At 42.5% G+C, this 144,179-nt stretch overlaps 4 protein-coding genes across 14 annotated transcripts; all 4 read right to left on the bottom strand.

Annotated features, from left to right (window-relative positions):
• Positions 1-2,449: 2,449 nt before the first annotated feature.
• Positions 2,450-34,720, bottom strand: LOC106582065 (zinc finger MYM-type protein 2). 5 transcript variants are annotated; one of them, XM_014164770.2, is made up of 23 exons: positions 34,602-34,720; positions 20,348-21,139; positions 19,921-20,209; positions 19,671-19,833; positions 19,120-19,332; positions 18,358-18,514; positions 17,905-18,014; positions 17,565-17,690; positions 17,175-17,325; positions 16,747-16,919; positions 16,416-16,581; positions 16,300-16,334; positions 16,047-16,179; positions 15,807-15,928; positions 15,374-15,524; positions 14,962-15,093; positions 13,559-13,659; positions 10,581-10,725; positions 10,277-10,431; positions 5,076-5,190; positions 4,487-4,732; positions 4,224-4,362; positions 2,450-4,057 (listed from the first exon to the last, which is right to left on the bottom strand). In XM_014164770.2, the coding sequence occupies exons 2-23, from the start codon at positions 21,117-21,119 to the stop codon at positions 3,853-3,855; spliced, it is 3,999 nt and encodes a 1,332-aa protein (XP_014020245.2). In that variant the 5' UTR covers positions 21,120-21,139; positions 34,602-34,720; the 3' UTR covers positions 2,450-3,852. The 5 variants fall into 5 exon arrangements, 4 of the variants coding, with proteins under 4 accessions (XP_014020245.2, XP_014020247.2, XP_014020248.2 ...); XM_014164772.2 differs by lacking the exon at positions 34,602-34,720 and adding an exon at positions 33,760-33,895; XM_014164773.2 differs by lacking the exon at positions 34,602-34,720 and adding an exon at positions 32,819-33,069.
• Positions 34,721-35,904: 1,184 nt separating this feature from the next.
• On the bottom strand, positions 35,905-99,320 carry LOC106582063 (M-phase phosphoprotein 8). Of its 6 annotated transcripts, XR_001323236.2 has the most exons (15): positions 99,009-99,315; positions 88,764-88,925; positions 86,861-87,856; positions 86,624-86,711; positions 85,996-86,232; positions 83,480-83,602; positions 81,224-81,312; positions 67,728-67,868; positions 67,504-67,590; positions 67,148-67,302; positions 64,111-64,268; positions 63,865-63,989; positions 63,659-63,742; positions 63,365-63,492; positions 62,014-63,063 (listed from the first exon to the last, which is right to left on the bottom strand). XR_001323236.2 is itself a non-coding variant. In XM_014164767.2 (14 exons), the coding sequence occupies exons 1-14, from the start codon at positions 99,096-99,098 to the stop codon at positions 63,451-63,453; spliced, it is 2,577 nt and encodes an 858-aa protein (XP_014020242.1). In that variant the 5' UTR covers positions 99,099-99,315; the 3' UTR covers positions 62,014-63,450. The 6 variants fall into 6 exon arrangements, 5 of the variants coding, with proteins under 5 accessions (XP_045560625.1, XP_014020242.1, XP_014020241.2 ...); XM_014164767.2 differs by having other exon boundaries at positions 62,014-63,492; XM_045704669.1 differs by lacking the exons at positions 62,014-63,063; positions 63,365-63,492; positions 63,659-63,742; ... (3 more) ...; positions 67,504-67,590; positions 67,728-67,868 and adding exons at positions 35,905-36,710; positions 36,842-36,973.
• LOC106582064 (uncharacterized) lies at positions 38,766-55,820 on the bottom strand. Of its 2 annotated transcripts, none has more exons than XM_045704671.1 (3): positions 55,740-55,820; positions 43,023-45,090; positions 38,766-42,773 (listed from the first exon to the last, which is right to left on the bottom strand). In XM_045704671.1, exons 2-3 carry the CDS (start codon positions 45,073-45,075, stop codon positions 41,440-41,442), a joined length of 3,387 nt encoding a protein of 1,128 aa, XP_045560627.1. In that variant the 5' UTR covers positions 45,076-45,090; positions 55,740-55,820; the 3' UTR covers positions 38,766-41,439. The 2 variants fall into 2 exon arrangements, with proteins under 2 accessions (XP_045560627.1, XP_045560626.1); XM_045704670.1 differs by having other exon boundaries at positions 38,766-42,788.
• A 23,532-nt stretch (positions 99,321-122,852) lies between the features above and the next one.
• Positions 122,853-127,024, bottom strand: LOC100136409 (acyl-CoA-binding protein). The gene is made up of 4 exons (XM_014164764.2): positions 126,724-127,024; positions 123,776-123,893; positions 123,613-123,675; positions 122,853-123,391 (listed from the first exon to the last, which is right to left on the bottom strand). The coding sequence occupies exons 1-4, from the start codon at positions 126,730-126,732 to the stop codon at positions 123,318-123,320; spliced, it is 264 nt and encodes an 87-aa protein (XP_014020239.1). The 5' UTR covers positions 126,733-127,024; the 3' UTR covers positions 122,853-123,317.
• Between the last annotated feature and the right edge of the window lie 17,155 nt (positions 127,025-144,179).

Genomic DNA, 144,179 nt, shown 5'->3' on the forward strand with positions numbered 1-144,179 from the left:
CAAACTTTCCGTAACTAAACTTGATACTTTTCATTACTCCCCACTGGGCACACACTGGATAAATCAACAATGTTTCCACATTATTTCAAAGACATTACGTTGAGCCAACGTGAAATAGACATTGAATTGACATCTGTGCCCAGTGGGCTTACATCACTTCCTGTCATGAGATACCCCAGCCTCTTTTCCTGGGCGAGTTGTTGACATGCGTCACACCTTTATGCCCCCTCTGTCCGCCACCTAATAGATAAGGGCCTTCATCAGTGGGCTGTCTGCCGGTCACTTTGTAACGCAGGAAACAAGTTACCACAACTACATGCGAGGGCCCTAGGGTTACGCCACTGACGGAACCAGTGAGGCCACACTCACATGGACACATCCTCATCCCGTCAGTCGAGGATGCCTGGTCGTTCTTTAAAAGCAATTTCCTCACCATCTTAAATAAGAATGCCTCTTTCAAAAAAATGTAGAACTAAGAACAGATATATCCCCAGCTTCTCCTTCACCTAAATCCAGATAGCAGATGTTCTGAAAGAGCTGCAAAACCTGGACCCGTACAAATCAGCTGGGCGAGACAATCTGGACCCTCTCTTTCTAAAATTATCCGCCGCCATTGTTGCAACCCCTATTACCAGTCTGTTCAACCTCTCTTTTGTATCGTCCGAGATCCCTAAAGATTGGAAAGCTGCCGCAGTCATCCCCCTCTTCAAAGGGGGTGACACTCTAGACCCAAACTGTTATAGACCTGTATCCATCCTGCCCTGCCTTTTTAAAGTCTTCAAAAGCCAAGTTAATAAACAGATCACCGACCATTTCGAATCCCACCGTACCTTCTCCGCTGTGCAATCCGGTTTCCGAGCTAATCACAGGTGCACCTCAGCCACGCTCAAGGTACTAAACGATATCATAACCGCCATCGATAAAAGATTGTACTGTGCAGCTGTCTTCATCGACCTGGCCAAGGCTTTCGACTCTGTCAATCACCGTATTCTTATCGGCAGACAACAGCCTTGGTTTCTCAAATGACTGCCTCGTCTGGTTCACCAACTACCTCTCAGATAGAGTTTAGTGTGTCAAATCGGAGGGCCTGTTGTCCGGACCTCCGGCAGTCTCTATGGGGGTACCACAGGGTTCAATTCTCGGGCCGACTATTTTCTCTGTATATAACAACGATGTTGCTCTTGCTGTGGGTGATTCCCTGATCCACCTCTACGCAGACGACACCATTCTGTATACATCTGGCCCTTCTTTGGACACTGTTAACAACCCTCCAAACGAGCTTCAATGCCATACAACACTCCTTCCGATGCCTCCCAACAGCTCTTAAACGCTAGTAAAACTAAATGCATGCTTATCAACCGTTCGCGCCCGCACCCGCCCGCTTGCCTAGCATCACTACTCTGGACGGTTCGGAGTTAGAATATGTGGACAACTACAAATACCTAGGTGTCTGGCTAGACTGTAAACTCTCCTTCCAGACTCATATTAAACATCTCCAATCCAAAATTAAACCTAGAATCGTCTTTCTATTCCGCAACAAAGCCTCCTTCACTCACGCTGCCAACTTACCAATCCTCGACTTCGGCGATGTAATTTACAAAATAGCCTCCAACACTCTACTCAGCAAACTGGATGCAGTATATCACAGTGCCATCCGTTTTGTCACCAAAGCCCCATATACCACCCACCACTGCGACCTGTATGCTCTAATCAGCTGGCCCTCGCTACATATTCGTAGCCAGACCCACTGGCTCCAGGTCATCTATAAGTCTTTGCTAAGTAAAGCTCCGCCTTATCTCAGTTCACTGGTCATGATAACACCACCCACCCGTAGCACACGCTCCAGCAGGTTTATCTCACTGGTCATCCCGCCTTTCCTTCCAGTTCTCTACTGCCAATGACTGGAACAAATTGTAAAAATCGCTGAAGCTGGAGACTTATATTTCCCTCACTAACATTAAACATCAGCTATCCGAGCAGCTAACCGATCACTGCAGCTCTACATAGCCCATCCAATCTACCTACCTCATCCCCATATTGTTTTTATTTAGGTTTTTGCACACCAGTATTTCTACTTGCACATCATCATCTGCACATCTATCACTCGTGTTAATTTTTCTAAATTGTAATTACATGCTACTATGGCTTATTTATTGCCTTACCTCCTCACGTCATTTGAACACACTGTATATAGACTTTTTATATTGTGTTATTGACTGTACGCTTGTTTATTCCATGTGTAACTGTGTTGTTTGTGTCGCACTGCTTTACTTTACCTTGGCCAGGTTGCAGTTGTAAATGAGAACGTGTTCTCAACTGGCCTACCTGGTTAAATAAAAGGTGAGAAAAAACAAGAAAAAAAACAGCACAAATGTAAACACCATCTCCCATAGAGAACTTCAGAACTTTGTAAGCCATGTAAGAGAAATGTAAGCAATGTAAGAGGATAAACATTAAGAAATGAAATGATTTATTTTGTCATGTCAGCCCACACACGGCATCAACCTCTCGTGAAGTTACACACACACACTTTCAATACACACAGATAGGCACATTCACATTAGGCTTCAGAGCCAGCCGGTCATTCACAGAACCAACCGTGACTCTTTTCCTTAACAGGCTCGATCCAGACACCCTCCAGCTTCGAAGCGTGGTCTCCAGACATTACATGGAAGTCAATAGGCAAGGCAGGTGCCATTCAAAGAAAACACAAACAAAATCCTATTCAGAAGTCAACGTAAAAACGAGGTATTCGCTTGTGTAATTTATTGATAGAAAATAAAATAAAACTTAAAAGGGAAACTGTTAAAAAAAATAAAAAGATACATTCAGAGCTTTCTATTGTAACTTGGATGCCTGGAGATGGAGTGAATTTAGGAAACGTAACCAGGCAGGTCTATAATGTGCTAATCCTGAAAGAGATCTCACCACCCTAGTTGCAACAAACAGTTTCAGTTGTTGCCGTTTTAACAGATTATCACTCATTAGCTGGGAGTAATACATCACCCATTATCAAGTGCTACGTTTTCAACTAAATAATAAACATCAAATAGCTTAAATGAGACAAAACACAATGGAATTCAAACTGACAAAATATAGTCTTTCGGCAGGATACCATCTCCTTCATACTTGTACCTTCAACTACTCTGAAGCCCCAGACAGTACCCCTACAGCCCCCCTCAGGACAAAGAGAAGGGAAAGACAGGGACACGGGAGAGCTCCAGGCTGCAGCAGATTTAATTTATCAACTAATTCATGCTCTTAATGGAGGAGAGGAAAATGGCACACGGGGCACAATCGAACACACATCCCAACCCGGCGTAAAAATAACAAAACGTACAATAGAAGCAATCAATCAACCGCAATAAATAAATGTCTCATCTTTAAAAGGCTTCTGGGGGTCAAAGCGGAGATTCGGTGGGCATTTCTTGTGGATGTCTCTGTCTCTTCCCATCTACTACTTTTAACTTTCAGAAATATTTACACAGCATAGCAGCCCAATCTGGGCTTAGTAAGTAATGCTACATCACGTGAACGGAGTTCCCCTATGGAAGGAAGGAAGAGCAACAGTTCTTGGGGAATTGCTTGTCACACGACACACTCCAATATCACCCTAGCTACTCGCAGTCAGAGTCCCCTTCCTTGGCCCTTCAGAGAAACACCGTCCTCCGATCAGCTCTGGGCATGTGTAGTCCCTTCCAACCGGACATCCACTGTACGCTCACAGCTGGCCTGAGATCGGTGTGAAATGGTGGAATAACTAACAGAGAACGCAGCAACCTAGTTGTAATGTTGTTGCGGATGGAACATGGAGCATAAGAGGACTCTTCTCTGTGATGGCGGAAGAGTGGACTATTCCCCGCCTACCTCCTCCTCTTCTTCTTCTAGATGGCGCTCTCTGTAGATGTCTTTTACCAGAAGGAGAGGGGTGAGGATGCTCTCCAGGACACTGCGGTCCAGAGGAGTAGAGGAGAACCACAGGGAGCTGTCACTGCTGCTGCCCGATGACTCTGGCTGCATATAGAACACATCCATACGCTGACTCAACGACCCCGGGCTGAAGAGAGGAATGACCACAAATTATAGTTATGTAGCTACATTTGGTCCAATATATTTGTTGTGCAGTGGTCCCTGACAAAATAATAAATGAGTGCAATGTATTAAGTGAAGTTTCAATTAACCACTTGAGGAAAACGAGGTTAAAGAAGAGCAGAGTAACTCACCACTTGGAACGGTAGAGTTGGTAGAATCTGCCCTCGTGCTTTTTGACTGGACAGTGTGTGGAGCTTCCCGAGCTGTCGTCTGGCTCGTAGGCCACGTCACTGTCCTCTTTACGTTTCCTCTTCCTGGAGCCTGTTGGTACTGCTCACAGAGACAAAAATAGGATATTAACAACATGACAGGCACCCTGGCACAAAAAGGAAATGCTGATAAAAAGATGCACTCGACCACAAGAGTGTGTGTGTGTTTTAGTGGTCAGACTCACAGTGGTGGTCCTGTGGGGAGAAGGAGGGGATGCAGATACAGACAGTGGTTTCCTGTGTGGTTGGGTCAGTGTGGTCGGGGCCATAGACATTTCTGAAGGAGAGGCGCAGGTGCTGCTCCACGGTGCGCAGGCCAAAGTACTTGGTGTTGAGATATACCAGGGAGCGCAGCAATGTTGCAGGACTCTGCTCCCCCAGCAGCTTACAGCTCCACAGGCACTGCTCCTCCACACGGCCCCACCGAGAGCCTGGGGGCAGACAGACAGACACAGCTGTTAACACCGATCACAATACACTACCTCTGGACCTAACACAAACACAGGAACATGGTATGAACCCTGCTACAATTGAATGTGGTTTTAAAATGTATCATGTCTACAGTGTCCTCATATCGTAAATATTGTGCAATCACTGTTTCAGAATGTGAACAGCAAAAATGTTTCTAATCATTGGACACTGCAGGAAGGTCTTCTATTGAGGAGTTGTAGTTCAAAACATACACTTCCAGGTCTAAACCCATTACCATAATCAGTGTGTGCTGAAGATCATTCAGTTGATAGACAAGTGGTAAAGTGTGCGCTATTTGTTTACCATCAGGCATCAAGCTGGGCTGCCAGTCTTTGAGGACCTTGTTGAGCTCCTCTCCAAACGGCTCATAGCACAGGTCACTGAACAGGTCATCTTTCCTGCCTTTGGCCTGCAGATGCTACAGACAAACAAGTAATAAGTTACCAGTAGAGAATAACTGGACTAAAGGAAAATCTTGTGGGAATCCAAACCTAGGCCTGGTTATGAGATTGAAGAATATAGATGGTGTCCTCATATTTTAAATAGTCAACACCTTGTTTCAGGATGTGAACAGCAAAAGTTATAATCATTGGACAACACTTAAAAAAAAATGATGGGAGGGGCAATAGAGGAGGAAAGATGAAAGGAGAGCAGTGAGAAATATGGGCTCTGTCAAAATCAAAAGTAACAGTCAGTATCTGGTGGCCACCAGCTGCATTAAGAACTGCAGTGCATCTCCTCCTCATGGACTGCACCAGATTTGCCAGTTCTTGCTGTGTGATGTTACCCCACTCTTCCACCAAGGCACCTGCAAGTTCCCAGACATTTCTGGGGGGGGAAATGGCCCTAGCCCTTCGATACAACAGGTCACAGACATGCTCAATTGGGATTGAGATCCGGGCTCTTCGCTGGACATGGCAGAACACTGACATTCCTGTTTTGCAGGAAATCACGCACAGAGCGAGCAGTATGGCTGGTGGCATTGTCATGCTGGAGGGTCATGTCAGGATGAGCCTGCAGGAAGTGTACCACATGAGGGAGGAGGATGTCATCCCTGTAACGCACAGCGTTGAGATTGCCTGCAATGACAACAAGCTCAGTCCGATGATGCTGTGACACACCGCCCCAGACCATGACGGACCCTCCACCTCCAAATCGATCCCGTTCCAGAGTACAGGACTCGGTGTAACCCTCATTCTTTCGACAATAAACGCGAATCCGACCATCACTCCTGGTGAAACAAAATTGCGACTCGTCAGCGAAGGGCACTTTTTGCCAGTCCTGTCTGGTCCAGCGACGGTGGGTTTGTGCCCATGGGCGACGTTGTTGCCAGTGATGTCTGGTGAGGACCTACCTTAAAACACGCCTACAAGCCCTCAGTCCAGCCACTCTCAGCCTATTGCGGACAGTCTGAGCACTGATGGAGAGATTGTGCGTTCCTGGTGTAACTCGGGCAGTTATTGTTGCCATCCTGTACCTGTCCCGCAGGTGTGATGTTCAGATGTACCGATCCTGTGCAGGTGTTGTTACACGTGGTCTGCCACTGCGAGGACGATCAGCTGTCCATCCGGTCTCCCTGTAGCGCTGTCTTAGGCGTCTCACAGTACGGACATTGCAATTTATTGCCCTGACCAAGGCACGTACACGCAAATGAGCAGGGACCCTGGGCATCTTTCTTTTCGTGTTTTTCAGAGTCAGTAGAAAGGCCTCTTTAGTGTCCTAAGTTTTCATAACTGGGACCTTAATTGCCTACCATCTAAGCTGTTAGTGTCTTAACGACCATTCCACAGGTGCATGTTCAATTTATGTTTATTGAACAAGCATGGCAAAAAGTGTTTAAACACTTTACAATGAAGATCTGTGAAGTTATTTGGATTTTTACGAATTATCTTTGAAAGACAGGGTCCTGGAAAAAGGGACGTTTCTTTTTTTGCTGAGATTACACACACACACACACACAGTTGAAGTCGGAAGTTTACATACACCTTAGCCAAATAGATTTAAACTCAGTTTTTCACAATTCCTGACAGTTAATCCTAGTAAAAATTCAATTTCTTTAGGTCAGTTTGGATCACCACTTTATTTTAATAAATGTGAAATGTCAGAATAATAGTAGAGAGAATGATTTATTTCAGCTTTTATTTCTTTCATCACATTCCCAGTGGGTCAGAGGTTTACATGCACTCAAATAGTATTTGGTAGCATTGCCTTTAAAATTGTTTAACTTGGGTCAAATGTTTTGAGTAGCCTTCCACAAGCTTCCCACAATAATTTGGGTGAATTGTGGACAATTCCTCCTGACAGAGCTGGTGTAACCGAGTCAGGTTTGTAGGCCTCCTTGCTCGCACACGCTTTTTCAGTTCTGCCCACAAATCTTCTATGGGATTGAGGTCAGGGCTTTGTGATGGCCACTCCAATACCTTGACTTTGTTGTCCTTAAGCCATTTTGCAACAACTTTGGAAGTATGTTTGGGGTCATTGTCCATTTGGAAGACCCCTTTGCGACCAAGCTTTAACTTCCTGACTGATTATCTTGAGATGTTGCTTCAATATATCCACATAATTTCTCTCTCCTCATGATGCCATCCATTTTGTGAAGTGCACCAGTCCCTCCTGCAGTAAAGCACTCCCACAACATGATGCTGCCACCCCCATGCTTCACGGTTGGGACGGTGTTCTTCGGCTTGTAAGCCTCCCCCTTTTTCCTCCAAACATAACGATGGTCATTATGGCCAAACAGTTCTATTTTTGTTTCATTAGACCAGAGGACATTTCTCCAAAAGGTACGATCTTTGTCCCCATGTGCAGTTGCAAACTGTAGTCTGGCATTTTTATGGCGGTTTTGCAGCAGTGGCTTCTTCCTTGCTGAGCGGCCTTTCAGGTTATGTCAATATAGGACTTGTTTTACTGTGGATATAGATACTTTTGTACCCGTTTCCTCCAGCATCTTCACAAGGTCCATTGCTGTTGTTCTGGGATTGATTTGCACTTTTCGCACCAAAGTACGTTCATCTCTAGGAGACAGCACGTGTCTCCTTCCTGAGCGGTATGATGACTGCGGTGGTCCCATGGTGTTTATACTTGCGTACTATTGTTTGTACAGATGAACGTGGTACCTCCAGGCATTTGGAAATTGCTCCCAAGGATGAACCTGACTTGTTGAGGTCTACAATTTTTTTTCTGAGGACTTGGCTTATTTCTTTAGATTTTTCTATGATATCAAGCAAAGAGGCACTGAGTTTGAAGGTAGGCTTTGAAATACATCCACAGGTACACCTCCAATTGACTCAAATTATGTCAATTAGCCCATCAGAAGCTTCTAAAGCCATGACATCATTTTCGGGAATTTCCCATGCTGTTAAAAGGCACAGTCAACACAGTGCATGTAAACTTCTGACCCACTGGAATTGTGGTATAATGAATTATAAGTGAAATAATCTGGCTGTAAACAATTGTTGGAAAAATTACTTGTGTCATGCAAAGTAGATGACCTAACCGACTTGCCAAAACTACAGTTTGTCAACAAGAAATGTGTGGCGTGGTTGAAAATGACTCCAACCTAAGTGTATGTAAACTTACACAGTTTAAGCAAGCTACTTTTTTCTGACATTGCAAAAATGCAGCCTTTTTGATAAAATGTTACAGTTTGCGGCAACCAGAGTTTGACATGTGACTACATTTTGCATTGAATTGTGGGTCATAACAACACCGCAAGTGACCAACGTTCACTCACTCCCTTGAGCTAAATGGAGGGCCGAGGGGGCAACGTCAGTGAATTGGACCTCCACTTAAGATGGCAATCAAACTGCATTCCGGTTTCGAGGGAAAGTGGCTAGCACAAGGGCTGAGGGGGTAAAAATACTGTGTTTGGACTGCAGCCTTCATGTAGCCAGCCAACATATTCACGCTGTGCCTATTCCTGTCTGAGAAGATAACATTTCACAAACATGCTCATCCAGGCCTACACCGGCACTGGTACCAGTTCGCTAGCTGCGTTTGCTCTGACGCTTAGTACATTTAGCAAGCTAGCCAGCCAGCTAACTGCCGATTAACATTAGCGGTTAACACATTTTAGTAAATTTAGCAAACGCTCTTATCCAGAGCAACTTACAGTAGTGAGGGCATACAGTATGAAAATATACTGGTCGTCCGTGGGAATCGAACCCACAACCCTGGTGTTGCAAGGGTCCTGCTCTACCAACTGAGCCACACAGGACAAATTATTTTAGCAACAACTTGCTAAGAAAAGACAAAGTAGCAGATATTTTGTGCATCTTACTGTTTGCAAAACTACTAACAATGTGTAGAACGCTTGTGGAAAGCAGCATGTCACCAACATTGTTGCTTCCATCTGACCATGCAGAGTGAACGACAAGAAAGTGCTTGTGACTGTGGTCGAGCAACTGCTCTCTCCTTGAGTGACGGGGTAGGGCTTGGTGTGGTTAGCGGCATGCAGCAGCAGGAGGGGGAGAGATGACTCAAGTAGCAAACAGAGTAAACTATATAAACTGACATTATACTCGCCGGAGTTGCAAGATTCTCTGGTCTGATGAAATCAAGATTAAACTTTTTGGTCTGAATGCCAAGCGTCACGTCTGGAGAAAACCTGGCACCATCCCTACGGTGAAGCATGGTGGTGGCAGCATCATGCTGTGGGGACGTTTTTCAGCGGCAGGGACAGGGAGACTAGTCAGGATCGAGGGAAAGATGAACAGAGCAAAGTACAGAGAGATCCTTGATGAAAACCTGCCCCAGAGTGCTCAGGACCTCAGACTGGGGCGAAGACCTTCCAACAGGACAACGACCCTAAGCACACAGCCAAGACCACGCAGGAGTGACTTCGGGACAAGTCTCAATGTCCTTGAGTGGCCCAGCCAGAGGCCAGACTTGAACCTGATCTAACATCAATGGAGTGACCTAAAAATAGCTGTGCTGCGACGCCCCCCATCTAACCTGACAGAGCTTGAGAGGATCTGCAGAGAAGAATGGGAGAAACTCCCCAAATACAGTTGTGCCAAGCTTGTAGCGTCATACCCAAGAAGACTTGAGGCTGTAATCGCTGCCAAAGGTTCTTCAACAAAGTACTGAGTAAAGGGTCTGAATACTTATGTAAATATGATTCCCGTTTTTTACATTTTTTTTTTGTTGCAAAAATGTCTAAAAAACTGTTTTTGTTTTGTCATTATGGGGTATTGTGTGTAGAGTGATGAGGGGGAAAAAACTATGTAATCCATTTTAGAATAAGTGTGGAAAAAGTCAAGGGGTCTGAATACTTTCCAAATGTGGGCCTGGAGCCATTCTGGTCATTAGCACCTATTCAGCTGATGTATATAGTACTGGAACAGCCATAAGACAGAACCTCCAACATATTGCTTCCACCTATCCATGGCTTGTCAGATCTGTGAACGCTGTCTGAATGGGTAGGAGCAAAGGGCTACAAATTGAAATGGAACCAGGCCACAGAAGTCAAATGAGAAGGGGGAAACTAAACAGAGGTGACTGACCTGCTGGATGCCCAGGCAGAGGTAGAGGACGCTGTCGGGGGCGTAGCATTCCCCGTTGGGCCGCCGTACCTCATGGACAAATCGTGACAGGGCCAGGCTGAGTTCTGATGCTTTCAGAGAGAGCGGGTTACTCTTCGACCGGGCCGGTGGAGGTTCTGAGGACAAAGAATTATAATCTCTTAGCAACTTAATTATATAGCACCTTTCATACAGAAAGCCAATGGTTCCAATTATTGTACGATAATACTTGCTGTGGGCGGAGCTTACTCAGCCTGCTTGAGATAGTCTTTCCCTTTATGGTCACCTGATTGTTCCGTTGAGGACAGCACCCAACTTTTCCAGGCGTTGATCGCGTAGCGAGATCTCAGGGGTAGCGAGCGCCCCTCCACAGGGCCATCTGGTGTAGGGGGAGAGGAAGGGTCTCCCTCCACAGCACGCCTCTTGTGTCCCTAAAACAAACACACAGCTCCTACGAATGAGACTGGTAATGTCTCGGTAGAAGCCTTCGTCGTGTGGGAGACCTTAACGACTCTTTTCTTTGTAGGAATAACTTTATAAAAAACATTAGCCCACACACTTTCAATATTTAAATAATTTAATTTTTCTATTATGTTTATGATGCCGGATTGTTTTTAGTATATATTTTTTCAAGATGTTTAGATGTTAATCTTCATCATGGCTTATTATTTAATGTCCTCATATGAAAAATACCAATCAGTTTCAGGATGTGAACAGCAATGGAGTTCTAATCATCAGACACACTTCTGCTTCCAATTGGAGCTAGATGAAAGGGGTCAGGGTTAGAGTTGCACGAGATACCGGTACCATGGTAATATCACGGTACCAAAACGTCATGATACCAACATTTTAGAATATAGTAGTACCGTTTCACATGATACTATCACATTATCCAGCCCTACCGATATAAAGAACCAGCTGGCGCCTTTTATAAAATGTTGATAAAGTCAGTTGTTTATAAGTTTACTACATTTTTATTTCACCGGTCCAATAATATCCACTTCACTTTCATTTATATGTCACCATTATTTAACGAAGCACATGAGGTGTGGCAGCTGTAAATCAGCCAACCGTATCCCACACAAGCCCTCACTCACCTGCTTCTTTCCATCCGCTCTTCATAATAATACATGGGACTTACATAGCACTTTTCAAGGGCCCAAAGTCGCTTTACAATTATAGAAATGAACAAAAAAACAACAAAAAAACCAGACTAAACATGAATAAAGAGGGGTGAGGGAAAGAGTGTGATATCAATGTATGGGGACATATAGTTGGGATTTGGATATGAATCTGGTTTAGGGTAAGGGGTGGGATTCATGCACATCTATTCCTCCGTCAGATTAAAAAATATATAATTTAACAGTGATGGCGAGTAGAAATGGGGATGCAGATCCAGACGAGTCTTCTGTTAGATTTGTACATTGGTTACATTGGAGCAGCGCGCAAAGCGAGCAATGTTGATACATTGTATAATTTCATTGCCTGTTGTAACCAAGAGCACAGACCAGTCAGAGTAGACTTTGCAAGTTCACTGTCATGCATCCTCATTGTCAGAGTGAAAATGGAGCACCGCTTCGCGACAGGCATGCTTTCAGCTTTACAGCAAAGAAAACTGCTTTTCTCTAGCCTAAACAGTTAAAACAATATGACCCATATTACCACAGGTCTAGTCTGTAGCCTAAACAGTTAAAACAATATGACCCATATTACCACAGGTCTAGTCTGTAGCCTAAACAGTTAAAACAATATGACCCATATTACCACAGGTCTAGTCTGTAGCCTAAACAGTTAAAACAATATGACCCATATTACCAGAGGTCTAGTCTGTAGCCTAAACAGTTAAAACAATATGACCCATATTACCACAGGTCTAGTCTGTAGCCTAAACAGTTAAAACAATATGACCCATATTACCACAGGTCTAGTCTGTAGCCTAAACAGTTAAAACAATATGACCCATATTACCACAGGTCTAGTCTGTAGCCTAAACAGTTAAAACAATATGACCCATATTACCACAGGTCTAGTCTGTAGCCTAAACAGTTAAAACAATATGACCCATATTACCACAGGTCTAGTCTGTAGCCTAAACAGTTAAAACAATATGACCCATATTACCAGAGGTCTAGTCTGTAGCCTAAACAGTTAAAACAATATGACCCATATTACCACAGGTCTAGTCTGTAGCCTAAACAGTTAAAACAATATGACCCATATTACCACAGGTCTAGTCTGTAGCCTAAACAGTTAAAACAATATGACCCATATTACCACAGGTCTAGTCTGTAGCCTAAACAGTTAAAACAATATGACCCATATTACCAGAGGTCTAGTCTGTAGCCTAAACAGTTAAAACAATATGACCCATATTACCACAGGTCTAGTCTGTAGCCTAAACAGTTAAAACAATATGACCCATATTACCACAGGTCTAGTCTGTAGCCTAAACAGTTAAAACAATATTATCAGAGATACCTTTTTATTGGGATTTGCAAACGTTTTATATAATTTCACAAACCAAGTCACGGGCCATTTTAAACTAATCCCGGGTGGCTATTTATTGGTTTGATAACAAACAACGTTCAGTCATGTTACCTAGCTAGCTAACAACCTGGTAACTGGACAGTTGGTTTAGGCACATCTGATTGGCACAGGAAGAAAGGAAAAAAGTCTGCTACTCATGAGATGTGCTTCAAAAGGTTATTTTCAAATAGGCCTTTACTGGTGCTCCTTAAAATTCTGTTTGGTGCCTAACGTTTTAAAAAAGTTGGAGCAGTGTGTGTATGTGTGTTTGTGGGAGAGAGAGTGGTGTGTGTGTTTATGAGAATGAGGGAGACAGTGTGTGAGGGAGTGTGTCTCTGTAAATTGAAGATTAAAGGTTTCATGCAGTGTTTTCCCCTAACTGACACAATGACATGCAGATCATTATCTATGTACACTCCTTCCTCCCATTCCTCCAGCCAAATCACAGATTGGCTGATTTGCTCTTATTTGAAAAGGCCTTTCTATGCAGCATTCTATTATACAGCGAACAGTGTGCAGTTATATTGAATATGTGTTGTATTGAGTAGAACTGTGAATTTCAGTTACAAGTTTTTAGAGAACGTTTAGAAAACAGGAACAAGTGTCCGGGGGATGGGGCAAACAGGATGGTAGGCCACAGATATTTGCCCCACCATGGTATCGTGATACTTGGTCTAGTATATTACTGTTTGTAAAATGTTGCCATCACGACAACACTAGTCAGGGTGGGTAGTGTACCTGTCTCCTGGCTCTGGGCGCCACTTCCTTCTCCTCAGCCAGGAGAGGGGGCAGGGTGAACCCCATGTCCACGTCCAGGCCCTCCAGCGCAGGGACAGGGTCTGGGGCACCACAGGACAAACAGACACAGGTAAGGGATGAGCCAAGTCAAAGCCCACCAGACTGAGTTGGACAGAGGTAGGCAGAGCTAAAGTGAACCGGGCTGAACTGAACTGTGCCAAACTGAGCCAGACAGATGGAGGGAGAGATGTGAATGAGTGAATTAGCTACTGGCCCTTACCTGTGGGGGTGAATTAAATCAAACAGCTGTTTTCTAACTAGCTTCTCTCTACTGAACACATAGTCCAGTGCTGCTGGTCACGGGATCAGTTGGCTAGGTTCTTTAAGCTACCGTAATTTCCGGACTATAAGCCGCTACTTTTTTCCCACCCTTTGAACCTCGCGGCTTAAACAATGACGCGGCTAATATATGGATTTTTCCCACTTCCAAATGTAAAAAAAAAATAAAAATAAACATTCTGTGACGTGCTCAGTTTTTGGCGGCATGAAGCTTTCATTAGACCAATGAAATTGCCGAACGGGTTAAGGTCAAGCAACGTTTTTGTTTACTGTTTAGATTAAATCGAGCGTGCTCAAACTTCCCATCATTCTGATTACGGTAGTCATTTTGTCACCCTCATCATGGCAAAGACACGGAGAAATGCATATGATGCAGCTTTCAAGTTGAAGGCGATTGATCTGGCTGTAGGAAAAGGAAATAGAGCTGCTGCACGGGAGCTTGGTCTGGAGCAATGACTTTCTTGGTAGGCTACTGTTTACTGCTAATTTTAAATTTTTTTGTTACAAGCCGTGTTTCGTTAAAGCCAATTTATTTTTGTTGCAAGCCGTGTTTCGTTAAAGCATATTTATTTTTGTTACAAGCCGTGTTTCGTTAAAGCCTGTGTAAAGTTCATTTGTTTCAATGTACCGATAGGCACCTGCGGCTTATAGACATGTGCGGCTTATTTATGTTCAAAATAAATAAAAAAATTGAATTCAGTGGGTGCGGCTTATAGTCAGGTGCGCTCAATAGTCCGGAAATTACGGTACCATTATAATTATTATCTAGGTCCTTTACTGTTCCTTCTGAATCCACTTCCACTTAATAAAAAAAAATCCCTTTGTCCGATAGGAGTGACGAGTCAAACGAGCAGGCAGTCCAGAAATAACCCGAGAGATATTTATCTGAATTACTGTACTGTTCCATAATATAAAAAACACACACCCATGTGACCTGTGATATTGTGTAACACCTCCCCACTGTACAGAGAGCAGTCAAATAATATTATTTTCCACAATAGAGAAGGACAGCACTAGAAAGTGTCTCAGTGTCAGGGTGGTCAGATGTTGTTCAGTCGTCGTACCTTGAGGAAAGTCGTTCTCCAGGTCCAGGTCTGGTTCATACTTCTCATCCTCCCCATCCGATTCAGAGCTGCTGCTACTGGAGCTGCTGCTGCTGGACCTGGCCTCTCCTCCTCCTCGCTCCCTCTTCACATCTGAAACAGTTACACAAAAATAAACCTCACAACTGTGCTTCCCATTCAGGTGGACAAAGATGCATACTGGTAGTCATGGATAAAGCTTCCTGGCTTGTTTCATGTCCTCATATAACAATACACCAATCACAGAGTTTCAGGATGTGAACAGCAATAGAGTCCTAATCATTGGACACACAGTACTTGAGTAACGCTTTGAGTTTGCACTGTTGGAACATGCAAACTGTGGATGTGGTATCCAGATTTCTTTCTCTCTGTGTGTGTCTCTCTCGCTCTCTACCTGGCTTCTGGTCCTCTGCGATCATCTCAGCCATGGAGAGGAGGTCAGCCTCGTGGGGGTCAGTGGGGACTTTGGCCTTAAGCTCGGTGATGGTGTGGAGAATCTGATCTGCACCCTGCATCGTGGTTGGCAGGAATACCGGCACTGGAACCTGAGATACGAGAGAGGAACAGGGACAACTGGTTGGTTAGGGACTGTCCATGCGTTAAATACTAGTAAGAGTCGATTGAGAATCAATATCCGCTCCACCTTATTATTTTCATAACAAGAATGTGATTCATAGTTGTCCTCATATTTACAAAATACCAATCAGAGTTTCAGAATGTGAACAGCAATAGAGTTCTAATCATCGGACACACCTCCGCTTGAAATTACTGGATTTGCACCTTTGGGACTATTCTATTGGTTCCATGGAGCCCAGGGCGTTTCTTACCGGGACGGGTAGTGTGATGGGCATGGGTGTAATCTGGGCGTAGAGGTTCATGGGGACGGGTACGAACACAGGTACAGGGATGGGCACGGGAATGTACTCCCTCTTCACCCCGTCATCCTCATCTGGAGACAGACACACTGGTCAAAGGTCAACCCAAGGACAATGACACTACTGTGTGGAAGATAATGTGCTGAACAGTTTGAACCACAACTTCTCAGAGAGTAATACTGAGCTGTGTACCCGTCTGTAGGAGCTTGCTCTGCATGTGTGGTTTGCAGTAGGTGGCCTTGGTCATAGTGAGAGGCTTGCAGAGTACAGCTTTATTCTTCACATCCTTTAGGATCCCTCCACCGGTGTACGGCTGACTCAACATCTAGCAGATAGAAAGGTTAAGAGACGATACTTGTTAAAGAAGGAGAATGATATTCTTTACCTTACGGTCAGCCATACTGTAACGATTATAGGGTTTTAACATGGAGTGTTTTTTTCTCACCGCAATGTTGGTTGCCTCGGTTTGTATTCCAAATCCTGTCAATAGAAAACAGGGTTCCATAAGTCAACTACAATGAATCACTTGTATTAAAAGAATAAACACACACAAATTAGTACCAAGTCGGGTGTTCTCTGGGCCCTTTTGCGTTGCCAGGTTGGGTTCGTTCTGCTGGCAGTAGAAACGGAGGAGACACTGCTGGTCACAGAAGTGCTTCATCTCTGCTCTCCACTGTACCGACTCAGTCAGGTTCCCCTGCACCTTACAGCAGTCACAACGCGCCGCCTGGAGGACATACAGGAAAACACACACAAAAACACCCTTCATATAAGAGACTGATCAAATCAAAATCACCCTATGGAGACACAATTTTGAGAATAACAAAAATAAGTAATCATTGACTAACTCAGGATTTTTCACAGCTAAACTGATTTAGGTAGGTGCTCTGACCTTGTAGTACCACTCATGGAACTTCTTGGCGCAGGTTTCACTGCAGAAGTCCCTGGAAACACCGGCCAGCTGCCTGGTCACTCCTCTCTTACACAGCTGAGTGCAGTAGTTACAGGTGACACACTTCAGACCCAGCCGGTTGGCAAAGTCCTGCTTGAACAGCAGCTTACAACCTGAGGGGAAACAGGGACAACAACTATTAGGTGGTTACATGTCGTCAATGCTCACCTGACAGACAAACTGTGGCTCAACTCATGTTTGGTCTGGGTGAAGTGCCCCATCTAGTGGCAGAAAATGGTAAGGCCATGAATAAATATGGGATGAGGACAAGTATTATCCACCCCGAGAGTGTTTAATCAGGGTTCCTTCACAATCAAAACCGACTAGCTAACAAGTACACAGATGAAGGAGTGAGAGCCTTGGCGAACCTTCGCTGCAGAAGGGCCTCTTGACTCCAGAGAACTTGACCGTCTCGTGGAGCGTCTTCTCCTCCTGGCAGTACTCGCAGAACGTGACGATGCAGTGCAGCTTCTTGTAGTCCTCACAACATATTTTACTGCAGAACTGGTACACTTTATCCTGGGGGGGAATAGATACCGACACAATGTTGAATGCTCTTGCATATTTAATAGAGTTTTGACCACTTTATTTATCCTGCACACAGAGGGAGAAGTGGAGCATGTACACTCACAGACTTCCAACAGAAAGGTGTACAATTAACTTTGGTGCTCAATTTTGAGAACAAAAAAAGACTACAACTAAAAACGTAATATAATTGTGTTATATAAACCAAGTTCATGACCACAAAGTGAATTTACCTCCCACTCCAGGATTTCAGGCTTTAGGCTGAATGCTCCTCGACAGTAATTACATTTGAGCTGGATGTTGTGGTTCGTTGTAGACATGGGAGCCTGTCCATTGGTTACTGTATGAATGGTTGCATTCTGAAGAAATAGAGAAAAACATTTAATTGAGCTGCAGACAACCAGATAAGGGCCCCAGTCAGGGACTCATATTGTTTCATGGCACTGCACTAGACATGTTTTTTTCTAACATGAAACCTAACTATAAGTAGGCTTTTAGAATTCTTATTTAAATCTTTTGTCCTGGTTAAGGTGACATTTACAATAATAAAGACAGAAAGGAGTCCATACGTACCTGGAACTTGGTGACACACATTGAGCTGCAAAAGTTTACGACCTTCCCCTCAGGCAGTGATGCCTGGTACTGAGGTAACGATGTCTTCTTACAGAAGTGACACGTGGGCTCTGAGTCCACAGAAATAAAAACACAGAACATCCCTTACCACATAACCTTACTTCACAGGGTATGATGCAACTTAAGTAAGCACCAGCACCTTTATTATTGTACTTGCTGCACTGGACTCACACCCATGCATATGTACACAGAGAAATAAAACAACTAACCACCACACAGCAACCACACCAACAGTTAGTGTAAAGGACATAAGATGTGGGCTCACTGGAGAGTGAGAGTGGCAGTTCTATAATATGTGTGAGACGAGGTTTAATCCAGGAACTGAAATTCAAGTAATGAAGTGAAAATTGAGAACAGTGATGCTCTGATGGTGAGGGATAGACAAATACTGACGGAGGATAGTGATAGCGCTGCTGGCGATCTTGGTCTTGTTCATGCAGGCTGTGGAGCAGTATGGTTCCATTGTGCCGCTGGCCCCGATGCAGTGAGTTACTTCACTAGAACGGACCATGGCCCTACAGCCAGTACACATCGTCATCTTAGAGTTGGCCTGGAGGAATAAGGGAACACAAATATTTGTAGCCATAACATCAATCATGAATAGCACCTAAAGTGGATACTATTGTTACAATTTCCAGCTGATATGGACCAATAGAAACAAACAGAAAAAAATCTACAATCTCCCAGTGTCAGGGAGAGAGTGGATGAGACAGCCTGGATTTTTACCCGCTTGTAGTCCCCGATACAGATCTGAGTGGTTGTTACCCGCTTGTAGCCCCTGATACAGTTCTGAGTGGTTGTTACCCGCTTGTAGCCACTGATACAGTTCTGAGTGGTTGTTACCTGCTTGTAGCCCCTGATACAGTTCTGAGTGGTTGTTACCTGCTTGTAGCCCCTGATACAGTTCTGAGTGGTTGTTACCTGCTTGTAGCCCCTGATACAGTTCTGAGTGGTTGTTAGCTGCTTGTAGCCCCTGATACAGTTCTGAGTGGTTGTTACCTGCTTGTAGCCCCTGATACAGTTCTGAGTGGTTGTTACCTGCTTGTAGCCCCTGATACAGTTCTGAGTGGTTGTTAGCTGCTTGTAGCCCCTGATACAGTTCTGAGTGGTTGTTACCTGCTTGTAGCCCCTGATACAGTTCTGAGTGGTTGTTACCTGCTTGTAGTCACTGATACAGTTCTGGCAGCAGAAGCGTTTCTGCTTGCCATCGATGATGAGGAAGTGGTTGGCGGTGGCGCGGCTGGGCAGGTATTCACCACACTGCTCACAGCAGTTCACAATGAGCCCGTTGGCCATGCGGTAACGGTTGAAACAGGCATCGCTGCAGATCTTATGGGTGACCGTCTTGAAACTCACCTCATGGCGGATCTGTAATGAAGAAAGCCAATAGAAATAACTTTTTTGACCACATATTGTTATGAATCAATCATAGTGAATGAATACTCTGCAAGTGGTAAGATCTGTGAGAGATTCTAGCTGGTGTTTTTGGGGTTGTTTATAAATACTCTATTGTGAGATGGGAGCCACGCTTCATTTTGATGCCAACTGTTTCCCATGCAGTAACCATGGTCACCAGGCTCAAGGCTTGGACAGACAGAGCGGATGAGAAACTGTGCCGTCAGCAGCAATGTTGGAGGGAGAGTGATTGGAACGCATCTCATATATACTCAGTCCCTAATCGACCCCTACCCACAATTGTGACTAACCTCAGTGAGCTTGCTGCAGACAGTGCACTTAGTTTTAAGGGAGGACTTGGGTGGGTTCTGTTTATTCTCGTAGGCTCCCAGACAGCCTGTACTGCAGAACTCCTGGAACGACTCACTGGAGTCCACCTGGGCCACGATGGTTCCCTTCATGGTAGTGATGTCCCTGGAAGACAGGGTAATGCACACACACATTAGAAATAATGTAGCAAATTAGATATAGCGACACAAAAAAACAACACTTCCTTCTTACTTTTTGCACATGGTGCAGCTCTTCTTAGGGGTGGGTTTGTGTGAGAAGGAAGAGAGGCAGGTGGTGGAACAGAAAAGGTGCGTGGAACCTTTCCGCTGGTAAGCCGTCTGGCCTTTCTTCAGAGGCTTCTTACAATTGGCGCAGGTCACCTTGACAGTGCGAGGGGGGTTCTGGGAGCCGGAGGGGGAGGGGCCGGGTGGTTTGGGCAGGGATACGGCTGGTGATGTAGAGTCCACCCCCGTCCGTTTCTGGTTTCGCGGGAACGAGGCTGACTGGGAGATCCACGAATCTGTGGCAGGAAGAAAACAAGAACAAAACATTAGCACACCTGAAGAAATGACTTAACATGGCTGCAATGTGAAAAGAAGAAAAATAAGCCAGCACAGAATGATTCAGCACATTCGTGTGAAAATCATGTGTTTATTACCAGGCGTCTGGTGGGTCACCGTGTCTCCGTTCTGTACAGGCTGGCTAGTGGTGGAGGTGTTGCTAACCCGGCCAGGGTTGAAGGTGGTCGGGAGCCTGTTGCTGCTGATGGAGCTCTGGGCCTCAGGATTCAGACTGAATGTGCTGCTGATCTGCAAGCCATTCTCCACCCCGCCCTGCAGTGACGTCACACTGGTGATCACCAGGTTCATGTCCCCTTCCGCCATTGGCTCGGCTGCTGTAGCTGCCGTGGCAACAGAGGGCCCTAGCGTTGTGACACTGGCAATCTTGATCTCAGAATCGGGCTCTGTGCTGCTCAGTATGCCTTCGCTATCTGAAGAAGGGCCTCCGGCTGTGGCTTGTGAGGAAAAGCCTCTGTGCCCGGGATCCTCCTCATCGTCAATGACGATGGGCTCTGTGGGTGCTGCAGAATAGGTGGCGGGTGGACTGGGGATCTTGGCGGGGGCTGTGGGTGTTGTCGTGTTTATCATTGCTGTGGTTTCTGTTTCAGAGGGGTGGGGCTCAGTGCAGTCTGTGGGGGTGGAAGCAGCTTGGAAAGAGGGAGACAGGGCCTCTTCCACCAGCACCACATCATCATCGTCATTGTTCTCTATAACCCTGGAGGGTTCCTCTATTGCCTTGGTGACAGGACCCTGGGTTCTCGTGGGGGGTGTAGTTTGCTCTGAGTGAGTGGTGTCTGTGTCCATGGGTTCCTTATCTGGGGCTGTGTTCTCCTCCTCTACTTGAGGTTTGGCCTCCGATTCCCCATCCATCGTTTAGGCTGCGGCTGCACCTGCACCCACACAAACACAGCACAGATTATTAGGTAAAACTTACCATAAGCATGTTAAGTGCAAAGCATGTCAAGTGCAGGTATCCCAGGTATAGCTGTGTGTATGTGATGAAATAGGAATACAGCCAACCACTGTCTAAGCTAGCAGGTTGATTCCCTACAGAGTCATTAATGAGTTCAGTTAAATGCCAGTTAGGAGACTGATTTCTTTCCAGAAATACAAATTCTATGCAGGCCTGTGCACATTTCAAGATCATCTCACCTTGATGTGGCTCCTCAGAGACTTCCCTGGGAATTGTAAAACATATTTGAAATGTTGTGCATGCCTTGGTACATTTGGAAAGCACCTGTGTGTTCAGGAGACATTGATTGGATTACATGTGAATCTCGTTGGCTGAATCTGGAGCATAAAAATGCCTGCAATACCACTGACTGTCCAGGGGAGCCACTATCCTGCAAGAATACTGATATCTGCATATTTTCTCTCTCATCCTTTCCCTCTTCTCTTGTCCCCCCTACCCCTTTTGGTCTCCTTCTACCCCTTCTGTCCAGGTTCTCCTCTCATTCAAACCTCTACCTCCCCCTACAAACAGTGTCACAGATCTATCCTCTGTCTCCTCTCCTCCCCCTTCGTCCACCTCTACCATCTCTGTTGCCAAGTGATGCAACACCTTGGTTGCCATAGTGACCAGGAGACTACCATGGGGTTGGTTGTTCTATGAAGGTAGACATCAGGCTAACATTCAGTACTAGGCAGTAGGCACCAAATGGAAGCCAAGATGCAGCACTACCTGGCCATGCTCATTCTCCAGTTTGGGTCCATGTTTAATCCAGTCCACTATACCAAACACGATCGTAGACTACAACGGATTGCAGTTGCCACAGAGACAAACGGTCAATTTTGCAGAGCCTTTCATGAGCGCGATGGACACCACCCCAAAGACCACTGTTATGACAACATATCGAACAACAACATAAATGCAACATGTAAAGTGTTGGTCCCATGTTTCATGAGCTGAAATAAAAGATTCCAGAAATGTTCCATATAGGGAATCACAATATATAGGTGAACATATAGGAATCGGACGATATTAGCTAAAAATGCTACCATCGGTATCGGCTGATGTCTAGTTTAACGCTAATGTGCAAAACCGATGTAAAAGCTGATGTGCACACCTATATAACGTAGGTACATGACGTAATGACTAGAGGTCGACCCATTATGATTTTTCAACACCGATGCCGATTATTGGAGGGCCAAAAAACCCGATGCCGATTAATCGGCAGATTATTATTATTTTTTGTTGTTGTAATAATGACAATTACAACAATACTGAATGAACACTTATTTTAACTTAATATAATACATCAATAAAATCAATTTAGCCTCAAATAAATAATTAAACATGTTCAATTTGGTTTAAATAATGCAAAAACAAAGTGTTGGAGAAGAAAGTAAAAGTGCAATATGTGCCATGTAAGAAAGCTAATGTTTAAGTGCCTTGGTCAGAACATGGGAACATATGAAAGCTGGTGGTTCCTTTTAACATGAGTCTTCAATATTCCCAGGTAAGAAGTTTTAGGTTGTAGTTATTATAGGACCATTTCTCTCTATACGATTTGTATTTTATATACCTTTGACTATTGGATGTTCTTATAAGCACTTTAGTATTGCCAGTGTAACAGTATAGCTTCTCCTCGCTCCTGCCTGGGCTCAAACCAGGAACACATCGACAACAGCCACCCTCAAAGCAGTGTTACCCATGCAGAGGAAGGGAAACAACTACTCCAAGTCTCAGAGCGAGTGACGTTTGAAACGCTATTAGCGTGCACCCGGCTAACTAGCTAGCCATTTCACATCGGTTACACCAGCCTAATCTTGGGAGTTGATAGGCTTGAAGGGGTGAAACGTTCCAACAGGAATCTGTTCCAAAAAACCTAAAGTAAAAGGTTGCCAACCAACAACGCATACAAAGTAGCAACGCATACAAACCTAGCTAACTAGCTGCCGAATAGGCATCAACTCACCACGTAGCTTATTCTTAATGTTTGTCCATAGGCAAACAGACGAGGACAGACATTTTTCGGAATAAACGTGATGAGTGAAAAACGCTATGAAATAGACCACTCTCTACCCGGTATCTTATTCTGCCGCTATACAACTTTGTAAGCGTTGTTTTTTGGAAACCTTGTTATTTACGAAGTTTTTGGAATAGATTCCTGTTGGAACGATCCACAAATTATACCCACCCAGGTTGAAGTCATAAACATCGCAATGCTTGAAGCACAGCGAAGTGCTGTTTGAATGCTTACGAGCCTGCTGCTGCCTACCACCGCTCAGTCAGACTGCTCTATCAAATCATAGACTTAATTATAATATAATTAACACACAGTAATACGAGCCTTAGGTCATTAATATGGTCGAATCTGGAAACTATCATCTCAAAATCAAAAGTTTTTTTTTCTTTCAGTGACATACGGAACTGTTCCGTATTTTATCTAACGGGTGGCTAAGTCTAAATATTCCTGTTAGGCATTGATGTTTATGGTTAGGTACATTGGTGCAACGACAGTACTTTTTTCGCAAATGCGCTTGTTAAATCAACACCCGTTTGTCGAAGTAGGCTGTGATTCAATGAAAATTAACAGGCACCGCATCGATTATATGCAACGCAGGACACGTTAGATAAACTAGTAATATCATCAACCATGTGTAGTTAACTAGTGATTATGTTAAGATTGATAGTTTTTATAAGTCCAATGCTAGCTAGCAACTTACCTTTGCTTCTTGCTGCCCTCGCGTAACAGGTAGTCAGCCTGTTAAATCTTGTGGAGTGCAATGTAAGGCAGGTGGTTAGAGCGTTGGACTGGTAACCGAAGGTTGCAAAAACAAATCCCCCCTGAACAAGGCAGTTAACCCCCGTTTCTTAGGCCGTCATTGTAAATAAGAATGTGTTCTTAATCTGACTTGCCTAGTTAAATAAAAGGTGTAAAAATATATATATATATATATATATAAAAATAATACAAAATAAAAAAAATATATATATAAAAAAAAATATTCGGCAAATCGGTGGCCAAAAATACCGATTACCGATTGTTATGAAAACTTGAAATCGGCCCTAATTAAAATCGGCCATTCAGATTAATCGGTCGACCTCTAGTAATGACGCCACGTAAAATTGACGAACACGTGCAACACAGCATTCCTAACATAGCCCACAAAGTCTGCTGTGTGGATCGTGTAGTCAACAAGTCGAGCAGTCATTTGAAAGAGTAAGAAAAATATATATATATATATATATATATATATATATATATATATATATATATTAAAAAATACAAAAAATAAATAAAAATAATAATTAACTAAAATACAAAAAAATACTAATATAAAAAATACAAAAAAAGAAAAATACTAAAAACCAATCGGTATCGTTTTTTGTAAGACAAATAGCGGATTCGTCCAAAAACGTCATATCGGTGCATCACTAGTCCCATATGCACAAAAGCTTACCTAAATTTTGTACACGAATTTGTTAACCTCCCTGTTGGTGAGCATTTCTCCTTTGCCAAGATAATCCATCCACCTGACAGGTGTGGCATATCAAGAAGCTGATTAAATAGCATGATCATTACACAGGCGCATATTGTACTGGGAACAATAACTGGTCACAAAAATTAGCAGTTTTGTCACACAACACTACAGATATCCTTCCAACCGGACTCACAAAAGCAGACCACTTGTTAATGGCGAAGAATGAGCGAGCGGTTTGCTGATGTCAACATTGTGAACAGAGAGCCCTATGGTAGCTGTGGGGTTATGGTATGGGCCGGCATAAGCAACAGACAAAAACAATTGCATTTCATCAATGGCAATTTGAATGCACAGAGATACCATGACGAGATCCTAAGGCCCATTGTCCTGCAATTCATCTGCCTCCATCACCTCATGTTTCAGCAAGATAATGCACAGCGACCATGTCGCAAGGATATGTACACAATTCCTGGAAGCTGAAAATGTGCCAGTTCTTCCATGGCCTGCATTCTCACCAGACATGTCACCCATTGAGCATGTTTGGGATGCTCTTGATCGACATGTACAACAGCGTGTTCCAGTTCCCGCCAATATCCAGCAACTTCGTACAGCCATTGAAGAGGATTAGGACAACATTCGACAGGACACAATCAACTTTATGCCAAGGAGATGTGCCGCACTGCCTGAGGCAAATGGTGGTCACACCTAGAGTTGCAAAGGGTTGGAAAATTTCCAGTAAATTTCCATGGGAAGTTAAGCCCGGGAATTTTGCTTAAATTCATCAAAAAGTTAGCTTATAACAGTGAACCTTTTTTGTGGGATACACAAGGCAATTCTAGGTCTTGTGGCATATTTTGGTTAAACTATCCCCAATTCAATGGAATTGCAACCCTCTGCATGCACAGTGCATTCTTCCATCTCATGTACAGCTGATTCTCAAGAGCTTGCGCACTACTGAGATGCTATTGAGCCCACACTACTACACTGGCTGAGCCAAGGACTACATGCTTTCTGGTAAGTTTTGATTACAATACTGGGTGGGGTGAATATATTTTATGACATACATAATTTTTTTTGTTAGTAGCCTACATCAAAGTGTGTTTAAATCAATTCTAACTTAACAATTTCTGCTAGTTGGTTTTTGCTACCATGTAGGTTTTAGCTTGCTTGAGCCTGCTAACAGTGTTATTTCACCTGTTGCCATACATGTTTCATTTGAAAACATTTATCTTACAAAGGAGTTGTTTAATTTAACTGCACAAGGATTTGTATTAGTTTTTTACTCATTTTTTTCCTAATCTTTACAGGATAAGGCCACTATCTGATATGTGGAGACATTTCACTGCAGCTAATGTAGAAGGAAAAGCTGTGTACATTTGCAAATACTGCGCCAAATCATATGTGGAGAATCCAACAAAGGTGCAGAATCATCTTGCCAAGTGCATAAAGTTCCCTCAGCGCTCACAACAAGCAACCTCTGACAAAAGTCCCTTTACTTCTATTTGAGGTGAAAATGATGAATTGGACACCTCATCGATAGCAACAGCTCATGGTCCTCCTTGAATCAGAAGTTGTTTTTTTTACTCAATGGAGGAATGTAGTCAGAAATGCTGATGAATGTCTTGCTCAAGCTGTGTATACAACTGGTTCACCTCTGATGCTCACAGGCAATGTGTATTGGTAGAGATTTCTGAATGTTCTTCGCCCAGCATACACCCCTCCAAACAGACATGCTTTATGTACTCATTTGCTGGATGCAGAGTTCAAGTGAAGGTCACGCAAATCATAGAGAAAGCAGACTGTATCGCAATCATCTCTGATGGGTGGTCGAATGTTCGTGGGCAAGGAATAATTAACTACATCATCTCCACCAGTACTCTACAGAGAAACAGACACACCGGTTTCCACATTGCAGATGAGCTGAAGGCAGTCATCAATAACCTTGGACCACAGAAGGTATTTGCACTGGTGACAGACAATGCTGCGAACATGAAGGCTGCTTGGTCTAAAGTGGAGGAGTCCTACCCTCACATCACACCCATTGGCTGTGCTGCTCATACATTGAATCTGCTCCTCAAGGACATGGCACTGAAATTATCCATGGTATCTCCCAAAAAACATTTTCAACATACATCTGTAAAATGATAACCAATGCTTTAGTTTCTAGACTATCATTTTACAGCTGTATGTTGAAAATGTTTTTTTTTGGGGAGATGCGATGGATCATTGGGAGCATTCAATATTCCCTTTCTTTTGTTGTTCAGTGAAATCATGTGAAAAGTCAACTTATTTAATGTAAGTTAAATACATAAATTGTTTTATTTCTATTGGAAGGATTTAGTAATGTGCAATTATGTTTACTTATAAGGTAAAAGGTCTATATTTGTCTCAATATGATACGGTAAATGGATCAAATGCAAAAAAACATTACCTATATTGCTACCTCTGAATATCAGCTGTGTTAATTAATCAAATTCGGGGGGTGGGTGGGGGGGGGTTGGAGCTTTGGGTTGCACATTTTGGGGAATATTCAGGTGGAGGAAACTGTCCGTGGGAATTAACGGGAATATGGGAATTCATATTATTACCATTTAAATGTAGATGTTTTTGCATTGGATGCATTTACCATATACGGAGACCTTTCAACTTATCATAAGTAGACAATTTAACCTTTTTTTTAACTAGGCAAGTCAGTTAAGAACAAATTCTTATTTACAATGAAGGCCTACCAGGGAACAGTGGATTAGGGTTAACTGCCTTGTTCAGGGGCAGAAGAACATATTTTTACCATGTCAGCTCAGGGATTCGATGTAGCAACCTTTAGGCTACTGGCCCAATGCTCTAACCACTAGGCTACCTGCCGACCCATAAATTGCAAATGATTAAATCCTTCCAAAAGAAAAACAATTTAGTTACGAATTTAACTTTAAGTAAATTAGTTGACTGTTCAAATGGGATGAGTTGACTCTTCAAATGGGATGATTTCACTGAACAACAAAAGGGAATATTGAATGATCCCCAATGATCCATCGCATCTCCAAAAACACAGTTTCAACATGCATCTGCAAAATGATAAGCAAAGCTTTAGTTTCTCCGTCTTCCTCTCAGGCTTCCAGGTCTTCTCCCTGGACCTCCTCAATGTCCACCTCTTGAGCATCAGACTCTTGAGGCCTCATCTTCATTGTCACTTTTCAACCTTGAGGATGGCTCGTTGTCAGGCTCAAAAAACCTCAAATTTGCCCGGATGGCCACCAATATTTCAAGCCTTGTATTGGTCAGCCGGTTGCGTGCTTTGGTATGTGTTCCCAAACAAGGACCAGTTGCGCTCTGAGGCGGCTGATGTTGGTGGGATTTGGAGGATGATGGAGGCAACAGGGTAAAGAGCCTCAGATCCACAAAGTCCCTTCCACCAGGTGGCTGATGAGATATGTTGGCACGACTGAAAACCCTTGCTTGGAAGTGTACTTCGCCAGACTGCCAAGAACCTTGCCCTCATCCAGGCCAAGGTGGTGAGACACGGTAGTGATGACACCATAGGCCTTGTTGATCTCTACACCAGACAGGATGCTCTTACCAGCATAATTGGGGTCCAACATGTACGCTGCGGCATGTATGGGCTTCAGGCAAAAGTCTTCATGCGTTTCAGAACTGCAGTTTCCTCTGCTTGGAGCAACAGTGAAGTGGGCAGGGAGTACAGATTTCTTCTCTTACATCTGCAAGTAGAGTCTGAACATCAGACAGGATGGCATTGTCTCCCTCAATCAGTGCAATGGCTACTGCTATAGGTTTCAGGCCGCTTACCACTCTCCCCCAAAATTCATCCTCAAGGAGGATCCTCTTGATGGGGCTGTCCATATCAGCAAACTGTGATATGGCCATTTCTTGGAGACTCCTTCCCCTCCAGGAGACTGTCAAACATGATGACAACACCATCCCAACGGGTGTTGCTGGGGAGCTTCAATGTGGTGCTCTTATTCTTCTCACTTTGCTTGGTGAGGTGGATTGCTGTGATAACTTGATGACCCTTCACATACCTAACCATTTCCTTGGCTCTCTTATAGAGTGTATCCATTGTTTTCAGTGCCATGATGTCCATGAGGAGCAGATTCAATGCATGAGCAGCACAGTCAATGGGTGTGATGTGAGGGTAGGACTGCTCCACTTTAGACCAAACAGCCTTCATGTTCGCAGCATTGTCTGTCACCAGTGCAAATACCTTCTGTGGTCCAAGGTCATTAATGACTGCCTTCAGCTCATCTGCAATGTGGAGACCGGTGTGTCTGTTGTCCCTTGTGTCTGTGCCTGTGTAGAATACAGGCTGAGGGGTGGAGATGACGTAGTTAATTATTCCTTGCCCACGAACATTCGACCACCCATCAGAGATGATTGCAATACAGTCTGCTTTCTCTATGATTTGCGTGACCTTCACTTGAACTCTGCATCCAGCAAATGAGTACATAAAGCATGTCTGTTTGGAGGGGTGTATGCTGGGCGAAGAACATTCAGAAATCTTTTCCAATACACATTGCCTGTGAGCAGAGGTGAACCAGTTGCATACACAGCTTGAGCAAGACATTCATCAGCATTTCTGACTACATTCCTCCATTGAGTAAAAAAAACAACTTCTGATTCAAGGAGGACCATGAGCTGTTGCTATCGATGAGGTGTCCAATTCATCATTTTCACCTCAAATAGAAGTAGAGGGACTTTTGTCAGAGGTTGCTTGTTGTGAGCGCTGAGGGAACTTTATGCACTTGGCAAGATGATTCTGCACCTTTGTTGGATTCTCCAAATATGATTTGGCACAGTATTTGCAAATGTACACAGCTTTTCCTTCTACATTAGCTGCAGTGAAATGTCTCCACAGGTCAGATAGTGCCCGTGGCCTTATCCTGTAAAGATTAGAAGAAAAAAAAGAGTAAAAAATAAATAAACAATACAAATCCATGTGCAGTTAAATTAAACAACTCCTTTGTAAGATAAAATGTTTTCAAATGAAACATGTATGGAAACAGGTGAAATAACACTCAGTTAGCAGGCTCAAGCAAGCTAAAACCTACATGGTAGCAAAAACTAACTAGCAGAAATTGTTAACAAGTTAGAAATGATTTAATCACACTTTGATGTAGGCTACCATTTATTAGTTAACAAAAAAAAAATTCTGTCATATATTCACCCCACCCAGTATTGTAATCAAAACTTTCCAGAAAGCATGTAGTCCTTGGCTCAGCCAGTGTAGTAGTGTGGGCTCAATAGCATCTCATTAGTGTGCAAGATCGTGAGAATCAGCTGTACATGTGATGGAAGAATGCACTGTGCATGCAGAGGGTTGCAATTCCATTGAATTGGGGATAGTTTAACCAAAATATACCACAAGACCTAGAATTGCCTTATGTGTATCCCTCAAAAAAAGGTTCACTGTTATAAGCTAACCTTTTTGATGAATTTAAGCAAAATTCCCAAAATTCCTAGGCTTAACTTCCCATGGAAATTTACCGGAAAGTTTCCGACCCTTTGCAACCATAGTGGAGCTACCACCCTGTATCCACTCCTCGTTCTATTATATTTTCTAACACATCTCCCCATTAGGCACCTGATGTAATTAAGCCTATACTAGAGAAATTTGAAGTTTGAAATAAGTTTGCTAATATGGGTGATTGTTAATGGGCTAGTCCCATCAAACTAGTAGTAATAGGTAAAAAATATATATTTAAATGTAAAAAAAATAAAAATAGGTGCATATTAATGTTATCAACTTAATGTTGTATTTATCATTATCGTATCCATTCAGGCAATTGATCGATATGGACTCGTCATCCATATCGCCCAGCTCTAGTCTGTAGAATGGTTTTGGCCAGAAGCTGTTTTACGGTAATAGACCCAACTACTCCAAAGCTGGGTGGTTGGTCATTATAAAACGAGATTCTACCCACTTCCTCATGCTCTGTCGCACACAGATATATAGAGATCACAACGTTGTATCTGTCTCAATGGCGCTGCCCATGCGCTCACTGACGCCATAATGTGACAGATACAACGTTGCCACCTCAATACATCTCTACGTGACAACATGACAGATAATGGGGAAGTGGATAGAATCTTGTTTCTTATGATTATCAGTCAAATGTACAAATGTATAAAACATTGATTACGGCACTACCGGTCAAAAGTTTTAGAACACCTACTCATTCAAGGGTTTCTTTATTTGTACTATTTTCTACATTGTGTAATAATAGTGAAGACATCAAAACTATGAAATAACACATATGGGATCATATAGTAATCAAAAAATGTGTTAAATCTAAATATATTTTATATTTGAGATTATTCAAATAGCCACCCTTTGCCTTGATGACAGCTTTGCACACTCTTGGCAAAATCTGTCGTCAAGGCAAAGGGTGGCTATTTGAAGAATCAAAAATATAATTAGTTAAAATTTAAATAGTCAATAAAAACCCTTGAATGAGTAGGTGTTATAAAACTTTTGCCCGGTAATGTATGCATGTATGTATGCATGTATAGCTTTGTAAGAATATAAATGACCAACCACCCAGCTTTGGAGTAGTTAAGGTCCAATTCCCTGCTTTTGAGAGGAGCTGGCTACTGTACTGGGGTAGCCTAGTGGTTAGAGCTGACAAGGTAAAAATTTAATTCTGACCGTGAACAAGGCAGTTAACCCACTGTTCCCCGGTAGGCAGCGGTCTGTTCCCAGGCTGTGTCACAACCGGCTGTGATCGGAAGTGCCCATAGGGCGGCACACAATCGGCCCAGCACCGTCCGGGTTAGGGGAGGGTTTGGCCGGGGGGACTATACTTGGCTCATCGTGCTCTGGCGACTCCTTGCGGCAGGCCGGGCGCCTGCAGGCTGACAGTAAACGGTGTTTCCTCCGACACATTGGTGCGGCTGCCTTCCGGGTTAAGCGGGTGGGTGTTAAGAAGCGTGGTTTGGCGGGTCATGTTTCGGAGGACGCATGACTCAACTTTTGCGTCGCGAGCCGGTTCGGGAGTTGCAGCGATGAGACAAGATTGAAATTGGGGGTAAAATACCCCACAAAATAAAATGCATTACAATGTCCAAACCACACACACATAAATGGTATCCATGAGTTTGTCTGAAAAACAACCTAAATCTCAATCTCGAGTATCCATTCAAATAAAGGTTCAATTAAAAAATGTATTAAAAGTATCAATAAGATTGTTTTGGGTTCTATACACAGAGTAACATTATGCATTATTCATATCAAAATAGTAAAAAATAAAACCGCAAATCGACCTGTGCTAGAACCAAGTCACTGATACAGAAAGGAGAAAAATAGACTCCAGACTGCAGTGCAGCACTGTGCAAATGTACTCCTCATTCACGTGTCTCCTTCCTGCAAAGGGCTTGGACATTCAACCAACAAGACGCATCAGTTGATGCTCCTACCCTCATAACAGGTGTGGTTAGAGAGAGACATTCAGGATTTGAACTGAACACTGAAGCACTGCACTAGTGTTACACAGACAGTACAACAGCCACATTCTCATACATCTGCAAACAGGCAACACAGAGTACAGCTAAAACTGCATCATTTCAATTAGATCATGGGGAGTGACCGCTACAGTCAATGGGAGTGACTAAGGTATGATGTAATTGAGACAAGCACATGCCCCTTGCTTTCATCATACCCCAGGTGGTCCCTGGTACTCTTCTGCTCTTACAGTCATGACCATTCAGTCATATTATGTAATGCTCAAGCCACTGTTTATGAATGATGCTTGATGCAGAGTGAAGCAGCTACCGAACACCTGAATATGCTCAATTGTAGTTCTATTCCATTCCTGCTGTTAGACTGCTAATGCTTCATATCATTTCTTGCCATCAAGCCCCATGTTTAGGGCTACTAATACCAATGATGTGGCTCAATGCATGAAAAAGACCACATTTTGTCCAAAGCTCTCCCCATATCAGGCCGTGCCCGTGACTACACAACCCGGGTAGAACCTCCGTTCAATCGCGAGGACCACAGCTCCTCCACTGTCAAGGCAACCGGATAACAATGTCAACCCGCCCTGCTATGATTTTTATTCAGAAAACTTAGAGCGAATGGTCCAAAACTTTAGGTGGATAATAGACCTATGACAAATATCATGAATGCATACCCGAGAAGACCCACTGGCGAACAGAGGAGAGGGGTAGATGGGGTCAGTGAGCTAATTTGAGGACCACAAAACGTGGTTCAGTTCCGTTCCCACCTCTGCTTGCCCGGCCTTCCACGAAATGGATTTGCGGCGAACTGGAGGGATGAGAGCCAACGAGACGGCGCCATTCTTATAGAAAAATTATCGTAAATTATTCGAGACTATTAGTGACCCATGTGATGTTTAGTCGCATAACCGACAAAATCCTAGAGAGCAACGTATTATTCACGTTAATCCGACAATGTGATAGGCTACATAGCTAGAAGGAAAAAAACGTGCTCTCTGAGGCGAACACATAATCATTATTCAGTGGTTATTATTTGTTTTCACAAAACAGTCTGAAAACCAAAACAAATGTATTGTTAATGTAATACCTGTGTAAAGTAAACGTTTAATTGGAAAGTTACCCCAGAGAGATTACCCGGGGCAATCACAGAAAATACACGTTGCCACCCGAAGGGGGGCGCTATACTGTTACATATCTACAAACTGCTCTGTTTGTGTCAATAAAATAGTTGACAGACCTAAAAACATTTATTCTCAATGTGTCGTTTTTACAACACTAATCCAAACATGTGGGGGTAACTAAACATTTTCAACAAGGAATAAAATGCCCCCCCCCCTTCAGTCAGCAAGCAGCACTGCCTCACGTCCGCCATTAGAGAGCGAGCGAAACAATATGAAAGAGTGGAGGCAATATAGCTTAGTACCCTTCCACAGCAGAGAGGGGGAGAAAATCTCAGGCGGGGTACAAACGGACTGATAAATCGTCACATATTTACTTTCTAACATAGCAGGAGACTTAAGGGAGCCCGTGGACATCTGTCTAACACCTCAGCTAGTTGTTGAAACTTTGACTAATTAACCGTAAAATGTCAATAAAACGTCTCGGAAATTCTTACCGGAGTCGAGCTTGAAACGATATAGCGCCACTTTTGTGCCTTGATATAAATCGGGGAACGCACGCATGCGCCCCAACGTAAAGACGTTCTTGTCCGCGCGTGGGAGGATTCTGCCAACGAGATCTGAACGAGATCTTTCTCCTATTTCATCGCGCAGGCGCACAATGTTCAATCAGGAGTGGTGCGGTTGACAATTAAATTGGTCTCGAATACCTGAAACTCATAATAATAGCAGCACTTTACCATGAACCAGCCACATAATGCATTTGGCAATGATTACGCATTTTACTTTGCCATCTGGTGTGTTTACGGTTGGACCGCAATCGAGATGGCATTGACCACACTGTAGAGATCCAATCAGCATTCAGCCCTGTCCCGGTTGCGTTCAGGTCCAACACACGTCTACCGGTGGTTTCTCATTACATAATGACTTTCAATAGAATATTACGGTGTCAAAATAAATGTTTTAACGGAAAATGTCAAACACCACCCTTGGAATCATGTAGCATGTGATATGAAAATAATGTTAATAATGTTGCAAACATCTGGTTCAAATCACCCTCAACACTTTGGTCAGTATGTGTTCGGTAGACCAATGTTATCTTAACCATTTCGGAACCGTCTTGCAACGAAGCATTGCGGAGTTGGACCGTACTCACATGTTGAGAGAACACGGGGCACTTTTTATACAAAGCACGCAGGACTAGAGGGCGTATAAAAATGGCGGATCAGGTGCGTTTACGTGAGATAAAATGTGGTCCTGAGTAAATCATGGCCTCAAAACAAAAAATATAAACCAGGTGCTATGTCCATACTCTGATAGCCTACATCTGCAAACTTACCGAATTAAGAAGACCCAAGGACATTACTTTCATGGTGATTATGCTATAACGGCAATATTTGCTAATGTGCTGAATGATTCAGGATCATTGATCTATAAAATAACAGGATCCGCTTGCTCTGACCCAGCTCTAAAGGACCATGTACTATGAACTAAAAAAACGGTAATGGCTAGAACGGGTAGGGCTTTTCTCAAATTAACGTCAGATTTGACTTCATAGCAGGTTACGAGAATTAACGTAGTAGTTTAGGCGAATTAGGTTAAAGGTTAGGGTTAGCTAAAATGCAACAAAAAAACATTTGGGCGTTATTTTGACAACCGTTGGATCCCTTCTAGTCATGACCCTTGTGCTGTGGGGCATTTTATCCACATCCTTTTATTGGTCTAACCCCGCCTAGCGATGAATTTATGCTATTGCAAGCAGATGATTGTGTGCACTGACTGTATTAGGCTATACTTTATTGTTGAAGAGTGGAACGTTGAAGCTCATAGTGTCTGTGTGTAAATCACATATGAATGAGTAACCTTACTGATATGATCTGGCATCTTGCGTAAACACCTTGCTAACGCCTAGGCTTTAGCTCAGCAGGCCAACTCAACCTTGTAACGGAAACCTGAGTTCGACCCCAGTTGGTCACACAGCTGCATCCTGTCAGTGCTTATTATACAAGTATGAGCCTTTATAGTTAATAGGCCATTAATAGAAATACATTATCAATAGACATTTGATATACAGTACATATTTTAAAAAAATCTAAAGATGTACATCTAACCTAATTCCAAACCATTCACAAGCACTTATTCCCATTTTGCAGACCCATTCTATTGCAACAAATGGGTGACAAACTTAAATTGCTGGTCAAAGTTGTGATGTAATCTGTCTTGTGTCGTTCATCAGCAGGATTTGCATTCTAAACTACCATGGCTGTTACTCTCTCACACAAGCAGGAACAAATGCCCGGTTTCAAAATACTAAATTCCAATTCTCTACTCCACAAAGTATACATTTGACCACTCCTCCTCATGGATTTAAAATAATTGGATTGGTGTAAGAATAAACCAGATTTTCCACCATAATTCATAGACAAGTCCATTTATTTTCAATCGATGAGGGGGAGTTAAAACAAAAGTGCAAAAGGGGGAGAAATTGGATCACAGCCCTGAGTCTTGCAACCGTCACTCAATCCACTCCGGCCATTTTGTTCCTCCTCAAAAGGACTCTACTGATGACGTCCAGATAAAGGACCGCCCAGGAGCCTGTTCAGGACATTGAAACGGTACCACACACACACACACACACACACACACAGAGAGAAAAAAAACATGATCAAAGTACCGGCAGACAAGACATAAATAAAACCTCACTGTTTTATTGAACTAGGCGAATATATCACCCTGTTTTACTTCAATGCCAGTTTGTACAGCAGTTGAAAAAAAGGGGAAATTATTTCAATGATATGGCTGTTAAGGCATATGTAATGCTCACATCAAATGAATTCCCACCTCTTATAAAACAAGGATTACAGTAGATCATCATTGATAACTGTTTATCCAACTATCGTACGTCTACAATGGCATGTTGTTGCCAGGATGTGCTCTGCATTATCGTCATCACAACTACTACTTTAACTACAAGTGATTTGGATGACTATTTTGACCAGGTAGTTATAATCATGCATTCTTGAAAGCTCTTATGTAGTTAAAGTAGTTTAGGATATAGAATCCCGTGTTGCAAAGGTGCCTAAAACAACAATCATCCTTCAAACTTATGGTTACCCCACACATGTACAGTGCATTCGGGAAAGTATTAAGAGCCCTTGACTTTATCCACATTTTGTTACGTTACAGCCTTATTCCAAAATGTATTAAATAGTTTTTTCGCCCCTCAACCTACACACAATACCCCATAATGACAAAGAAAAAACGTTTTTGTTTTGTTTTTAGAAATGTTTGCGTTCAAATTAAACACAGCATTTATCTTCACCTCCCCAATTTTCCCCTTATTTTCTCTCCTCCCCCGTACCTTCATCAGGGCCGTCTCTCCTCCCAGTGTCTGAGCGTTGACGTAGGACCCTGCCTCCAGGAGGATAGCAACTGTGGTCAGGAAGTTCTGAAATGATAAATGAAAGGATTGAGGGTTAAGTTAGTAATTAAACATTGCAGAACAGACATTTAACATACAAACAAGGGGAATGTATACGTGTGTAATAAGGTGGTTTAAACCAGTCTGTCCTGTGTTACCTTCTCTGCAGTGTGCATCAGGGCAGTGGTGCCGTTCTTCTGCCGTCCGTTCCCCTTCTTTATCAGCAGCCTCACAATGTCATCCTGTTCCCCTGCTGCTGCCAACATACTAAGGGACATACCGCTGGAGTCCTGTGGGAGGCAACAGACACACAAACACACACACAGACTCCTCATTACTGAGGACCACAGCTTTCCAAAGCCACTTGTAGCAAACAAGTTACATATGATATTAAATGGGGAGGGGCTAATTGCTTAAAGAATTAGAGGGGCAGTTCACTTATTTGAAGGTTTAGCTGATTTTATACTTACCTAGGGCGTTGTCTTTTCATCCAAAAAGGTTAAGTTCATAAAAGCATAAAGCAATGGTGATGATAGATTCCTAGCATTACAACGTCATGAAATCTCAAAGCTGTTTCCTTGAACTGTTATTGGTACAATTCTAAATCCCTGTTGGAACACTAATAGTGGACCTCAAGAAGGCTATATGAATATTCTGAGAACTGGAATAACATTTTAACATTTACATCAAGTAACAATTTATTAACGAAGCAAATATAGTATCTTAAGAGTACACACAATGAGCACCAGGGGGTAACGAAAGGCAGCTTGATTAAAAATACATGTTGGTGAAAAAAAACTATTTAAACATCTTTAGACAGTAAATAGTGGGCTCTGGATGAAACCCCTGATTAATGCAATTAGAATCAACAAAGATTGACTTGCAATAATAAACATTATCTAGGAGGCAAGTGGATGAAATAATATATAATATTAGTAGTCAAGTGGATTAAATAATATAGAGAAGCAACAGCTATCAAACCGTATACAGGTTAGTCAGCCTAAATTAGTGTCGAAAAACTTCAACTGCTACTGTGAAATCAATATGGTTAAGACAATACTGAATAATAGCAACATTAACAAAACACGTAGACCTACACTACCATTTATTGTCCATTAAAATAACATCAAATTGATCAGAAATACAGTGTAGACATTGTCAATGTCTATTGTAGCTGGAAACGGCAGATTTTTGATGGAATATCTACATAGGCGTACAGAGACCCATTATCAGCAACCATCACTCCTGTGTTCCAATGGCACGTTGTGTTAGCTAATCCAAGTTTATCATTTTAAAAGGCTAATTGATCATTAGAAAACCCTTTAGCAATTATGTTAGCACAGCTGAAAACTTGTTCTGATTAAAGCAGCAATAAAACGGGCCTTATTTAGACTAGTTGAGTATCTGGAGCATCAGCATTTGTGGGTTTGATTACAGGCTCAAAATGGCCAGAAACAAAGGACTTCTAAAACTCGTCAGTCTATTCTTGTTCTGAGAAATGAAGGCTATTCCATGCAAGAAATTGCCAAGAAACTGAAGCGCTCGTACAATGCTGTGTACTACTCCCTTCACAGAACAGCGCAAACTGGCTCTAACAAGAATAGAAAGAGTGGGAGGATCCTCTGTACGCCTATGTAGATATAATTATTATTATAATTTTTTTTTATATATTTTTTTAAATCAGCCGTTTAATCATTTACAACATTAACAATGTCTACACTGTATTTCTGATCAATTTGATGTTATTTTAACGGACAAAGACATTTGCTTTTCTTTCAAAAACAAAGACATTTCTAAGTGACTCCAAACTTTTGAACGGTAGTGTACATGGACAGCTAAAGACCGAAGTACAAGAGGAATAGGCTCTGTGATTCTCTAAAACCAATTACACACACACAGAACAAAGGAACTGTTTCCAATTGGCAAAACACATTTCAGTTACATGTATGTATGTATGTATGTATGTATGTATGTATGTATGCATGTATGTATAATCCATTAAAATAAAACATTTAATGGAGCTGGTCTTTGTGTAGTCATGTGAAGATTCTATATTGAACAAAAATATAAATGCAACATGCAAAAATTTGAATAATTTTACTGAGTTAAAATTCATAAGCAAATAAATCTACAGATATCACATGACTGGGCAGGGGCACAGCCATGGGTGGGCCTGGGAGGGAATACATTTTTTCTTGTCATTCGCGTGAAGAAAAGACGGAGATACAGGGGAGGAGGTCGAGCTGCCTTGTGAGAATTCAACGGCAAGTGGGTAAACTGCCACAACCATCCGTCCTACTGCCCAACGTGAAATCACTGGAGAATAAACTGGATGATCTACGATCAAGACTATCCTACCAATGGGACATTAAAAACTAATATCTTATGTTTAACCGAGTTCTGGCTGAACGACGACACGGATAATATAGAGCTGGCTTGGTATTCCGTGCATCGTCAGGACAGAGCAGCTACTTCTGGTAAGACGAGGGGCAGGGGTGTGTGTCTACTTGTCAATAACAGCTGGTGCGCGATGTCTAATATTAAAGAAGTCTCGAGGTATTTCTCGCCTGTGGTAGAGTACCTTATGATAAGCTGTAGACCACGCTATCTACCAAGAGAGTTCCCATCTATATTATTCGTAGCCATCTATTTACCACCACAAACCGATGCTGGCACTAAGACTGCACTCAACTAGCTGTATAAGTGCATAAGAAGCTGGATGCAGAGGTCCTGGGCTGGCATGGTTACACATGGTCTGCAGTTCTGAGGCCAGTTGGACGTACTGCCAAATTCTCTAAAACAACGTTGGAGGCGGCTTGTGGTAGAGAAATTAACATTAAATTCTCTGGCAATAGCTCTGGTGGACATTCCCGCAGTCAGCATGCCAATTCCACACTCCCTCAAAACATGAGACATCTGTAGCATTGTGTTGTGACAAAACTGCACATTATCAAGTGGCCTTTTCATTTCCCCAGTACAAGGTGCATCTGAGTAATGATCATGCTGTTTACATTTTAGTAATTTAGCAGACACTTATCCAGAACGACATACAGTTAGCTATCATAAGATGAATGCACTAGGTGGGACAACCACATCACAGGCATAGAAAGTGCATTTTTCCTCTGGGGGGGGGTGACGGACTCTGCTGGCCTAGCTTCAAGGGGAAGCTGGGGTGCCAGGACAGAGAAGAACTTGAATTGGGCTGAGCTGGGAGCCCCAAGAGACCAAAGGTGGCAGAACGGCGTGCTCGGTTTGGGGTGTAGGGTTTGAGCATAGCCTGAAGGTAGAGGGGCAGTTTTTCTTGCTGTTCCGTAGGTAAGCACCATGGTCTTGTAGTGGATGAGAGCTTTGACTGGAAGCCAGCGGAATGTGCGGAGGGAGTGGGGTGACATGAGAAAACTTGGGAAGGTTGAAAACCAGGTGGGCTGCAGCGTTCTGGATAAGTTGCAGGGGCTTGATGGGTTAAGTGGGAAGCCCAGCCAACAGCGAGTTGCAGTAGTCCAGACGGGAGAGTACAAGTGCCTGGATTAGGACCTGCACCTCTTTCTGTGTTAGATAGGGTCGTAATGTACAGAGATGTTGTAGAGCATGAACCTGCAGGAGCGGGTCACTGCTTTGATATTTGCAGAGAACGACAGGGTGTTGTCCAGGGTCACGCCAAGGTTCTTTGCAGTCTGGGAGAGCGACACCTGTCAGGTGGATGGGTTATCTTGGTAAAGGAGGTCCTGTGTGGCTCAGTTGGTAGAGCATGGCACTTGCAATGCCAGGGTTGTGGGTTTGAGTCCCACGTGGGACCAGTATGAACAAATATTGAAATGTATACACTCCTTACTGTAAGTCGTAATGTAAAGGAGAAATGCTTACTAACAGGGCTGTGAAGTAATTTGTGCCCAACATTTGAGAGAAAGAAGGTTTTTGTGCTTATGGAAAATTTCTGGCATCTTCTATTTTAGCTCATGGGACCAACACTTAACAAGCTGCGCTAATATTTTCGTACAGTATAATTCTAGAACAGCCAAAGAAACATTTTTCTTGACGTGATTGGTCGATTTCAAGCGGCTCAAACATCAAACCATACTCTCTAACCTGGACACAAATGTAGTACTTTAACCCATTCTACCAGGAATAGCCTAACCCACCAAAACCTAGGTTTGCTGAACAGTTGTTTTAACTCAAAACCTAACCTAGACAAAAACATTAGCTACACATACAATGGTACAGGCAAAAATACACAAAATTTCCTTAAAGTATTTTAGAGTACTAATGTTACTGTCCTCACTACAACAACAAAATACATGTAATTTTGTCCTTGAAACATTTGATTAAAATACTGTAGAATTCCAGTCATTCCTATGGAGGACTACACCTAGTGGGGAGTGCCAACAAGGCCAACCAGTGTCTTCAAAGCCTCTTAAAGGACAATACATAGCATCTGCAATCCAGGGTTTAGATACATCGTTGGTGTAGCTCATGCCAAAGGATTATTAATTTGGGCATCACAATACATCGTGCCAAAATTAATGTTGCAGTTAAAAAGAAGCTCAGAAAATGTACGTAAAAGTCAGCTAAACAAGTTTATATGTATACTACGTCACTATGTAGCCTAGTTGCTATGGATACATTTGTAGAATAAAGTACGTAGTGATATTATATCCTTAAAATGGTTCTACATTCTTGCTTTATGTTACAAAGTGAGATCAGAATGAGCAAGGATGTCAGATTAAATCAAAAGCTTTTTAAAACTAGTTCAAGGTAATCATAAATACAGATAAACAGGAGGATCTTCTGGAAGTCCCAACAGCGTCCCTGGTTTCTGATGCACCCCTGGATTTTGTTGGACCCCTGGTTTCGGTGTCCTTGGACTTGGTTTTTCATGGTCCATGTTTTGTTTGCCTGAAATATGCCTCCTACACATTGTCATTAATGTATTACGCACATAGTTTTTTACATCTTTCCATGTCCTGCCTTGTAGAGCTGGTTCAGCTGCAAGACATGCATCACATTCCTTTTTACCTGGAATCTTCATCAGTTTAGTGAAGTCTCCTAGCTGTCGCCTCACCGCAGCCTGAGCCTCATTACTCCATATCTTCTGTTTCCTTGGTGTTGCCACAGGACCTGCCTCAAGTCTGTCCTCTTGACCCTGTGCAGGTACTGTCATTGTTCCACCAACGCATTCTTTAGCACGCTTTGCCTCTTTTAGTTTCTTTGCTGCTCCTTTCTTTGTCTGTTTTGTGGGGTCCACTCTTGTAAGGCCATTCTTCCGTTTTATAGATTTTACTGTGTTGTGCACATAGTTTTTTATGTCCCTCCATGTCCTGTCTCTTAGAGCTGGTTCATTGTGCAGGCAAACTTCACAGTCCTGTTTACCTGGAACCTCCATCATTGAGATGAAGTGTCCCATCTGACGGTTCACCGCAGCCTTAGCTGCATCACTCCACATCCTCTGTTTCCACACTGTGCCCACCTTATCTGTCCCCACAGAACCTGTCCCCACAGGAACTGCACCCAAAGGAACTGCAACCACAGGCACTGCCCCAACAGGAAGTGTCTGTGCATTAAGTGTTGGCGTAATAACTGTACGCGCTGGAAGTGTCTGTGTAGGATATGTTCCGACAGGATATGACCTTGCAAGTTGTGACCCCGCAAGATGTGTCCCTGCACGATATGTCCCCATAGGATATGTCTCTTCAGGATATGATTTCGCAGGATTTGTCCCAGAAGCATATGATCTTACAGGAGATGATAGGTCATAAGGACTTGCAGGATAAGAACTTGCAAGATGTGTCCCTGAAGCATACGAAGCTGCTGGATAGGTCTCTGCAGGATGTGTCACAGTAGAATATGATCTAGCAGGATTTATCCCGGTAGGATACACCCTTGCAGAATCTGTCCCAGCATGATATGACCTTGCAGAATGTGATCCTGAAGGATATGACTTCTCAGGATATGTCCCAGCATGATATGACCTTGAAGGCTGTGCTCCCAATGTATATGACTTGGCTGAATATGTCGCTGTAGGATAAGATGACCCAGTGGTATATGTGCCAGTAGGATACGCCCTCGCAGAATCAGTTCCCACTGGATATGTCCCTGCAGAATATGCCCCTTTGAAATTAATACATACAGAAGAAAATTATTCATGAATGTGCCATTATCATATATTGTAAAGAGGAACAGAGAAAATACTTTAGGGTAATGAGTTGCAAGCTTCTAAAAAATGTAGCTCTAGTTAACATGTAAATCGCACAACATTTAATTGGGATTTTTCGACTGAACATTTAACCCTTGAAACAAAATGAAAATGTTGTCCAAATACTCTCCAAAGCAACTGATACTCACCATATGTAGGTGAAACAATCCTTTCCTCAGATGGCCCTGGAATTACAACTGGAACCTGATCCATTGCAAGCAGCAATTTGCTGATTTCTGCTAGATGTGCTGCGTTTTCAGAGAGTCTGTAGTACTCTTTGTGGACCTGGGTGTCATGTCCCAATAATTTTGCCACCTGATCCAATTCACTTTCATTTAAGTTCAGTATTTGGCAATGGATAGCAACCTCTTTCCTCACTGTCGCATGGATCAGACTTTCAGGATTCTTTGCATCACACTCATGAGCAAATTTCCTCAGACAGTCGGACCCTCTGACGTAGCTTGCTGCATCTGGGCTCCGCGCGAAGACATAAGGGTTGTCCTTTGACACACCAACTTTGTCTCTGTTTGCAATTAGGATCTCAAGAGATGAGATCATCCTCGCCGTTAGTAGGACTGGCATTGTTCTACCATTTTTGCCTTCTATTTCCACCCTGGTTAGTTTGTCGTCACCAAGCTCCTGCTCCAGCCTTGAGAGGCTATTGAAAATGTCTGCACTAGCTGGAGCTTTCTTTCTGTTTGTGTATGTTTCCAACAGCATTTTCGCAACCTCTCCTGTCCTTTTTCTGTTGAAGAGAGCTATTTCGGCAAGAAGAGTTTCATTGAGCTTTTTCCAGACAGCGTTGGTGGGGCTCTCAAGCAATTCTCTCTTTGCTGTGTCCTCTGCAACCTTGAGAAACTTCTGAAGTTTAATCAAATCCTCAGTAAGTGAAGACACATCAACTTCATCACACTGAGGGACAGCACTGAGGGACAGACCGGAAAAACAGTTATTCCAATCGTTTTCAAGAAGCTCAATGAACCTTCTGGCTTGTTCCTCTGCCTCACGGTCCTCTGTCATACGACTCTCCCCAAAAGCTATTTCAGTAGCTCTTTTCAAGGAATAGCCAATCTTTAAAGGAAGAGATTGGGTCTTGTACCTGTCGGAGGCAGGATCAAAACCACTCATTTTCCTGGCAGCATGAACGGCCAATTTGAATTTGGATGGTACACATACTTCATGCAGATATTGGACACCACAATCCATCTCATTTACACTAAGTACAAATCTAGCCAATTCCCTCATTTTTGATCCAATGTATGTAAACTGTGACTTGGCATGGCAATGCTTTGCAGATAGTGCATTGCCATATTTACATATCAGGGGATCATTTTTGATGTGGCATAAGATGTCATCTTGATTCATATTGTGTATTATTTCTTCACATCCTCCAGTAGAGTAGACAGACAATGGAAGAAGTTGAGAGGACGCAGCCTGGACCCGCACTCTTTTTCCTCCCCTCTTTTCATCTTGTCCTTTTCTGGCTTTACATGAGCCCTCATGCTTCCATAAATCTATTTTGTTGAAAAAAGCTAAGCAGTGTTGGCAGGGCAGGCAGTCACGCACAGAAACACCATCGTAAGAGGGTCTATCCTTAGTCACAATTTCACCATCTCCACTTTGAAGAACTTGATAGTTGCCTTTGTTACGGAGTTGGTCAAGCAAAAGAGACCTGATTTTGGAGAGTTTGGGGAAGCTCATAGCATGAGCGACAGCTGCTTCTTCTGCGTGTATCCTTTCTAAATGTCTTGAAATTTTGTGGTGTGGTTCATTGCAATACAGGCAGAAGTGCTTTTTGTCCCATTTTCTTTTACCATCATCTGTCATACTACATGTGCTGACTGTCATTTTTGTGCTAGAACGTAAGCTTGACCTTGTACCTTTCCGTGGCGCGAATTTCTTGCGTTGAGGTTTTTTAGCTTGTGGGGTTTTTTGGGGCAACGGCTCAGATTCATTATCACAGGAGCGTTCTGCATTAGATAGAAGAGGGCCTGAGCTACTTGGAACTTTTGAATCCAGTCTTTGTCCAACTTCATCATCTGAACTGTTCTCGTCATTACTTGAAATGCTCTCTTCAGCACTCTTCTTTATGTCACATAAAGCTCTCTCCATGTCACATAAAGTCTTCTCCACATCACATGAAGTCTTCTCTTCATTTTCTTTCTCATGTGAAGGATTCTCTTCCTGGTGTTCCCCGTCCATTTAGGCTGCTACCACCTGCACCAACACAAACACAGCACAGGTTATTAGGATAAACCTACCATAAGCCTATGGGTAAGCATAGTCCATGGTAAACATGTTATGTGCAAGTATTCCAGGTACAAGCTGTGTATATGTGAAAAAATAAGAATATAGCCAACCACTTTTTAGGCTAGCAGGTGGATTTCTTAACCTGTTCGGGCTAGGGTGCGGTATTGACACGGCCGGATAAAAAACGTACCCGATTTAATCTGGTTACTACTCCTGCCCAGTAACTACAATATGCATATGATTATTGGCTTTGGATAGAAAACACTCCAAAGTTTCTAAAACTGTTTGAATGGTGTCTGTGAGTATAACAGAACTCATATGGCAGGCAAAAACCTGAGAAGATTCCAAACAGGAAGCGCCCTCTCTGACAAGTTGTTGTTCATCTTGGCTCTTTTTATTGAAGACTGAGGATCTTTGCCGTAACGTGACATTTCCTACGGCTCCCATAGGCTCTCAGAACCCGGGAAAAAGCTGAATGATATCGAGGCAGCCTCTGGCTGAAACACATTATCGCATTTGGATAGTGGCTGGTCAGAGTACTCTGAGACTCACGCTCGTGCACGAGGGCACGAGATGTATTTATTTTCTCTCTTTGTACGTATACAGGCTTTCCCGGTCGGAATAGTATCGCTTTTTTACGAGAAAATGGCATAAAAATTGTTTTTAAACAGCGGTTGACATGCTTCGAAGTACGGTAATGGAATATTTAGAAATTTTTTGTCACGAAATGCGCCATGCTCGCCACCCTTATTTACCCTTTCGGATAGTGTCTTGAACGCACGAACAAAACGCCGCTGTTTGGATATAACAATGGATTATTTGGGACCAAACCAACATTTGTTATTGAAGTAGCAGTCCTGGGAGTGCATTCTGACGAAGAACACCAAAGGTAATCAAACTTTTCTAATAGTAAATCGGAGTTTGGTGAAGGCTAAACTTGCTGGGTGTCTAAATAGCTAGCCCTGTGATGCCAGGCTATCTACTGAGAATATTGCAAAATGTGCTTTCACCGCAAAGCTATTTTAAAATCGGACATATCGAGTGCATAGAGGAGTTCTGTATCTATAATTCTTAAAATAATTATGTTTTTTGTGAACGTTTATCATGAGTAATTTAGTAAATTCACCGGCAGTGTTCGGTGGGAATGCTAGTCACATGCTAATGTAAAAAGCTGGTTTTTGATATAAATATGAACTTGATTGAACAAAACATGCATGTATTGTATAACATAATGTCCTAGGGTTGTCATCTGATGAAGATCAAAGGTTAGTGCTGCATTTAGCTGTGGTTTGGGTTTATGTGACATTATATGCTAGCTTGAAAAATGGGTGTCTGATTATTTCTGGCTGGGTACTCTGCTGACATAATCTAATGTTTTGCTTTCGTTGTAAAGCCTTTTTGAAATCGGACAGTGTGGTTAGATTAACGAGAGTCTTGTCTTTAAAATGGTGTAAAATAGTCATATGTTTGAAAAATTGAAGTTTTAGCATTTTTGAGGCATTTGAATAACGCGCCACGGGATTACACTGGCTGTTGAGTAGGTGGGACGCTTGATTAAGAATCATTAATGGTTAAGAATCATTAATGAGCTCTGCTCAGGTAAAGTCCAGTTAAGAGACGGTGGTTGCTTTCCAGACACACAAATTCTATGCAGGAATTCTGGAGACTTCCCTAGGCATTGTAAAACATACCTGACATTCTGTGCATGCCTGCACAGTATTGGTGTATTTGGAACATGACTGTTCAGGGGACAATGATAGGGTTGTATGTGGAGCATAAAAAGCCATGCAATACCACTGATTGTCCAGGGGAGCCACTGTCCTGCAAGAATACTAATCTCTGCACATTTTCTCTCTCTCGTTCTTTCCCTCTTTCTAGTCCCACCTACCCATTTTGGTCTCCCTCTACTCCTTCTGTCCAGGTTCTCCCCTCATTCAAACCTCTACCTCCCCCTACAAACAGTGTCACAGATCTATCCTCTGTCCCTCTCCTCCCCCTTCGTCCACCTCTACCATCTCTGTTGCCAAGTGATCCAACACCTTGGTTGCCATAGTGACCAGGAGACTACCATGGGGGTTGGTTGTTATCTGAAGGTAGACATCAGGCTAACATTCAGTACTAGGCAGTAGGCACCAAACGGGAGCCGAGATGCAGCACTACCTCGCCACGCTCATTCTCCAGTTTGGGTCCATGTATAATCCAGTCCACTATATCAAACAAGATTGTAGACTGCAACTGATTGTAGTTGCCACAGAGACGTAGAATGCCAATGCTGTTGCACAGCCGTTCATGAGTGTGATGGACACCCCCCAAAGACCAAAGCTGAACACAACTGAATGGTCATTTTGTTATGACAACATAGTAAACACAGCAACTCCCTCAGCATCATGGGATCCATTTTGTCTCAAACCATGGACAATAAAGGGTTAATATTCTCCAAGTGCAACGTGAATTATCATACAATTCTGAAGCCTAGGCAAAATCAAGTAGTTTAATGTGTCAGGCTTACAAAAACCCATGTAATGCGACTCACACAGCAATAAAAAAAAAGAAAGAGAGCTGTAATACATTTGTTTCCATTCGGTAAATTTCATTCTAAGGTTTGTTTGTTTCTTTGCTTGCTTGATGACATCAGAAAAAAATGGGTGGTGGTCAAGTTCACTAATCAGTTTCTTACGGTTTTGAAACACCGGAATATGCTAAATTACAGAATATTCTAGTCAAATAAAATGTTATTTGTCACATACACATGTTCAGCAGATGTTATTGCACATTCCTGTTGCTAGACTGCAAATGCAACTCAATTTCTTACCATCAAACCTAGAGGTCGACCGATTATGATTTTTCAACGCCAATACCGATTATTGGAGGACCAAAGGAGGCCGATACCGATTAAAATCGGCTGATTCTTTTTATTTATTGATTTGCAATAATGACAATTACAACAGTACTGAAAGAACACTTATTTTAACTTAATATAATACATCAATAAAATCAATTTAGCCTCAAATAAATAATGAAACATGTTCAATTTGGTTTAAATAATGCAAAAACAAAGTGTTGGAGAAGAAAGTAAAAGTGCAATATGTGCCATGTAAAAAAGCTAACGTTTAAGTTCCTTGCTCAGAACATGGGAACATATGAAAGCTGGTGGTTCCTTTTAACATGAGTCTTCAATATTCCCAGGTAAGAAGTTTTAGGTTGTAGTTATTATAGGACTATTTCTCTCTATACGATTTGTATTTCATATACCTTTGACTATTAGATGTTCTTATAGGCACTTTAGTATTGCCAGTGTAATAGTATAGTTTCCGTCCCTCTCCTCTCTCCAACCTGGGCTCGAACCAGGAACACATCGACAACAGCCACCCTCGAAGCAGTGTTACCCATGTAGAGCAAGGGGAACAACCACTCCCAAGTCTCAGAGCGAGTGACGTTTGAAACGCTATTAGTGCGCACCCGCTAACTAGCTAGCCATTTCACATTTCACACCAGCCTAATCTCAGGGGTTGATAGGCTTGAAGTCATAAACAGCACAATGCTTGAAGAATTGTGAAGAGCTGCTGGCAAAACGCACAAAGGTGCTGTTTGAATGAATGCTTACGAGCCTGCTGCTGCCTACCGTCGCTCAGTCAGACTGCTCTATCAAATATCAAATCATAGACTTAATTATAACATAACATACAGAAATACGAGCCTTTGGTCATTAATATGGTCAAATCTGGAAACTATCATTTCAGTGAAATACGGAACCGTTCCGTATTTTATCTAACGGGTGGCATCCCTAAGTCTAAATATTCCTGTTACATTGCACAACCTTCAATATTATGTCATAATTATGTACAATTCTGGCAAATTAATTACGGCCTTTGTTAGGAATAAATGGATTTCACACAGTTGGCAATGAGCCAGGCGGCCCAAACTGCTGTATATACCCTGACTGCTTGCACGGAACGCAAGAGAAGTGACACAAATTCATGTTAGCAGGCAATATTAACTAAATATGCAGGTTTAAAAATTTACTGCTCAAAAAAATAAAGGGAACACTTAAACAACACATCCTAGATCTGAATGAAAGAAATAATCTTATTAAATACTTTTTTCTTTACATAGTTGAATGTGCTGACAACAAAATCACACAAAAATAATCAATGGAAATCCAATTTATCAACCAATGGAGGTCTGGATTTGGAGTCGCACTCAAAATTAAAGTGGAAAACCACACTACAGGCTGATCCAACTTTGATGTAATGTCCTTAAAACAAGTCAAAATGAGGCTCAGTAGTGTGTGGCCTCCACGTGCCTGTATGACCTCCCTACAACGCCTGGGCATGCTCCTGATGAGGTGGCGGATGGTCTCCTGAGGGATCTCCTCCCAGACCTGGACTAAAGCATCCGCCAACTCCTGGACAGTCTGTGGTGCAACGTGGCGTTGGTGGATGGAGCGAGACATGATGTCCCAGATGTGCTCAATTGGATTCAGGTCTGGGGAACAGGCGGGCCAGTCCATAGCATCAATGCCTTCCTCTTGCAGGAACTGCTGACACACTCCAGCCACATGAGGTCTAGCATTGTCTTGCATTAGGAGGAACCCAGGGCCAACCGCACCAGCATATGGTCTCACAAGGGGTCTGAGGATCTCATCTCAGTACCTAATGGCAGTCAGGCTACCTCTGGCGAGCACATGGAGGGCTGTGCGGCCCCCCAAAGAAATGCCACCCCACACCATGACTGACCCACCGCCAAACCGGTCATGCTGGAGGATGTTGCAGGCAGCAGAACGTTCTCCACGGCGTCTCCAGACTCTGTCACGTCTGTCACATGTGCTCAGTGTGAACCTGCTTTCATCTGTAAAGAGCACAGGGCGCCAGTGGCGAATTTGCCAATCTTGGTGTTCTCTGGCAAATGCCAAACGTTCTGCACGGCGTTGGGCTGTAAGCACAACCCCCACCTGTGGACGTCGGGCCCTCATAGAGTCTGTTTCTGACCGTTTGAGCAGACACATGCACATTTGTGGCCTGCTGGAGGTCATTTTGCAGGGCTCTGGCAGTGCTCCTCCTGCTCCTCCTTGCACAAAGGCGGGGGTAGTGGTCCTGCTGCTGGGTTGTTGCTCTCCTACGGCCTCCTCCATGTCTCCTGATGTACTGGCCTGTCTCCTGGTAGCGCCTCCAAGCTCTGGACACTACGCTGACAGACACAGCAAACCTTCTTGCCACAGCTCGCATTGATGTGCCATCCTGGATGAGCTGCACTACCTGAGCCACTTGTGTGGGTTGTAGACTCCGTCTCATGCTACCACTAGAGTGAAAGCACCGCCAGCATTCAAAAGTGACCAAAACATCAGCCAGGAAGCATAGGAACTGAGAAGTGGTCTGTGGTCACCACCTGCTGAACCACTCCTTTATTGGGGGTGTCTTGCTAATTGCCTATAATTTCCACCTGTTGTCTATTCCATTTGCACAACAGCAGTTGAAATTTATTGTCAATCAGTGTTGCTTCCTAAGTGGACAGTTTGATTTCACAGAAGTGTGATTGACTTGGAGTTACATTGTGTTGTTTAAGTTAGGGCTGGGCGATATCGATATAAAAAAATATATCGATATATTTTAAATGTGATATGAAATTAGACCATTTCGCATATATCGATATAGTTCAAATTTGCGCTTTGATCCTTGCTCCAAGCAAGCTGCAGACCCGGAGCTCTCTGCGCTGCTCCCCGCGCCCCTCCTCCTCTTTCATGCACAGAGGGGGGAGGGGCAGGAACAGACACTTCAACAAACATGGAGGAAGCAACAGCGTCTGCGGAGCGTTTTGAGGAGGAATTGGTTAGTAAAAGAAAAAGCATTGGCTCAGTAATTTGGAGATGGTTCGGATTCAAAGTATCAGATGAGCAACAAAATCACGTTATATGTAGGCAGTGCCATAAAAAAGTTACAGCCAGGGGTGGAAGCACTACAAATCTTTTTCACCACCTAAAACAGTGGCACAAACTGCAATACGAAGAGTGTGTGAAACTGCGCGCTGCAGAAGCCCCAGCCGCAAGCCGCCGACAACCCGAAAAAGCTCCAGCCCCGAAACAAAGCTCACTGCAAACTTCATTTTCCCGCAGTGTGCCTTATGAAAAGAAAATTGCCAAGTGGTGTACTATAACTAAAGCGGTGTCCTATCACATTGCTAAAGATATGGTCCCTGTTGCAACTGTGGAACAAGTCGGATTCAAAAAGCTACTGAAAACTATGGACCCGAGATATGAGCTTCCCAGTCGCAACTACTTTGCACGAGAAGCACTGCCACAAATGTACACTGAAGTCAGGCACCTTATGGAGCTTTGATTTCAAAAAAGGTACTCCTGTTGTTATACAGTGTTTATGTTTACATGTTATTGTTATTTGAACAGCTGAGCATTTAATCTGAACCAGGTGAAGAGCCCTGTTTATTATTTATTCATTTGATTTTTCAACTGTTCACTGAAATAGCCGGTTTCAATAAAACTACTTGAGACATGTCATATCTGGCTTTGACTTTGACTGAACATTTGCTCTTACTTTACGGAAAAAATATCGGGATATATATCGATATTCAGCCTAAATATATTGGGATATGACTTTTGGTCCATATCGCCCAGCCCTAGTTTAAGTGTTCCCTTTATTTTTTTGAGCAGTGTACCCGTTTTTGATTTGTCATTATGTGGTATTGTAGGTAGATTGCCGAGGATCTTTTATTTATTTAATCCATTTTAGAATACAAGGGGTCAGAATACTTTCCGAAGGCACTGTACACAGACACACAGGCTTTACTCAGTGCTAGTGGCAGGTTATTAGTAAAGATTGAAAAAAGTAAAAAAGGGGCCAAGACAACTTCCCTGGGGAACACCTGACTCTACCTGGATTATGTTGAGGCTTCCATTAAAGAATACCTTTAACAGAACACAGAGGGTAACTCTCTATTCACAATATAGCAGGGGAAGTAAAACCATAAGTTTTTCTAGCAGCAGATTATGATTGATAATGTCGAAATCTGCACTGAAGTCTAACAAAACAGGTCCCACAAGCTTCTTATCAATTTCTTTCAGCCAATCAGTCATTTTTTGAAAGTGCCGTACATGTCGAGGGCCTTTCCCTATAATCATGCTGAAAGTCAGTTAATTTGTTCACTGTGAAATAGCATTGTATCTGATCAAACAATTTCCCCAAAAAGTTTACTAAGCTGATTGGACAACTGTTTGAGCCAGTAAAGGGTGCCTTGCTATTCTTGGGTAGCGATTGGCATTAGTCACAAACATCTTACTCTGCTTATATTAAAAATTGGTGTACAGTCATTGATTGTTTTTATCAATATTTCAAATTATAAGGACACGTAACACTAATTGGAGTTTGTGGTGTATTTGATCTGTGCATGTGCTAGCACCAGCAGTGCAAGCCTCCCTCTTTTGCTCGAGTGAAAATAGCTCGGAAAAATTAACCTGTTGAGGGTAGGGGGCAGTATTTGCACAGCCGGATAAAAAAAACGTACCCGATTTAATCTGGTTATTACTACTGCCCAGAAACTAGAATATGCATATAATTATTGGCTTTGGATAGAAAACACCCTAAAGTTTCTAAAACTGTTTGAATGGTGTCTGTGAGTATAACAGAACTCATATGGCAGGCAAAAACCTGAGAAGATTCTGTACAGGAAGTGCCCTCTCTGACCATTCCTTGGGCTTCTTGACTCTTTTTATTGAAAACTTAGGATCTTTGCTGTAACGTGACACTTCCTACAGCTCCCATAGGCTCTCAGAACCCGGGAAAAAGCTGAATTATGTCGAAGCAGCCCCTGGCTGAAAAACATTAGCGCCTTTGGTAAGTGGTCTATCAGAGGACAATGAGACTGAGGCGCGTGCACGAGGCGACCCCATGTTTTTATTTTCTCTCTCTTTGTACTAAAAACACAGATTCCCGGTCGGAATATTATCGCTTTTTTACGATAAAAATGGCATAAAAATTGATTTTAAACAGCGGTTGACATGCTTCAAAGTACGGTAATGGAATATTTAGATTTTTTTTGTCACGAAACGCATCGGGCGCGTCACCCTTCTTTACCCTTTCGGATAGTGTCTTGAACGCACAAACAAAACGCCGCTATTTGGATATAACTATGGATTATTTTGAACCAAACCAACATTTGTTATTGAAGTAGAAGTCCTGGGAGTGCATTCTGACGAAGAACAGCAAAGGTAATAACATTTTTCTTATAGTAAATCTGACTTTGGTGAGTGCTAAACTTGCTGGGTGTCTAAATAGCTAGCCCTGTGATGCCGGGCTATCTACTTAGAATATTGCAAAATGTGCTTTCACCGAAAAGCCATTTTAAAATCGGACATAGCGAGTGCATAGAGGAGTTCTGTATCTATAATTCTTAAAATAATTATGTTTTTTGTGAACGTTTATCGTGAGTAATTTAGTAAATTCACCGGAAGTTTGCGGGGGGTATGCTAGTTCTGAACGTCACATGCTAATGTAAAAAGCTGGTTTTTGATATAAATATGAACTTGATTGAACAAAACATGCATGTATTGTATAACATAATGTCATAAGATTGTCATCTGATGAAGATCATCAAAGGTTAGTGCTGCATTTAGCTGTGGTTTGGGTTTATGTGACATTATATGCTAGCTTGAAAAATGGGTGTCTGATTATTTCTGGCTGGGTACTCCGCTGACATAATCTAATGTTTTGCTTTAGTTGTAAAGCCTTTTTGAAATCGGACAGTGTGGTTAGATTAATGAGAGTCTTGTCTTTAAAATGGTGTAACAGTCATATGTTTGAGAAATTGAAGTAATAGCATTTCTAAGGTATTTGAATAACGCGCCACAGGATTCCACTGGCTGTTACGTAGGTGGGACGATTTCGTCCCACCTTCCCTAGAGAGGTTAACCTCTTACATCTAGATGTTCCGCTAGCGGAACACCTGCTCCAATATCCAATGACAGGCGTGGCGCGAATTACAAATTCCTCAAAAATCGTCTGTCCTCAGTTGCAACACTCACTACAGAGTTCCAAACGGCCTCTGGAAGCAACGTCAGCACAAGAACTGTTGGTCGGGAGCTTCATGAAATGGGTTTCCATGGCCGAGCAGCCGCACACAAGCTTAAAATCACCATGTGCAATGCCAAGCGTCGGCTGGAGTTGTAAAGCTCGCCGCCATTGGACTCTGGAGCAGAGGAAAAGCATTCTATGGAGTGATGACGCACGCATCACCATCTGGCAGTCCTACGGACGAATCTGGGTTTGGCGGACGCCAGGAGAATGCTATCAGCCCGAATGCATAGTGCCAAGTTTGGTGGAGGAAGAATAATGGTCTGGGGCTGTTTTTCCTGGTTCGGGCTAGGCCCCTTAGTTCCAGTGAAGGGAAATCTTAACGCCACGGCATACAATGACATTGGAGACCATTCTGTGCTTCCAACTTTGTAGAAACAGTTTGGGGAAGGTCCTTTCCTCTTTCACCATTACAATGACCCCGCACACAAAGGGAGGTCCATACAGAAATGGTTGTTGAGATCGGGGTAGAAGAATGTGACTGGCCTGGACAGAGCCCTGACCTCAACCCTATCGTACACCTTTGGAATTAATTTGAACGGCGACTGCGAGCCAGGCTTAGTCGCCCAACCTCACTAATGCTCGTGGCTAAATGGTTGAAAGCCCCTGCAGCAATGTTCCAACATCTATAAAGCCTTCCCAGAAGAGTGGAGGCTATCATAGCAGCAAAAATCATATTAACGCCCATGATTTTGGAATGAGAAGTTCAACAAGCAGTTGCCCACATACTTTTGGTCATGTAGTGCATCATACGAAATGTTAACACCATACTAAATGGAGTATCTCGGATTTACGTATAAAATACATTATTTCATTTAAGTAGGCAAGACAGTTAAGAACAAATTCTGATTTACAATGACCGCCTACCCTGGCCAAACCCAGACAACGCTGGGCCAATTGTGCGCCCAATCAAGGCTGACACAAATCCAAGAACACTACATAGAAGAAGAAAAAAACTACCGTGCTCCGAACACAATACAGTGGACATTGTTTTCACAACAGTCAAAACAAATGTATTGTATTTGAGATACCTGTGTAACGTCAACGTTTAATTGGAAAGTTACCCCAGAAACTATTCGGTGCAACCAAAGAAAATACACGTGACGTAGGCAACTTGCCGAAGGGAGGCGCTATACTGTTGTTACATGTCTAACTGCCCTGTTTGTGTCAAAATACTTGACAGACCTAAAAACAATAATTCTCAGTATGTCGTTTTTACAACACCATTCCAAATCTCAGAAGATAATATAACATGTTCAACAACGGCTAAAATGTGCCCCTCTTCCGTCAGCAACCAGGAGCGCCTCACGTCCGCCATTAGAGACAGAGCGAAACAATAAGAGGGCAGAGGCAAGAGGATGAGAAATAAATACAATCTCAGGCGGGTTAAACATTTACTGCTAAGTGGTCGGCTTTTTTACTTTAAAACATAACAGGAGACACGGGAAGCCCGTGGACATCTGTTTTACACCATAGCTAGTTGTTGCAACTTTGACTAATTAACCGTAAAATTGTATAAAAGGTCTTGGAAATTCTTACCTGAGTAGGTTGAAACGATATAGCGCCACTTTTGTGCCTTGACATACATCGAGGAACGCATGCGCGCCAATGGGCCGTTCTTCTTCGGTGGGATTAATCGACGTTTGGCCTCCAGCGTTAATGGTGCATTACCGCCACCTACTGTGCTGGAGGATGGGTCAGCGACAGGGAGGAACTACCAGCCCCATTTTAATATAAACCACATGGAACATTTCATAAATCAGATTTGAAATATAACTAAAAACTTCCTAAAGTGCCCAAAAGCTTCATTTTCACATGGCATGTTTTTCTGACTTCTAGGAAGATTTGAACCCACTACCTTATTTAGTTGCTTTGACAAAGTTATTTCTGGGCCCAGTCTTTCAAAAGTTATCTGATCGGATTTCAACAATCTGATAGGATTAAATGTTAGAATTGGGTTTTTCAAAACTGAAAATCCCCGGTAAGGTTCAGATTTGGTCATCCAATCTGACATTTAATCAGGATAAAATGTAGTTTTTGCGTTTTCAAAGGTGATTAGGATAGTTTTGATGCCTAAAATCAGGATTATCTTGATCCCACTAGAAGGGTGGATTCAGGGTGGACTTAGAAAGGTGAAAGGCATGCAAGAAAGAAATGTAATGTAATTAAGGCGAACAGGTTTAAAAAACGTTCTTTACATGTTAAATTGACTGCAGTATAGGTATGTGGTCAGTTGTCATATTGAGATGTGTCAAATAAATGTGTGTACTTACTTATAACATAAGTGATCTGCAGGCTTTATTATTTTTAATATAGGTACCCTTATTAATGTAGTTTATGTATTTATGTACTCATCTCTGTTTCCCTATGACAGTGTAGAAGTAGTACCATAACCTGTCCAGTAGATCGAATGGTATAGGCCTATTCAAAGAAATGAAAATCTGGATTCTGTGAACTTGATTTTGTGGTATCTGGATCAGAATGATCCTATGCAATTATTACATTATTTTTTTTTATATGATTCTGTATTGCAAAAAAGAGGATTACAGAATTAAAACACTTGAAAAACTATGCCCTGAAGACTATTATTTATTTAATGTGATTAGTGGTTCATTTACATATGTCCCTAATTTTAAGAAACATTGCACATAAAACAGTCAAATCATAGTGTAAAAGCAGGTGAACTCATTTATACTATTTTTTACCATGTTCTGGTGTTTTGTGGTGGAAAACTGAGCTTACAAGAAGAGGAGAGAATTGGACCACAGCCCTCTGAGTATGGCAACTGTCACTCAATCCACTCCATCCTCATGTCGCGTTCCCCTGCTCAGACGTTGCTTGCATCAACCAATGGTTGTGTGCTACGTCATCGACTGTGTCGTCGGGCACCTGATTTCTATAACATATGTGGTTAGCTCATCATAAAATACCTATCCAGGCGTTGTAAGTTCTATCATCCATCAGCAACGCCTGGGCAGAGGAACGCACCCTCTTTGTTCTTCCTCAAAGCAATTTCATCACTGATTAAGTGGAGATAAAGGACCATCCAGAGGCCTGTTCAGGACATTGAAATGGTACAAGACATTCAGATATAAATATATTGTGTAGAACAGTGGTTCCCAAACGTTTTATATTCCAGATCCCCTTCAAACATTCAACCTCCAGCGGCATACCCCCTCTAGCACCAGGGTCAGCGCACTCTCAAATGTTTTTTGCCATCATTGTAACCCTGCTACACACACACTATACGATACATTTATTAAACATAAGAATGAGTGTGAGGTTTTGTCACAACCCGGCTCGTGGGGAGTGACAAAGAGCTCTTATAGGACCAGGGCACAAATAATAATATAATAATAAACAATAATTTTGCTCTTTATTTAACCATCTTACATATAAAACCTTACTTGTTCATTGAAAATCGTGAATAACTCACCACAGGTTAATGAGAAGGGTGTGCAATGTTGGGTTGTATTGGAGAGAGTCTCAGTCTTAGATCATTTTCCACACACAGTCTGTGCCTGTATTTAGTTTTCATGCTAGTGAGGGCCGAGAATCCACTCTCACATAGGTACTTCGTTGCAAAGGGCATCAGTGTATTAACAGCGCGATTTGCCAAGGCAGGATACTCTGAGCGCAGCCAAATCCAGAAATCTGTCAATGGCTTCTGATTAAATTAAATTCTTACAGAACCGCTTGTTGCAATTTCGATGAGGATCTCGTTCAGATATCGGTAAGTGGACCGGAGGCAGGGCATGAAAGGGATAAGGAATCCAGTTGTTTGTGTCATCCGTTTCAGGAAAGTACCTGCGTAATTGCGCACCCAACTCACTCAGGTGCTTCGCTATATCACATTTGACATTGTCCGTAAGCTTGAGTTCATTTGCACACAAAAAAATCATACAATGATGGAAAGACCTGTGTGTTGTCCTTGTTAATGCAGATAGAGAAGAGCTCCAACTCCTTAATCATAGCCTCAATTTTGTCCTGCACATTGAATATAAGTCCCTGTAATCCTAGATTCAGATCATTCAGGTGAGAAAAAACATCACCCAGATAGGCCAGTCGTGTGAGAAACTCGTCATCATGCAAGCGGTCAGACAAGTGAAAATTATGGTCAGTAAAGAAAACTTTAAGCTTGTCTCTCAATAAAAAAAAGTGTCAATACTTTGCCCCTTGAAAACAAGCGCACTTCTGTATGTTGTAATAGCGTTACATGGTCGCTGCCCATATCATTGCATAGTGCATAAAATACACGAGAGTTCAGGGCCCTTGCTTTAACAAAGTTAACCATTTTCACTGTAGTGTCCAAAACGTCTTTCAAGCTGTCAGGCATTCCCTTGGCAGCAGGAGCCTCTCGGTGGATGCTGCAGTGTACTCAAGTGGCGTCGGGAGCAACTGTTTGCACGCATGTTACCACTCCACTATGTCTCCCTGTCATGGCTTTTGTGCCATCAGTACAAATACCAACACATCTTGACCACCAAAGTCCATTTGATGTCACAAAGCTGTCCAGTACTTAAAAAATATCCTCTCTTATTGTCCTGGTTTCCAGTGGGTTGCAGAAGAGGATGTCTTCCTTTATTGACCCCCCATAAATGTAACGGACATATACCAGGAGCTGTGCCAGGCCCACCATGTCTGTTGACTCATCCAGCTGTAACGCATCAAAATCACTGGCTTGTATGTGACGCATCTCCTGCCATGTCACTGATGCGTCGGGAAATAGTGTTGTTTGATGAAGACATTGTCTGTATAGTTTTTTTGGCCTTTCCCCCCAGCATTGTACCAGCCATATCCGCAGCAGCAGGAAGAATTAAGTCATCCACAATAGTATGGGGCTTGCCTGTCCTAGCCACTCAGTAGCTCACCATATAAGATGCTTCTAACCCCTTCTTATTAATGGTATCTGTTGTTTTTATACTTTCATTTTTTAACCATTTATTCATTTTCAAGCAAATGGAATGAGCAGCAGCTACATTTGGCTACATACGGACCGTTAGTGGAATTGCTGCAAGAGAGTAACGGTTAATGTGATTGGATGTTAATTGTTTTACTAGGCTACCTGTATTTGACATTGTGTTATTTCTCTGAACACTAGATGGTTTAACTGTATTTTCGTCAGTGAAACGAGGCTACTCAGGTGAGAAAAAAACCTCACCCAAATGTATAGCCCCTTTGGAAAATATAAATGGACTGTTTGAAAATGTGAATAAAAAATACATTTTAAAAAACGAACAAATAAAAGAAAAATGTGAATCACATTTTTATTTGGCGTACCCCCGACGGCATTGCACGTTCCCCTGGGGAATACCTGGTGTAGAACATACTATTTTCTGTCCTTGAATCCTGTCAACTCTATATATTACATTAGAATCCTATTTCCACTCTATACATTACATTTCTACATGTCATCTTACTGAATAGGCCCCACCTTTCCCCCGACCGGGACTCAAACCCGGGTCCAGCGACTGTCAAGCCAACACCTTAACCGTTACGCCAAGTGGTTTGACCCTCTTGATGTACTAGGCTAGGTACAAACGTTTCTGAAAGTACGCCAGTGTCACCCTTTGGGAGAGCGTGTCCCCACACTTCTCTATATCAAGTCCCTCGTGTACCAGCCTCTCGGATGCTCTCACGGGTGCCATCCCACTTCTGACACCAATGTAGCGAATTCGGGTGGTAGCTCCTACCGTGCAGGTATAGCCTACATAATGAGATTATTATGGACAAAGATCAAGATTATTTTTATTTGTCAAACTGTAGCCAAGCATCGATCATCATGTCAACAGAATAAGACCCTGGATATTTATTGGAAAGGAGCATCAAGCTCATCACCTTGCACTTTAACCACCCTGTGAAGTTCATCATAACTTATTTCATCTGTAACATCATAAACTGCATGCTTTCCTAAGCCGTCAGGGGAGGTTTGAGCCTAGTGGTTAAGAATAACTGAAAGGTTGCTGGTTTTAACCCTGAGCCGATTAGGTGAACAATTTGGCTGTGCCCTTGAGCAAGACACTTAACCCTAATTTCTCCTGGATAAGAGTGTCTGCTACATGACGTAAATGTAAACATGTCGTAGGGGGAAGACCACACGTCATCATGTGACCCCAAGTTTACTTCAACATGATGGTTATTATATCAATATTTGCGCATTAAAAGCATTACCACTGACATTTCTCACATAATTCATTTTACTGACATAAAAATGTTTCCTCACATTTGGAAAGTTTACAGACATAATTGCTGTTTCCATCAGGCCTGTCCTGACATTTATTATTCGACATGTACTTAACTCACATAAAAATGTTGGATGAAAACCTAGTTAGTGTAAATAGCTCGGTTTCCATCCAACTGGGACAGATTTTCATACAAATATTCTAAAATCCCCATGAAAACATATGCACATTTTCCCACCAGAGATGTTTCCATCAAATTGACTTGTTGCGGCTAAAAGGCTGTACATGATGACCCAGTGCACCTTTTGACCCAAAAACACCTTTTGAGATATGTGCGCATACAAGCATTTCCACCTACATTTCTCGCATAATTAATTTTACAGACACAAAAATATCACATATTGTCTAACATATTTAGTTTTGTCAACATTTGTAAAGTTTAAAAAGGTTGGATGGAAACCTGGTTAATTAGACAATATTTGCATGTGGCACACCTTTTCGTCTCATTAAATGCTTTCAATATTTGTACATGTACAATTTATAGTTGGTTTGAGGTTAAGTGATTGAAATTTGGAGCTATTGGAATTTTAACATATTGTCCCATGTACATTATGTAATATACAGACAATCCCTAACTAGCCCCAAAGGGATATTCAAAATCAACCCAAATTTACCATGGCATTACGACTAGGTTGGGTGCAGCTGCACTCCGAATTGATGATTAATTGTGTGCTGCCAGCTGTGGGTAGGTTTGAAACAAACCAAACCTTAATTTATGTTGTGCTGCCATTTTGGACGAGAGTAACTAAGACCAAAACTATCTTATTTACACTTCGTAGTCAATTTTGACAGTAGAATAAATGTTTAGGACTCATATCGATGCCACATAGGTGGTTTCTAAATGAAAAGTCATTTTTTATAGGAAGTTGCTCTTTAAGATTCACAGAGCTATGACTCCACTGGCTCAGGCCATGAACCTTGCTATCCGGGATCCTTTGGACATCCCCACCCCATTGAAGTTTAAATGTAAAAAGGGTAGGGGGTAAAGATTAGGGACGTCCCAAGTATTCCCCATAGCACTTACCACCTTAGCCATCCCCCCACCAAACACACAACAATTCATTGATTGAAGACAGCTTGTGTCAATTAAAGAACATAGGATTTTCTACTTGCAGCAACACTAGTGGATAATGCTAGAAATACTGGTAAAAGCAAAGTGCCTAAAAAGCATGTCCCCTGCTAAGGCACTACTCTTTTCTGTTTCCATGCCTACAGTACCATACATTATGGCCTTGAAGAGATTTCATAGGTCTGAGATAACCAGATATACAAACTGTGTACTTGTAATGGTATGAGCTTTCCCTTGTGTGAGGTAAACAGAAACTATTGTTCTCATGTTAGGGACTTTCCATTGGTGACTTGACATTCAGGAAATAAAGAACATTCTTGTTCCGTTTGTCTGACAGCTGGTAGTTGGCTGAATTCGCAACATATTCAACAAAATACCTTAAATTCCCATTCTGTTTACAGTCATTTATGAATATGATATGAAAATATATGTACACTTCATTTATCATAGAGACAGACTCGTGGTGTCAGATGTCAGCGATAACATGCCGGTAGACACCATAGACAGAAATAAAATCTCACAATTTTATTGAACTAAGCCTAGTCTTAAGCATAATTAATGTTGGAACCTGTTCCTGATCTACTCACTGACACTACACCAACAAGCAGATGTGTGTGTGTGTTAGCCAGGGTTCTTGGGTACTTGTAGCCAGGATGGGTTATAGAGTTCATATGGAGATTCTTGTAAAATGGCAGTGTTTGAAGTAAAACTGAATGTATCAACATTAGACAAACAAAGACAATGTCAGAAAAATGTTGACAGACCAGTAACGTAATTAAATTACATAAAGAAAATTGACAAATCTTCAGAAAAAACTACAGACATGTTTATCCTTTTGTGAATTATACCCCATTTTACTTTGTTGCCACAGTTTGCACAGCAGTTGACAGAAAAGGGGAAATGATTTCAATGATGTGGCTATTAAGGCAGAAGGAATCCTCAAATTAATTCCAACATCTTATAAAAACAAGGACGGCAATTCCTATTCATATTACAGTAGATGTTTATCCTATATTTATCATACGTCTACAATGGCATGGCATAGCCAGGATGTGCTCTGCATTATCGTCATTGCAACAACTTCAACTACAAGTGATCTGGATGTCTATTTTGCTCAAGTAGTTAAAATCATGCATTCTAGAAAGCTCTCATGTAGTTCTAGACTAAAGAATTCATCAGAATGTGTTTCCTCTAATCCCAAGAAACAGGATTCAACATTTAAGGAGTCATGTTAGACCTTTAGTAAATTAACATCTGAAGTGTCTTGCACTGTACATGCTAGAATTTAACCCACTCCAACAGTGGTAAAGGTGCCTAAATTAACAATAATCATTGAAATGTATGACACCCCACACGTGTATGTACAGACCATAAAATATAGACAACTCCAGAAAGGCAAAATGAAAAATTCTTCAATTCAAAAATATAAAAAGGTCTAAAATTGTATAATTGAGCAAAGCATTAACTTGGTCCAAAGTATCTTCATTCACTCCTTGCCTGTGATGCCATCAAGAGCGCCCAGGTCCCAAACAAAACATCAGGATATTGTCCCCTTAAACACACACACACACACACACACACACACACACACACACACACACACACACACACACACACACACACACACACACACACACACACACACACACACACACACTTCTGTTAGACTATTAATTGCACACACATAAATAGACATGATTGGACAGGGTTGAGATGCTGTTCTTGTCCTTTAATCCTATGCCAGAGAGACAGTCTCTCAAACTCTGGGTGGATGCTGAATGTCCAACAACTTTATCTGAAGGTAGCCTGGAGTGGCTCAAACTGTTCTCCACGTTGTGAGATTGCATACATACACACACACACGATTCATGCTCAATCTTCCATGCTGTGCTTTGGGTCCAGACAGCTTGCGAACTCTGAACTGGGCAGGTGCTACGTATCACTGTAGCTGAACACGGAATGCACAGATGAGAAGCTTCACCTGGGGAGAGAAAGAGTCCATCAATCAAATGTATTGATAAAATGTAATTGATCAACTTCTTGTCAAAGTATTTTACAGTAACTAGGCCTAGAGCCCCTCTCACCATGGCCATAGGTTACTCTGCTGGTGGGTGTGTGTGTGTGTGTGTGTGTGTGTGTGTGTGTACCTTGGCTGTAGGTGACTCTGCCAGGCGAATGAAGAGTTTGTTGATGCCTGGCACTGGGCTGAATGAGTAGATGAAGTGACTATCCTGTGGGGTGTAATTGAAAGAGGAAAAGACCTGACTCAGTCACCTTCCAGGTAGAACAGAAAACCAGCCCTTTACTCCAAATCTGTAGACCTGGAGTATTCCTGATCTAGAGTGACACTTACCAGGAAAATAGGCAGCTGGAACTTGTCGTTGAGTACCACTGCGTGGACGCTGCAGGGCCCACACAGCCTGGCTGTGATCTCACTCAGGAAGTTAGCATGGAAGATGAAGAGCAGGATGCCTGAGCCTGGATGGAGAGAGGGAGGAGAAGGAGAGACACAGATTTAGTTGGGATGAAATGCTTTCCCTAAACACTACCCAGACAGAGTGTGTGGAGGGGATTTGCACTGTTTGTGCGTGTATCCTACCCTCTCCAGGTGTGTGAGGCGATAGTTTGTAGGCAAACTCCAGGGAGAAGTCTGGTCCCTCACACAGTCTGTGACAGGCCAGAGGGAACACTGGCTCCAGCAGGGCCAGCCGAGTCTCAAAGTACGCCCGGATAGTGTCCTCTGCCACATTTGACAACCTGAGTGTGTGTGTTTGAGGGAGAGAATGTGTGAGAGAAAGAAAAAAAGATTTATATTTGTGTGTGTAACCGGCATCACTGTGCTGCCAGTATGTGAGGATACAGTACAGGATCTTAACTCCGTTACATGCAGGTAACTGCCAAAATTATAGAAACACTTGAGTAAATGAGGGACACAAAGTATATTGAAAGCAGGTGCTTCCACACACACACACACACACACACACACACGTGGTTCCTGAGTTAATTAAGCAATTTTCATCCCATAATGCTTAGGGTCATGTGTAAAAATGCTGGGCAGGTCATTATTTTGGCTACCATGGGATGCCCCCATAGGATGACAATGCCTCCATCCACAAGGTATGAGTGGAAACAATGAAAATGATGTAAACCATATGCCATGGCCATCTCAGTCACCACATCTCAACCCAATTGAACACTTATTCTGGAGCGGCAACTGAGACAGCGTTTTCCACCATTAATGACTACGATTATGCTTTTGGCTTCTGGACAACGAAAGAAAGTTGATATGAAAACCAATAGAACAGGAGGGCGGCAGGTAGCCTAGTGGTTAGAGCGTTGGACTAGTAACCGAAAGTTTGCAAGATCGAATCCCCGAGCCGACAAGGTAAAAAAAAGTATCTGTCGTTCTGCCCCTGAACACTGTTCCTAGGCCGTCATTGAAAGTAAGAATTTGTTCTTAACTGACTTGCCTAGTTAAATAAAAGGAGAGAAATGGCATAGCGGCAGGTCCAATAGGGAAGTAAATGGAAATACATGTGACGGTACATTTACTACTGGTGACATATGTAATGGGGAATTTATTTTAAATTTTAATCAAAGGGCAAACAATTCACAAAATTAAACAGTGAATGCGCAAGAATTGGCAGTTGAGCCATTCTGGAGAGAGACTCACCCATGTCTTCACCACACACCCCTTCCTATCAAAATGTTTAATGATATTATATACTTCACCAGAAAGCATGACTTAACAACGGAGGATCATTAGCTGTGGATTGTTTCAAATCACAAGCTCATAGGGAAGCCCGCAATTTGGGCAGCGCGCGTGGCAATAGGATTAGCTGATTGAGTTTCGGCTGTCAGTGAACAAATATGTGTGAAGATAATGCATCTTGAATATAATGAAACATTTTGAGAGGAAGGGGTGTGTGGTGAAGACATGGGTGAGTCTCTCTCCAGAATGGCTCAACTTTCTCCTGACAATTCTTGCGCATTCACTGTTTAATTTTGTGAATTGTTTGCCCTTTGATTAAAATTAAAATGAAATTCCCCATTACATATGTCACCAGTAGTAAATGTACCGTCAATCCCCGTCATTTGGTTAAATTAATTTCTCATTCTCAGAGTGGAAACGTTGTTTGCAGAGTTCAAACCTGCTACACTTGTGGGACAAGTTTTGGTTCATTTCATAACCATTATTTACGAGATTTGTACATTTCTTCATTGTCTTTTGTTTCGAGTACTTCATGTGAGCAATGAGCACTTCATGTGAGCATTGAACATGTGTCTGCTTTCTCTGGCCTGATAATGTTGAGGGAGCGCGCGCGCCTGAGCACGCTTAGAAGTACTTGGCCTGCTGCGCTGAAATGTAGGAAAATGTTTTTTAACATCATTGTGAATGATATTTTAAAACTATAGTACCTCACAGTAAGCTACTTGAAAAATCTTTACAACAATCTTCCCCTCGATAATCACTATTCCTCGGTGTCCTATTGCTGCATTTGCCTGTAGGCTATGAGTTCCATGCGCTAATTTCTTTAGCCGCCAATGGATCACGGTGTATCAATGTATCCAAATGGCAGAGGCTGGTGACCTCACATTATTTCACTTTTAACTTTAAGATTTTTATTATATGAATTCAGATTTTTATGATTAACCATGTGACAATGATTTTGAGAAACAAAAATGTTATTATTGAAAATAAACTGTTTCACGAAAATCACAACTGACACACAGAACGGTGTAAATGGTAGGATAAATTGTAACCTTCCCGAAACTTGAAACTCGCGCGCTGCCTATGAAGTCTTTATAAAATAATTGCCTCCACATTTCCATGGTCGGATTTTGCCTATAGGCTACTGACTGATGCAAGGTAAGACATGCCTCATAATATGAAATAAAACATTCAGGTTTTAAACAATGAAATATGTTTTTCAAAATGCATACAGCCTCCAGCTCACATTGTAAAGTGGTGGGTGACAAGCCTGTTGCCTGTACTTGAATTGTGAATGGGAAGCACGTAATCAAAAACAGGTTGAGAACAAAAAATACTAGCTCCTTTTAATCGTGCAACAAAACTGTTTTTAACACGCAATTGCATTTACAATTGTTGCGCTATGAATGGGCCTATAAAAGCACGTTTTACTCCAGCAGCAACCAGCTGAGGAGCTGCAGGAGAAATCCCGGTAAAAAAAAAAAGGTTCTGTATGCTGTGTGCCTGTGATATTTATTCCATACAACTAAGGTACTTGACGACTAATGAAAATACACAGGCCAATTTAATTCCACTAAATTATGCAAATTAACCTATAGACCAATAAGCATGATGGTTAACTATACTTACATCAACTGGTATTTCCATCAATAAATAAAAAGCATTATTTTGCAATGGGATTTTTTTTCTCACTGTCATTTTGGCCAGCAACAGTTTTTTAGACAGTTGTAGAATCTATGCAAATGTGCATTGAAGCTGTTCTAGCATGTGGTGGACCAAAGCCCTATTAAGATACAATGTTGGCCTTTCCTTCATTTTGTCAGTTAGCTGTATATACCTTTACTTATACAAACCAATTCATATATGTTTACAAAGAGCGAGTGAGAGTGTTTGTGTGTGCGTGTGACATGGCAGCAACACTCACATGTTGATGTGGTCCTCGATGAGGTCATACACCAGCAGGTTGTTGCTGACCTTGGCAAAGTGCATGGCCGTATTCTTGTGTTTGGACAGGATGTTGCAGTCGGCTCCGTACTCCAGTAGGAGGCGCACCACATCAGCATTACCCCTCTTGCATGCCTACAGAACCAAGGCTACTGGTAATGAACTATAGCGATAAGTCTGTCACATACGACTTTAGCAGAGATGAGGCTATTCATAAAAAGGGGTCATTGACAAGGTTCATCTCTGTGCTTTAGGGGTGATGTTTGCGTTCTAATTAAACACAGCATTTATCTTCACCTCCCCAATTTTCCCCTTATTTTCTCTCCTCCCCCGTACCTTCATCAGGGCCGTCTCTCCTCCCAGTGTCTGAGCGTTGACGTAGGACCCTGCCTCCAGGAGGATAGCAACTGTGGTCAGGAAGTTCTGAAATGATAAATGAAAGGATTGAGGGTTAAGTTAGTAATTAAACATTGCAGAACAGACATTTAACATACAAACAAGGGGAATGTATACGTGTGTACTTGTAATAAGGTGGTTTAAACCAGTCTGTCCTGTGTTACCTTCTCTGCAGCGTGCATCAGGGCAGTGGTGCCGTTCTTCTGCCGTCCGTTCCCCTTCACCCCCTTCTTTATCAGCAGCCTCAGGATGTCATCCTGTCCCCCTGCTGCTGCCAACATACTCAGGGACATACCGCTGGAGTCCTGTGGGAGGCAACAGACACACAAACACACACACAGACTCCTTCATTACTGAGGACCAAAGCCTCTGGTAGCAAATACTATGGGGAGGGGGGCAGCAATCCAAATGTATCTGTGTAATTGTTTAAAGAATTAAGGGAGTTCACTTTATTGAAAGTTAAAGGAGAATTTTGCTTTTTTTACAACCAAATCTCTATCTTTGACATAAATGGCACGTTATAGAAGGGTACAGACTTTTTTTAATTTAGATTTTACAAGGATGAGGAAGTGAATTGTTGGTTGGAGTAGGTCTCTCAAAAACAAGTAAAAAGGAAAAAAAAAGAAAAAATTGTAAGTGTCAATCCTTCTATAACATTTTATTTACATAAAAAAAACAAGAGATTTGGTTATACAAAAAGCAAACGTCGACTTTAAGAATATCGACTTACCTAGGGTGTTGTCTTTCATCCAAAAGGGTTTTAAGTTCATAAAAACATCATCAAATCTTAAAGCGGTTTTCCATAATTGTTAATGGTAAAATTCTAAATCCCTGTTGGAAGACTAATGGACAAGTAGGCTCTATGAATATTCTGAGAACTGAAAGAACATGTCTTGCAGCTTAATAAGTTTACGTCAAGTAACAATTTATTAACCAAGCAAATATAGTATCTTAGAGTACACACAATGAGCACCAGGGGGTAACGAAAAGCAGCTTGATAACAAATACATGTTGGTGAAAAAAAAAAATCACACAATTTAAACATCTTTAGACAGTAAATAGTGGGCTGTGGATGAAACCCCTGATTATTTTTCTCAGTTAACACCTAACAGAGCTATTGCAGTTATAACATGAACTGATAACTAAACTAAGCAATTTATTTACATGATTCTTCCATGAACCTTGGTCCAATAAGAAGCACTTTCAACAGTAATGAAATAATATAATAATATTAGTAGTCAAGTGGATTAAATAAGAGAAGCAACAGCTATCAAACCCTATACAACTTAGTCTGTTTAAATTAGTGTTGAGGAACTTAACTGCTGTGAAATCAATATGGTTAAGACAGTAGTGAATAATAGCAACATTAATATAAAACGTTGAAAGGTTTATCGTTTGACAAGTAATAAAACAAGTAGATGGACAGCTAAAGCCTAATAAACCACATCAAATTTAGTACAAGAGGAATAGGTTGAGTGATTCTCTGAAACCAATTCCACATGCAGAATGAATGAACCGTTTCCACAAAGTACATTTCAGTTACTTATCAATTGTAACCGAGTGGATTGGAGAACCGAAAACTGCCTCAAATTGGATGAAAAGTCAACTAACTTCAGTCATAACTGGGCCCTTTGCTAGGATCTGTCACTGACCTTGCCTGGTGCACAGATTTTTCCCTTTCAGAACCATTCAAATGGTCCTCAAGCGCAAACTCTGACCACCTGGCAAGCCTCATCAACAGTGCCCTTTGACCAAAGCAACTCGCCAGGACTGGGATGGCTCACTGGGTCATGCAGCTAGAGGAATCTGGCTTAGTAAAGAACATAAATGACATCTAGATGCAAATATACACAAAAACAAGGAAGATTGATATTACTGATAAAACCCAATCGTTGGAAAAAATATAAACGGACCAAAAATATAAACATGAAGTTGTTGGTCCCATGTTTCATGAGTTGAAATAAAAGAACCCTGACATTTTCAATACGCACAAAAAGCTTATTTCTCTCCAATATTGTGCAGAAATTTGTTTAAACCTCTGTTTGTGAGCATTTTGTCCCTTACCAAGATAATCCATGCAGCTGACATGTGTGGCACATCAAGAATCTGATTAAATAGCATGATCATCACACAGGTGCACCTTGTGCTGGGGACAATAAAAGGCCACTAAAATGTAGAGTTTTGTTTCACAACACAATGTCACAGATTAAGTTTTGAGGGAGCGTGCAATTGGTATGTTGACTGCAGGAATGTCCACCAGAGCTGTTGACAGAATAAAAAATTAATTTCTCTACCATAAGCCACATCCTTTGTCATTTTAGAGAATTTGACAGAACATCAAACCGGCCTCACAACCGCAAACCACGTGTATGGCGTCGTATGCGCGAGCAGTTTGCTGATGTCAATGTTGTGAACAGAGTGCCCCAAGGTGATGGTGGGGGGTTATGGTATGGGCAGGAATAAGCTACGGACAACGAACAAAATTGCATTTTATCGATGGCAATTTAAATGCATAGAGATACCTTGACGAGATCCTGAGGCCCATTGTCGTGTCATTCATCCGCCGCCATCACCTCAAGTCTCAGCATGATAATGAACGGCCCCATGTCGCAAGGATCTGTACACAATTCCTGGAAGCTAAAAATGTCCCAGCTCCTCCATGGCCTGCATACTCAGACATGTCTCCAATTGAGCATGTTTAGGATGCTCTGGATTGACGTGTACGACAGCGTGTTCCAGTTCCCGCCAATATACAGCAACTTCCTACAGTCATTGAAGAGGAGTGGGACACATTCCACAGAACATATTCAACAGCCTGATCAACTGTATGCGAAGGAGATGTGTGACACTGCATGAGGCAAATGGTGGTCAAACCAGATACTGACTGGTTTTCTGATCCACGCCCCTACTATTCTTTAAGGTATCTGTGACCAACAGATGCAGATCTGTATTCCCAGTCATGTGAAATCCATAGATAAAGGCCAAATGAATTTACTTCAATAGAATGATTTCCTTTTATGAACTATAACTCTGAAAAATATTTGAAATTGTTGCATGTTGCATTTATACCTTTGTTCAGTACATATAAAAACAACTGATACATATCAGTAGCTAGGAATACTAGCTAACGTTAATGACATGAGTAAAATATCCATGATAAACTCAACCATGCTTCAAAAGCAATTGAATGTGGATAGTGTATGTGCCATGTATTTATAACTAATTTATAATACTTAAACATTTTCAAAAGGAGCTGGTGGTCTGGGTCTTCATCTGAAGATACTAATTCTAGAACAGCCAAAGAAACATTCATTACGTATTTGGTGGATTTTAAGCAACTCAAACCATACTCTCTTAGCTGGGCACAAATGTAGTATGTAAACCCAGGGCTCCAGACTAACATTTCTCCACTGGTGGCACTGGTGCCACTACATTTTTCAGTTGGTGGCACCAGCCCATAATTTGGTCTCACCCCCCCAAAATTGCATTTTATAAAGTCAGCCATAGTGTTTTATTAAGACGTGTAATAGACTACAGAGATGCTATTCAAGATATACAGTCCATTTGGAAAGTACTCAGGGCCCTTGACTTTTCCATATTTTGTTACGTTACAGCCTTATTTTAAAAATGATTAAATCTTTTTTTTTTAACTCAGCAATACACAATACTCCATAGTGAAAATTGTGAAAACAGATTTTTAGAAATGTTAGTAAATGTATTAAAATAAAAACAGAAATACCTTTACATAAGTATTCAGACCCTTTGCTATGAGACACGAAATTGAGCACAGGTGTATCCTGTTTCCATTGATCATCCTCGAGATGTTTCTACAACAGTTGACAGTGCATGTCAGAGCAAAAACCAAGAGGCTGAAGGAATTGTCTGTAGAGCTCCGAGACAGAATTGTGTCTGGGATAGGGTACCAAAAAATGTCTGCAGCATTGAAGGTCCCCAAGAACACATGATTTGGAAAGGCAACACTCCAACATGATCTTTCAACTGTGGGACCATATTATAGACAGGTGTGTGCCTTTCCAAATCATGTCCAATCAATTGAATTTACCATAGGTGGACTCCAATAAAGTTGTAGAAACATCAATGATGATCATTGGAAACAGGATGCACCTGAGCTCAATTTCGAATCTCATAGCAAAGGGTCTGAGGACGTAAATAAGGTATTCCTGTTTTTTTCTTCCATTTAAAAACATTTCTAAAAAACAGTTTTTGCTTTGTCATTATGGGGTATTGTATGTAGATTGATGAGGAAAATGTTTCATTTCATCCACTTTAGAAAAAGGTTGTAACGTAACAAAATAGGGAAAAAGTCAAGGGGTCTGAATACTGGGCTCCCGAGTGGCGCAGCGGTCTAAGGCACTGCATCTCAGTGCAAGAGGCGTCACTACAGACACCCTGGTTCAAATCCAGGCTGTATCACATCCGGCCGTGATTGGGAGTCCATTGGGTGGCGCACAATTGGCCCAGCGTCGTCCGGGGTTGGCCATCATTGTAAATAAGTATTTGTTCTTAACTGACTTGCCTAGTTAAATAAAATGTAAAAAAAGATCGCAATAACCAATGTTCATTTTGTGCACCGCTCCGTATCGCAAAGCCATATCAAATCGCTTGCTTGTAAAATAGTTGCCCCAGAGCTCAATATTGAGAAATAAAAATTATACCTACAGACAGGGACTACGGTAGTTGCTTCCAATGCTGTGTTTTTATCGCAATTGCATTTTGAAATGTTATACAATGAGAAACAATCTTTTTCTCCCAGAGAGGAGAGCCGTTTGCTCATCACATCAGCAGTCCCCAGCAAAATAGGCAGAGGGACAGACGTTTACGTTACAGGAATCATGAGGATATTGCTCTTTACGGTTTGACCAAATCATAGTTTTAGCTGCCCCAAAAAATAGGAAGGTTTGAGTGAGGTGACAATGTAGAATGTGCAGCTCGCACTGATGCGATCATGTTTTTTTTCTTCTCGCACAGCCAAGTCAAATGGTTGCAAAATGCGACTAAATGGTCAGTCTGGAGCCATGAAACCCATTCATACTGCACTTCTACTAAAAATAACCTGCTAAGTTCCCAGGTATGCTGGTCAGTTGCTTTAACTCAAAACCTAACCTACACATATACATTAGCTACACATACAACGGTACAGGCAAGAATACACATAAAAGATTTTATACATCTGGATCCAGATCCATTTGGTGAAAGTAAAGGATAACAGTAATGTGATCAAAAAAGTATGGTCATCAGTTTAACTGTCTTGGTTTGCACTACTTTTTCCCTCTATGAAGAAAACAAAACATTCACTGTACTTGGTACATGTTATCTATGCATGTGGAGCATATATTTCAGTCAGTTATCTTGGGCATTTTTATGCAACATGGGTCTTACGGAAACATGGGGTGTGTTTGGATTCCGAATGTGCGTCCATGAGCCTTGTTGCTGTTGCTGACCCAGAAGATTCAGTTTGACAGGCTTTATATAAAGGACCATTGGAATTGTTAAATAAACTAAAAAGGTATGAGTCCATCTTTACTTGCCATTGTTGCAAATGTGTGACCTTTACCAAAGGACTTTGAGTTTTGGCGCCACATAATACACTGTGCCAAGGACATTTACAATTCAAAAGAAGTTCTGAAAATTCCCTTATTGACTAAACAAGTTTTCATGCATAATGTCACTATGTAGTTGCTACAGATACCTCAATGAATAAAGTAGGTAGTGGTATGGTTAAAATTCTACTTAATTCTTGCTTTATGTCATAAAGTGAGATCAGAGTGAGCCAGGATGGTCAGATTAAATCAAAAGCAATAATTTTCTCCTTTCTCCATCCTTGCTTACTTTGAACCCTGGGAGGTTCAAGGTAATCACAAGGACAGATAAACAGGAGGCTCTTCTGGAAGTCCCAACGGCACCCCTGATTTCTGATGCACCCCTGGATTCTGTTGCACCCCTGGATTTTGTGTCCATGGACTTGGTTTTTCATGGTCCATGTTTTGTTTGCCTGAACTATGCCTCCTACACATAGTCTTTAATGTGTTATGCACATAGTTTTTTACATCTTTCCATGTCCTGCCTTGTAGAGCTGGTTCAGCTGCAATACATGCATCACATTCCTTTTTACCTGGAATCTTCATCAGTTTAGTGAAGTCTCCTAGCTGCCGCCTCACCGCAGCCTGAGCCTCATTACTCCATATCTTTGGTTTCCTTGGTGTTGCCACAGGACCTGCCTCTAGACCCTCCTCTCGACCCTGTTCAGGTACTGTCATTGTTCCACCAACCCAGTCCTTAGCACTCTTAGCCTCTATTGTTTCTTTTTCTTTCTTTGCCAATCCTTTCTTTGTCTGTTTTGTGGGGTCCACTCTTGTAAGGCCATTCTTCCGTTTTATAGATTTTACTGTGTTGTGCACATAGTTTTTTATGTCCCTCCATGTCCTGTCTCTTAGAGCTGGTTCATTGTGCAGGCAAACTTCACAGTCCCGTTTACCTGGAACCTCCATCATTGAGATGAAGTGTCCCATCTGACGGTTCACCGCAGCCTTAGCTGCATCACTCCATGGCCTCTGTTTCCACACTGTGCCCGACTTACCTGTCCCCAAAAGAACTGCACCCGCAGGCACTGCCCCGACAGGAAGTATCTGTGTTGGAAGAGTCTGAGCAGGAAGTGTCTGAGTAATAACTGTACGTGCTGGAAGTGTTTGAGCTGGAAGTGTCTGCGCAGCATATGTTCCAGCAGGATATGACGTCGAAAGTTGTGTCACCGCAGGATATGTCCTCACAGGATTCATCCCTGAAGAATATGATCTAGCAGGAGATGAGAGGTCATAAGGACTTGCAGGACATGCATTTGCAAGTTGTGTTTTTTCAGTACATGACCTTGCATCATGCGTCTCTGCTAGGTATGTCCCTGAAGCATACGAACCTACTCGATAGGTCCCTGCAGGATGTGTCACAGTAGGATATGAACTAGCAGGATTTATTCCGGTAGGATATGCCCTCGCAGAATCTGTCCCCGCAGAATATGACCTCGGAGAATGTGATCCTGAAGGATATGACTTCGAAGGATATGTCCCAGCATGATATGACCTTGAAGGCTGTGACCCTACAGTATATGACTTCGCTGAATATGTCCCTGCAGGATATGATGACCCAGTGGGATATGTGCCAGAAGGATACGCCCTCGCAGAATCTGTCCCTGCTGGATATGTCCCTATGAAATTAATACATACAGAAGAAAAGGATTCATGAATGTGCCATTATTATATATTGTTTAGAGGAACAGAGAAAATACTTTAGGGTAATAAGTTGCAAGCTTCTCAAAAACGTAGATCTAGCAAAAATGGAAGATGGCACAAAACAACTAATTGGTATTTTTCCACTGAACATTTAACCCTTGAAACAAAATGAAAATGTTGTCCAAATACTCTCCAAAGCAACTGATACTCACCATATGTAGGTGAAACAATCCTTTCCTCAGATGGCCCTGGAATTACAACTGGAACCTGATCCATTGCAAGCAGCAATTTGCTGATTTCTGCTAGATGTGCTGCATTTTCAGAGAGTCTGTAGTACTCTTTGTGGACCTGGGTGTCATGTCCCAATAATTTTGCCACCTGATCCAATTCACTTTCATTTAAGTTCAGTATTTGGCAATGGATAGCAACCTCTTTCCTCACTGTCGCATGGATCAGACTTTCAGGATTCTTTGCATTACACGCACGTGCAAATTTCCTCAGACAGTCAGAGCCTCTGACGTAGCTTGCTGCATCTGGGCTCCGCGCGAAGACATAAGGGTTGTCCTTTGACACACCAACTTTGTCTCTGTTTGCAATTAGGATCTCAAGAGATGAGATCATCCTCGCCGTTAGTAGGACTGGCATTGTTCTACCATTTTTGCCTTCTATTTCCACCCTGGTTAGTTTGTCGTCACCAAGCTCCTGCTCCAGCCTTGAGAGGCTATTGAAAATGTCTGCACTAGCTGGAGCTTTCTTTCTGTTTGTGTATGTTTCCAACAGCATTTTCGCAACCTCTCCTGTCCTTTTTCTGTTGAAGAGAGCTATTTCGGCAAGAAGAGTTTCATTGAGCTTTTTCCAGACAGCGTTGGTGGGGCTCTCAAGCAATTCTTTCTTTGCTGTGTCCTCTGCAACCTTGAGAAACTTCTGAAGTTTAATCAAATCCTCAGTAAGTGAAGACACATCAACTTCATCACACTGAGGGACATCGCTCAGGGACAGACCGGAAAAACAGTTATTCCAATTGTTTTCAAGCAGCTCAATGAACCTTTTGGCTTGTTCCTCTGCCTCACGGTCCTCTGTCATACGACTCTCTCCAAAAGCTATTTCAGTAGCTCTTTTCAAGGAATAGCCAATCTTTAAAGCAAGAGATGGGGTCTTATACCTGTCAGAGGTAGGGTCATGACCACTCATTTTCCTGGCAGCATGAACAGCCAATTTAAATTTGGATGGTACACATACTTCATGCAGATATTGGACACCACAGTCCATCTCATTTACAGTAAGTACAAATCTAGCCAATTCCCTCATTTTTGAACTAATGTAAGTAAACTGTGACTTGGCATGGCCATGCTTTGCAGATAGTGCATTGCCATATTTACATATCAGGGGATCATTTTTGATGTGGCATTGAATGTCATCTTGATTCATATTGTGTATTATTTCTTCACATCCTCCAGTAGAGTAGACAGGCAATGGAAGAAGTCGAGAGGACGCAGCCTGGACCCGCACTCTTTTTCCTCCCCTCTTTTCATCTTGTCCTTTTCTGGCTTTACATGAGCCCTCATGCTTCCATAAATCTATTTTGTTGAAAAAAGCTAAGCAGTGTTGGCAGGGCAGGTAGTCACGCACAGAAACACCATTGTAAGAGGGTCTTTTCTTTGTGACAATTTCTCCATCTCCACTTTGAAGAACTTCCAAGTTGTGTAGATAGTTGCCTTTGTTACGGAGTTGGTCAAGCAAGAGAGACCTGATTTTGGAGAGTTTGGGGAAGCTGACAGCATGAGCGACAGCTGCTTCTTCTGCGTGCATCCTTTCTAAATGTCTTGCAATTTTGTGGTGTGGTTCATTGCAATACAGGCAGAAGTACTTTTTGTCCCATTTTCTTTTACCGTCATCTGTTGTACTACATGTGCTGACTGTCATTTTTGTGCTAGAACGTAAGTTTGACCTTGTACCTTTCCGTGGCACACTTTTTTTGCGGCAAGGTTTTTTAGCTTGTGAGGTTTTTTGAAGGGACTGCTCAGATACATTATTATCACAGGAGCGTTCTGCTTTAGATGGAAGAGGATCTGACCCACTTGGGACGTTTGAATCCAGTCTTTGTCCTTCTACCTCATCACCTGAACTGTTCTCGTCGTCACTTGAACTGCTCTCTTCAGCACAATTCTTTATGTCACATAAAGCTCTCTCCATGTCACATAAAGTCTTCACCACATCACATGAAGTCTTCTCTTCATTGTTTGAAGGATTCTCTTGCTTGTGTAAATTATTCCCTTTGTATAGAGGACTCCTCTCACGGTGAGGATTTCCTCTGCGGTGAGGATTATCTGCTGCACATAAAAGCCTCTCTTCATTATCACTTAAACTCTTCTTTTCCTCATTTAAATGCTTCTCTTTGCCACTTAAACTCTTCTGTTCAACAGTGCATGCCTGTAAAAAAACAAGTAAATGTAAGATTCATAAGACCTTATGATGCATTTTGTTTAAAATGTATGAAAAGTGGAACGTAAAACTTGGGGGGAAAAAAGCACAAGTAGCTTCAAAGCTGTTGCAAGTCAGTATTTAACTTGTGGCAAAGAGAAATTTGGTTAACTATACTATCATACTAGACATCTGGGGTCCTCTGACCTGTTTCATACGCAGATAAATCTAAATAGTGAAAACCACATAGTATTGCTCATTGAAAACACATGTGCGGTACACATTGTGAGTCATTCAAATGATTTCCTAGGAGCACCTCAACAATGCTCTCAAACTTCAATCACAGTCAAGCGAGAATCAATGCAATGGTTACACAGCACCAAACCGTGTAGACTTTGAATTCTTCCATAATAAAAACCACATGTGACTCATTCAAGGAACAGTTTATGGCTTTATTGTATTAAGCAGCGAACTACACCGTTTTCACATTGTAAATATGTCTGACGAGGAATTAATATTGTGATGTTGGATGAGATGCTGCATGGAGACCAGGAAGGTACAGAAAACAAAATGCCATGCAGCTAGGCCTACATTTGGCCAGTGACTTTGTTTCTAATCCTCCATATATTCTGTATTTTGTTACATGCATGCAAATGGTGGGTGATTTACGTGTTTTCACAAATAAGACCGGAATAAGATCCTAAAGCGTTTGGAAGCCTATGAAGATGAAAAACAAACCCAGCATCAACTTCATTCTGGTACTTGCCCAACAGGTACCAGTTGCAACAGTAAGTTCTAGAAATATAATTCTTTCCATTCTCTTAAAAGCAGTAGGGTACTACATTTATATGAAAGTGTCCTTAAAAACACTGATTGGACCGTAATAATACTATTGTGTCCTTATAATTGCACATCAAGTAAAGAAGACTATATTTAACAACCCAAACAAAAGCATACTGTAACTGGGCAAGTATTAGTAACCTGTCATTTGTAAATAAATATTTAGTTAAAATGGTAGATGTTAAACAGTGGTACATTTTAAACGGTAAAGAAAGGCTTTTCCACGGAATACATGCTTATGGCAGTAGTTTGTTAAAACGGTGAACAAAGGCTTTGATCTATTAATATTATTTATATTGTACACAAAGACAACGGTATGGCAAAAGCTGAAATGTGTTACCAGTATTGTAATGATTGACTGAATGGACCGTTTTTCCTTTTAGCTTGGGGCTATTCGTTGTTGTCGATAATGATGAGTGAAACGCAGCAGCATTTTTACATGCTCTGCGGTGGTACAAGAATACTTTTCTGAAGGCATTACTGTACCTGAGGCAAAGGTTGTATTTTATAGCTTCTTGTGAACGTACCTTTTGCTCATCATGTCCTTTGTCTGTAAATGAGAAGATCATAACCGCCTTAGATCACTCTAGAAACGCAAAAAACACTCAAATCAATGTAAAGCTCGGATTTATTAATTGCCAGGCATCAAGTTGGAACAACAATTTATGAAGTATGATGATGGCCATTTTTTTTTTTTACCAATGCAATAAACAATTTAAAACTGCATTTTCCTATTCAAGCTTCAAACATCTTTACAAAGCCATCTGTAGATCTGGCTAAATTAATAACTGAGTAGTTTAAGGGCATAATCTGCTTACCTTTGTTGGCTCACTGGTCCTCAATGGATGCAGTCAGCTGGTATTGCAGTCGGATTCTCTCCTCGCAATCGATGTCCTGGTATTCAACCTCTGCATGCCATTACTGGCTCTCACGTTTTATGCAATGTTTAATTATTAAACTGCATTATAACTTGATCAGAGTGGATAAATTGATCAAGTTGTATCTATGTTTAAACCAGACTGGCAAAATGAAACATTTTTCTACACTTATGCACAAATGTAATTAAAAGCAGCAATCTGTAACTTTCATTTCCAGTCATTCCTACTGACCTTCCAATCATTTCTGGAATAAAAGTTACATATTGTGGTTTTAATTGAGTAATGCATTATGGCACTTGGCGCTGATGTACACTACCGGTCAAAAGTTTTAGAACACCGACTCATTCAAGGGTTTTTCTTTATTTTACTATTTTCTACATTGCAGAATAATAGCGACGACATCAAAACTATGAAATAACACATATGGAATCATGTAGTAACCCCCTCAAAAAATTGTTAAATCAAAATATATTTTATATTTGAGATTCTTCAAATAGCCACCCTTTGCCTTAATGACAGCTTTGCACTCTTGGCACTCTCAACCAGCTTCACCTGGAATGCTTTTCCAACAGTCTTGAAGGAGTTCCCACATATGCGGAGCACTTGTTGGCTGCTTTTCCTTCACTCTGCGGTACGACTCACCCCCAAACCGTCTCAATTTGGTTGAGGTCAGGGGATTGTGGAGGCCAGGTCATCTGATGCAACACTCCATCTCTTTCCTTCTTGGTCAAATAGCCCTTACACAGCCTGGCGGTGTATTGGGTCATTGTCCTGTTGAAAAACAAATGATAGTGGGACTAAGGCCAAACCAGATTGGACAGCGTATTACTGCAGATTGCTGGTTAAGTGTGCCTTGAATTATAAATAAATCACACACAGTGTCAACAGCAAAGCACCTCCACACCATAACACCTCCTCCATGCTTTAAGGTGGGAAATACACATGCAGAGATCATCCGTTCACCCACACCACGTCTCGCAAAGACACGTCTCGCAAAGACACGTCTCGCAAAGACACGTCTCGCAAAGACACGTCTCGCAAAGACACGTCTCGCAAAGACACGTCTCGCAAAGACACGTCTCGCAAAGACACGGCGGTTGGAACCAGAAAATCTCTCACATTTGGACTCATCAGACCAAAGGACAGATTTCCACCAGTCTAATGTCCATTTCTCGTGTTTCTTGACCCAAGCAAGTCTCTTCTTACTGGTGTCCTTTAGTAGTGGTTTCTGTGCAGCAAGTTGGCCATGAAGGCCTGATTCACGCAGTCTCCTCTGAGCAGTTGATGTTGAGATGTGTCTGTTACTTGAACTTGAAGCATTGACTTGGGCTGCAATTTCTGAGGCTGGTAACTCTAATGAACTTATCCTCTGCACCAGAGGTAACGCTGGGTCTTCCATTCCTGTGGTGGTCCTCATGAGAGCCAGTTTCATCACAGCGCTTGATGGGTTAAAAGTTCTTGAAATGTTCCGTAATGACTGTCCTTCATGTCTTAAAGTAATTTTGTCATTTCTCTTTGCTTATTTGAACTGTTCTTGCCATAATATGGACTTGGTCTTTTACCAAATAGGGCTATCTTCTGTATACCACCCCTACCTTGTCACAACACAACTGATTGGCTCAAATGTATTAAGAAGGAAAGAAATTCCACAAATTAACTGTTAAGAAGGTACACCTGTTAATTGAAATGCATTTCAGGTGACTACCTCATGAAGCTGGTTGAGTGTGCAAAGCTGTCATCAAGGCAAAGGGTGACTATTTGAAGAATCTCAAATATAAGATCTATTTTGATTTTTTACCTGGATTTAACACTTTTTTGGTTACTACATGATTCCTTGTGTTATTTCATAGATTTGATGTCTTTACTATTTTTCTACAATGTAGAAAATAGTAAAAATAAAATAAAAACCCTTGAATGAGTAGGTGTTCTAAAACTTTTGACGGGTAGTGTATATCCAATAGTTAACGTACACTTTAAAAGCGGATCTGTTGTCACCCAAGTTGGTTAATGTATGTATACGTTTGAAAACCCGAGAACCAGGCTAAAGCTTGTGAGAAGAGTGTCCTCATTTGAATGAACTCACAAGTATGACCACACACATAGGCTACTTTAACAAAAGTTAAACATCTTTATTTGACTAATTGTGAATAGTTAGTGCTGAATAAATATGTGGAACAGCTGGGGATCCCCAAAGACAGGAGGGAAGCGGGGAGGAGAATGCCGGTGACCGATACTCTGGGATTGGGCTAAAAATATTATTTAGAACATGGAACGTACCTCCTGGTCTAGATTGTAATCCTCTTTGGAATTGAGTGCAAGTTTCACAGACATGTAATCCCCGCTTTTCACTGCATCACGCAGCTCACCTGAGGGACACACAGATTCACATCAGTAGTTGTCTACATCTATGTACATAGTGTGTGGAAGCGAGCAGTTCACGTACAGCCGATGTTGAGAGAAATCTGGGAAAACATGAGAAAGGGGGTAGACAACATATTAAACTATTAAATTACTAGAGGGGTTGTGTCATAAACCCTCAAAGTTCCAGAATGGGGTGAAAATGGCAAATCCAAACCAGTCTAATTGGAATTAATGGCAGTAGAGGCATAATCCAGATTTTACTTATGCAGGAAAATAAAAGAAAGACGTGATACAATTGAAGTCAGAAGTTTAAATAGACTTAGGTTGGAGTCATTAAAACTCGTTTTTCAACCACTCCATAAATTTCTTGTTAACAAACTATAGTTTTGGCAAGTCAGTTAGGACATCTACTTTGTGCATGACAAGTAATTTTTCCATCAATTATTTACAGACAGATTTCACTTTATCACAATTCCAGTGGGTCAGAAGTTTACATATACTAAGTTGACTGTGCCTTTAAACAGCTTTGAAAATGATGTCATGGCTTTAGAAGCTTCTGATAGGCTAATTGACATAATTTGAGTCAATTGGAGGTGTACCTGTGGATATAGTTCAAGGCCTACCTTCAAACTCAGTGCCTCTTTGCTTGACATCATGGGAAAATCAAAAGAATTCAGCCAAGATCTCAGGAAAAAAAATTGTAGACCTGGTTCATCCTTGGGAGCAATTTCCAAACGGCTGAAGGTACCACGTTCATCTGTACAAACAATAGTACGCAAGTATAAACACCATGGGACCACGCAGCCGTCATACCGCTCAGGAAGGAGACGCGTTCTGTCTCCTAGAGATTAATGTACTTTGGTGCGAAAAGTGCAAATCAATCCCAGAACAACAGCAAAGGACCTTGTGAAGATGCTGTAGGAAACAGGTACAAAAGTATCTATATCCACAGTAAAACGAGTCCTATATCGACATAACCGGAAAGGCCGCTCAGCAAGGAAGAAGCCACAGCTCCAGAATCGCCATAAAACAGCCAGACTACAGTTTGCAACTGCACATGGGGACAAAGATCGTACTTTTTGGAGGAATGTCCTCTGGTCTGATGAAACAAAAATAGAATTGTTTGGTCATAATGACCATCGTTATGCAAGGAGGCCTACAAACCTGACTCAGTTAAACCAGCTCTGTCAGGAGGAATGGGCTAAAATTCACCCAACTTATTGTGGGAAGCTTGTGGAAGGCTACCCAAAACATTTGACCCAAATAAAACAATTTAAAGGCAATGCTACAAAATACTAATTGAGTGTATGTAAACTTCTGACCCACTGGGAATGTGATGAAAGAAATAAAAGCTGAAATAAATCCCTCTCTACTATTATTCTGACATTTCACATTCTTAAAATAAAGTGGTGATCTAACTGACCTAAGACAGGGAATTTTTACTAGGATTAAATGTCAGGAATTGTGAAAAACTGAGTATAAATGTATTTGGCTAAGGTGTATGTAAACTTCCGACTTCAACTGTATATCAGAAATTGTGTAATAGAATTAGTGTCAACCTAAAATATTGTCATATAATTATAAATATGGGTTTTATACACATTTTCTGTATAAATAGCATCCAAAATATATGTAAACAGACCATACATTTCTCAGTACTATTATATAACAGGGCTCCCGAGTGGCTCAGTGGTCCCAGTGCTAGAGGCGTCACTAGAGACACCCTGGTTCGATTCCAGGCTGTATCACAAACAGCCGTGATTGGGAGTCCCATAGGGCGGCACTCAATTGGCTCAGCGTCGTCCGGGTTTGGCCGGTGTAGGCCGTCATTGTAAATAAGAATTTGTTCTTAACTGACTTGCCTAGTTAAATAAAGGTTACATTTAAAAAAATGTAAATACAATAATCAGTACTTTTACAACTTGTCTAAGTCGTATAATCAACTGATTTCAGTCAGTGTATGGCTGCGAATTGACTGCATTGTTTGAATGGAATGTTGGCATATTGGCAGTTAATTTGATAAATTAATGTAATCGTTCCTCTAAAACTGGTCTGTTAGCTAGCTTTTATCACAGCACTGGCAAACCATGGTTGACCAACTTCCTGACTAAAATGGCTGACCTTTTATACCACTATTTGAATGTTTATTCTAATTTTATGGTAGACACTTACTGGGAGATAGTGGTGGAGCAGAGAGAATCTCATCCTCTCCGTTCAAATGTTTCTGAAAGTCCTCCAGTGTCATCCAGTCCAAGTTGAGGTCCATTCCAAGGTTAAGAGAGGCTTGTCCTTTGTCTGTTAGTCACAAACCACATCAGTATTATTTCACATGGCCATTTGGAGGGTCTCTGTCCAAAAACAGCCCCTACCCCTAGATCTGAAAGGATTGGATAGGTGTATTGCTGTGGCGGTCATGATGATTGTCATGCAAACAACTGCGGGTCTCATTGACCGTTAATAAAAATAAACACGTTTAGCATCTCCTGGTTTCCACGCATAGCCTACAAGCCACTGATGCAGACAGTTGGAATATCTACATTTTAAAAAGTCTAATAAATCAATTTAATATAGCCTACACCATCACAACAAATCTATTATTTATTTTAGACAGGTCTAAAGAAATCTATGAAGAAAATGTAGCCCATTTCAGAAGAACAGAATAGCATATTCTGAGTTTTCCTTATGTTAGGCCCTGATCTGGCTATGCCATATGGCTGTGGGCTACACTAGCTCATTTAGCAGACAAGATTTGCTTAGAATTCCGTGGCATTATTTTATACTACGAAGAATACAATTGAACATAGCTAAATAAAATAGGACATTTTCTCCAAACGATTTCGGAGGGAGTGAGCAAAAAAACGTCATCAGTAGCCTGCACTCGAATAGCGAATGGAGGTTACATGCGGTTACGTTTTAATATGCAAGCATAGGCAGCATGTTCATAAGGTTAGGGGAAGCTTTCCTGAAGTAAATTGCCAAAATTATATAGCCTAATTAGCCTACTCCTGTCTACACAGAAATAAAATAATTCAAAATAGGCTACTAAAGCATGATTTGGATCATTAGCTTCTTTAAAAAATAAAATAAGTTGTGGATTATTTTAAATAGTATTGCCTTCAGTCGGAAGGAAAGGCAGTGTGCAATTTGGGCAGATTATTTTTGAGTTGTCTGAAAAGAGGCCAAACCAGACACATGGCAATATTTCCAAATACAATCACTGGAAAACATAGTTTGGAAAGCAAATTGTTATTGCTGTAAAGAGAAGAAAATGAAAATACTAAGTGTCTTTAAGTTATCAAAATCCTCAACTTAATTTAGTGAACAACAGTATATCCTATCTTATTGGCACCAGACACTCTAATGTACTTGTTCTCTTGCTCACTTGTGCACCTGGGCTTCCCACTGCTCTTTCTATTCTGGTTAGGGCCAGTTTGCACTGTTCGGTGAAGGGAGTAGTACACAGCGTTGTACGAGATCTTCAGTTTCTTGGCAATTTCTCGCATGGAATAGCTTTCATTTCTCAGAACAAGAATAGACAGTTTCAGAAGAAAGTTCTTTGTTTCTGGCCATTTTGAGCCTGTAATCTAACCCACAAATGCTGATACTCCAGATACTCAACTAGTCTAAATAAGGCCAGTTTTATTGCTTATTTAAATCAGCACAACAGTTTTCAGCTGTTAGCCTTTTAACAGGACAGCGGAGTCAATCACCACCTTCCGGAGACACCTGAAACCCCACCTCTTTAAGGAATACCTAGGATAGGATAAAGTAATCCTTCTAACCCCCCCTAAAAGATTTAGATGCACTATTGTAAAGTGGTTGTTCCACTGGATATCATAAGGTGAATGCACCAATTTGTAAGTCGCTCTGGATAAGAGCGTCTGCTAAATGACTTAAATGTAAATGTAAAATGATAAACTTGGATTAGCTAACACAACGTGCCATTGGAACACAGGAGTTATGTTTGCTGATAATGGATCTCTGTACACCTAAGTAGATATTCCATTCAATCAGCTGTTTCCAACTACAATAGTTATTTACAACATTAACAATGTCTACACTGTATTTCTGATGAATGTGATGATATTTTAATGGACAAAAAAAGTGATTTTCTTTCAAAAACAAGGACATTTCTAAGTGACCCCAAACTTTGGAATATGTGTGAAATTATCCTGTTGTAAAGCAAAGTAATGTGCTTAATATTAGGAAAGTTGATAAATAAATATAGTAGGCCTATCTTAAAGAAAGCTGATGGGATCCTCGTCTTTTTTAATAGAGGCCGCCATCAAAATTCTGTTTTCTCACACAATTGCATAGCCTATAGAAATGTTGCCGCAACATGAGTTCATGGGCTCTCGAAGTGTTTGATTAGATTTTCAATTACATAGTGATTAGAGGGACAATAGAGCGTTGAGTACCTGGCCATTAGCGACTGGTAGTTAGAAAGTTTGGTGGGCTATTAACGACCATCAGCAGCATCAGAGCAGCTTTGAGAAGCCTAGTTACTCTGACTAAACAGTCACGTGGAATTTGCCTGCAGTCATGATTCGTGACCGCCGGTATGGTGGTAATACGTAACAGCCCTAGGATAGGTGTAAGCAATATGGTATTTTTGTAATGGATGCATGTCTACACTGAGTGTGTGTATGTGTGTTGACTTTTCCATGTGAGATGGTTCTGTGGCGTACCAGACTTGTCAGCGCTCTCCAAGGCATCTTGATTGTCGTCGCAGGCAATGAAGAGGCGTGGCTCGCTGTCTTCCCTCCTCCTCCTCCTTCTGTCATCGTCTTGGGTCCTCCTCTCCAAGCGTTGAGCCTCCTCCCTCCGTTCCTCTCCGCCAAACTTTGACTTCTGGGCGGGTTCGTCCTCTGCCTCCGCCTTGTCACTAGTCTCCACAGCAGCGGGGCTCTGACTGGGCCGAAATGCTATTAGAGAGGAACAAATAATGTTAGTTAAGTGAAAATAAACAAATAAAAAGTTGGAATACGCAACAGGCATCATGTCAGTTAAAACGTCTTGGTTGAGTCACTATGTAGTGGCTGCGTCCACTACATTTATCGGTAATTCAATGAAAGCCCTATAGCACGTGTCAAACTCATTCCACGGAGGGCCCAGTCTCTGCGGGTTTTTGCTTCTCCCTTGTACTTGATTGATGAATTAAGGTCACTAATTAGTAAGGAACTCCTTACCTGGTTGTCTAGGTCTTAATTGAAAGGAAAAAACTTAAACCAGCAGACACAAGGCCCTCCATAGAATGCGTTTCACACCCCTGCCCGATAGTGTAAACTTAACAATGGAACTTGTAACTCTTCTTACCGTCTTTATGTTTGGTCTTGTCTGGCTCTGGCTTCCGAGCAGGTGACTCCTTTGTCGGCTTGGTCCTTTTTTCAACTTTCCCTATGAGCTGAAATTTTTACATAAATATATTTAAGATTTGACTTGAGGCAGCTTAAGATGAGCTGAAAGCCTAACAGTGAGGGCCTTCCCGCTGGCTATACCACCAGCATTGATTTACTAACCTCACTACAAGTAGTGCAAAGCTGCTTGGTTTACCTTCGGTGGTTTAGTGTTCTCTGCAGAGGTGGGCTGGTGGACCATCTGTTTGCGGGGAACGCGGTCCTTGGCCTCGCAGTTCAACAGGAACTTCTCAAACAGGTTAGTGGAGGTGGCTGGTTCCTTATCCCCGCACACTTCCTCTTTAGACTCCTCCTCTCGGGCCTTACTGGTGCTGGCCCCTGCACCAAAGGAGGATGAGGGGATTTTCGGTGGCGCAGAGGTGGCCTCCTGGCTCTTGCCCTTGGCCTTCTTGTGGACGTGGGCTGGGGTGTCGCTGGAGTCAGAGGTTGGTGTGGGCTCATCCCGGCTCTGGCTCTTGAAGGAGGCGAGGCTCTTGAGTTTTGCAAGGCCGCTTGTGGAGAGCGTGGGTGAAGTAGTTTCCGGCTTCTTACCTTTCCTGTCCTGAAGGAAGTCCTTGATGCCCTGCAATTTCAGTTCTGACTTTCCCTTCTTATTCTTGGGCTTGTCATCAGTGCGAGACTTTTCAGTTGGTGTGGTATCATCCGTCTGGGACTCAGATGGCCCCTCGCTAAGCTCCTCTTCTAGGGGGGCGGTGGCCTCATCTTCAGTGGACTCCAGATCACCCCTTTGATCCTTCTTTGTCTTTTTCTTCTTCCCTTCCTCGATGTTATCTTTTTTCCTATGCTTCCCTCCATCCTTGGCTTTGTCCTTCCTGTGCTTCTTGGAGGGCACGGGGGCTTCTTCCTCATCATCAGTTTCAACAAATCTCTTCTTGGAGTCGGACATCTTGGTATTGCGGCCCGGGGTCGGGGGAGGGGAAAGCTCCTCTTCATCAGACTCTGGTGCCGGACGAGGCCTGAAGTCCTCCTTGCGCTTGTCTTTCTTCTTTTTCCTCTTCTCTTTCGGGAGAAGTGCCTCTTCTTCTTGGGGCTTCTTTTTTTTCTTTTTCTTGACAGGCAGCTCTGTGGGCTTGTCTTTATCACTGTCGCTGTCAGAGTCGGCATCGAACACGTCACTCTTCATGGGCAGCTTCTACAGAGAAGAGGGGACATTCACATCAGCCATAGAAAGTGATATCAGTTACTCAAATGTATACTGAACAAAAATATAAACGCAACATGCAACAATTTCAACGATTTTACTGAGTTACAGCCAATTAAAATACATTCATCAGGCCCTAATATATGGATTTGACATGACTGGGCAGGAGCGTAGCCATGGTTGGGGAGCCAGGCCCAGCCAATCAGACTTAGTTTTTCCACACAAAAAGGCTTTATTACAGACAGAAATACTCCTCAGTTTCCTTAACTGTCTGGACAGCTGGTCTCAGACGATCCAACAGCTCCTAGGCTGGCATGGTTACAAGTGGTCTGCGGATGTGAGGCCGGTTGGACGTACTGCTAAATTCTCTAAAACGACATTAGGCGTCTTGTGGTAGAGAAAATAACATTAAATTCTCTGGCAACAGCTCTGGTGGACATTCCTACAGTCAGCATGCCAATTGCGTGCTCCCTCAAAACTTGAGACATCTGTGGCATTGTGTTGTGTGACAAAACTGCACATTTTAGAGTGGCCTTTTATTGTCCCCAGTACAAGATGCACCTGTGCAATGACCATGCAGTTTAATCAGCTTCTTGATATGCCACACGTGTTAGGTGGATGGATTATCTTGGCAAAGGAGAAATGCTCGCTAACAAGGATTTGTATAAACAAATTGGTGCACAGAATTGGAGAGAAATAATCTTTTAATGCATCTGAAAAATGTTTGGGATCTTATTTCAGCTCATGAAACACGACATGTTTCTTTACATGTTGCGTTTATATTTGTCAGTGTAGTTAGTGTAAAAGTCAGTCCTAAAAATCAAAAATATTCCATCCCAGCAATTAGACTCACCAAGACTTTCTTATGGTGGCTATGATCTTCCTGGATAGGACTTACCATGCCCTTCTTAGCATCTTGGTCTTTCTTGACCTTAGCCTCTGCCAGAGCCCTCTTGTAGACCAGCAGCACCTCCCTGCAATCCTCCAGGTGGGCCTCAGGCTCCCAGGTGTCTTCGTCAGATGAGTAGTTCTTCCAGCGAACGCGGTACAGGACCTCCCCCTAAAGACAAGGACAAATACATGTGGGTGAGAGCAATATGAGAATGCTTGCTGGAAATGTTTTCATTGCAGAAAATGAAAACTGACTGTTAGGGTTTGGTGATATAGCAAATTCATTTGGATTTATGTATTTGCATGATATTCCAAAACGTCTGTATCACAAAAAACACATTCTTTTTGTGTGAGCATTTACAGTTGAAGTCGGAAGTTTACATACACCTTAACCAAATACATTTAAAAACTCAGTTTTTCACAATTCCTGACATTTAATCATTCCCTGTCATTGGTCAGCTAGGATCACCACTTTATTTTAAGAATGTGAAATGTCAGAATAATAGTAGAGAGGGATTTATTTCAGCTTTTATTTCTTTCATCACATTCCCAGTGGGTCAGAAGTTTACATGCACTTAATTAGTATTTGGTAGCATTGCCTTTAAATTGTTGAACTTGGGTCAAACGTTTTGGGTAGCCTTCCACAAGCTTCCCACAATAAGTTGGGTGAATTTTGGCCCATTCCTCGTGACAGAGCTGGTGTAACTGAGTCAGGTTTGTAGGCCTCCTTGCTCGCACACGCTTTTTCAGTTCTGCCCACACATTTTCTATAGGGTTGAGGTCAGGGCATTGTGATGGCCACACCAATACCTTGACTTTGTTGTCCTTAAGCCATTTTGCCACAACTTTGGAAGTATGCTTGGGGTCATTGTCCATTTGGAAAACAATTTTGTGACCAAGCTTTAACTTCCTGACTGATGTCTTGAAGTTGCTTCAATATATCCACATACTTTTCCTCCCTCATGATGCCATCTATTTTGTGAAGTGCACCAGTCCCTCCTGCAGTAACGCACCCCCACAACATGATGCTGCCACCCCCGTGTTTCACGAGGCTTGCAAGCCTCCCCCTTTTTCCTCCAAACATAACAATGGTCATTATGGCCAAACAGTTCTATTTTTGTGTCATCAGACCAAAGGACATTTCTCCAAAAAGTACGATCTTTGTCCCCATGTGCAGTTGCAAACCGTAGTCTGGCTGTTTTATGGCGGGTTTGGAGCAGTGGCTTCTTCCTTGCTGAGCGGCCTTTCAGGTTATGTCAATATAGGACTTGTTTTACTGTGGATATAGATACTTTTGTACCTGCTTCCTCCAGCATCTTCACAAGGTCCTTTGCTGTTGTTCTGGGATTGATTTGCACTTTTCGCACCAAAGTACATTCATCTCTAGGAGACAGAACGCGTCTCCTTCCTGAGCGGTATGACGGCTGCGTGGTCCCATGTGGTTTATACTTGCGTACTATTGTTTGTACAGATGAACGTGGTACCTTCAGCCTTTTGGAAATTTCTCCCAAGGATGAACCAGACTTGTGGAGGTCTACAATTTTTTTATTATTTTGATTTTCCCATGATGTCAAGCAAAGAGGCACTGAGTTTGAAGGTAGGCTTTGAACTCCATCCACAGGTACACCTCCAATTGACTCAAATTATGACAATTAGCCAATCAGAAGCTTCTAAAGCCATGACATAATTTCCTGGAATTTTCCAAGCTGTTTAAAGGCAGTCAACTTAGTATATGTAAACTTCTGACCCACTGGAATTGTGATACAGTGAATTATAAGTGAAATAATCTGTCTGTAAACAATTGTTGGAAAAATTACTTGTGTCATGCACAAAGTAGATGTCCTAACCGACTTGCCAAAACTATAGTTTGTTAATTAACAAGAAATTTGTGGAGTGGTTGAAAAACGAGTTTTAATGACTTCAACCTAAGTGTATGTAAACTTCCGACTACAACTGTATGTCCGCTTTTTCTCGTGTTGAATTTTTGATCTCGTCTCCTTCGCTCCTTCTGTGCACCTATCATTTACACCAGAGATCTGTATATAATGACAACATGCCCATGTCTCCGCCCTAACAACGGGAGTCATTGTCCCAATGACTTGGGCTTATTTTGGACAGATTTTGGCAGGAGAGAAACAGTCATCCTCTCTGTTTGCGCACACACATACTCACACAAGCCCCTCACAACAAATATGAGAGATCACTTCTTCCTCTCTGACAACTGGTTTGGTCCAACAGAAACAGTCATATGGACACTGAAACAGAGACATTATTTTACTGTAATAGAGAAGTTAACCTTTCTAATGATACCATTTTTATGTCTCAACTCTTCAAATTGCTCGCAGAGCAGATGTTACTAAAACAGGAGTATCAATGAACATTGATTCAGTTTGTCAGCTAGCAGAATTTTGGCCAAAGACTGTTATACTGGCTGTGTAGTCTGCTTTATAAATGTGCAATAAGCATAAAACAATTATATACAGGCGGTGTCAGAGGAAGGCCTTAAGCATTTTCAAAGACTCCAGCCACCCAAGTCATAGTCTTATCTCTGCTACCACACGGCAATCAGTACCAGAGGACCAAGTCTGGGACCAAAAGGCTCCTGAACAGCCTTTAACCAAGTCATAAGACTACTGAACAGTTAATCAAACGGCTACCCTGACTATTTGCATTGACCCCCTTTTGATTTGCACTGACTCTTGCACTGGTTCTATGCACAGTCACTGGCCTCTACCCCCACATATATTGACACCACACCAGGGATTCCATTAGGAGAATCTGGCACCCGACAGTTGACACGCAACATTTTAATTTACCGAATATTTGAGAAATTGACCAATCCCATATGCATTGGGTCCGTAAACTGATTAGGGCATCCACCCACGGTGTTCAGAATGACAGAAATCACATTTAGAATATGGTAATTCATATTAACAGAACATGCAAGTCAAGGATGCAACAATGTGCGGTTCTTCTTACCGAATTCTGAAGTGCACTTTGAAGATGTTAGAATAACAGTCCGCATTTACTTTTCCTCAGCCAACAAGACAAGTAATGAACAGCAAAATCACTTGAACATTTCAATCTACTATAGTAGAAAAGTTTAGGCTACGAATTATATTGGTCAGCTTGTCGAAGCCTATTCCAAAGCCGACTCTTGGACAGTTGTGGAACAACAGCTCCCAAATTCATACAACCAGTAGGCCTAGGATACATAATAAAATGTTAAAAAGCAATGAATCTGATGAAACAGATCAGAACGTTTAGCTTTAAATTGAGAAACTATTATTTCTTCACATTATAAACGTAGCCAGGTGCACAAGGCAGTAGGCTATGAGCGAATGTTAATTCCATAATGCAATTAGCAGGAAAACACCGTTGTCAAATAGGCACTGCACATGCAAGCGGTTTCATGTGACAGAGATGAAAATATCCATAAAAAAATATGAAAAAGAGGAGATCTAATACGCTACTTTGAAGCAAGGTAAGACATGCCTCATAATATGTATTAAAATGTTCAGGTTTCAAACAATTAAGTACTTTTTCAAAATGCATACCGCCTCCAGCTCATTGCAAAGTGATGTGTGACGTGCTGATGAAGCCAGTCTTCCGTTGCCATTTGATGCACTGTTCAAAACAACTGAGAACTCGGAAATCTCCGACTTCAGTGCTTTCAAGACAACTAACTGGTAACTGGGGAAAAAACAAGCTCCGAAAATCGTTTTGAACGCTCATCCAACTCGGGAACTCTGGACTCTTTCTAAAGCGTCGACTTTCCGAACTGAAGATCACTGATGTCATGATTTCACCTCGTATTTTACGAGTTCCCAGTTGTCTTGAAAGCACCACAAGATGCTGCAGCAGCAGCTCTTGTACCGTCTGACAGATTTTCCACTCAAAGGCTCTGTATGTTGTGCACGTGTGATAAATAGGATACATAAGAAATATACTGTACACTAACTGCAATTTAATTCCACTAGATTATGCAAATTAACCTAGACAGATAAGCATTACCAGTCACACGTTTTTACATCGACTGGTATATCCATCAATGAATAGGCTAAATAAGCAATAAGGCAGGAGGGAGTGTGGTATATGGCCAATATAACACAGCTAAGGGCTGTTAATATACAAGACGCAAAGCGGAGTGCCTGGATACAGACCTTAGCCATGGTATATTGGCCATATACCACTAAGCCCCAAGGTGCCTTATTGCTATTATAAGTTGGTTAGTAACGTAATTAGAGCAGTAAAAGAACATGTTTTGTCATATCTGTGGTATACGGTCTGTTATACCACGGATGTCAGCCAATCAGCATTCAGGACTCAAACCAGCCGTGGTATATTAGCCATATACCACACCTTCTCTGGCTTTATTGCTTAAATTCTATCGCAATGGGATTTTTTATTTTTCTGCCGGACAATTGGCCAGAGACAATTTTATCGCTTGTTAAATCACCTGTTTGGTGAAGTAGGCTGTGATTCAATGATAAATTAAAAGGCACCGCATCAATTATATGCAATGCAGGACAAGCTAGATAAACTAGTAATATCATCAACCATGTGTAGTTAACTAGTGATTATGTTAAGATTGATTGTGTTTAATAAGATAAGTTTATTGCTAGCTAGCACCTTACCTTGGCTCCTTGCTGCACTCACATAACAGGTAGTCAGCCTGCCACGCAGTCTCCTCGTGGAGTGCAATGTAATCGGCCAGAATCGGTGTCCAAAAATAACGATTACCGATTGTTATGAAAACTTTCAAATCAGCCCTAATTAACTTTTTAGGATAGTGGGCAGCATTCAGAATTTTGGATGAAAAGCGTGCCCAAAGTAAACTGCCTGCTACTCAGGCCCAGAAGCTAGGTTATGCATATAATTGGTAGATTTGGATAGAAAACATTCTAAAGTTTCTAAAACTGTTAAAATTATGTCTGTGAGTATAACAGAACTTATTTGGCAGGCGAAACCCCGAGGACAAACCATCCAGGATTTTTTTTTTTGAGGTGACAGTGTTTTCAATGGTTTTTCTATGTGGATCTAGATTTCTAAAGGCACATGTTTGCAGTTCCTATCGCTTCCACTGGATGTCAACAGTCTTTAGAAATTGGTTGATGTTTTTCTTTTGAGTAATGAAGAAGTATGGCTGTTCAGAACGAGGGTCGAGTCTAGTGTACTGTTGTGGTTGGGGCGCGTGACCTGAAAGTTCGCCCAACTTTGTTTTCGTCCGGTATTGAACACAGTTTATCCCGTCTCAAATTTTATTTATTATTTACGTTAAAAAAATACCTAAAGTTGTATTAGGAAAGTTGTTTGAAATGTTTGGATCAAGATTACAGGTAACTTATTAGATATTTTGTAGTCATGTTGCACGAGTTAGAACCGGTGTTTTTTTTTTATCAAACGTGCCAAATAAATGGACATTTTGGAGATATAACGATGGAATTTATCGAACAAAAAGGACCATTTATGATGTTTATGACACATAGAGTGCCAACAGAAGAAGATCTTCAAAAGGTAAGGCATGAATTATATCGTTATTTCTGGAGTTTTGTGTCGCGCCTGGCGGGTTGAATTATGATTGTCATGTGTTTGTTTGATGGGGTGCTGTCCTCAGATAATAGCATGGTTTGCATTCGCCGTAAAGCCTTTTTGAAATCTGACACGGTGGCTAGATTAACAAGAAGTTAAGCTTTAATTTGGTGTAATGCACTAGTGAATGTATGGAAGTTAAATATTTCGAAGAAGTTTTTTTGAATTTCGCGCTCTGCCATTTCAGCGGATGTTGTCAAAACGTTCCGCTAGCGGAACCCCTAGCCGTAAAAGGTTAAATCGGCCATTCCGATTAAATCGGTCGACCTCTACTGCCTACCGCAGGCCTCCCCTAACCCGGATAACGCTGGACCAATTGTGCTCCGCCCTATGGGACTTTCGATCACGGCTGGTTGTGATACAGCCCGGGATCGAACCAGGGTCTGCAGTGACGCCTCTAGCACTGAGATGCAGTGCCTTTGACTGCTGCGCCACTCGGGAGCCAAAAATCTGGGCAGTTATTCTAACATGCGGCGTGTGGATTTCAAGCTTTGGGGAAATTTTTCACCATAAAAATGCAGACTTATGTAAGATAGCCTACTATTCCTAATGTGATGATTAGATAATAACATAACTCAATCACTGTTGGCAAAAAGACTGTTCAATGCGTGTAATGGCTTGGAGTAGGCCTAGGCTATATCAAATACACTGACAAACAGATCAATAAAAACAACGTTGTCTGATCCATATATTAGGCCTACGAAAAGGGGAGACAAATACAATATGACGTCCCTCTAACCTGATGGAGGATATTAATGCCCTCTTTATCATTGGGCACCGACACAATAATCCAGACAGTGAATATGCACACTCACCGGGGATATGACCAATGTTCTCCGCTGGAGCTAATAAAACACAATACTTTTCGCTCAATTAAGTTGAGAATTTTGATCATTAAAAGACAGATTGGAGTCTTCATTGCCTTCTCTTTACAGCAATAGCCATTTGTTTTCCAAACAGTTATTCTGCGATTGTATGTTTAAATATTGCAATATTCCTGACTCTCCACTTTTCACTGACAGTCGCAACTCAACAATCATCTATACGGAATTTGCAGCACACTATGCCCAAATTGCGGGCCCTTCCGACTGTAGGCAATGCGATTTAAAATAAAGCTAATAATCTTCTGTGGCCAAATCATGCTTTCTGGTGTAGTAGCTTATTTTAAATTATTTGATTTCTGTATAAACAGGAGTAAGCTAATTAGGCTATATCATTTTGGCAATTTAATTAAATGTACTTTAAGGAAAGCTTAGCTTCCACTAGCCTTATGGATTCGCCGCCAATGTCTTCTAACATCTTCAAATTGCTCATCGAAATTCGGTAAGAATGACACATGCCGCTGTATCCAAGTTGCATGTTCTGTTACGATGAATTACCATAAACTAAATGTGATTTGTCATTATGAGAACCGTGGGTGCACGCCCTAATCAGGTTATGCAACCAATGCACATGGGTCCAGCACATTTCTTAAATGTCAGGTAAATTCAAACGCTGCCGATAAATGTCCGACATCACATTTTCCTGCTACATGTACATATTACCTCACCTCGTACCCCTGCACATAGACTCTGTACCGGTACTCCTTGTGTATTAACTCTGCATTGTTGAAATGGACCCGTATGTAAGCATTTCACTGTTCGTCTACAAAGCACGTGACAAATACATTTGATTTGACCCATGCCTACTCATAGACCGCTCCGTCTGAGACAAACACACATTCAGTTGAATGGCTGTGTTTAGCACTGTGGCACACAGCCAGTATTTTCAGTCCCCACCCTCCTATCCAGTGAACTGGGACAACAGAGAGCTCTAGTCAGAGGGAATAAGGGACAGGGGCTGCAGAGTTCTCTGACAATTTGAGAGACTTTGCTTGTTTGGATCATGTGAATAACGTGTTCTGGTTCAAGTGGGGTACAAGTGTGACTGTAGCACAGTGCATGGCTTGTTGTGATTATAAATAATATATTTATTTTTTTAAAGAGTCAGGTTGCTCTCTCCCCACTCCATCTTCCTCAGAGGCTTTGTTTTCCTTTCTCCCACTCTCATGCCTCAGCTCAAAAGCAGTTACATAAGAGGAACTGGCTGTGTGAATGACACCAGACCTCCCCCTATCCCTACACACACACCCCTCCTTCTCATTCAATATTGCCCTCCCCTCCGGAGCTTTGCTGGGGCTGGGTTTTTCACGGAATTGCTATTGAGCGACAATCACAAACACAAGCCTCAGACAAGCCTCTCTTTCTCCCGTTCTCTCTCCATTTCTCACACACACACACACACACACACACTTGTTTGCAGAGGAGCCTTCTGGTCCATCTTGTGTGGCAACACAGCAGCTCTTTTCTGTGGTGTAGTGCAGGGTTCCCCAACTGGCCCATGGATGGTTTTATTTGGCCCCACACGTTTTTAGAGAAAAAAAATAATGTGTGTGTAATTTTTTGTTGTTGGACATAAGTTCAAGTATTCCCACGCATAATAAGAGAGACACGATGTGCTGGTATACAAAGGTAAGAAATGATTATGTTTTAGTCAAACATATCTGTTTGGGCTTCTTGTGGTCAATCTGCAGTCTACAAATGATTTGTAATTATGTTCCGGCCACCTGACCAATAAAAAAACAGCACGCGGGCTGAATCTAGTTGATGATCCCTGGTGTAGTGTATGTAGTACAGTGATCTCACCAGACTGAAATGTGGTTGCCATCTGTCTGATTCTCAGGGGACTTTACAAACCGTTCTCAGACAAGGGGAAGACAAACCCTAGCCAAACTCCAGTCCTCCCACCCCCTTTTCGCCAAAGTGTGCACTTCTTCACTTCCTCTGTTGTTCGCTCCCACTTGTTCACCCCGTCTTGATGGTTCGTCGCAATGGGTAGTGCGTGTGGCTCAGTACATCACTGGGGCCAAGCTTCCTGCCATCCAGGACCTCTATACCAAGCTGTGTCAGAGGAAGGCCCTAAAAATTGACTTCAGTCACCCTAGTCATAGACTGTTCTCTCTGCTACCACACGGCAAGCGGTACCAGAGCGCCAGGTCTAGGTCCAAGAGGCTTCTACCCCATGCCATTTAAAAAAAATAATAATAATAATTTAGAAAGTCAGTTAAGAACAAATTCTTATTTACAATGACTACCCCGGCCAAAGCTGGGCCAATTGTGCGCCGCCCTACGGGACTCTCAATCACGGCCGATGTGATGCAGCCTGGATTCGAAGCAGGTACTGCAGTGACGCCTCTTGCACTGAGATGCAGTGTCTTAGACCACTGCGCCACTCGGGAGCCCATCAAAAGGCTACCCAGACTACTTGCATTGCCCCCCCCCCCCCCCTTGCACTGTTGCTACTCTCTGTTATTATCTATGCATAAGTCACTTTAATAACTCTACCTACATGTATATATTACCTCAATTACCTCGACTAATCGGTGCCCCACACATTCACTCTGTACCGGTACCCCCTGTATATAGCCTTGCTATTGTTATTTTACTGCTGCTCTTAATTATTTGTAACTTAATTTCTGATTTTTTTTGTTGATATTTTTCTCAAAACTGCATTGTTGGTTAAGGGCTTGTAAGTAAGCATTTCACTGTAAGGTCTACATATGTTGTATTCAGTGCAAATGACAAATACAATTTGATAATACATATAAAAGCATTGAATTGGTGTAAGAAATATGATAGACACTGTCTCTACACCAATGAATTTGGATCATTGAATGACTGCATACTTCTAAGAAAACATTACAATATTATAGTATTAGGATTACACTGTGTTATTGTGGCTGTCAATCAGGTAAAGTAGCTGGTCCATGTCAAACTAATATGCAGTTCTGCAACACTGAATAACCAGTGCAACCCAGCAAGAAGAGACCAGTGTCATGTTCTGCAAGGACACCTGGCTGTACCCACAACTCAAAGAAAGTCGACTCATTATTGTAGAACACCAAGACCTGTTCATTATTGTCATAGGCGTCAAAAGGAACGGTGTGTACCATTGTATTATGCACCGTGGGAAAAGGAGCGTCATTGCTAATGTATTTAGTAAGCTCGAAGATAGAACATGTCTAGAGACAGTGTCAATATATATGGCCAACATAACAAAAACAAAGATGACAGCAGAATATAGTTTTCTGCAGCTGCCTACTACGGACAGTTAAAGCTAGTTATGAGTTGGTTGTACATTTTTACATTTTTTTAAAACATTTTTGTCATTTAGCAGACGCTCTTATCCAGAGCGACTTACAGTAGTGAATGCATACATTTAATTTCCTTTTTTTTTTGTACACGAGTTAACACGGAGGGTTTGTTCTATTTGGCAAGTCTCTGCAAGTGGGACTGGCTGAAGTCCAGTGGATGAAAGAATAACACCAGTCTGTCTGGCCAAGCTTTAATGTTCGTGCAAAGAGGGGGGCGTCGGATGCCTGGGCAAAGTTGTGCAGCCATTGACATTTCCTTTGCGGTTGGCTAGTTAACTAACTGTTTATTTTATACATCAGTCAACTGTGCGTGGACATTTGAGCGTTTCTCTGCGTTAGCTAGCCATATAACGTTATTTAGTTTAATACAAAACGGTTCCTAGTGTTTATTGTTGTCATTGTCAAATTCTGTAGATTGCTAGCTAGCAGCAACGTTCAGTTAACAACAAGCTTGCTTTGTTACTGTACCTCCTCCGTTCGCATGTCAATAATCCTCTCCACTTCATAAACATCTTCAACCTCGTCTTCGCTGTCTCCAGCCTCTGGCTTTTCCGCCATTTTATCGTCACAGGAATAAACAACAATAATTATCTTATTATGCCTTCGCCGGTATTAAAGCCAAGCCCCGAGATAGCTAACTATCTACAGTACACGCTAGCAATTGTTATTAGCTTTGTTAGCCACAACAACTGTATGTTAGGCTAGCTGGTTAACTAACATTAAGGAGGGGGAGCTGATAGACTAGGCGGGCTGACTGAGTAGGCGGAAATACGTCTTCTTCGTGTAGTTGACTTCTTCTTCTTCGATGAGGCAGTTGGCATCCAATAAATGTTGTATTACCGCCACCTACTACACTGGAGTATATCTCCTTTTTACTTTGCTTGATTTTTTGGGGGATAATAATAAAGAAAAAATGAAAGAAGAAAACAATACCCTACCATCTAACCCTACACTCACAAAAAAAACACCACCCTACTCTATTATTTAAATGTATCTTACCTCAGGCCAACAGCCTGAAAGGACAGTACACCACCAACCAACACACCCTGTACCTCTTCTGCTGTCAAGTCTCGTACACCCAAATACCTCTCTGCAGCTACCACCACAACCTAAATGTTCTGCAACTTACATTCCATCCCTGCAGTACAGTTGATAACCATTGCTATAAATGCAACAACACATTCACCATGCTGACGCTATTCCCCCTCAGGAGACTGAAAAGATTTGACGTGGGTCCTCAGATCCTCAAAAGGTTCTACAGCTTCACCATCGAGAGCATCCTGACTGGTTGCAACTCCGCCCCGTGTGCAACTGGGTCCTAGACTTCCTGACGGGTAGGCAACAACACCTCCATTACCCTAATCCTTTACATGGGGGCCGCACAAAGGTGCACGCTAAGCCCCCTCCCGTACTCCCTGTTCACCCATGACTGTGTGGCCACTCACGTCTCCAACACAATCATCAAGTTTACACACGAGTTGTGCCAGGATGTGTGGTGCCAGGAAAATAACCTCTCCTTCAACGTCAACAAAACTAGGGAGCTGATCGTGGACTTCAGGAGACAACAGAGGGGGCTGGAGTGGTCCATCCACACAGTATGTTGAAGAAGGTGCACAGCTCCTCTTCAACCTCCGGAGGCTGAAGAAGTGTGGCTTGGCCCCTAAGACCCTCACAAACTTCTACAGATGAACCATTGAGAGCATCCTGTCGGGCTGTATCACCGCCTGGAACGGCAACTGCACCGTCAGCAACTGCACCGTCAGCAACTGCATGGCTCTCCAAAGGGTGGTGCAGCCAGCCTAATGCATCACCGGAGGCACACTACCTGCCATCCAGGACCTCTACAGCACCCAGTGTCACAGGAAGGCCAAGAAGATTGTCAAGGACCAAGGGCAGTTCCCCCCGCTACCATGTAGAAGGCAGAGACAGTACAGGTGCATCAAAGCTGGTACCGAGAGACTGAAAAACAGCTTCTTTCTCCAGACCATCAGACTGTAAAATAGTCACCACTAACCAGCTTCCGCCTAGTACCATGCCCTGAACTTTAGTCAGTCACCACTACGCCACTGGGTTCCCTGAGTGGCGCAGTGGTCTAAGACACTGCATCTCAGTGCAAGAGGCATCGCTGCAGTACCTGGTTTGAATCCAGCCTGCATCACATCCGGCCGTGATTGGGAGTCCCATAGGGAGGTGCACAATTGGCCCGGGTTTGGCCTGGGTAGGCCGTCATTGTAAATAAGAATTTGTATTAACTGACTTGCCTAGTTAAATTTAAAAAAAATACTAGCCGGCTACCACCCGATACTCAACCCTGCACCTTAGAGACTGCTGCCCAATGTACATAGTCATTGAACACTGGTCACTTTAATGTTTACATACTGTTTTACCCACTTCTTATGTACAGTGCCTTCAGAAAGTATTCACAACCCTTGACTTTTTCCACATTTTGTTGTGTTACAGACTGAATTTAAAATGATTAAATTAAGATTTTGTGTCACTGGCCTACACACAATACCCCATAATGTCAAAGTTTTTCAAAATGAAAATGGAAAGCTGAAATATCTTGAGTCAATAAGTATTCAACCCCTTTGTTATGGCAAGCCTAAATAAGTTCAGGAGTAAATATGTGCTTAACAAGTCACATAATAAGTTGCATAGACTCACTCTGTGTGCAATAATAGTGTTTAACGGGATTTTTTAATGACTACCTCAACTATGTACACCACAAATACAATTATCTGTAAGGTTCCTCAGTCGAGCAGTGAATTTCAAACACAGATTCAACCAAAGATCAGGGTGGTTTTCCAATTCCTCACAAAGAAGCGCACCTATTGGTCGATTGGTAAAAATTAAAAAGCAGACATTGGATATACCTTTGAGCATGGTGAAGTTATTAATTACACTGGAAGTTGTATCAATACACCCAGTCACTATAAAGTTACGGGCATCCTTCCTAACTCATTTCACAGAAAGGAAGGAAACCGCTCAGGGATTGGTGACTTAAAAACAGTTACAGAGTTGAATGGCTGTGATAGGAGAAAATTGAGGATGGCTCAAAAACATTGTAGTTACTCCACAATACTAACCTACATTACAGAGTGAAAAGAAGGAAGCCTGTACAGAATTAAAATAGCCTCCACTGGGTCAAATATACACTGGAGTTGCTTCCCAAGAAGACATTGAATATTTCTGAGTGGCCCACTTACAGTTTTGACTTAAATCGGCTTTAAAATCTATGGCAAGAATTGAAAATGGCTGTATTGCAATGATTAACAACCAACTTGACAGACCTGGAAGAATTTTTTAAAGAATGTGCAAATATTGTACAATCCAGGTGTGCAAAACCTTTATAGACTTACCCAGAAAGACTCACAGTTCAACTCACGGCCATAGGGGATTCTAACTTGTATTGACTCAGGGGTGTGAATACTTATTTCATTTTCAATAAATGAGCAGATTTTTTGTTTAAATGCACTTCATCATTATGGAGTATTGTGTGTAGATGGGTGAGAAAAAATCGATTTAATCCATTTTGAATTCAGGCTGTAACACAACAAAATGTTGAACAAATCAAGGGGTATGAATACTTTCTGAAGGCACTGTGTACACTATATTCTAGTCAAGGCTCATCCTATATAACTACTGCTGTACACACCTTTTCTATTTATATACTGTCGATAATGTCTGTACACACCATCATATACATATACAGTATTTCTATATTTCCTAATTCCTTTCTTTAATTTTGGGGGATTTGCGTGTATTGTTAAGTATTACTGCACTGTTGGCGCTAGGAACATAAGCATTTCGCTACACCCGCGATAACATCTGCAAAATATGTGTACTCGACCAATACAATTCTATTTGATTTAGATATTTGATAGTACACATATCTGCTGGAGCCAGACCCTATTGAACCCAGCTCTCGCATGGCACTACTTGGTGGGCTCAGACAGTGTGTAGTAGATCGCACATGCCTCGCCCCAAATGCCGCTGCCCAGTGTGCTGTCCGCAGATAGACCTACTCCAAAAATGGGAAAAGGTACATGGGCTGGGGGACGTGATGATCAGCCGGTCATATCAAAGATGTTCAAGATCCAGAATTTTTTATTCCAAAATATACTTTGCCTTTAGAATACAGCATTCTCATTAAATCAATCGATCATCAATAAATAAGAGCATAACCTAGGCCTATAACTGCTGGCAGCTATCACAGTGTTTTAAGACCTAATGTATTCTCATGATCAGATATTATACAGTAATGCTATTCATGATTGAACCCACTGTTACGAACCCCTTTTTCCCTGCAGTCTATGGGGGATGGAAACGAGACTCGTGACATATCTCATGCAAATCACACCAGTGAAAAAGTAACAGTGAGAACGAAAAACCACAGACAACTTAAATCTACTGTCAAACACTTCAGGTTTATTTCAAACACACGGTAAATGGGCTGTGGGAAAAAGGGCCTGAGCTGGACCCAAGGAAAGAAATAATAAATATCCAAAGAAACCCCTAAGCTAGTCTAGCCTGCTTTAAGAACAGCTAGCTAACTAACCAAAAATACAGTGCGTGGTCCACCCAGTTCTAACTAGGGTATTTAGACACTGTTTTCCTGCGGGTAATGTAGGCCCATGGGCGACTTCGCTGGTTATCCCTTTTTCCCACCAACAAACAGTCATACACCATAACAATACACTACACTACACTACACTACACTACACTACACTACACTACACTACACTACACTACACTGTAACAGACAAAGTGACATGTAGGTGCAAAAACAAAAGAGAGATCTCCAGAGAGAACTGATTGGGATACTTTTAAACCAAGGGAAAGGGGATGTGATTGGGTAAGAGAAAAGGAGCAGGTGTGTCTTCAGTGGCGACTGATTGGCGACTGATGAGTGACACCTGTGACTAGGACAGAAGGAGAGAAAACAAATACACACACACAGGATATGTATCCGTAACACCCACTAGGTGGCATAACCAATATTTTGTTTCATGACATGTACCCTGCACCTGCACCTAAAAATAAGCAAGATGTGTGACACAGCCTGGAACTGGTCTTACACTCCTGTTTTTGTGTTTATGTATCCACACTGTCTTCACGGGCCACTGATAATAACACCTGCCTTTTAACTATACTGGCTAACAGACTAGACCTACCAGACTTAGATTTGCCCTTTTCTATTCTTTATCACTCCTCGGTGTGTATAGTGGCGGTCTAGGGGTATTACCAATATTCTGTCATACTTAAAAGCCATAGGCCATTTTGATGGAAGATTATTTGCTAGTACCAGTGGTACCAGCATTCAGTAGCAGGTTTACACAACTTCCTCAACCTGTATAATTCATCTGACCAGTCAGGCTGGGGCAGGTCACATGTAAGTCACCCATAACTGGTCTCAGCTGTACTGACATGGCAGGAGCAAAATAACAACCTGTTTAATAAAGTGATTTAAACCGACTGTGGAAAATCACTCAGGGAATTTGTGACATCTGCCCACAGATTCAACAAAAACACCCAGACACTGAACCAACACACAGATCACAATCAAGTGATATTGTGATCGGATGGCCAGTGGGCTATGGGCTTGGAGTAGTGTGAATAGCAACAGGTAATTTATCATTTGGTGGACAGAGAGAGTGCAAATGTCTTCTGTTTACACTGACCATTAGGCTCAGACACTTCCTGTGACCCTATATCAGTGTGATTTCGAGCAAACACCAACTCTCAGGCTACACACCACTGGGAGGTGGAGAAGTCAAAGGCAGCCACTTCCTCATACCAGCAGGACTCTCCATCTTTAGATGGATTAGAAAGCTGATCTGCTAATGATCTACATATCGTACAATGGAAAATTACACAATAAGGGCAGTGGGTTGGCTGTAAAAGAAAGGGATAAGTGTTTTAAGAAAAGGAGGTCCGTATGCCCATGTTTCTTCTTCTCTAAATCTAAACCACTTAAGGATGCACTCCGGGATCCAACTTTGTAACTTATTGCACAAATTGGATTTGTAACATATCACACATATTGCAAAATACGTAACATATCACATGAAATGGATGACACAGTACACAAATGGGGACCACTTTTGGCTCGTGAGCACCACTTTCAAAACTACTGGCTGAAATTATACAAATGTTCGAGAATGCATTTTTTGGGTTTCAGTATTCTGATCCTCTTTAGATCCAGGGTTCAGCACCCCACACATACCCAACAGCCTCTAAATCAAACCAAAGCCCATCAGTTCATTGTCTCTAAATAGATAGAACAACCCTGATCCTGTGTTTAAGAGTGGAGACAGACCTAGAAGGGATCTCATTTAAACTACATCTTTACCAAACACCCTTACCATGTTCCTTCTGTCCAACCCCAGTGCCATACCAGAAAAATTTGATTCGATTTTAAATTGTCCCTGTGAGTCTCAATAACACTGACCTACTTGTTTATCACCCAGGCAAGCCTTGTGCTGCTTATCACACCTGTAAAACAGCAAAGTCAGTTTTAAATACTGCAGAGATGTGATACCAAGAAACACTTTTAATACCCCATACACTGCACTGTTGTGTTTTGAAAACATCACCCACGGATGTTTTATGGATACTATTAAACATTTATTTGTGTTAGTGGATAGGCGGGGAGAATCAACTGAGTTCACTTTCAGGATTTATTTGAACGTTTACACGAGATGAAATTAATATGGTTAGGGTCAGAAATGGTGTTAATAAATTAAACTGCAGCTCTACTTTGATAAAACTAATTATCAAATTTAGAAATGCAATTATTTGGAACTAAGCCATTTACAGGTAAGATAAAACCGTGTTCTACAGAAACGGGATGATCCACTTTAATTTCAATTCTAAGTTTACAGTTTTGTTTACAAATCTTTTCAGTCTCCTGAGGGGGAATAGGTTTTGTCATGCCCTCTTCATGACTGTCTTGGTGTGCTTGGACCATGTTAGTTTGTTGGTGATGTGGACACCAAGGAACTTGAAGCGCTCAACCTGCTCCACTACAGCCCCATCGATGAGAATGGGGGTGTGCTCGGTCCTCCTTTTCCTGTAGTCCACAATCATCTCCTTTGTCTTGATCACATTGAGGGAGAGGTTGTTGTCCTGGCACAACACGGTCAGGTCTCTGACCTCCTCCCTAAAGGCTGTCTCGTCACTGTCGGTGATCAGGCCTACCACTGTTGAGTCATAGGCATATTTAATGATGGTGTTGAAGTCATGCCTGGCCGTGCAGTCATGAGTGAACAGGGAGTACAGGAGGGGACTGAGCACGCACCCCTGAGGGGCCCCTGTGTTGAGGATCAGTGTGGCGGATGTGTTGCTACCTACCCTTACCACGTGGGGGCGGCCCATCAGGAAGTCCAGTTGCAAAGCGAGGTGTTTACTCCCAGGGTCCTTAGCTTAGTGATGAGCTTTGAGGGCACTATGGTGTTGAACGCTGAGCTTTAGTCATTGAATAGCATTCTCACATAGGTGTTCCTTTTGTCCAGGTGGGAAAGGGCAGCGTGGAGTGCAATAGAGATTGCATCATCTGTGGATCTGTTGGGGCGGTATGCAAATTGACGTGGGTCTAAGGTTTCTGGGATAATGGTGTTGATGTGAGCCATGACCAGCCTTTCAAAGCACTTCATGGCTACAGACGTGAATGCTCCGGGTCGGTAGTCATTTAGGCAGGTTACCTTAGTGTTCTTGGGCACAGGGCCTATGGTGGTCTGCTTAAAACATGTTGGTATTACAGACTCGGGACAGGGAGAGGTTAAAAATGTCAGTGAAGACACTTTCCAGTTGGTCAGCACATGCTCGCAGTACACGTCCTGGTTATCCGTCTGGCCCTGCGGCATTGTGAATGTTGACCTGTTTAAAGGTCTAACTCACATCGGCTGCGGAGAGCGTGATCACACAGTCGTCCGGAACAGCTGGTGCTCTAATGCATGTTTCAGTGTTATTTGCCTCGAAGCGAGCATAGAAGTAGTTTAGCTCGTCTGGTAGGCTCGTGTCACTGGGCAGCTCTCGGCTGTGGTTCCCTTTATAGTCTGTAATGGTTTGCAAGCCCTGCCACATCCGACGAGTGTTGGAGCCGGTGTAGTGCGTTTCGATCTTAGTCCTGTATTGATGCCTTGCCTGTTTGATGGTTCATCAGAGGGCATAGCAGGATTTCTTATAAGCTTCCGGGTTAGAGTCCCGTTCCTTGAAACAGCTCAGTGTGAATGTTGCCTGTATTCATGGCTTCTGATTGGGGTATGAACGTATGGTCACTGTGGGGACAACGTTATCGTTGCACTTACTGATGAAGCCAATTAATGATGTGCTGTACTCCTCAATGCCATCGGAAGAATCATGGAACATATTCCAGTCTGTGCCAGCAAAACAGTCCTGTAGCTTAGCATCTGCTTCATCTGACCACTTTTTTATTGACCGAGTCACTGGTGCTTCCTGCTTTAATTTTTTCTCGTAAGCAGGAATCAGGAGGATAGAAGTATGGTCAGATTTGCCAAATGGAGGGCGAGGGAGAACTTTGTAACCGTCTCTGTATGTGGAGTAAAGGTGGTCTAGAGTTTTTTTCCCCTCTGGTTGCACATTTAAACTTCTTCAGGATTGGTGGGTCCCCTGCTGGACAGTTGAGCTAACATAGGCTAATGCGATTAGCATGAGGTTGTAAGTAACAAGAAAAGTTTCCCAGGACATAGACACATCTGATATTGTCAGAAAGCTTGAGTTCTTGTTAATCTAACTGTCACGTTTCGATGGCAGGAAAAGGGGTGAAGTCAAGCGCAGGAGACGGAGGTCCGTTGAACAAAACATTTAATCATCTATAAACAAAAATGTTGCAACAAGGCAGGGTGCAGAGTCCCAATAAGGCAGGAGAACAGCTCCAAAATACAAAAATAGACGGGGCGCAGCCCGGCAACCCTAAAACCTAAATAGTACGCGGCGTAGTCTAATACATAAATAAATCCTGGCCACAACGCAAAACATAACAAGCAACAATCCCGCACAGATCCCCAAACCAAACAGACAAACTAAATACGTCCCCCTAATTACAAACAAGGAACAGGTGCAGACAAAAAACAGACATAACTAACAGACACCGAAACATGGATCGGTGGCAGCTAGTAGGCTGGCGACGACGACCGCCAAGCACCGCCCGACCGGAGAGAGGCGCCACCTTCTGTGGACGTTGTGACACTAACTGCACTGTCCAATGTACAGTAGCTATTACAGTGAACAAATACCATGCTATTGTTTGAGGAGAGTGCACAGTTTTGAACATGAAAAGTTATTAATAAACAAATTAGGCACATTTGGGCAGTCTTGATACAAAATGTTGAACATAAATGCAATGGTTCATTGGATCAGTCTAGAACTTTGCACATACACTGCTGCCATCTAGTGGCCAAAATTGCACCTGGACTGGAATAATACATTATGGCCTTTCTCTTACATTTCAGAGATGATTGTACCAAAAAAATACAAAATAACGGTTGGTATTTTTCTTTTTATTATCTTTTACCAGATCTATTGTGTTATATTCTCCTACATTCCTTTCACATTTCCAGAAACTTCAAAGTGTTTCCTTTCAAATGGTACCAAGAATATGCATATTCTTGCTTCAGGGCCTGAGCTACAGTCAGTTAGATTTGGGTATGTCTTTTTAGGCAAAAATGTAAAAATAGGGGCCAATCCTAAAGAAGTTTTAATGCTGATAGAAATTTGGTAAAATGGATTTAAGTTTCCCTGCATTAAAGTCCCCAGCCACTAGGAGCGTTTTCCTGTTTGCTTATGACAGAGCTCATTGAGTGCGGTCTTAGGGCCAGCATCGGTCTGTGGTGGTATGTAGCCAGCTACGAAAAATACAGATGAAAACTCTCTAGGTAGATAGTGTGGTCAACAGCTTATCATGAGATACTCTACCTCAGGTGATCAAGACTTCCTTAGATAACATGCACCAGCTGTTGTTTACAAATATACAGAGTCCCTTGCCCCTTGTCTTAGCAGACGCCGCTGTTCTATCCTGTCTATACAGCGTATAACCAGCCAGCTGTATGTTGATAACGTCATCGTTCAGCCACGACTCCGTGAAGCATAAGATATTTTTAATGTCCCACTGGTAGTATAATCTTCCTTGTAGGTCGATTTTATTTTCCAACGATTGCACGTTAGCTAGTAGAACAGAAGGCAGTGGGGGTTTATTCGATTGCCTACAAATTCTCAGAAAGCAGCACAACCTCCGTCCTATTTTTCTCTGTCTTCTCTTCATGCAAATGACGGGGATTTGGGCCTGTTCCCGGGAAAGCAGTATGTCTTTCACGTCGGGCTCGTCAGACTCGTTAAAGGAAAAAAAAGCTTCTGCCAGTTAGTGGTGAGTAATCGCTGTTCTGATTTCCAGAAGTTATTTTCAGTCATAAGAGATTGTAGCAGCAACATTATGTACAAAATAAGTAAAAAAATAAGTTACAAACACCGCAAAAAAAACGAACAAAAAAACACAGTTGGTTAGGAGCACATAAAACGTCAGCCATCTTCTCCAGCGCCATGATAGGTGAAAACATTTGTAACATTTGGGAAGTAAGCTCGGACAAGCTGAGATTGTGACTTCTTCAGTGATGTATGCCTATAGGCAATACCATCAGCCTTGGCGAGAGAGTGCATATAAGGGCAGAATAAAACCTATGATATAACATGTCAATGTCTGGGGTAAAACCTGTGTCACGGCTGTGTGTAGAGACGGACCAAGGCGCAGCATGCTCTGAGTTCCACATATTTATTTTAGTGAAACTTTACAAACAAACAAAGAAACAAACAACAAACCATGACGACAGAGGTGCTACATGCACTTGCTCAAAATAAGATCCCACAAAACACAGTGGGGAAATGGCTGCCTAAATATGATCCCCAATCAGGGACAACGATAAACGGCTGCCTCTGATTGGGAACCATACCAGGCCAACATAGACAGAAAACAACCTAGATAACACACCCTAGTCACACCCCGACCTAACCAACATAGAGAATAAAAGGCTCTCTATGGTCAGGGCGTGACAGTAACCCCCCCCAAAGGTGCGGACTCCGGCCGCAAAACCTGACTCTATAGGGGAGGGTTTAAGGTGGGTATCTGGCGTCGGTGGCGGCTCCGTTGTGGGGCAAAGTACCCACTCCGCTCGTGGATCCGCCACCATCGGTGGTGGCTCTGGTGCGGGACTTTGGCCGAACTGGACTTTGGCCGAACTGGACACCGTGCCTGGACTGGGCATCGGCGCAAAGGAAGGTTCCGGCCATTGAGCTGAGTTGGCCGCCGTGCCTGGACTAGGCACCGGTGCAGAGGAAGGCTCCGGCCTTGGAGCGGGACTGGACACCATGCCTAGACTGGGCATTGGCGCAGAGGAAGGCTCTGGCCTTGGAGCAGGACTGGGCGCCATGCCTGGACTGGGCATCGGCGCAGAGAAGGGCTCCGGCCTGTGGACCGTCGCAGGAGGCTCCGGATTGTGGACCGTCGCAGGAGTCTCCGGACTGTGGACCATCGCAGGAGGCTCTGGACTGTGGACCGTCGTTGGAGGTTCCGGACTGTGGACCATCGTTGGAGGTTCCGGACTGTGAAAGGTCGCCGGAAGCTCTGGACTGGGAACTGTCGCCAGGAGCTCTGGACTGGGAACTGTCACCAGAAGCTCTGGACTGGGACCTGTCTCCGGAAGCTCGGGACTGGGAACTGTCGCCGGAAGCTCTGGACTGGGAACTGTCGCCGGAAGCTCTGGACTGGGAACTGTCGCCGGAAGCTCTGGACTGGGAACCGTCGCCGGAAGCTCTGGACTGTGAAGGCACACTGGAGGCCTGGTGCGTGGAGTTGGCACAGGACGTACTGGGCTGTGGAGGTGCACTGGAGGTCTGGAGCGTAGAGCTGGCACAATATGTCCTGGACAGATGACAACCTTCGCACGGCAAGTGCGGGGGGCTGGCACAGGACGCACTAGGCTGTGGAGGCGCACTGAAGACACGGTGCGTAGAACCGGCACAGGACGTACTGGGCCGTGTACTGGGCTGTGGAGGCGCACTGGAGGTCTGGAGCGTAGAGCTGGTACAATGTGTCCTGGACAGATAACACACTTTACACGGCGAGTGCGGGGAGCTAGCACAGGACGTACTGGGCTGTGGAGGCGTACATCTGGGCGAGTACGAGGAGCAGGCACAGGACGTACCGGACTAGGGAGGCGCACTGGAGGCCTGATGCGTGGGACCGGCACAGATTGTGCCGGACTGGTAACACGCTCCTCCAAACGCCTGTGTTGCCGCATACTCCTCGCCAACTCCATTCTCCGGTATCCCTCCTCGCACTGTTCAGTTGACTCCCAGGCGGGCTCTGGCACTCTCCCTGGGTCGACCGACCACCTCTTTACCTCCTCCCAGGTTGTCACTGGTTCACTCACCGGCTCCGCCGACCACCCCGTGTGCCCCCCCCCCAAAAAACAATTTTGGGCTGTCTTTTGGGCTCTCCTTGTGGCCGCGAACCCCGGCGTCATCGCTGTCCTCCCTTCTCTCCATTCGTCTGTCGCCAAGGAAGGCGATCCCGTCCTGCCAGGATTTCCTGCCAAGTCCAGGATCCCTTCTGTTGTGGAATATTAACTCAGAAATATACCACTCTTACTAGAACTTGTGAATTCAATATAGACTTTATCACAAACGTAACATAGCCGAGCCCTTCCACGGAAGGACCCTATTACACACGTAACAGAGCCGAGCCCTTCCATGAAAAAGACTAAATTCTCATATTACAGAGTCCTACCTTTATAGGATTCTGTCTTTGCTTAATGTATAGAGTCCCCTCCCTCTATATGAAAATAGCTTTCCTTGACCTTTCTCCATTATTATCTCTCCATCTCAGTTCTTGCTTGTTAACGCCCACATCTGACAGCTGAATAGGTTATAATGGTAGCAGGCCCTGGTCATATATGTTCCATTCCTTATATGGCTATTCTGTCTCAGCTCTTCAAAGTGGACAGCCTAAATGCTGCTAATAATGGAAATGTAATCACAGTCATGAGTTTTGCTCCCACACTTCCCATCCAATATCTCCTCCCAAATCCAGGATTCACTCTCCTCCAGGGCACGCTGCTTGGTCCTGGTGTGGTGGGATCTTCTGTCACGGCTGTGTGTAGAGACGGACCAAGGCGCAGCGTGCTCTGAGTTCCACATATTTATTTTAGTGAAACTTTACAAACAACCAAAGAAACAAACAACAAACCATGACGACAGAGGTGCTACATGCACTTACTCAAAATAAGATCCCACAAAACACAGTGGGGAAATGGCTGCCTAAATATGATCCCCAATCAGAGACAACGATAAACTGCTGCCTCTGATTGGGAACCATACCAGGCCAACATAGAAATAAAACAACCTAGATAACCCACCCTAGTCACACCCCGACCTAACCAACATAGAGAATAAAATGCTCTCTATGGTCAGGGCGTGACAACCTGCTATTTTTATTTGGTGTCATTTAGGAACAGATCATTTCCCAGTGCTGTATTACGACTTGGGGCAGGTGGAATAAAATAGTAAATCACAGTGTGAAAAGTTCTGGTTCTGCTCAGAACTTCTCTTCCCAGTCTGTTCCGAGTATTCTAAATGCTGGGAGGACACCAGTGCTTAACTATAGTGATTTAAGAGACAGATAGTAACAACACAGTCCAACCTCTCTTTCTCTTTCTCTGTCAGAAAAGGCCAGGACACTCAGTCCACGCTTACACATCTCTCTTGCTACTTCCCTCCCTTTCTCTCTCTCTCTCTCTCTTTCAATTGCTCTCTCTCAGACTCCGAGAGTCACAACTCATACAGTGCATTCGGAAAGTATTCAGACCCCTTGACTTTTTCTCAATTTTCTAACGTTACAGCCTTATTCTAAAATTGATGAAATAGTTTTTCCCCCTCATCAATCTACACACAATACCCCATAATGACAAAGCAAAAACAGGTTTTTATAACTTTTTGCAAATGTACAGCCTAGTGTCTTGGGTATGAAGCTACAAGCTTGGCACACCTGTATTTGCGGAGTTTCTTCAATTCTTCTCTGCAGATCCTCTCAAGCTCTGTCAGGTTGGATGGGGAGCGTCGCTGCACAGCTATTTTCAGGTCTCTCTAGAGATGATCGATTGGGTTCAAGTCCAGACTCTGGCTGGGCCACTCAAGGATATTTAGAGACTTGCCCCGAAGCCACTACTGCGTTGGCTTGGCTGTGTGCTTAGGGGTGTTGTCCTGTTGGAAGATGAAGCTTCGCCCCAGTCTGAGGTTTTGAGCACTCTAGAGCAGGTTTTCATCAAGGATCTCCCTGTACTTCGCTCCGTTCATCTTTCCCTCGATCCTGAATAGTCTCCCAGTCCCTGCTGCTGAAAAACATCCCCACAGCATGATGCTGCCACCCCCATGCTTCACCGTAGGGATGGTGCCAGGTTTCCTCCAGACGTGATGCTTGGCATTCAGGCGAAAGAGTTTAATCTCGGTTTCATCAGACCAGAGAATCTTGTTTCTCATGGTCTGAGAGTCTTTAGGTGCCTTTTGGCAAACTCCAAGCGGGCTGTCATGTGCCTTTTACTGAGGAGTGGCTTCCATCTGGCCACTCTACCATAAAGCCTGATTGGTGGAGTGCTGCAGAGATATTTGTCCTTCTGGGACATTTAAGGTTATCCCATCTCCACAGAGGAACCCTGGAGCTCTGTCAGGGTGACCATCAGGTTTATGGTCACCTCCCTGACCAAGGCCCTTCTCCCCCGATTGCTCAGTTTGGCCGGGCGGCCAGCTCTAGGAAGAGTCTTGGTGGTTCCAAACTTTTTCCATTTAAGAATGATGGAGACCACTGTGTTCTTGGGGATTTTCAATGCTGCAGAAAATTTTTGTACCCTTCCCCAGATCTGTGCCTCAACACAATTCTGTCTCGGAACTCTACAGACAATTCCTTCGACCTCATGGCTTGGTTTTTGCTCTGACATGCACTGTCAACTGTGGGACCTTATATAGACATGTGTGTGCCTTTTCAAATCATGTAATTTTATTTACTCAATGATGACTTTCTTCCATGTATATTCCAAGTGTTTCAAAAGATATGTTGATGTTTAACCATGAAAACAAGAGCTGTTGTAAAGTTTAAAGAAATTTGTGTGAATGTGTAATTGGTAGTTCCTAGAATCAATCAATTTAACCATGTTATGTTAGTTACTGTCACGTTCTGACCAGTAAAGGGGTTATTTGTTATTGTAGTTTGGTCAGGACGTGGCAGGGGGGTATTTGTTTTATGTGGTTCGGGGTGTGTTAGTATATGTGTTTATGTAGAGGGGTGCTTGGTTAGAGTATTCCGGGGTTTTTGGGTTATGTTCTATATTTCGTATTTCTATGTTCTGTCTATGTTGTGTGTTTCTTTGTTGGCCTGGTATGGCTCTCAATCAGGAACAGCTGTACATCGTTGTTGCTGATTGAGAGTCATACTTAAGTAGCATTGTTTTCACCTGTCCCTTTGTGGGAAGTTGTGGTTGCCTTGCTGTGTGTTTAGCCTGCAATCCTGTTCGATCGTTTTCTTGTTTTGTTTGTTACGTGTTCAATAAAGTCACTATCAGCACTCAACCCGCTGCGCCTTGGTCCACTACGTACGACGACCGTTACAGAACTTCCCACCACCAACGGACCAAGCAGCGGAGTAAAGAGCAGCAGGTGGACTACAAGGAGTACTGGACTTGGGAGGACATCTTGGAAGGTAAAGGATCCTACACATGGGAGGAGATCCAGGCTGGAAGGGATCGCCTCCCATGGAGACAGGTGGAAACAGCGAGGGAGGAACGGCAAAGGTGGAGCGAAGACCGGGACTGTTATATGGGTACACGATTGGCATTTAAGCCTGAGAGGCAGCCCCAATACTTTTTTTAGGGGGGGCACACAGGTAGTTTGGCTGGGCCAGGGTTAAGCCCCAAGCCAACTCCCCATGCTTACCTGAGGCAGCCTGTTACTGGTCAGGCCCCGTGCTATGGGGTGATGCGCACGGTGTCGAGGCCGAGCATTCACAGGCCGGTGTGCGCGGTGCCAGCGCACCGCATTTGCCAGGGGGAAGCGGGCATCCAGCCAGTAAGGGCGGTGCCAGTACTGCGCTCAAGACCGCCGGTGCGCCTTCACGGCCCAGTGTATCCTGTTCCCGCTCCTCGCACTAGCCCTGAGGTACGTGTTTCCAGTCTGGCACATCCAAAGCCAGCACCACACACCAGGTCTCCAGTGCGTCAGCCCAGTTCAACTTGTCCTGTTCCTGCTCCTCGCACTAGCCCTGAGGTGCGTGTATCCAGTCTGGCGTATCCAAAGCCAGTCCCACGCACCAGGCCTCCAGTGCGTCAGCCCAGTGCAACTCGTCCTGTTCCTGCTCCTCGCACTAGCCCTGAGGTGCGTGTATTCAGTCTGGCGTATCCAAAGCCAGTCCCACGCACCAGGCTTCCAGTGCGTCAGCCCAGTCCAACTCGTCCTGTTCCTGCACCTCGCACTAGCCTTGGGGTGCGTGTATCCAGTCTGGCATCTCCAGTACCAGCCCCACGCACCAGGCCTCCAGTGCGTCAGCCCAGTCCAACTCGTCCTGTTCCTGCTCCTAGCACTAGCCTTGGGGTGCGTGTCTCCAGTCTGGTACCTCCACTACCAGCCCCACGCATCAGGCTTTCAGTGCGCAGTCCCCGCCCAGAGCTTCCGACGACAGTACCCTGCCCAGAGCTTCCGACGACAGTACCCCGTCTAGAGCTTCCGGCAATAGTGACTCGTCCAGAGCTTCCGGCAACAGTACCCCGTCCAGAGTGTCCGGAAACAGTGCCCCGTCCAGAGTGTCCGATGACAGTGCCCCGTCCAGAGTGTCCGGCAACAGTGCCCCGTCTAGAGATGGCCCACAGTCCGGAACCAAGAGAGACGGCCCACAGTCCGGAACCGAGTGAGACGGCCTACAGTCCGGAACCGAGTGAGACGGCCTACAGTCCGGAACCGAGTGAGACGGCCTACAGTCCGGAACCGAGTGAGACGGCCTACAGTCCGGAACCGAGTGAGACGGCCTACAGTCCGGAGCCGAGTGCGACGGCCTACAGTCCGGAACTGAGTGAGTCGCCCTACAGTCCGGAATCGGCGCAGCCAGAGTCGCACTACAGTCCGGAATCGGCACAGCCAGAGTCGCACTACAGTCCAGAGCTCCCAGAGTCGCCCGACAGTCCGGAGCTCCCAGAGTCGCCCTACAGTCCGGAGCTCCCAGAGTCGCCCTACAGTCCGGAGCTCCCAGAGTCGCCCTACAATCCGGAGCTTCCAGAGTCGCACTACAGTCCGGAGCTCCCAGAGTCGCCCTTCTGCCCGAGGTCTACAGCAAAGCGCTTCAGCCCGAGGTCTACAGCGATGCGCTTCAGCCCGAGGTATTCAGCGGGGGTGGACAGGTTAGGTGGGGGACTAAGGCCAGAGCCTGAGCCACCTCCACAGTAGGAGGATTGGGGAGAGGGGGTGTAGCACGGGAACCGTCGGTGACAGCAGCCACCCTCCCTTCCCTCCCTTTAGTTTGGGGGGTTTATTTTTGTGTTTATTTTTTGTGTGAGGTGCATCCGGGGTCTGCACCTTTGGGGGGGGTACTGTCACGTTCTGACCAGTAAAGTGGTTATTTGTTATTGTAGTTGGGTCAGGACGTGGCAGGGGGGTATTTGTTTTATGTGGTTCGGGGTGTGTTAGTATATGTGTTTATGTAGAGGGGTGTTTGGTTAGAGTATTCCAGGGTTTTTGGGTTATGTTCTATATTACGTATTTCTATGTTCTGTCTATGTTGTGTGTTTCTTTGTTGGCCTGGTATGGCTCTCAATCAGGAACAGCTGTACATAGTTGTTGCTGATTGAGAGTCATACTTAAGTAGCCCTGTTTTCACCTGTCCCTTTGTGGGAAGTTGTGGTTGCCTAGCTGTGTGTTTAGCCTGCAATCCTGTTCGTTTGATCGTTTTCTTGTTTTGTTTGTTACGTGTTCACTAAAGTCACTATCAGCACTCAACCCGCTGCGCCTTGGTCCACTACGTACGATGACCGTTACAGTTACACTATTTTTGTTTGTAAAGTCCTCCTGCATAAACAACCGCAGTACCTTACGTCATTGTTAATTTACAGACGTACGAGATACCAGAACCGGTCTCAAGGATGGCTAAATCTCGCGACCCCTTCGCCACACAGGCCACGTTGCGTGCGCGAACATTGCAAAATACGTTATTCAATAATTTTACCCACCATTCGTGCGCGTGAACAAGCATCTGCGTAGCTAAAAAATAACTTGGTTCTATTTTACGCTCCACATGCTAAAAGTCCCCTCCTTATTGGATATCAGGAAGATACAAACCCACGTGGATGCTTGAAAGACAAACGAGGAGAGATGAATGAATGATAACTAACTCGGTTTCTCTTCTTATCTGTGGATTAATCGTCGGTAGTGGAGACACAATTTAGTATGATGCCGGGTCACAATTCTACAAAGAACCCGCTAAAAAGAGGACCATATGCATGTAAGGTAAAATAAGAACCCAATGTTCATCTCCAAATATATACTAGCTAGCTAGCGAAATGTCCATGAATGTTTCGACCTGCCCCAAATTAATATAATTGATTCACAGTTGATTTTGGTATTTTATTAACCTGCATGATCGCGTCAGGTGGGGATAGACAAAATTTAACTTTTTACTTCAGATTTTTATTTATTTTTTATGATCGTGTTTTGCATGAATGTATTGATGTGAATATTTGTTTATACTGTATATTGATATGTATGTGTATAAAAGAGAGCGTTGGTCTCAGCATGACTCCCTGTAAAAAATAAAATAAGTTATGTGTTGCTTCACACAGGCACAATGATGGTACGACTTGATAGAAATGAGAAAATAAACTCTTAAAAGTTTTATAAAACATCTATCTGTTACTGGGCTGTTCAATCAGTCACCACTGGCAACTAAGAAAAGCTTCTGTTTTAAAAGAGAGATTCTGCACAATCCTGAGTTTTATTTCCACAGAAAAATGATATGACTGCAAATGAACAGGCAGCAGTTAGTTTTTACAGTTCCCAGTATGTGCTATCAACAAGATGCACAAGGCCTTGAGGAACTGTACATACAGCTGATCCATTCCAAATTACACTGTTACATCTCAGCTACTGTGACAGCAGAGATGTCCTGATGTCGCCTGTGTTCTACAGTCCGTAACCCTGAACCTAATTCCAATAGGAAATCACTGTTCCTGGGATGTCTGCGTGTTTGGAAGATGCCTTCTGCTGTAGTACTGTATGCACTTGTGCTCCTTCACCTGTAGCATTTCCCCAGGCGGCCTCCTGGAGGCATCTGCAGGTCTATGCGATGGATGTGACGCGCCACCGTGCCGTTGAGGAAGAGCAGGAACACTACGGTAAACTGGCACCAGAAGGTGAGGGTGAAGCCCAAGGGAGAGGTGTGCTGCCAGAGCAGAGCCACAAACACCACCACATCCCCCGCTACCAGCACCAGAGCCGGCCCCAGGCCCCACCACCGTTCCCGAGTCCCGGCCCTCATTCACTTGCGACATTACCAGCAACTCCAGGCCAAAAATGACTCCCACACTGGCCAGCGAAACCAACAAGCGACACAGGCCCACCGCCACCCCCTTAGTCCTGAACCCAGTAACCTTGGTTATGTCGCTCTCCAGCAGAGTTTGAATCAGGTGATTAAGAAGGAGAAACTTGAATACCAGATCCAGCTGTGTAGAATACCTTGGGTGCATTCTTTCATGTGAAATAAGACCGTAGGCATTTGAGGGAACAAAACATAGGCTATTGGACTAGTATTACTAGAGAAAATAAAAATAAATCACTATTTTAGAAAAAGACCATAACAAAGGAAAACAAGAAAAATGTAATTTCTGAACTTAAGCAGGAATATCATATTTTACTTTTGAAGCGAGCCAACAACTACAGGTTAAACTCAAATAAATCATACTATTTAATGGCATACTGGTTAACATCTCGCAGACCTCACAAAACAAATACACAACAAACTAGTTATAATTTTAAAAGATAGATAAAAATGCGTTAACTAGAAACAACACAATTAATTACCATTGTTAAAAGATTATGAAAATCTATATAAAACAACAGTTGGACGGATCTTAAAACCTCTCTGGGATAGGGTTTAGTTTCCTGAATTTCCGCCTGACTGATGTGCCCAAAGTAAACTGCCTGTTACTCAGGCCAGGAAGCCAGGATATGCATATAATAGTAGCATTGGATAGAAAACACTTTGAAGTTTCTACAACTGTTAAAATAATGTCTGAGACTATAACAGAATTGATATGGCAGGCGAAAATCCGACCAGAATTGGTTTTTGTTTAGCTTCCAGGCTCTTATTATGGAAACCTATTGTTTCTATGTAAATCCATCTCCCAGATTGCAATTCCTATGGCTTCCACTAGATGTCAACAGTCTTTATTCAAGGTTTCGTGCTTCTTTTTTGAAAACGAACAAGTATTTGGAGTTATTGTTAGGAGACCACCTGGACAAAATCAGTCTTTCGGCGCGCGCGGGAGAGGGCGTGCGCTTACGAATTTTCCTTTCCTATTGAACATACTACTTTCCGTATGAAATATTATAATTTATTTACATTTTAGAGTACCTGAGGATTAAATAGAAACGTTGTTTGACTTGTTTGGACGAAGTTTAGCGGTAGCTTTTTGGGCTCCTTTATCTGCATGTTGAACAAGTGGATTACTGAAATCGATGGCGCCAACTAAAATCCTTCTTTATATCCCAAAAAGTCAGTTTATCTAACAAAACGACAATTCATGTTGTAGCTGGAACGCTTGGGATTGCGAACAGAGGAAGATCTTCAAAAGTAAGTGATTTATTTAATCGCTATTTGTGATTTTTGTGAAGCCTGTGCTGGTTGAAAAATAGGTTGATGTGGGGTGCCGTCCTCAGACAATTGCATGGTATGCTTTCGCCGTAAAGCCTTTTTGAAATCTGACAACGCAGTTAGATTAACAAGAAGTTAAGCTTTTAAATGATATAAGACACTTGTATGTTCATGAATGTTTAATATTACGATTATTTATTTGAATTGCGCGCCCTCCAATTTCACCGGATGTTGTCCGCTTGTGTCCCGTCTAAGATCTTAGAAGAAAAAGAAACGCACACCTATTAAGGCGAGGTGCTGGCTAGCGGAGTAGAAAACTTGAAAATAAGGGAGAGCCGCACACTCTAGGAGCTCAGATGCAAAAATGTAATATCCAACATTTCGACAGCCAGCTGTCTTCATCAGGGTATAATCACAAACACTGCGAGATGACTCGTTTATATAGTGTCAAAAGACACACGTGTCTGTAATCATGGCCAAGTTTGGCCTAGTATCATTGGTTCATTCTCAAATATAAAAATGGCATACAAAGAACACCATACAAAAAAACAAATGGATAGCATACGATCATAGATTCATTTTAGACTACACAAGCTTACAAACAATTACAATGGCAAAGTCACCGGATGTTGTCGGCTTGTGTCCCGTCTAAGATCTTAGACTCAACAACCCAGAAGCAATTATCAGCAGACAAAAAATAATCACTAAAAACAGAGATCACCCAAAAATAAATATTAGACACTGTTAAAATATTAGCGCGGAGAAAAGCACAATGAATGTATTGTTCTCCAAAAGAGTCCTATTTAACATTCTGGGACAAAGTAGTGCCACTATTTACACAAATGACAACGCGTCATTTAATTCAGTTCTTCCTAGTTCCATCTATCAAACTGTTATCTCAGTTATATTAAAACCAGGAAAATCTGGAGAGTCCCCAGCTGATTACAAACCCATATGTTTAATAAATTGTGAGAATAATAACAAAGCTCATAAGCAAACAAATGGAAAAAGTCTTACCAGACTTAATTCTATAGTACTTTCATAAGATTCTCAAAGCTCATTAATTATTGATTCATATCAATCCAACCACTCAAATTCATAGATGGGGCTATGGATGCAAGGACTGACCATGCGTATCAAATTATGGTTTTAACCATGTGTAGACCTGCCGCTTTCAAGGAGCGGGACTCTAACCCTGAAGCTTATGAGAAATTATGCTATGCCCTCCGACGAACCATCAAACAGGCAAAGCTTCAATACAGGACTAAGATCGAATCGTACTACACCGGCCCTGACGCTCGTCGAATGTGGTAGGGCTTGCAAACTATTACAGACTACAAAGGGAAGCACAGCCGAGAGCTGCCCAGTGACACAAGCCTACCAGACGAGCTAAATAACTTCTATGCTCGCTTCGAGGCAAGTAACACGGAAACATGCATGAGAGCATCAGCTGTGTGATCACGCTCTCCGCAGCCGATGTGAGTAAAACCTTTAAACAGGTCAACATTCACAAGGCCAGATGATTTACCAGGACGTTTACTCCGAGCATGCGCTGACCAACTGGCAAGTGTCTTCACTGACATTTTCAACCTCTCTCTGTCCCGAGTCTGTAGTACCAACATGTTTCAAGCAGACCACCATAGTCCCTGTTCCCAAGAACACTACTTGAAAAAAACTTTCAAAATCCTTGAGATTTTCCAGATTACTGTAAGGTCAGTCAATGATGGACTGTCATTTCTCTTTGCTTATTTGAGCTGTTCTTGCCATAATATGGACTTGGTCTTTTACCAAATAGGGTTATCTTCTGTATACCACCCCTACCTTGGTCACAACACAACTGATTTGCTCAAACGCATTAAGGAAAGAAATTCCAAAAATTAACTTAACAAGGCACACCTGTTAATTGAAAATAATTCCAAGTGACTACCTCATAAAGCTGGTTGAGAGAATACCAATAGTGTGCAAAGCTTTCATCATGGCAAAGGGTGGCTACTTTGAAGAAATGTTAATATAAAATATATTTTTATTTGTTTTAACACTTTTTTTTGGTTACTATATGATTCCATGTGTTCATTGTTTGTCTTCACTATTATTCTACAATGTAGAAAATAGTAAAAATAAAGAAAAACCCTTAAATGAGTTGGTGTGTGCAACCTTTTGACTGGTAATGTATGATTAACAAATATATATATATATATATAAAACATATAAAACAATGTAAGTCTCCTGGAATAAACTCCAGAAGTCCCCTCCCCTAGTTATTCAGCCAGAATTGACTTGTTTTTTACAGTTATTAGAAGTCCGGTCACGGGATACTCTGCTATCGGCAAGAATATGGCCATTGTAGATTCCCACTCCATTTCTACCCAATTCCTTTATGAACGCACTCTTCTGAGTGGAAACGTTGTCTCAAACAGTGAGAAAGCAGTGCAAAGTTCAACTTGCCTCCTGTGAACCACTGTTATACAGCCCCACAGTGGAGGTGTCATAATACCAATAAAACCTAGCGAATTTTAGAAACACTTAAAATAAGGACTGTGTTCCATGTAGGTTTACCCTGGCGTGACATTTTGATAACTGTAAATCTCTAGGACAAGGTGACTTAACAATATATTTGGCTCCATTTACTGATTTTTAAAATTCTCATTAGCATTAAAAAGTAGACAACATGCAAGATTACAAATTCCTGCATGTCATGTCTAGCTGACACCTTAGATAACAGGTATTGTGTCAATTTAAAAAAACTTACAAGACATTCAGAATTGTCCATTTTAAAGAAATGTAGACGATTTATTCATTACTACATTTAGCTAACATTAGTTAATCCAGACATTTTTACCTTTGCCTCGATTCGGCAGTCACGTCCAGATCATGGCATTTGTAGTTATGATAGCCACATTAGCAGCTAATTAGCATTTCATTTTGGGGGGTAAATACAGGGGAATAAATTGGTAGTCACTTTGTCCTAGAGAGATATACACAGTTATCAAAACGTCACGCCAGGGTAAGCCTACACAAAACAGACCTTATTTTAAGTGTTTCTAAAATCCCCTCTGGGAAAAATTTAATGGTGGAAAAACAATTGGAATAATTTTCCTTGTTTGACCACTAGGTTTTATGGGTATTATGGTACTGTATTGGTTAACTGACAAGAGCTAACCATTCCTACAAGAAGTATAAAGATATTGGGGAGCTGTCAGAAGCATTATTCAAGAAACAAGTGTTTTTCAAGACCTTTGGCCCAAGGAGATGGTGCAACAAAACAGGGTGGTAAATGGCCAATAAAGTATTCTTCTTGATTTTAGTTTTATATTTACTGAATATACACTTATTTAAATTTGCGGAGTCAGACAAGTTAGTAAGATCTCATCTCATGAAATAACCAAGCATGACAACAGAAATGTTAAAACAAATGTAGACTTTATGCAGTTCCTGGGCTGTACAACCAGTTCACTAGGAAATTGCTGGTGGAGGACGGCGTCACTCGGTCCGTAGCGGCGGCTTGTCAGTCCTGTATTCTCAGCTTGACCATAGGTGGTCCACACTAGGCATTCAGCGTTCATATGCAATACAGTCGCAAACATACTTGGGTCCAACACATATGTAAAATACATGAGGTGGGCTTGATTTCTTGTTTTGTACCATTTGAATAGTCCAAAAAGTACCAACTAAAATCACCCCACAAGCTACTCCGCTAAACCAAGCACACCTCTAGAATTACAAAGTATTTTACATATGCATTTGCCCCAGGTGTTGTAGCAAAGGGCATACTACTGAAATTTAAGGCATCTCACAGGGACGAGGTGTGGGCTGACCACAGAGGTCATGGTTCTACACTGCCAGCGGTCGACCCAGTCAGTCAGTTCTTAGACTCCGTACTTCCCTTTAAGCTCCTCTACCAAGGCAATGTACTCCTTCCTGGCATCCTCTTGGCTCTTTCCTATAAGAGGCACAAGGAAGAGAAAAAACATTCATAAAACATGCTGATAACAGGTTACTGTTCAAAGATTGTCTGGCTCAACCAGTACACTTATGACTGTAAATGCATTGAGCTGAAGGGATCCACAGCTGTCTAAATCTGATTCCCTTTGAATTACAAATCACTTAAGGTGAACAGTGCCCTCTACAGTCTAAATGTGGGCAGGACTACAGGAAACACACCTTTCTCCTTCTCCCAGGCGTCCCACTTGGCTTTCCCAGTGAAATCAAGCATTCCAGGACGAGCTTCAGAAACAAAAGTAAAAAACACAATCAACAGACTATACTCAATGCAATGAGCCATCTACACTTGAGGGGTATCACAAAGCACTGGATGCAGGCTTACCGGTGTTGACATCGCCCACTTTGGCCTGTTTGAACAGAGCATAAACCCTGAGCATCTCTGCATCTGCTGGCTTGGCCTTCAGCTGCTTCACCTCCTCTGCAGCCTTATCAAAGTCTGCCTGGGTGGGATAGAAGCAAAATATGTGATTAAAGTCAGCTAAACAGAGAAAGAAAAGCCTACACCTGAATATGGCTGCTTCCAAGTGAAATCGGAGAGATATGATGGCTTTAGACATGAAAGGTTCCTGTACCATCTCATTACAAAATGCCAGCAACCTTACAGCAGATCTATGTCAGAAAAAGGTTAAGCTAGATAATCACCGGATAGCAATTGAGAGAGTCAGCGCTGGCATACATTGAACCTTGATCTCATATAGGTCTATTTGGCATAGCCTACAGGCAGTAAAACTGCATCAAAGTCATGATGACATTCCATTGTGAGCAACTGGAGACCAGAATGGCAGAACATAGAAACTGGCCTCAACCAGAGCTACTGAGTATGGAAACAAATCATTGTTGCTGAAAAGGAGGTCTATGCTGCCAAGAAAGAAAAAAAACAGACCCCCCAGCAGTACAATGGGCCCTCTGAGTGGGCTGAGCTTGAGCAACACTACAAAATGCCACACTGGATGTGCCACCCTGCCAACTGTGCCAGGGGGGAAGAGAGACAAAACACTAGTTGCTTTTTCTTTTGTATAGCCTAAGAACATAGGCAGTCTGTTGCCTCCACTTATAGTTTGGCCATTATTAGTGTCACTGAAATGTTTGGTGCCAGATGGCCTGGATGAGGCTTTTGCAACCCACCCAGAGGAAAGATTGGATTGCAAATCACCCTGGTCAGAGTCCAAGTAGAGGTAATAACCTGGGGAAAGTACCTAACCCTTATCTGTACAGCCTCAAAGGCAGGTTTTAAAAGACCACACATTAAGCGTTTTGGGGTTCCTGAGTGGCGCAGCGGTCTAAGGCGCTAGAGGCGTCACTACAGCACCCTGGTTTGATTCCAGGCTGTATCACAACCGGCCGTGATTGGGAGACCCATAGGGCGGCGCTCAATTGGCCCAGTGTCGTTAAATAAAACACGTTTCCAAAAAAGTGTTGTGCAACTATTAGCTTTGTGCACCTGCTCACTCAGACATTGTAGATATTATACCACAAAACAGTTCCAGGGAAAAAGCTTTGCATTGCCCACCATTTACAGTCCTGCCAGATACAAAAGCATTGTGTATCAATGCAAATATAATGCTCATTTGAGTCTAGGTCGATGCAGAGAAGGAAGGAGACAACTTGGCATGCTGCTTATGTATGAGAGTGTAGCAGTTAACTACAAAATAATCTGGCCTGAAGGTAATGGCTAAACAAGCACATTATCTGAACTAAAAAAATGTATAAACAGCCAAGGTCTTGAGTTTTAATGTTGCAATATGTGTGAGGCAACACACTAAAAATGTGACAGCCAAAGCCAATGTAATCTAATCTACTCAGCTAAACAACAGATATCCAATATGCTTTGGCCTCCGCTTCAATAGGAGGACAGAGATCAGGTTGCCAAACTCACCGATGAAAATATTATCTACCTGTGAACTTTTATAAGGGGGTATTCATTACGGAAACATTTACCGTTTTAAGAACCAAACGGAAGCAAGCAGCGTAAAACGAGAGTTTCTATTTGACAAATTCAGTTAGGTCCCGCCCTGTTCCGTTTGCTTCCGTTTTTAAGAAACGTTTTGCAACAGAATCGGCGTAATGAATATGCCCCCAGGTGAGAGGCAGAAGGCATGAGCTGAAGGAACAAAGTACAAACCGGTCAAATAAATGTGATCAACTCCAACAGTGCTTTTACCTTCAATTTGATGGAACTGCATCATTTTTTCTAATCAAAATAAATAACTTACAAGCCCTTAACCAACAATGCAGTTTTGAGAAAAAAATACCTACAAAGAATATAATTAAAGAGCAGCAGTAAAATAACAATAGCAAGGCTATTGCGGGGGCACCGGTTAGTCGAGGTAATATGTACATGTAGGTAAAGTTATTAAAGTGACTACGCATAGATAATAGAGTAGCGGGGTTCTGGAGTCTTATGGCTTGGGGTAGAAGCTGTTTAGAAGCCTCTTGGACCTATACATATACCTAATTTAGCTATATGTAAACAGATATAACGTGACTAATTTATATATACACATTCATTCATTCCTTTAACCAGAAACACAGATGCTTGCCATGTTTTTCTGCAAGTTGTTCAATAATGGGTTTATTAAATGGGAGTTCATGACCCTGCGTTTCGGGCGCGAGCCTTCTTGCGACCATGTGATTTATAAGAGCTGCGCAAAACGGCAACAGTTCTTCCTTCATCCTATATGAACAAGCTAGACTTTAGTCAACGTTAGATATAATTACTTTCACATGCTTCTTCTCACTAGGATATTACGCAAGCAATCACATACAACAGAGGCGCGTGTGAAGTCCACACACAATCAGCGCCTTGGGCTATGTCAAAGCCGCACCACACCCTTCAAGCAGGGTGACAGAAGTGCCAAAGCCAGGCAATCCTCTGGCGCTCTGGTTTGCCAGTGACATTAGCTTGCTAGATATTGAGCTGTCAAACAAATGAAATAGTGGTTTCATCGGGTGGAAGCATGGGCATTGCGCCTTTTAAAGGCAATAACAATCACGTTTAATTCAAACTGCCACAAGACCGACGGGGATAACTAGTAACTATAAGTAGTGGTGCCAAGTCAAGTGCCAACTCCAGTTTGGCAAAAACGATACGCTCTTTACTGGTGTTCTAGCTAGCAAGCTAACTTACCGTTAGCTAACAAAGCCTAGTCGACATGTTAGTGAAACTACACTTGTACCAGGAAATCAAAATAATAATAATACAACTACCAATGCATGTTATGGTCACTAGCTACAATATAATGTTCAACAAAATAGAAATTCGATCCAAACCTCAGACATGATTTTCAATTCCTTTTGAAAGTCACAGTCACAGAACACAGTCACAGAACACTGCTGGCGTCCACAGCCCAGAACTAACGGAAAGGAGAGTAGACCGTTCCTAATGTGTGTGTCGTGAGCAACAGCGTGAGCAACAATAGTTGAATCGGCTGTTCGCCTTTAAAATAAAAGTCACCCATTGAAACATGCAAACGGATAAAGTGCACAACGTTCTGAAGTCTATACATTCACAGTGCGATTGTGTCAAATTAACTAATTATTGTATTTTGTTGAATGTATATAACATTCCAATCTTGTTTAGCGTTATCGGTTTGCATCAGTTTCAATTGGGGACTTTTATTTTGAAGGCAAACCGCCGACAATTGTTGCTAATGCTGCTCACGACACAGTGATCTGTTCCGACAAGCGTTTCGCTACTGTGCGAGGCGATACCGCCCCTCAATTCCATTGGTAGATTTAACGAATGACATTCACGCAACATCTCGGTTAGTTGGGGTGAGTAAAGGTAACCAATCAAATCCCTCAATTCATAGGCACGAGTAGTGGTCCCACTAAAGTAGGGCACGGGGTCATGGGGATGTGTCTGCAACAATTAAATATGTATCTCTACTAAAGACAACACAGTCTTCTCCAATAGGTCGTTATCATTAAAACGTCACAATTAGGTGAAGAACGTTCGATTTGCCTGCTGGTGGGCAAGGAGAACACCAGCTCCGCTAAAACTACTGACCACTGCCTGCTGTTTTAAGTGATTGTTTAAATCAATTCACTTGTTGGTTGTAATATCATCACCACTTGAAGAGCATGGTCAGAACCACACATTTCCGAATATTCCATGCAAAACAATCGCGCACATTTAGCTTAGAGTTAATACAAGAAACTGCATGCTTTTCATGATCAGTAAACATCAATAGGGGAGGTGCATGAAGATGCGGCCCACATGCACTTACCACAAATTCCTTGTTTTGCTAAATTCGCCTTATTGTACATTGCTCTCTTCTTACCTTTTTGGTATGTTCATTAGCACAGTATACACATTATGCCAATTTTAGCTTAAAGGTGCCAGCAATTAGAAAAAATGAAAAAGTAGATTGTGCTGATTTATTGGGGGGCATTGAACCATGTCTCGCGCTGTAGTTAAAACATTCAGCGGATAGGGTTTTCCCTAATTACCAGAGCCACAAAGGTAAAATTGGCTAGATTGTAAAAAATTATGAAAACAAACAGCAGGTTTTTGGTCTTTAATAGAAAGGTTTGAGTTGGGCATAAGTTTACCAGTGTGGTTAAGGTTAGGTTTAAAATCACATTTTAAGAAGATAACTTGTAGAAATGGGCGGGGTTTATCACTTTGTGGCTGTGGTAACTAGTGACGAGCAGTGTATAGTGATAAAATGATGTCATATCTGAATTCCAACATCTTTATGCACGTTCGCAATGGATCAAATTCAAATCGGCTATGTGAGGGTAGCCTTATGATATCTCTCATAGGATTTAAAAAAATAATTTTTGCCTTGGAATTTCAGAAAATGTTCATAATATATTTGCAATAGTAGTGGAATAATTATTTCACAGTATTTCTTAGCCAGCAGTGTTTTGATTGGCTGTGCTATTCACCCATGAATTTATCCTGCTGGACCAGCATCCGTTGTCAAAATGAGAAAGCTTTTTTGGCTTTGGTGCTGTGGTCTTCTTTGGTGGGTTTAACTGAAGTTGGCATCCAATGTGTTGCATTAGTGCCACCAATAGGACTGGAGTATAAATACATCCATTATACTTTGTGATACAAGTGTAAAAGGAAAACATTTACCCTGCCAACTAACCCCCTACACTCATAAAAAAGCACTACCCCATTCCCCTATTTTAACCCTCTATGATCCTACACCAGGCCAACGGCCTGGGAGGACAGGACACTACCATTCAACACACCCTGTAACTCTTTTGCAGTAAAATCTGGTATTTCATTATTATTTTTTTTACACCTTTGTTTAACAGTTGAGAACAAGTTCTCATATACATCTGCGACTTGGCCAAGATAAAGCAAAGCAGTGCGACAAAGAACAACACAAGAGTTGCACATGGGATAAACAAAAGTACAGTCACAGTACAGTACAGTACAGTACAGTACAGTACAGACACAATATAATAATACATATACAGTGTGTGCAAATGGAGTAAGGAGGTAAGGCAATAAATAGGACAATAGTAGCGAAGTAATTACAATTTAGCAAATTAACAAATTAGTGATAGATGTGTAGATGATGATGTGCAAGTAGAAATACTGGTGTGCAAATAGCAAAAAAGTAAATAAAAACAATATGGGGATGAGGTAGGTAGTTGGATGGGCTATTTACAGATGGGCTGTGTACAGCTGCAGTGATTGGTAAGCTGCTCAGATAGCTGATGCTTAAAGTTAGTGAGGGAGATATAAGTCTCCAGCTTCAGCGATTTTTGCAATTCGTTCCAGTCATTGGCAGCAGAGAACTGGAAGGAAAGGCGGCCAAAGAGGTGTTGGCTTTGGGGATGACCAGTGAGATATACCTGCTGGAGCGCGTGCTACGGGTGGGTGTTATGGTGACCAGTGAGCTGAGATAAGGCGGGGCTTTACCTCGCAAAGACTTATAGATGACCTGGTGCCAGTGGGTCTGGCGACAAATATGTAGCGAGGGCCAGCTGATTAGAGCATACAGGTCGCAGTGGTGGGTAGTATATGGGGCTTTGGTGACAAAATGGATGGCACTGTGATAGACTGCATCCAGTTTGCTGAGTAGAGTGTTGGAGGCTATTTTGTAAATGACATCGCCGAAGTCGAGGATCAGTAGGATAGTCAGTTTTACGAGGGTATGTTTGGCAGCGTGAGTGAAGGAGGCTTTGTTTTGCGAAATAGGAAGCCAATTCTAGATTAAATCTTGGATTGGAAATGCTTAATGTGAGTCTGGAAGGAGAGTTTACAGTCTAGCCAGACACCTAGGTATTTGTAGTTGTCCACATATTCTAAGTCAGAACCGTCCAGAGTAGTGATGCTAGTCGGGCGGGCGGGTGTGGACAGCGATCGGTTGAAGAGCATGCATTTAGTTTTACTAGCGTTTAAGAGCAGTTGGAGGCCACGGAAGGAGTGTTGTATGGCATTGAAACCTCTTTGGAGGTTTGTTAACACAGTGTCCAAAGAAGGGCCAGAAGTATACAGAATGGTGTCGTCTGCGTAGAGGTGGATCAAGGAATCACCCGCAGCAAGAGCGACATCACTGATATATACAGAGAAAAGAGTTGGCCCGAGAATTGAACCCTGTGGTACCCCCATAGACTGCCAGAGGTCCGGACAACAGGCCCTCCGATTTGACACACTGAACTCTATCTGAGAAGTAGTTGGTGAACCAGGCGAGGCAGTCATTTGAGAAACTAAGGCTGTTGAGTCTGCCGATAAGAATGCAGTGATTGACAGAGTCGAAAGCCTTGGCCAGGTCGATGAAGACGGCTGCACAGTACTGTCTTTTATCGATGGCAGTTATGATATCGTTTAGGACCTTGAGTGTGGCTGAGGTGCATTCGTGACCAGCTTGGAAACCAGATTGCACAGCGATGAAGGTATGGTGGGATTCGAAATGGTCAGTGATCTGTTTATTAACTTGGCTTTCGAAGACTTTAGAAAGGCAGGGCAGGATGGATATAGGTCTGTAACAGTTTGGGTCTAGAGTGTCACACCCTTTAAAGAGGGGGATGACCGCAGCAGCTTTCCAATCCTTTAGGAATCTTAGACGATACGAAAGAGAGGTTAAACAGACTAGTAGTAGGGGTTGCAACAATGGCGGCGGATAATTTTAGAAAGAGAGGGTCCAGATTGTCTAGCCCAGCTTATTTGTACGGGTCCAGGTTTTGCAGCTCTTTCAGAACATCTGCTATCTGGATTTGGGTGAAGGAGAAGCTGGCGAGGCTTGGGCAAGTAGCTGCGGGGGGGTGCGGAGCTGTTGGCCGGGGTTGGGGTAGCCAGGAGGAAAGCATGGCCAGCCGTAGAGAAATGCTTGTTGAAATTCTCAATTATTGTGGATTTATCGGTGGTGACAGTGTTTCATAGCCTCAGTGCAGTGGGCAGCTGGGAGGAGGTGCTCTTATTCTCCATGGACTTTACTGTGTCCCAGAACTATTTGGAGTTAGAGCTACAGGATGCAAATTTCTGTTTAAAAAAGCTAGCCTTTGCTTTCCTAACTGACTGCATGTATTGGTTCCTGACTTCCCTGAAATGTTGCGTATCGCGGGGACTATTCGATGCTTGTGCAGTACGCCACAGGATGTTTTTGTGCTGGTTGAGGGCAGTCAGGTCTGGAGTGAACCAAGGGTTGTATCTGTTCTTAGTTCTACATTTTTTGAAAGGGTGAGAAAATTACTTTTAATGAACAACAAGGCATCCTCTACTGACGGGATGAGGTCAGCATCCTTCCAGGATACCCATGCCAGGTCGATTAGAAAGGCCTGCTCGCAGAAGTGTTTTAGGGAACGTTTGACAGTGATGAGGGGTGGTCGTTTGACCGCGGAACCATAACGGATGCAGGCAATGAGGCAGTGATTGCTGAGATCCTGATTGAAAACAGCAGAGGTGTATTTGGAGGGCAAGTTGGTCAGGAAAATATCTATGAGGGTGCCTATGTTTACGGATTTAGGGTTGTACCTGGTTGGTTCCTTGATAATTTGTGTCAGATTGAGGGCATCTAGCTTAGATTGTAGGACGGCCGGGGTATTAAGTATATCTCAGTTTAGGTCACCTAACAGAACGAACTCTGAAGATAGATTGGGGGCAATCGATTCACATATGGTGTCCAGGGCACAGCTGGGAGCTGAGGGGGGTCTATAACAGGCGGCAACAGTGAGAGACTTATTTCTGGAGAGAATAATCTTTAAAATTATAAACTTGAACTGTTTGGGCATAGACCTGGAAAGTATGACAGAACTTTGCAGGCTATCTCTGCAGTAGATTGCAACTCCAACCCCTTTAGCAGCTCTCTTGACACAAATGTTGTAGTTGGGGATGGAGAATTGAATTTTCTCTGAATTTTTGGTAGCCTTCCTAAGCCAGGATTCAGAAACGGCAAGAACATCAGGGTTGGCGGAGTGTGCTAAAGCAGTGAGTAAAACAAACTCAGGGAGGAGGCTTCTGATGTTAACATGCATGAAACCAAGGCTTTTATGGTTACAGAAGTCAACAAATGAGAGCGCCTGGGGACACACAGTGCCTGGGTTAACCTCTACATCACCCGAGGAACAGAGGAGGAGTAGGTTGAGGGTACAGCTAAGGGCTATCAAAACTGGTCGTCTAATGCGTTGGGGGCAGAGAATAAAAGGAGCAGATTTCTGGGCATGGTAGAATAGATTCAGGGCATAATGTACAGATGGGTATGGTAGGTTGCGGGTACAGTGGAGGTTAACCTAGGCATTGAGTGACGATAAGAGAGGTTGCATCTCTGGAGGCACTAGTTATGCTAGATGAGGTCACCTCATGTGTGGGAGGTCGGACAATAGAGGTATCTGAGGCATGTTGAGTGGGGCTAGGGGCTCCGCAGTAAAATAAAACAATGATAACTACCCTAAACAACAGTTTTCAAGGCATATTGACATTTGAGAGAGACATAAAGCGAGGCATAAAGCAATCACAGGTGTTGATTGGGAGAGCTAGCTAAGACAACAATGGGTAAGACAACAACAGCTAATCAGCTAAGACAACAACAACAGGCAAAATGGCGATGAATGGCCAGAGAGGGTCAGTTAACTACACACAGGGCCTGAGTTCGAGGCTGGGGCTGACAGATAAACAAAAATGGAGTACAGTGATTAATGAACCGTCCAGCAGGCATCCACTATGTGTAGCCAGGTGATCATAGGGTCCAGTGAACAGCAATAGATGAAACAGGGAAGCCGTAAGGTAGTCATTACTATGCTAGCAAGCGGGAGACACTGCGTTCATAAAGTTAGCAGGCCGGGGCTAGCAGAAGCGTCTTCACCGACGTCCGACAAAGGCCGGTTGAGGGCACATCGGACGGAATTACGTCGGCAGACCAGTCGTGATGGATCGGCGGGGCTTCGTGTCGACAAAGGGTCCAGGCCAATTGGCAAAAGAGATATTGTACCTGGAGTAATTTCGTTTGCTAGCCGGGAGATGCGCCTGGCTCGAGGCTAACTGGTGCTAGCTTTGGGACAAGGGCGTTATCCACTATAGCCACTCGGTAGCAGCTTGCTAGCTGCGAAGGTCCAGAGCTTACAGCAGGAATCTGGTGATGTAGTGGCTTCTAGTCGTGTTAGTGAAGAGTCCAGGAGGCATCAGCTGTGTAGCCGATTGATCATAGGGTCCACTGAGCAGGCCGGGAAATGGGCCTGGCTTAAAGGCTAGCTTCGGGGCTGGGCCACTCAGTAGCAGCTAGCTAGCTGCGATTCTCTGTAGTAATGGTCCAGAGCTTACGGCAGGAATCTGATGATGTAGTGGAGAAAAGCAGTCCGATATTCTCAGGGTTGATATCGCGCTGTGCAGACTGGCGGTTATTATACAGGCTAAAAGCGGCTGGTGTCTGAGCTAAAGCTAAAGGCCGCTAGCAGTGGCTAACAATGACTAAATAGCTAGTAGCTAATTAGCTGGTTAGCATCTGATTGCTAGTTAAGTAATTCTCTGCAGCTGCCACCACAACAGCAATTTTTTTTAATGTGATTTGCGTTCCATTCCTGCGGTACAGTTGATAACCATGGCAATGAACGCAAAAAAGCCAACCTTACTGATGCACATTTAATTCGTAGTCCTATCACTTTGTACTGGCATCTCCAATCCAAAATTAAATCTAGAATCTGCTTCCTATTTCGCAACAAAGCCTCCTTCACTCAAGCTGCCAAACATACCCTCGTAAAACTGACTATCCTACCGATCCTTGACTTCGGCGATGTTGTTTACAAAATAGCCTCCAACTCTCACCATTGTTCTCAACTGGAATACCTGGTTAAATAAAGGTGAAATAAAAATATATAAAAAACTGGCAAAAGTCTATTATTCACCGGGAGTCTCTTAGGATCCACTTCAGTAGATCCACCTTTACCACTACCCTACCCCATTCATAAATGCTGACTTTGTCTTACCGGAGGCAGCTGTTCTATCTTGCAGATGGACCAAAAATCCCATCAGCTGTATGTTATCCATGTCATCGTACAGCCATGACTCGGTGAAACATAAGATATTACAGTTTTTAATGTCCCGTTGGTAGGATTCGGAGCTCATTCATTTTGTTATCCAATGATTGCACGTTGGCTAATAGGACTGATGGTAGAGGGGGTTTACTCACTCGCCTACTAATTCTCAGAAGGCAGCCTGACCTCCGCACCCTTTTTCTCTGTCTTCTCTTCACGCAAATGATGGGGATTTGGGCCTGTTCCTGAGAAAGCAGTATGTCCTTCGCGTCGGACTCGTTAAAGAAAAAAATCTTTGTCCAATTCATTGTGAGTAATTGCTGTTCTGATGTCCAGAAGGTATTTTCGGTCAGTAGTGGCAGTAGCAGCAACATTATGTACAAAATAAGTTTAAAAAAATGAGTTACAAACAATGTAAAAAAAAAAAAAAATAGCACAGTTGGGTAGGAGCACGTAAAATGGCAGCCATCTCCACCGGCACCATACTTTTTTTCACCAAATGTCATCATTGCAATAGTTTTACCAACGTCAATTTTATAGCCTGATGTAGCATATTCACCTATTAATTTGAATATTTTTGGAATCGTTGTCTCAGCCTCTTATGTACATGATGATATCGCCGGCATACAGAGATATCTTATGTTCATTTGGCCCCACCTGCAGCCCATTAATGTTTATGGCACTTCGAATAGATTCCGCCAGAGGTTCTATACTTGTCACAGCTGTCTTCAGAAATGGACCAAAATGCAGCAGAGTTAGTATTCATCCTTCAATTTAATTAGAACGAACACTATACAAAAACAAGGAAACTGACAGCCAACAGTCCTGTCAGGTGCAACCACACTAAACAAGAAACAATTACCCACAAACCCAAAGAAAAACACACACTACTATATAGGACTCCCAATCAAAGGCAACTCAACACACCTGCCTTCAATTGGGAGTCCAATCACCAACACAACACCTAACACACACAAAAACCCTGCCACATCCTGACCAAAACTAACACAATTACGCCCTCTGCTGGTCAGGACGTGACAATACTATACCGGACTATGATCTGAGATGGTGATGTTATTAATAATACAGTTTTCTCCTGATGAGCTTAAGGTCTGAGTGATAGGAAAATATATACTAGAGTAAGTGCCATGAGGATTTTAAAAGAAAGTATAATATTTTGTTGTTGGTTTGAACTTTCTCCAAATATCAATAAACCCCTGTTCTTCACAGTGAAATTGAACCGCTCTAGACATTTTTAATATGGGACCATCTGGTCGTGACTTGTCCAAATGTGGAGATAAGGTACATTTAAAGTCACCTCCAATACACAATGTGTATTTGAATGCTTAGCAATCTCTAAGAAACATCTATTCATAAATTGTGGGGAATCATCATTTGGTGCATACAAATTAGCAAAAGTAAAATGTATAACAAACTGACCCTCTGAATAAGTTACCTTATTTTACAATGTAAAAGACAACCTCTATTAACCGGTATACAAACATCATTTATTTTTGAGGAGGAGTAAGAGGAGAAAAAAGTATGACCTACCCATTCCTTTTGAAGCTTTTTGTGTTCCTTGTCTGATAAGTAGGTCTCTGGGAGGACGGCAATGTCACAATCCATTTGTTTTAGCTGTCAATATTTTTTTCCGTTTAATCACCTTCACTTTATAAATCATTATGTTAAGTGATTTCATTATCAGTATAGTGTCATAACTGCAGACAGAAATGCTCCTTTGTTTTTCATTTCAATACAAAACACACACAGAAACAACATCAACACAAAAAGAAGTGTCTCCACTAGAATGAAGGGATCCCGAACAGTGAAATGAAAAGTAGAACACATAAGACTGCCACATTCCTGGGTGGCAGATCTTGGTGGTGTTGTTTAAACAAAGGGGTTCCTCAAAATACCCAGTAGTGGGGCAATTGTGGAAACTAAGTGATATTTCGGCCTATATTATAGTATATCTGACCTATTATTTATCACTAGACAATTTCACTTCAGCGACCTATCATTTAAAGAGTAGCCTGGATTCAAAAATAAATAAGAAACCAAAAAAGGGTGTGGCCCATAAACCTGCCTGGATGAGACATTCCCTACACTCCGTTATAAACTATGAATTGTAAACTGGGTGGTCCGAGTCCTGAATGCTGATTGGCTGACAACCACGGGTATGACAAAACATTTATTTTTACTGCTCTAATTACGTTGGTAACCAGTTTATAATAGCAATAAGGCACCTCAGGGGTTTGTGGTATATTGCTAATATACCACGGCTAAGGGCTGTATCCAGGCACTCCGTGTTGCGTCTGGCTTAACAGCCCTTAGCTGTTAGCCCCTCGTGCCTTATTGCTTAAATATAGCCCCATGGCCTATTAAATGTTTTCCCAACTCAAATAATATTAGGCTATAAGAAAACAGAACGCAAACAAAATACAAGCATATCCAGGCAGGTAAGTTAACTGTCTCTTATTCCAAAGCAGGCTGTCCTAAACAGTCAGGGTTAAATGCTGGAAATTAAATGTAATCCAAAAGCATTGTCTAAATCAATAAAGGATCAGCAAATTTTTTATAAATATTTTCAGTAACCTACATTTGGGTGGCCTATATGTAATTGCCATAAAACAACGTAAAAAAATAAAAATAAATGATCTTTGCTCTATAGCCTACTAAAAGAGAAAGTGGGAATGAGGAAAGCAGGCATTTCTGTTTTTTCCAGATTAAATAATTACTTTATCATCCCAGTGTTAGGGTTCGTTTCTTTCATAACATCATTGGTGAAATTAGCTTTATGACAATATCTGTAATTAAATCATTCAAAACCCTTTATTAATGCAATTGCAGACAGAAGTTTACAATCAGGAACATAGCACGCATGTTTCAGAGTAAGTTCTGCATCAAACAAAAGGTCTCAAGTTGTTTTATTAAACCGAAGTCCCGCCTTAGTGATGTCACTGACTACATCATTACCTTTTTACTCCTGAGACCAAAACCCTGCATCCATAGCTATACAAACATAGAGTTTCAGGGTTTATCTAAAAGCTAGGCAATAAATGTCCCCTCCCCAAAGTTGATTTATTGTGGAATGTCTGAGTAGTCTCTTATCTCCCACACTCCCCTGCAGAGTTCTGTCTCAGTCAGACATTATAAGAGGGGCCTTTTTATAAGAAAGAGAGAGAACTAAAAAACAATTGTGGAATACTAAACCTCTACAATGAATATATATTGTTAATCTGTAGTCTAGGACCCTATAAATGTAAGGACGGGTCTCATAACCCCTCCCCTTCTATTAATATAACATAAGCATAATCAATTATTCTAATACATCAAACATCTGTACAGCCTCAAATCATGACCGCTAGGTGAATCCTGACACCGGCAAACTGTAGGCTAATAAGTTTAAATTCCTTAAGAAGAAGGGGTCTCTTCAGTAGTCAATGTGGACTGGAGAATGTTCCGCAGTAGATTTAGGATACTTCTTGTGCCTTGAGTCCTTCTGTCTCTCACTCCTTCTGGGCCCAACAATTTGTCACATAGTAGGCATATTTTTTCGGACCCTGTCCTCGGTCTGGAAAGTGCTGTAATCCCAATGGAGCGCAGGAAGGACTCGGCATCAAGTATGTGATGTTTTTGGCTGCCAATTCTCTCTTGATCCCGTCGTAATCTTTTCTCTTCCTCAACAGCTTTGCAGAATAGTCATTGAAGATAGATATGCGCTTGTCCTTGTAGAATAGTTCTCCCTTGGTTCTCGACAGCTGCATTATCTCCTGTTTCGTTGAGAAGGCGCACGATGATAGCGCTGGGCCTCTGTGTGTCCTTCGCTCCGGGCCTGCTCTGGGCTGTAGTTGCCATTCTGTGGGCCCTTTACATGACCAAAGGTGTAGCATTATTGATTTCTAAGACCTCCATCAGCATCTTGTCCACAAATGTAGACATTTGCTGCCCTCTTTCTGCATTGGTTTCGACCACCAAAATTTTAATATATTGAATATTTATATCATTTGTTGGCCTATCCCTGTGTACTGGTGTAGATCTACTCACACCATTCCTCTCAGGATCCCTCCCCCTTGCCCCATCTTCCTCTACTTTCTTCACTGCCTCAGCATACGACAACTTCAGCCCCATGGGCACCCCAACAATTAACACATACCGCTTCTTTCCCGAATGCTACTGTCGTGTCTTTGGGGTACCATTAAACTGAAGACATGTTTATCAATTAACTCCCTGTAATTATTATCACGCGATTAAACTGATTAATCGTTTAATTGTAATTAACTAGGAGATCGGGGCACCAAGGAAAATATTCAGATTACAAAGTTATAATTTTCCTAATATAACTTTCCTATATTATAACATTATATATTATATTCTATTATAGTATAGGCCGATTATCTTCTGGTTTAAATGGTGTATTTTACCTCGCGTCCAGTCTCATTCCAAACGTCGTAAATTGTTGTATCTGCACGAACCCAGTCTTTACTAAGAGTCATCCATACATCAATTGTCTTAAAGTCATTTATTTACTAAACTAAGTAATTCACAGAAAGCATACAAACAGTAATTATCATCACAAAGAATTGGTAGAGTAATGTGCCCTAGTGGGCTAAAACAGGCATGGCTGGTCTGTTAGACAATGGGTCATAAATGGTCAGCTGAGGAGACACACAGAGTTCATTAATATTAACAATTGATATGCTAACCCTTTGCACATGAACGCTCACTCATTCGGGAACAATTGCAATCAATATATATTTACGCTCAGTGTGTCGTCGGGATCCTTGTTGGAGCGTCGTTCTGTTGGAGAGTTTTTTCCGCGTTCTCTCTCTCTCTCTGTCGGTTAGAATGGATCTTTCAAAGCGACAATCATTAATGTCGTCATAGAATGGATGTTTCGTCGGTCTTTGCGTTCAATGACATAATTTACTTAGCTGCAGACTAATAATTAATATCAAAGACTTGTTCTTATTCTGTCGGTATCAACAGTCTAAAAGTTAACTTCGTGGTATAGTTCACTTTCAGTAGCGGAATTGGATGGTCAAACCTATTGGCCAACTCGCAATGGAGTGGAGGCCTGGTCTAAAGACAAGTAAATCAGGGTGGGTTTTATAGTGAACATGTCACATGACGCCTGGTCCTGTCTGTGTCCCTGGGGGCGTGCCGATGACTGAGTTAACCTGTTAGGGCTAGGGGGCAGTATTGACACGGCTGGATAAAAAACGTACCGATTTAATCTGGTTACTACTCCTGCCCAGTAACTAGAATATGCATATAATTATTGGCTTTGGATAGAAAACACCCTAAAGTGTCTAAAACTGTTTGAATGGTGTCTGTGAGTATAACAGAACTCATATGGCAGGCCAAAACCTGAGAAGATTCCATGCAGGAAGTGGCCTGTCTGACAATTTCTTCCCCTTCTTGATTATCTCTATCCATTACAAAGGATCTCTGCTGTTACGTGACACTTCCTACGGCTCACATGGGCTCTCAGAAGGCGGCAAAAAGCTGAATCGTGGCTTTGCAGGCTCTGGCTGAAAAAAAGTAGCGCGTTTGGGTAGTGGCTGGTTACAGTACTGTGAGACTCAGGCGCGTGCCCGCGTCGACCGAATGCTTTGTTTTCTTTCCTCTGTTTACCTAAACGGAGATTCCCGGTTGGAATATTATCGCTTTTTTACGAGAAAAATGGCATAAAAATGGATTTTAAACAGCGGTTGACATGCTTCGAGGTACGGTAATGGAATATTTAGAATTTTTTTGTCACGAATTGCGCCATGCTCGTGACCCTGATTTACCATTTCGGATAGTGTCTGGAACGCATACGAACAAAACGCCGCTATTTGGATATAACGATGGATTATTTTGGACCAAACCAACATTTGTTATTGAAGTAGCAGTCCTGGGAGTGCATTCTGACGAAGACAACAAAGGTAATCAAACTTTTGTAATAGTAAATCTGACTTTGGTCAGGGCTAAACTTGGTGGGTGTCTAAATGGCTAGCCGTGATGGCTGGGCTATCTACTGAGAATATTGCAAAATGTGCTTTCACCGAAAAGCTATTTTAAAATCGGACACCTCGATTGCACAAAGGAGTTCTGTATCTATAATTCTTAAAATAATTGTTATGTTTTTTGTGAACGTTTATCGTGAGTAATTTAGTAAATTGTTAGTGAATTCGCCGGAAGTTTGCGGGGGGTATGCTAGTTCTGAACGTCACATGCTAATGTAAAAAGCTGGTTTTTGATATAAATATGAACTTGATTGAACAAAACATGCATGTATTGTATAACATAATGTCCTAGGTGTGTCATCTGATGAAGATCATCAAAGGTTAGTGCTGCATTTAGCTGTCTTCTGGGTTTTTGTGACATTATATGCTAGCTTGAAAAATGGGTGTCTGATTATTTCTGGCTGGGTACTCTGCTGACATAATCTAATGTTTTGCTTTCGTTGTAAAGCCTTTTTGAAATCGGACAGTGTGGTTAGATTAACGAGAGTCTTGTCTTTAAAATGCTGTAAAATAGTCATATGTTTGAGAAATTGAAGTAATAGCATTTCTAAGGTATTTGAAAATCGCGCCACGGGATTCAACTGGCTGTTGTGTAGGTGGGACGAATTCGTCCCGCCTAGCCCAGAGAGGTTAAGCTTGGTACAGAAATACAATTCTATCACATTAACATCAGTACATAGCATCTCAATGTATTACAAATAGCTTTATCCTTAATACATTCTATACAACCATTTTGATGCAAGTCCCATCACTGAGGCTATTATATAAACAGTTTTATGGTAATATGGCTATATTGTCTCTTCTGAGTATCACAAAATTGTACCAAGCGGACCAGTTCGTAGCTGGATTCTTAACCAGTCTTCCATACCTTCTCCAGAACACAAATGTCACTTGGCTCCCCAATTCTGTGAGTTGGAAGAATTTCCTGTGTCTCTCTATGGGCCATGTGGCAAGAGATTCTCCTCTTAGAGTTTTACGACCCCTTCACACAGGGCCTGGGTGGGGGGGAGGTAGGTTGGGGGATGGTGCAAGGGGGAGGGGGTCAACTGTCCTCCCTGAACTCAAAGAGGCCAACGCCATGACACTACACATACTGTACCTTTGTCTCGTGCCCTTCTGCACACTTCTCACACCTAGGAACCTCCATCCTACACACTGCTGCCACATGGCAATAAGCTTTACATGTGTAACAACGTATTTGGTACAAAAGCTGGTACAGGATAACTGATATATCCCAACATCACTTTGTTGGGCAAATTCCAAAGCACCTAACTCCATTTTCATCCACTCTGAAACCACAAATGGATCAGCCAAAAGGCAAGGTTCCACTTTTGCCAAAAATGTCACTCCTACTACCGTCAGGCTCATCTTTATCCTGAGTGCAAGCCTTGGACTCCCGAGAACTTCACCACACCTACCACCTCCGATACTTCTCCCTCAGGTACTTACATTTATTCTCCTGTCTTCAATCCGGTGTACAGCTCACTTTGCTTACAGTTTCTACCGTTCTTCAACAAACCATCTCCATTTTCCCCTACATTTTTTACCAATTCAAGATCACCCTCTTCCTCCCTCTCTCTCTTCGACCTCCTCTGCCTCTCTTTTTCTCTCCATTCCTCCTCCGTAATCCAAGTATACGTCTCCTTATGATAATAATGCACTTCTCCTGACATACAGTGGATTCGGAAAGTATTCAGACCCCTTCACTTTATCCATACTTTGTTACATTACAGCCTTATTCTAAAATTGATTAAATAAATGTTTTTACTCATCAATCGACACACAATACCCCATAATGACAAAGTGAAAACAGGTTTAGACATTTTTGCTAATTTATTAAACATTTCAAACGGATACCTTATTTACGTAAGTATTCAGACCCTTTGCTATGAGACTCAGTTTAGCTCAGGTGCATCCTGTTTCCATTGAGATTTTTCTACAACTTGATTGGAGTCCACCTGTGGTAAATTCAATTGATTGGACATGATTTGGATAAGCACACACCTGTCTATATAAGGTCCCACAGTCTATATAAGGTCCCACAAAAAACTAGCCATGAGGTCGAAGGAATTGTCCTTAGAGCTCCGAGACAGGATTGCGTTGAGGCACAGATCTGGGGAAGGGTACCAAAACATTTCTGCAGCATTGAAGGTCCCCAAGAACACAGTCACCTCCATCATTCATAAATGACAAACAAGATTCTCTGCTCTGATGAAACCCAGATTGAACTCTTTGGCCTGAATGCCAAGCGTCACGTCTGGAGGAAACCTGGCACCATCCCCACGGTGAAGCATGGGGGTGGCAGCATCATGCTGTGGGGATGTTTTTCAGCGGCAGGGACTGGGAGACTAGTCAGGATTGAGGGAAAGATGAATGGAGCAAAGTACAGAGAGATTATTGATGAACTGTGCGCTCAGGACCTCAAATTGGGGCGAAGCTTCACCTTCCAACAGGACAACACCCCTAAGCACACAGTCAAGACAACGCAGGAGTGGCTTCGGAATAAGTCTCTGAATGTCCTTGAGTGGCCCAGCCAGAGCCCGGACTTGAACCCGAATGAACATCTCTGGAGAGACCTGCAAATAGCTGTGCAGTGACACTCCCCATCCAACCTGACAGAGCTTGAGAGGATATGCAGAGAAGAATGGTAGAAACTGCCAAGAGTGTGCAAAGATGTCAAGGCAAAGGGTGGCTATTTGAATAATCTCAAATATAAAATACACTGCTCAAAAAAATAAAGGGAACACTTAAACAACACATCCTAGATCTGAATGAAAGAAATAATCTTATTAAATACTTTTTTCTTTACATAGTTGAATGTGCTGACAACAAAATCACACAAAAATAATCAATGGAAATCCAATTTATCAACCCATGGAGGTCTGGATTTGGAGTCACACTCAAAATTAAAGTGGAAAACCACACTACAGGCTGATCCAACTTTGATGTAATGTCCTTAAAACAAGTCAAAATGAGGCTCAGTAGTGTGTGTGGCCTCCACGTGCCTGTATGACCTCCCTACAACGCCTGGGCATGCACCTGATGAGGTGGTGGATGGTCTCCTGAGGGATCTCCTCCCAGACCTGGACTAAAGCATCCGCCAACTCCTGGACAGTCTGTGGTGCAACGTGGCGTTGGTGGATGGAGCGAGACATGATGTACTGGCCTGTCTCCTGGTAGCGCCTCCATGCTCTGGACACTACGCTGACAGACACAGCAAACCTTCTTGCCACAGCTCGCATTGATGTGCCATCCTGGATGAGCTGCACTACCTGAGCCACTTGTGTGGGTTGTAGACTCCGTCTCATGCTACCACTAGAGTGAAAGCACCGCCAGCATTCAAAAGTGACCAAAACATCAGCCAGGAAGCATAGGAACTGAGAAGTGGTCTGTGGTCCCCACCTGCAGAACCACTCTTTTATTGGGGGTGTCTTGCTAGTTGCCTATAATTTCCACCTGTTGTCTATTCCATTTGCACAACAGCATGTGAAATTTATTGTCAATCAGTGTTGCTTCCTAAGTGGACAGTTTGATTTCACAGAAGTGTGATTGACTTGGAGTTACATTGTGTTGTTTAAGTGTTCCCTTTATTTTTTTGAGCAGTGTACATTTTTATAAATCCTTAGGCCTTCTCTGAAGGCCAAGAAGGCCCTGATGGTTCCCCACTGACTGATACTGTGTAGTCGTTGTTCTGGTGGGATTGGCGTGGGTATCCGTGAGTGGCTTTTGTCCATTTCTTTAGAATACTCATTGTTAGAATGTTTTGTTTCCAAATCGGATGTTATATACTATATTAATTGAATATAATATATCAATTCTATCATTTAAAATGGCCAATTTGGGTGCAATCAATTAGATTAATTTCTGAGGTCAAATTATATTTCAACAAAATAATGTTTCAGGAATACTAATTTGATCTGTTTCTAACTAGAGAAAAGATTAGATAACTATCTGAGATGGTGGGTGTCATGGCTTGTTGAAATGACATGGAACTACACTTTAGATACTGTAGCTATGCCCAGCGAGGCTGGAATTTATCCAGTTTGTGAAAAATTCTAAATATGTTACCACTTGAGCCGGTCTACCACCCCCTTCAAGAAGTTTGTCTATGGTATGTTATGGCTGCATTTTAGTGGCTTCTGCCAACTTCCAATTAGGCCCCTACCATTGGCATGGCCCTGCCCATAGACACTTGTTATTGATGGTAGGGTTTAGGAGGCGATTATGGTCTGGGAAAGATGCCAGCACACTTCCAAATGATCTTTCACTAAACGTTGTTGCACC

The sequence above is a fragment of the Salmo salar genome, chromosome ssa21 (genome assembly GCF_905237065.1).
Source record: "Salmo salar chromosome ssa21, Ssal_v3.1, whole genome shotgun sequence".
Lineage (NCBI taxonomy): Eukaryota > Metazoa > Chordata > Actinopteri > Salmoniformes > Salmonidae > Salmo > Salmo salar.

What these genes read in the sequence shown, in the direction of transcription:
- LOC106582064 (XM_045704670.1), bottom strand. Translation starts at nt 45,075, where the DNA reads ATGGACGGGGAACACCAGGAAGAGAATCCTTCACATGAGAAAGAAAAT. An exon ending in GATTGTTTCACCTACATATG is followed by an intron (nt 42,789 to 43,022) that starts GTGAGTATCAGT and finishes TTAATTTCAAAG; the next exon opens with GGGCATATTCTGCAGGGACA.
- LOC106582063 (XM_014164765.2), bottom strand. Translation starts at nt 99,098, where the DNA reads ATGGCGGAAAAGCCAGAGGCTGGAGACAGCGAAGACGAGGTTGAAGAT. An exon ending in TTGACATGCGAACGGAGGAG is followed by an intron (nt 88,926 to 99,008) that starts GTACAGTAACAA and finishes CCTTGTCTTTAG; the next exon opens with GGGGAGGTCCTGTACCGCGT. An exon ending in CAAGACCAAACATAAAGACG is followed by an intron (nt 86,233 to 86,623) that starts GTAAGAAGAGTT and finishes CCTCTCTAATAG; the next exon opens with CATTTCGGCCCAGTCAGAGC.
- LOC100136409 (XM_014164764.2), bottom strand. An exon ending in AGTGGGCGATGTCAACACCG is followed by an intron (nt 123,676 to 123,775) that starts GTAAGCCTGCAT and finishes TTGTTTCTGAAG; the next exon opens with CTCGTCCTGGAATGCTTGAT. An exon ending in CGCCTGGGAGAAGGAGAAAG is followed by an intron (nt 123,392 to 123,612) that starts GTGTGTTTCCTG and finishes TGCCTCTTATAG; the next exon opens with GAAAGAGCCAAGAGGATGCC.
- LOC106582065 (XM_014164770.2), bottom strand. Translation starts at nt 21,119, where the DNA reads ATGGATGGGGAATCGGAGGCCAAACCTCAAGTAGAGGAGGAGAACACA. An exon ending in AGCTGCACCATGTGCAAAAA is followed by an intron (nt 19,834 to 19,920) that starts GTAAGAAGGAAG and finishes CCTGTCTTCCAG; the next exon opens with GGACATCACTACCATGAAGG. An exon ending in GTCCTCAACGGAACAATCAG is followed by an intron (nt 10,432 to 10,580) that starts GTGACCATAAAG and finishes CTTTGTCCTCAG; the next exon opens with AACCTCCACCGGCCCGGTCG.